At 40.2% G+C, this 144,179-nt stretch overlaps 3 protein-coding genes and 1 pseudogene across 3 annotated transcripts; 2 read left to right on the forward strand and 2 right to left on the reverse strand.

Annotated features, from left to right (window-relative positions):
- Positions 1–1,779: 1,779 nt before the first annotated feature.
- Positions 1,780–84,378, forward strand: SEC14L5 (SEC14 like lipid binding 5). Its single transcript, XM_020979684.2, has 16 exons — positions 1,780–2,019; positions 3,285–3,360; positions 46,020–46,169; positions 46,280–46,411; positions 48,276–48,404; positions 48,797–48,908; positions 64,866–64,978; positions 68,790–68,979; positions 69,778–69,866; positions 70,433–70,503; positions 70,826–70,997; positions 72,560–72,694; positions 73,240–73,377; positions 73,856–74,083; positions 75,489–75,658; positions 79,088–84,378. The coding sequence occupies exons 2-16, from the start codon at positions 3,298–3,300 to the stop codon at positions 79,191–79,193; spliced, it is 1,998 nt and encodes a 665-aa protein (XP_020835343.1). The 5' UTR covers positions 1,780–2,019; positions 3,285–3,297; the 3' UTR covers positions 79,194–84,378.
- Positions 84,379–97,101: 12,723 nt separating this feature from the next.
- Positions 97,102–107,526, forward strand: LOC110203193 (UPF0764 protein C16orf89 homolog). The gene is given in 10 exon segments (XM_078151922.1): positions 97,102–97,294; positions 98,359–98,370; positions 98,373–98,438; positions 98,441–98,506; positions 100,009–100,159; positions 100,387–100,504; positions 101,293–101,428; positions 101,969–102,073; positions 103,614–103,658; positions 107,169–107,526. Coding segments are annotated over 10 exon segments (993 nt in total). The 3' UTR covers positions 107,270–107,526.
- Positions 107,527–121,038: 13,512 nt separating this feature from the next.
- Positions 121,039–132,045, reverse strand: LOC110203196 (UPF0764 protein C16orf89 homolog). The gene is given in 8 exon segments (XM_020979681.2): positions 121,039–122,331; positions 126,515–126,601; positions 127,260–127,364; positions 127,899–128,034; positions 128,822–128,939; positions 129,177–129,319; positions 130,055–130,227; positions 131,853–132,045. Coding segments are annotated over 8 exon segments (1,056 nt in total). The 3' UTR covers positions 121,039–122,230.
- Positions 132,046–135,297: 3,252 nt separating this feature from the next.
- On the reverse strand, positions 135,298–141,524 carry LOC110203192 (small ribosomal subunit protein mS25 pseudogene; annotated as a pseudogene).
- Positions 141,525–144,179: the final 2,655 nt, after the last annotated feature.

Raw genomic sequence — 144,179 nt, forward strand, 5'->3', positions numbered from 1 at the left:
ATTTGAGAGGTAAATAAGAGCCACTGGAAATTTGTGAGCAGAAAAAGGGGCATGCTTAGACTGTGATTCAACGATATGGGTTTGAATCATCTCACCGACACCGTATGAATTGGAATGCCACTAATCTCTCTGACTCTAATTTCCTTATCTGTAAAATGGGAGTAATAATACTTGCATTATCTACATCACAGGGTTGTTATGAAGATGAGAAAGAAAACTTTAAGTGATATATAAATGTGAATTATTATTCTGGAATTCAGAGAAGAGACAGATCCCTTAGGATTACTATTGTTGCAGAAGGTTTCAGAAAAGAGGTGGAATTTGAACAGGGCATTGAAGGAAAGCACTTTGTAAACCTTAAAGTAAGGATTCTTAATTTGAGCTTTGTGAACTTGTGTTTCTTAAAAATATTTTGACAATTGTATTTCAGTAAAATTGTATTTCAGTAATAATATACTTGTTTTACAATTTGAAAACATTTTGAGAAGGAATCCACTTCATCAGAATGCCAAAGGGTTCCATGACCCATAAAATGTTAAGAACCCCTAACTTAAAGTGCTTTGTAAATGAACATTTTCTAATTAATAATGGGCATCAAAGTGGATAGAATGTTGGACTTGGAATCAGAAAATCCTGAGTTCAATTCCTGTCTCATATACCTCCTAGCTATTTGACCCTGGGCAAGTCATTTAACTTAGGCTCACTATCCTCATCTGTAAAATGGAGATAATAGCACCTTTCCTCCAGGGTTGATGTGAGGACAAAATGAAATATTTGTAAAGGTTTATAAATCTTAAAGCGCTATATAAATGATAGATAATAATAATACGAATGATACGTCTATTACTATTCCTTCTGGTAACATTCCTACTTAAAATATTTATATTCCTATTTCTCTATTAACATTTTTTACACCTATTCCTACTTCTATTATTCCTTTTTCTGTTAGAATTCGTCCTACTACTAAGACTAATAATGTTAAGAAATTGGATAGCCCTAACGGTCTGGAAGACAGTTTAGCGTACTCTGTATCAGGCTGCAGCTGGGACCGCCCTACCCCGCAGGTGATAGAGGCAGTCAAGAGTCGGCAGGTGCAGGGCAGGGCGCAAACCTCTTTGGAGGGCAGCAGGCTTCACCACCAGCAGCTCTTCAGTGACCTCTGGCGGCTGCGGGGCGGGGTGCAGGGAGGAGGAGCTGGGTTGAACAGAGAGGTTCTGAACTAAGGCTTGGGGACGAAGGAGGTCTCTAAGGGCCACTGAGCTCCCAGGTCTAGGGCGGAGCGCGGAGCAAAGAACCAGCCCCCGTAGGCAGGCGAAGCCAGCCTGAGAGGGGGCGTGGATTTGTGGGGGGCCGAGGGTGGGGACCAGAGCTATGGAGGCGGGGCTATATGGGGGCGTGGCTAGATTGAGGGTCTGTAGGGGCTGGGCTCTAGTTTGGAACTCTGTACTTGCTGGCTCCAGGGGCTGTTTCCTTACCCCTCCGGCCCTCGATACCCCCTTGCAGTCTCCAAGAGTTTGTTTTAGGGCTCAAGTCTTCCTCTACCCCAAAATGGGCAGACAGACCTGGGCAGGGGCGGAGGCGGAGGTAGGGTGGGGGTGGGGGCGGGGGCGGGAGCTGGGGGGCTGGGATGGGGCGGGGTAGGGCGGTCCCAGCTGCAGCCGGGAGCGCAGCCTGGCTCGGCGCCTTCTGCCTCTCTGGGGCCAGGCCAGGCGCTGCTAGAAATAGCAGGAGCCGGGTGCCGGGCCGCGGATTTTCTCCGCGTGTAACTGGGCTCGGTGCCCGGCCGCGGGACCGGGTGGGAGGGATAGGGAGTTTGGGGGATCGGAGGTTGGGAGGATCGGGGGCACGGAGGCGCTCCTCACCTGCTTTCTGTGTCCCTCCTAGAGAAGTTTTCTTCGTCGAGAGCCTTACCCTGCTGCTGGGAACAGCCGCTGTCCAGGATCGTGGCGAGGGAAGCATTCAGCCCGGGCTCTGGTCCCTCCAGGGAGGACGGCGGCCCGGGCACAGCATCGAGCACAGGTGGAGGCTCTGTGTGTGTGTGTGTGTGTGTGTGTGTGTGTGTGTCCATGTGTCCATTCGTGCACGCGCGCGATCTCTTGGGAATGCGTGTTGGGGGCGTCTTGTGTGCAGGGACACGTGAGGGTTTCAGTGAGGGGTGTTGTAAATGCATGCAGGCTTGTGTGAGAGATGAGTATGCATGCAGTGATTGTGTGTGTGTATGTGTGTGTGTATGTGCAGGGATATTTGAGAGTTTGAGGAGCGCTGTATGTGCACACTGGCTTAGTGTGGGGGAGTAGGCAAATAAGGGGAGGGGTGGTTGTTCCTATTTGGATATGTAGGTGAGTGAGTGTTGTTCTTTGATTTTTTTTTTTTTGGAGGTGGGGTCCAGACCTATAATTTCGTTGTTGTAGGAAGCTCCCAATCAGGAAACTATTTCTACCAGTGTAGATAAGCAACTGTTCTGAAACTTACAGTCTTAAGAGAGTGGCATGAGGCGCCTAAAGGTTAATCAATCACAAAGCCACCATGTCACAGGTTTCCTGATCTTAATGATTGTGAGGCCAGCTTTCTACCTCAGCTGCCTCTCAGGATCATAGATTTAGAGCTGGAGATTCTGTCCAACTATTTCGCTTGAGACCCAAAGAAATGAAATGACTTGCCCAAAGTCACAAAGGTAGTAAGCAGAAGAGGTAGGACTTAGGACTTGAACTGGGTTTTCCCTGACTCCGGAGAAAGTGTTCTTTTTGCTATACCTTGCTGCCTCCCCATAGGTGTGAAAGGATTTGAATGACTGTATTATGTGTGTGCTCATCCTTCAGGGTCAATATCCATCTTGGGCCCAGTGTCAAGATTGATGGTTGGGACCAAGGGGCAGTTATTTGGCGGCTCCAGATCCCCATAAATGCCTCAGCATTTCAAGAAGCTTAGGCGTTAATGCTAGTAGTGTCTTCTCTCTAAGGTTATCTCCAGTTTATTCTGTCTATATCTTGTTTGTACATAGTTGTTTTCCTGTTGTCTCCCCCATGAGACTGTGAGGTCCTTGAGAGAAGGGATTGTGTTTTGCCTTTCTTTGTATCCCTAGCACTTAGCACAGTGCCTGGCACCTAGCAGGTCCTTAATAAATGCTTGTTGACTTGACTTGAGGGGCTACAGTCTAGTATCTATTGTTCCCATACCACTGAACAGCAGTTGGAGTGTGAAACATCCTATTTTCAGAGTTAGGAAGCTACAACTTAGCTGAATTAAAAAAATAATAAAACGGTTCTGTATGGTTTGGATTGCAGGTTCCAGTTGAAAATGGTCCAGAAATATCAGTCTCCAGTTCGAGTCTACAAGTATCCATTTGAGCTGGTCATGGCGGTAAGTACAGACATGGCTGTATGTGGGTATGTGTCAAGTGAAGGAAGGTGACCATTTCTGACTCCCTCTCTGGGAAGAGAAATCCTAGAAATCAGCTTTGGACATGCAATCTATTATTTATATATTTATTAAATCCCTGTCAGCTAAACCAAGAAGCTTAGCTGCCCTTGAGACTTTTTGTCATCCATGAGCATCCTAATGGAACTTGAGCTAGCCTGTGGTGAAGGCAAAGTGGTCAGGTGATTTGGGCATTAGTATTCAGTTTCCAAGTCTTGGTTACTGTTTTAGGATCTTGAATGAATTGAATACTCTTCCTCAGTTTTCCTGTCTTTGAAGTGATGATAACAGGGTTAAAAACAAATACTGGTGATTTTGCTGAGGGGTACACTAAGAATTGTTGCTTGAATAAAAGTTAGCTTTTGCCCAGTACTTCGCAGTATTACAAGAGTATTTAGGTAAAGCTTTTGACCCTTTGTATAGAGATACTCTTATTGTGTGTGTGTGTGTGTGTGTGTGTGTGTGTGTGTGTGTGTGTGTTTGTGAAGGGGGAGGGAGAAGGGAAGAGGAGAGAGAGGAGAGAGGGGAGAAAGGAGAGAAAACATGCAGAGGGAGAGGGAAGAGAGAGAAGGGAAAGAGAGGGAGAGAGGGGGGAAGGAGAGAGAAGGAAAAGAGAGGGGGGGAGAGGAAGGGGGGGGAGGGAAAGGAAGAGAACATCATTTTGAATAAACACCAGGACACCATCTTTCCACCTACTTATCACCTTTCTCTTCCCCACCCTGCCTTATCTTCTGTGTATCAGAATCTTGAGGTATGTGTGTGTGTGGTTTTGAGGGAAAAGGTATCATGCTTAAACTTTGAAAGACATGATCATTTGCCATTCTAAAGGTTATAGATCTGGAAGGTGACCTTCGAGGTTTTCTGGTCCAGTTCTTTCTTAGAATCATATAATCTCAGAGTTGGAAGGGACCTTAGAAGTGCCGATTCATACCAGAACTAGAAATTTCCTTCACGAGGTGTTCAACAAATAATCATGTAACCTTTGCTTGAAGACCTCCAGAAGAAGGAAATTCACTCTGTCCTGAGGCAGGACATATTGTTTTTGAACAGAACTTATTATTAGGAAGTTCTCCTTTATGTCTGGCTAAAATTTGCCTCCAAGCAATGTAACTGGTCTTAGTTTTGCCCTCTGGAAGTAAACAAAGTGAGTATAATACCTTTTCCACCTGAAAGCCCTTCAAATATTTGAAGACAATTATGGTGTACTCTTTAGGTTTTTTTTTCCTGTAGATTAAATATCCCATTTCCTTTGGCAGGTCCTCATATGGTACAGTTTCAAGGCTCCTCACCATCCTAGTCATTTGCCTCAGGTGCTCTCCAACTTCGGTGTCCTTTCTAAAATGTGGCACCCCTAAAACCGAACGTAATATTTCCATTGTGGGCTTATCAGGTTAGGATATGGTGAGACTATCATTTCCTTTATTTTGGGCACTATAGCTCTAATAATGAAGCCTAAGATTGAATTAAGCTTTGGGGCCTGTGGTGCCACACTGCTGACTAATATTGAGGAATGAAGGAAGGAAAATATTTATTAAGTGCCTACTATGTGCCTGGCATTGGGTAATAATAATAATTAATTTCATGTAGCACATTAAGGTTTGCACAGCATTTTACAAATATTCTCACTTGATCCTCACCATGATGCTGGGAAGTAGGTATTATTATTATCTGTATTTTATAGTTGAGGAAGCTGAGGCAGACAGATGAACTGACTTACCGAGGCTTACATGGCTGGTAAGCATCGGAGGCTGGATTTGAAATTACGTCTTCCTAACTCCACACCCCGCATTCTATCCACAGTACCAACTAACTGCCCTGAAATTGGGCTTGTGGTCCACTAAAACCCTCACATCCTTTTCACATGATAGTTCTCTAATAACTTTTCTGTCCTGTCCTTGTGAGGCCGATTTTTTGAACCCAAGGGTAGGACTCTACATATTTCCTTAAGGTCCTCCTCTGGTATATTTTCATGACAGAGAGGGAAACAGTGAGCTGAGCCTAAGCTCTGTCTGGTCCTACGAAGCTGGAAGTGTTTGGGTTGTGGATTCAGAGGCAGACTCTATGTCTGTCTTCTGAGGACTAGCCTAGTTAAGTTAGTACCAAAGGGTTGGCCAGTGGGTGATGAATGTTTTTTGGTCACAGCAATTCATTAGGCTGTCTCCTAAGTCTTTGAGGGGTTGTTATCTGCATTGGTGCAGGAATAACTACACAAATGAAATCATAGATTCTTGAAGTATATTTCATCTTATTCAATTTGGCTCATTGTTCCAATCTATTAGGATGATTTTGGATCCCAGTTCTTTCATTTAATTTAGTAGTTACCCCTTTCAGCTTTTAGTCATCTGCAGATTAGATAAATATATCATCTATGCCTTCATCCAAAGCACTGATAAAAGTGTTGAATAGGACTATTTTTTTTAAACTGTTCCTCTGATTTCATTGGCATAGAAAGCTCCAGGTGAGAAAACTTGTTCTCTCGAACACGTATCTATCACTAGTCTATAGCTTACAATCTTAGCTTCCAAAGTCTCCGTGAGATTAAGTGATTTGCCCAGGGTCACACATTCAATATGTGTCAGAGGCAGGGCTCCAACCCAGGTTGTCCTGATGCTGAGGTTAGCCCTCTAGCCATTGTGCTGTGCTCCCACTCTTTTCAGGTTGATATTGATCACCACTCTTTAGGTCTGGTCATTCAATTAGTTTGAATCTACCTAATGAGGGGTCTGTACTCTGTTGTCTCTTCTATAAGGATAATGAGAAAGACATTGTGATAGACCTTTCTAAAATCAAAGCATACTTTCCCTATGCCACGTTCCCCAGATTGTACCAGTCTAGATGCCAGACAGTATTTGGAGTCATAGTACTTAGGTTTGAATATCATTTTTGCTATTTATGACCTGTGTGACTTTGGGAGAGGCACAATTCAAAGGCCTCAGTTTCCTCATCTGTAAAATGAAAGGGTTGAACTCAGTGGTCTTTAAAATACCTTTCAAGTGCTTACAAACTATGGCCTTAATAATACATTCTAGTATTATTGGCAGGAATTAAGGTCAAACTCATTGACACAGAGTTTTCAGAACACTATTTCCATTTTTGAAAATGGATACAATGCCATCAGTCTTGTGGTGTCTCTTCTATTCTTCTCATCTCCTTCCCTCCCCCATTTTTTCTTAAAGCTCACTGAGAGCAGTCACCTACGCAGACCTTGCTCATCTTTTCTACAAGGGTAATAAGGAAGACATTGCCATATACCTCTCTGAAATCTGGACATCCTATGCCTATACCACATTCCCCTGGTTATTGTGGGTTATACTGATATTTTGGATTGTATTTTATCTGGATCTGATGACCTGAATTCATTCAGAATGGCCAGGTACTTGGACTTAAACTTCCTGTTAAATATTTGTTCCATCTTCCTCAGTCTGGAACTCATTCTTCTTGGTAAAGAAAATAGAAACAAAGCAACAGTTGAGTAGTGGTAGTACCACCTTCTTTCTGTCATCCATTTTTGTTGTCCTGTCCAGCTCAAATAATGCTACTATCTTGTCCTTTATCATCCTTTGGTCTTTTTGTTATTGTTGTCGTCGTCTTAGCATTCAATATAAACTATAGCTTTTCTAGGCCTTAGCTTTTCTGACATATTCTTATAGGATCATGTCACTCTTTTGTCTGTAAACATTTTTAGTTATCTCTCCCTCTCTCCCTCTTCCTTTTCTCCCCTTCCCCTTGATCTCATTTTGTGTGTGTGTGTTTAAAAAAATAAAATTGAGATGGCCAATGAGTTCCCTGTGTAGCTGTGTCAGCCTTTTTTATACAATTCTCCTTTTCCTTTCTCATTCGGATTATGTGCATTTGTGTCTTTCTCTTTCATGCTAAAGCTGTACCTCAGTATGAGAGTGTGTGGGATTGGGATATCCTTTGATTACTAAACTATCTGGGGATAATTCCTAGACCAAGAAGCCTCACATCTCTTTTTTCTTCTCTCACAGGCCCTTGAGGTCTGGTCTTCCTGCTCTTCCACTGCCAGCAACTAACACTGAAAAAGTTGCTCCCTCCCATAGTCTTGGAATGATGGAGCTCTGACATCCCTATTCTTTAGTGACAATCCTCTACCTTACCAGTGAAGAATAGGCACTTCACACATCATCAGCTTCAAAGTGCTACCCAACAATATGTCATAGAATGGAATTAACTATGATGGACATAAATATGAGCCTGAGAAATGAGTGGACCTAGTAATAGTTTGTGGTCAATGGGGGAAAACCTTTTAATATGAAAATGAATGACATTTCCTGGTATTTGTAAAGTGCTGTGTACTTGTATGTGCATTATTCCATTTGATTTTTTAAGGCTGTACTATGAGACAAGTAGGCTGGATATTATTGTCCTTATTTTACATACGGAGAAACAGAGGCATGAAGACATCTAGTGACTAATCCAAGACCTTTGAACAAATCAATGGTAGAGCTAGCACTAGAATATGTGGCTCCTGACTCCAAGTACAGTGTTTTTTCTACTATATCACACTGCTTTTGTACATCATCATATTAAAAAATGTTCAAGGATATTAGATTTTAGTTGTGTTTCTAGGAATAATTATGGGGTGAATGTCCTGCTGATAGTAACCTGCTAGTAACCATTTTTCATATGATAACGTGTAGAAAGTACATACCTTTTTCACCAAGAGCATGTATGGATATCTGAGATGGCTGGCTTGGGCTGGGAATGTAGTCTGTGGCTGTGGAAATGGCCTGTGTGAAAATTATAGGTACCAAAGGCTCAATGGATATAGTGCTATGCCCAGACTTGGGAAGACTAGAGTTCAAATCTGGCCTCAGATACTTACTAGCTCTGTGACCTTGGGCAAGTCACTTAACTTCTGCCTCAGTTTCCCCAGCTATAAAATGGTGATGAGGATCAGATGAAATAATATTTGTAAAAAATGCTGAGCATAGTGCCCAGCACATAGTAGGTGCTATATAAATGCTTATTTCCCTCACCATTTCTCCCTTAAACCTTTGGCTTTGTACTTCTAAATGTGAAATTAATGAGACACAGACTTTTGATTTTTGTTTTCTAAATTTAAAATTCTAATGGTTTTTATATCATCTTAATTTCTAAATCTATCCTTTTTTTCTAACTATTTCTTACAACAAAAAATAAAAAAGGAGGAAAAAAAACAGCTTAGTAAAACTAAAACACATACATCAATTGAGTACGTATGATATTCAATACCCTACCTCTGCCAAGTAAAGAGGGAAGTACATTTTCTTATCTTTTCTTTACAGCTAAGCCTAGTCATAATTATGCAGCATTCAGTTACTTTCTTCCCCTTCTTTCCATTTACATTGGTATAGTCTTGTACATACACACACACACACACACACACACACACACACACACACACACACATATGATTCTGCTCCATTTTTGTATCAATTCACATAAGTAAATTTCCCATACTTTTATAAATTCTTCATAATTCCACTACATTGATGTGCTACAATTTGTGTAGCCATTCTCCAATAAATGCAGCTCTAGCTTTTGATGTTAGGAGAAGATTGTTTAACTTTGGGGAGGAAGTGACTTAACATTTCTAGGCCTCAGTTTCCTCTTTGTAAAATGGAAGTGGGGTGGGGTTGACTTTTGTAATATTATAATTCTTTAGCTCTCTGTAATACAGTGGGGAAATACATATAGCTCTAGAATCTCTATATAATACCTAAATAAATCATTACACTTATAATTTTGCTTAAATCACTTAACTTCTTTCTCTGCTTCTCTGTCTGTATAATGATGACAATAAAATCTGACCTACTTAGCTCAGAGGTTGGTTGTGATAAATCAAACAGGATAATATATGTGAATTAAATTATAACTATGTGAGTTAAATGTAAACTTAATTAACATTGGCAAGGTACTCAAATAATTTATATAAAATATCAAAAATGTGCATCTTTAAAATTAAAAATGCCTGCTGGTGCAGAATATATTAGAACATAATAATTGGAATGCTATGATAACTTAAAAAAAGTTTTATTTATACCTTTTAAAAAAATCACAGAGCACTGGCCCTGGAGTCAGGAGGACCTGAGTTCAAATCCAGTCTCAGACTCATATCACTAACTAGCTGTGTGACTCTGGGAAGTTAATTAACCCCAATTAACTCACCAAAAAAAATCATAGTTATTGTCCAATATATCTTCCTCTTTAGTTTATTCTTTCCTCTTGTAATAGAAAAAAACCTGTTGAACAAAAACCAAGTGAAAAATTATGGTGTCTGACAGAATGTGCACCATGATGCAGTCCCCTGTAGAGAGAAGGGAGGTTTGTTTCGCCATCCGTTCCTCAGGACTAAGAATGCACATTTCAATTAATCCAATTTGTGCTGCTTTTTGTGTCTCTCGTTTGTTATTATAGTTTCTGTCAACGTAGTCCTGCATAGTTCTTAAAAGCTTTCCCATTAGTAACTTAAGATCATAGCATCATAGAATTAGAGCTGGAAAGGACCCTAGAAGTCATCCAGTCCAATTGCCTCATTTTACAGAAGAGGAACCTATGGCTTTGGGAAGTGAAATGAGTTTTCCAAGGTCACACTGAGGTGGTATTCAGACCTATAAGTTCTGGCTTCAAAGTAACAAATTCGTTTCTCAGGAGCCTCACGTTTAGTATATATAAAGCGTGAGGCGTTGACAAATTACAATTTATCTCTTGGTGTTTGTGAACTGAAGCTTGTAAGGAATATCCCATTTATAAACTATAAAAAGTATCCAAATGATTGTTGCCCTAACAATGAATATTTTTTGAGCGCCTGCTGTTCGCAAGGCTGTGTGCTAGTTCAAGGGATCTGACTTGTTAATGCTTTTCTTATAAGAGGAAAGAAAACGTGTTGTATGCTAGTACAGTATTGCTTTGTCACCAATCCCCCTTCAGGAAAGTAGTCCTGAGACATCATCATTTGTTTACCCAATACCATTGTCACCAAAATAATTCTTCAACTCCCCTAATGTGAAATTGCATGCGTCTGCAGTGTGTTGTCACTTAAGGTCTTTTAGGGGTTTCTAAATTAAGCACTTTGCTCCAATTAGTGTTAGATGTTAGAATATCAAGCTTAATATTGACTTTTTTTTTTTAAGCATTAGCTGAGGATCCAAAGGAAGACCTTTAAAATGGTATTTACTATGGGAAAAATATCCTTCATCCTTCCAAAGTTTCCCCAACCCCTGTTTATAGCCACTCATTGATATTTTATGGAATGTACTGTGGAAGGAGAGGCATAATTGGAGCAGTGAACTGATCCAACTATTTTGGAAATCAGTTTGGAGTTATACCCCAAAGTCAAGAAATTGTGCATACCCTTTGACACGGTGATAACACTACAAGGCATATACTCCAGAGATCAATGAAAGAGGAAAATGACCCATATGTATAAAAATATTTACAGCAACTCTTTTTGTTGTAGCAAAAAAAGGAAACTAAGGGGATGCCCATCATCTGAGAAATGGCTGAACAAATTATGGTATGTGAATAGAATGGAACAATATTGAGCTATAAGAAATGATGAAAGAGACATATTCATAGAAACCTGGGACGAACTATATGAACCTGTGTGCAGGGTAAAGTGAGCAGACCCAGGAGAACAGTTTATATAATGACTACAATACTGTAAAGTCAAGTTAAGGAGCATTTGTTAAGTACTTACTATGGTACAGGCACTTTGCTAAGTGCTGGGGATACAAAAAAAGGGCAAAAAACCAAACTAAAACAACAACAAAAAAATGGTTCCTGCTCTCAAAGACCTTACAATCTGATGGTAGAAACAATGTGAAAACAACTATGTACACAATAAGAACAGGAAAAATTGGAGATAATCTCAGAGGGAAGGTGATAGGATTAAGGGAGACTGGGAAAGGCTTATTGCAGAAGGTAGGATTTTAGCTAAGACTTGAAGGAAGCCAGGCTGGGGAGATGGGAGGGAGGAGGGAGAAAATTCTAGGTTTGGGGTACAGCCAGTGAAAATGAAGTTCCAGAAGATGAAATGTCTTATGTGAGGAACAGCAAGGAAACCAGAGTCACTGGATCGGAACAGACTATATTTAGGATGTAAGAAAACTGGAAAAGTAGGAAGGGGCTAGTTTATAAATGATTTCTAAAGCCAAAAAGAAGATTTTATTTTGATCCTCAAGGTATTAGGGAGCCAATGGGGTTTATTGAATAGGAAAGTGATATGGTAGGACTTGTACTTTAGGAAAATCACTTTGAAAGCTGAGTGGATGATGGAAGGGAATGAGGAGTGACTTGAAGCAGAGAGCTCGTTGTTATCATTGAGTTATTTTCAGTCATGTCCAACTCTTTGGGACCGCATTTGGGGTTTCTTGGCAAAGATACTGGAATGGTTTGCCATTTCCTTCTCCATTTCATTTTACAGATGAGGAAACTGAGAAAAACAGGGTCAAGTGACTTGCCCAGGGTCATGCAGCTTCTAAGTGTCTGAGGCCAGATTTGAACTCAGGACTGACCCCAGGTCTGGCACTCTGTGCACTTGGTGTCACCTAGTTGCCCCATAGGGAGCTCAACAAGTTGGCTATTGTAATAGGGTTGCAAGATGACAAGTGCCTGCACCAGGGTGGTGGTATTGTCAGAGGAGAGAATAGGGCATTTACAAGAGATGTTATTAAAATAGAATTGACAGGACTTGGCAATTGTTTGGATATGGGGTGTGTATGTGTGAGAGGGTGAGGAATTGAGGATGACACTTACATTTTGAGACTGGCTGACTGGGAGGATGATGGTGCCCTGGACAGTAATGGAGGAAGTTTAGAAGTGGGGAGGATTTGGGGGAAAGATAATAAGTTAAGTTTTAGATATATTGAGTTTAAGATGTCTAATGAGACGTTCAATTTGAGATGTCCAAGAGGTCAAAGGAGAGGTTAGGGCTGGACAGATAGATCTAAGAATTATCTTCTGAGAGAAGACAGTTGAAGCCATGGGAGCTGACAAGATCATCAATGTAAATAACATAGGAGGTTTAGAGAAGATGGCTCAGGACAGAGCCTTGAGGGACATCCACACCGAGTGGATATGACCTGGATGAATATCCAACCAAGGAGACTGAGAAGGAAAAGCCTGACAGGTAGGAGGAGAATCTGGAGAGAGCAGTACCATGAAAGCTTAGAGAGAAGTGTGTCAAGGAGAAGAGGGTGACAAACAACAGCAGAGGCTTATGAGAGGTCAAGAAGGATGAAGATTGAGAAAGGCCTTTAGATCTGGCAACTGAGGAGTCACTGGTAACTTCAGAAAGAGCAGTTTAAGTTGAATGATGAAAGAGACATATTCATAGAAACCTGGGAGAAGGTTCAGAAGTTGGAAGCCGTACTGTAGAGACTTAAGAAGAGAGTCAGAGGAAAGAGAGTGGATGGGCTTCACAAAAAGTTTAGCCATGAAAAGGAGGAGAGGCATAGGAGGGTAGCCAGTGGATCAAGTGAGGTTTTTTTTTTTTTGTTAAGGATAAAGGAACCATGGAAATGTTTGTAGGCAAAAGAGAAACAACCAATATACAGGGAGAAGCTGAATATTAGTAAGAGAATGAGGATGATAGAGGGATAATCTGCTGAAGAAGATGGAATGGAATGGGATCACTTGTCACATAGCAGGATTTGCCTTGCAAATTCAAGGGCCGCTTCTTCATGTGAGACAGAGTTAAAGGAGAAGGTATCTGGGTGATGTGAGATAAGGAGGAGGAGAGAAGAGGGAGCTCTTGACTAATGGTCTCAGGTTTTTTTCTTTTTTTTCTTTTCAAAGGTTTTTTTTTGGGGTGGGAGGCTAGGCAATGGGGTTAATTAACTTGCCCAGGGTCACACAGCTAGTAAGTGTCAAGTGTCTGAGGTCGGATTTGAACTCAGGTCCTCCTAACTCCAGGGCTGGTGCTCTATCCAGGTGCCCCTCAAAGGTTTTTTTTTGAGGCAAAGTTCTTAGCTGAGAGGATAGGGCAGGAGGAGTCAGGGAAGGCTGGAGGAGGGGTGAATAGGTTTAGAAAAGCCCTATGGGTTAATGAATCAGTTAGGGAGGTGTGAAAGAAGTACCTTGCCATAGTGAGGGCCCAGTTGAAATTCTATAATATAATTGTGAAAAGACTTAAAAACTCTGGTCAGTGAAATGACCAATCATGACTTCAAGAGATTGATGAGGAATCATGAGTTCTACCTCTTGGCAGAGAGGTAATAGACTAGAGGTGGAGAATGAAATATACATTTTTAAATTTGGGCAATGTGTAGAATTATTTTGCTTGACTAAACTTATTTGTTACAAGGGAGTACTCTTATTTATTTTTATTTGGTGTGTATGTGGAAGAATTATGGGGATCCATGGTAGTAATAATAACAATAACACAAAAACGGAAGAAAAGACACTGAGACATTTAAAAAGAAGAAAGTTCAGAAGAGAACACAGCAAGCATAGCAGTGTTGGAATAACAATGTTCTGTTAAATTTAACATATGCTTCAAGAAACCAAGTAAGTAATAGAGATTCATATCATATCACATGATATTCATATCATGTATAAAACTCATTTTCTATTCTTTTTTTGTACAAGGAAATGTTCATTATAATAAAAAAGAAAGTTAAAAAGGTTCTCTGGAAAAAAAATTAGAATTAATAGTGAAATGTATACCCCTATGTAATCTTTCGAGGATTGAATACCTCCCTTTCTCCTTGCAAAGTCTCATCACTTTTCCTTCAAAATAGCTAGCATTTAATAACATTTACATATCCCTTTGTGGTTTGCGAAACAACTTACAAATATCTCATTCTATCCTCACAGTAAGGCTAGATGGTAGTTGCTATTTTCGCCCCCATTTTACAGATAGGTAACTTGCAGGCAAACAGAAGTTAAGTGATTTCCCTAGGGTTATATAGCTAGTGACTGAGTTCTGATTTGAACTTAGATCTTCCAGCTAAGTGGCACAGTGGATAGAGTGCTGGGCCTGGAGTCAGAAGGACCTGAGTTCAAATGTGACCTCACACACTTACTAGCTGTGTGACCCTGGGCAAGTCACTTAACTTGGTTTGCCTCAGTTCCTCATCTATAAAATGAGCCTGGAGATAAAAATGGCAAACCAGTCTTTGACAGGAAAACCCACAAAAATAGGGTGATGGAAAGTCAGACGTGACTTCCTGACTTTAGGGCTGGCACTCTATCCACTGTACCACCTAGTTGCCTCTATGTGTATGTATCTGTATATCTGTAGATATGTATATACATATGTATAATATGTTCTTATCTAAGGTAAGTGTTTTCCCCATTATCCATTAAAAAGATATTGGGAAGCATAATGGCCCAAAATTAAAGGGTCCTTCATTCCCTTCAACAATTAAATCTACTAGGCATTGTGTGCATTGCTGGATACAAAAACCCAACTTTCTCTTCCCTGAGCAGATTATGTTTTGCTGGGGGAAGCAGAATTTCCCTGATTCCGTACTCAGCCTGTTTTCCTTTAGGTTCCTGCCTTCCAAAGCATCCGCCCCTTTTTACTTGATCAGTACAAGGTGTTTTGTTTTGTTTTGTTTTGTTTTGTTTTGAATATTCCCATGTGAAGAAAAAAAAGAGTGCCTGTTCTTTCTTGGGCTATAGAGTCAGAAACCTATAAGTAGTGAGCTCCTTTATGGAGCCTGGCACTATTGTTCCTAGGATTTAGGTTCTGAACATAAATGCTATGTTGTTTCAGACTGGGGGAAATGGCAGTTGCAGACTCTGAAGCAATAACCAATATTACTCTTGATATGAACTACTCCAAGGAATTTTCCTTCTCCCTCAAGTACCTCTCCAACACAACTTTTTTTCAACTATTCAACTAAGACCAAACTTTTCATCTTAGAAGTCTATGTGGAGCAATTGAAATGACGAGATCAGTTTCTGGGCAGAGCATCTTTCTTGGGCAAATACTGTGAGGACTTGTTTTTACAGTTGGAGTACAAGCTACCCCCGTGCTCCAACCTTCTGTAAGGGAGAGGGAATAGATTGACAGAAGCAGCTTGTAAGAAAAGCTGCTGCCCACACATCCCCTGGGGACCAAAGAGTACTGTGATTTTCAGATGATCTCTGGTTCAGCAAACTCAAAGAGCTTGTTGAGAAAGAAAATGGGGAACAGATTTTTCTAAGGAGTAGTCTTTTCATGAGGGTAGGGGAAAGCAGAAGGAGTTATTCTTAAATGCAAAACTCTGTGAGGGGATATAAGTTTGTTCCACTCAAAGGTTTGCTGGAGCGAGCCTTCTGTTCCCCTCCCCCCTTAGCTGATTGTTAAATTTTTTGTGTGAGCATTTACATGTTGGAAATCAGCAAATGCTACAGATCAGGATTTGATTTATTGTTGTGTTGATTGTTTAAACTTTAAAAAGTGATGGAGAAAATGTTAACAATTCAGGTTAAACTTACAGGTGTGTACATGTACATTTTTTATTTTCTGGAAAGCTTATGTTAAACATTTACTAGCATACCTCTGGTTCCACAGAAAGGCATATTTTGATCCAAGTACATTAACTACAAGGTATAGCATGTGAATAGGTAAGAGACAGCAGACAAATGATATATACAAAAAGTGCGCACTACATTTAAAAAATGTTTATCTTTTTTTCTATTCCACCTTCATTTCCCACATATGCTAAGTAATCTCAGTATATCCCTATCCTCTCTGTCACCCAGAGAGCATCCCTTATAACAAAGAATAAAAAAGGGAAAAAGAGCAGTTCGTGTAGCAAAATTAACCAGTGCATCAACCAAGTCCAACATTATATGCAATGGTTCCCATCCTAGTCCCCACTTTTGCAAAGAACGGAGAATGACGTACTCTCACATCTCTTCTTTAGGGCAAAATTTGGTCATGACCCTGCATTTAGTTTCTATATCTATTATTGTTGCTTATTGTTCTTCCATTTATATTATCATAGGGCAAGTGAGGTGGTGCATTGGATAGAGTGTGGGACCTGGAGTCAAGAAGACTCTTTTTCTTGAGTTCAAATCTAGCCTCTGACACATACTAACTGTGTGACCCTGGGCAAGTCACTTAACCCTGTTTGCCTCAGTTTCCCCATCTGTAAAATGAGCTGGAGAAGGAAACGTCAAACCACTCCCATATCTTTGCCAAGAAAATCCCAAATGGGGTCCTAAGGAGTTGGGCACAACTGAAATGACGGAATAAAAGTCACGGTATTTCTGCTTGCGTCATTGTATCAGTTCATTCACATCTTTACATGCTTCTCTCCAAATATTCATCCTTTCTTATAGCAAAGTAACAAGGCAGCACATTTACGTACAACAACTTGGTTATCCATTCCCTGGACGATGGACATTTTCTCTGTTTCCAATTCTTTGCAACTTTGCAACTTGCTATAAAAATCTTGGTCTATTTGGAAACTTTGTTTTTCAATTTTTTATTTCCTTGGGGACGTATGTCTAGGAGTGGGATATAATCAGTCTTGTTTTGTAGATTTTTTAGTAGAGGCAGATATGGTGACTGTTGTCATTAGCTCTCTTATTTCACCAGATTAGCTCGATGGTTCGTGAAATTTGGTCACCGACAGATCAAAGGAAGTAATATTTTACAGCTGAAACCTATTTTTATGTTCTGCGTTTTTCTTGATTTGGAGTATAGGGGTTGTGGTCAGCGCTGAACTCACAAAGAGGCTCAGTGGCATAATTGAAAAACTAGACTTGAAGTTAATTCAAGCCTGGATTTGAATCTGGACTTTGCCACTTACCAGCTATGTGTCTGTGAACTTCCAAGTCTCAGTTTCCTCATCTGAAAAAGAATTATACTCATAGTACTTATTTCATAAGATTGTTGTGAGAGATAATGTATATACAGTGCTTTATAAACCATAAAAACCTGTGTAGATGTCACTTATGTTAGTGCAGTCAACATAAGTTTTTGTTCTTATGAAATGTTTTACTGAAATCGTTGGGAAATTGAACAGCATGGTCAATACACTTTGATTGTGCTGGTTGTATGTCTTGTAAATGTCATAAGGCCTTGGCTTGGTTCCCTAACCAACTCATCCTGGACTCTGAGACCACCAGGGAATGACAGCTGATCATTGCAGTTCTCTGGCACTACTTTCACTCTTTGTATTTGGAGAAGAGAGAAATTCCTCCCCCTACTCCATGAGAGTGGGTGAGACTTAACAGCAGAGTTTCTGTATTCAGACACATGGAGACGAGGCAGCACTTTGGTCGACACATTCTGCTAATGCCAGGGCTGCCATACAGTTCTCTTGGAATGTCCTAAAGAGGAGAGGACAGAGTACAAAGGCTTCCTGAGCACAAGGGAATATGTGATTTAGTGTGAGGAGGCTGCGGTGGTTAGGATTCAGAATATGAATGAATAATAGGTGAACCACGGCTAACCCTTTGCACCCTGCTTTCAGTGTGGGAAGTGAAGCCAGTTAAAAATAGGGAAGCTGTTTCTTAGCATTTTGTTCCATGGTAGTTAGTAAATTCTGTGAATTTAAACTTCATTTCTCCAAGAGCTTTGGTGTTTACTGCTTGTAGTATGGGAACTGTGGTTTTCATTACTGGTTGTAGTGTAGGGGAAAGAAGGATAGATTTGGAGTCAGATGGCCTAGGTTCAAATCCTTTCTCTTCCACTTATCTGAGTGACCTTGGGCAGGTCAGTTAATCTAGATGGGATTGAGTTTCCTAGTCTATAAAAACAAGGAGATTGGTTTCTGAGATCAATCTTATCTTTTAGTTACAATCTTACAAATACCATCAGCTTCAGTCACGGACCAGGCTTAGGCAGAAAGTTTCCTGTGAATGATAGTTATCTTTGAGCTCTAGACTTATGTGGAAATAATCTCATGGCATCACTGGGATGTGGTAGACCTAGAGTTATCCATTATTGGTTTGATTGGACTCAGGATTGCTCTGTGTTTTCTCACTTCCTGTCACCTTTTAGGCTGTGGTTCAGATTTCATTTCTCTGTAACCTGACTAATAGCTATCATATTACTGACTGACAGGGGTTATCTGTGTAGTAGAGCAAAAAGAAGGCTGGATTTGGCATCAGAGGATGTGGGTTCAAATTCCAGCCCTACTACTTACTACTTGTGTATTGTTGGACAAATCACTTCACCTGTTTCTTCATCTATAAAATTGGGAGGAGGAGAGGTATTGGACCAAATGGTCACTATAATCCCAGCCCCAAATCTGTGATCCTTGATCCAAGCATCTTGTATTGGGACTTCTGTCCATTCTGCAGCATAGTCTGGGTAAAATTGGTTGCCATGATAATTCTGGTTTTGCCTCTTGTGTATTGCAGTCTGGCTTCTGCCTGAATATCAGAAACCTCTTCAGCCATTTGGGAATTAGGATGCCTGTTAAGGCAGGTCTTATGTGAGAGGGGAAGGCATGAAGGATTGGATTTAAAGTGAGGCAAATTTTCAATCCCTTTTTTTGCTTTTTGGAGGAATTGAGAAGCTGCCTTCGTGTTCTCTTTACTGACACCTGTGGGTTGATTTTTATCAACTTTTTTTTTTATTGTATTTGTGTGGGAAATTTTCTTTCTTTCTTCTACAAGGATAAATTGTTATCTCCTTGAAGCCAGGTTCTGTCTTTTGCTTCTTTTTTGTGTTACCTGTGCTTAGCACAATGCCTGGCTCATAGTATGTGCTTAATAAAGGTTTATTGATGGATTATGAATTCAATTTAATTTAACAAACATTTATTAAGCATTTATATGTACAGGCATTATGCTAGGCACTAGAGGTATAAAGATGAGAGAGAGAAAGAGATAGAGATAGATAGATAGAGAGAGAGAGAGAGAGAGAGAGAGAGAGAGAGAGAGAGAGAGAGAATGAGAATGAAAGAAACAGACTGTGTTTTGAGGACATTACATTCTACCATGGGTAAAGAACATGAAGACATACAAGTGAATACCAAAGACGTACAAGCCTTTTTGGGGAGGGGCAGGAGGAGCAGGAGATCAGGAGAGTCACCTTGAAAGACCTGGAACTTGAGCTTAGGATTCCCAGAAGCAGAAGGGAGGAGGGAATGCATTCCAGGCTTAAGAACTGGCCTGTGAAAATTCCCAGAGACTGGAGTTGGCATGCTCGACACAGGAAGCAGCAAGGAGATCTCTTCTACTGGAACATATAGTTGTGTGAGGGGGGAAGTAATATGAAATCAGTCTGGAAAGACAGGTTGGAGCCAGGTCAGGGAAAGGCTTTAAATACCAAACAGGAGTTTGTATTTTATCGTGGAAGTAATTGAGAGATGCTGGAGCATCATAAGAAGACCTCTGATCTAAAAATATCAATCTGGCAGCTGTATGGAAGATGAATTGAAGAGAAGAGAGACTGGAGAGTGGGGAACCAGTTAGGAGACCATTGCAGTGATTCAGGTGGAAGGTGATGAGGGCCTAAAAAGCCACTGTTCTTCACCTTTTTCTCTAGAACTTCCTTCTGGTTTTTGTGTGGAACTTTCTCCTGGCTTAAGGTGTCGTGTTTTACCACAAACAGTCTGATGGGAAGTTCTTAGCATTAAGAGGATTCTTAGCATTGGGAGGATGATATGGGCTGCTGGCACAAGTGTGTGGAATATAAATTCTAGGTGGCTGGTTTCCATTAAGGCTTTGGAGTTCATTAGAGGTGATGACTATACCTGTGATAATGGTGGAATACATATATATATATATGTATAAACACATATATACATACATACATATATATGTGTATATGTCTGTTTATCTATCTATCTGCCTATCTATCTATCTATCTATCTATCTATCTATCTATCTATCTATCTATCTTTTACAGTTATCTGACACACATGGGAATTGAGATTCAGGACATCTTTCTGAGGGATCTCAAGAATCCTTTTTGAGCACAGCTTCCCTTACATCTAAGCCAGGAGTGGCGAACCTGCGGCCTCAAGGCCACATATGGCCCTTTAGGTCCTCAAGTGCAGCTGTTTGACTGAAGAGTCATGTGGCCTTGAGGCTGCGGGCTCCCAACCCCCCCATAAGCCATCTCAAAATGCTTTCTGAATTAATGAGACATCCTAATTCTGATGTGACCTGAGACTCAAACCTGATGCCCATAAGACATCTTTGAACTGGAGAGGGCCAGAATCAGCATTGCTTTGGTATTCCTTAACCATTTACTGTTGAGGGCTGTGTAGATTTAAAGTCTTTAATTTGGACAAAAGGCTTCCAGAATCAAGGCAGGAGAATGGCAGTGTGATGCTCTGCAGCCAGAAAGTGAAAGAAGGATTTTTTTTTCTTTTTGCAAATACAGCTTATCTGCACTTTGTAGACCCATTAAAAAGTCAGTAATTATCTCAGAAGTACAGTATCTTCTTGTCTGGGGACTTTTGGTAAAGAGAAATGAATGAATGTGGAAGATTTTTTTTGGGGGGGGTTATTTTTTCATCATTGTTTGGCAGACAATATGTCAATAGGAAGCACTACAATGTATCATTCAACCTCCCTAGGTCTCAGTTTCCCTAACTGTAAAATGGAGTTGCATGGGAGTGGATTAGATATGCCCTAAGGTCCCTTTTAGCCCCTCCCTTATCCTATGACTACCTGGGGAACAAGTGAAAAAACCCCCTCATATATCACTGGAGAGGATGGTCTCACGTGGAAGCCTGCTTGTGTTTCTGCCCTCACGCCACGTCTTCCAACCCTGTTGTGACTTGTCTTGGAGTCTGTGCCAGATCCCTTTCTGGAGTGTAGGGAGAGGCTCATGTATCCCTTTCAGATTTTATAGCAGGAGGGACTGTAATCGAATACCCAGAGCCTTCTAGCCCCTCAGGCACGGGACAGCTCCTGACTGAGCCGTTGTGCGCTTGTATTTAGACAGCATGAATAGGTTTGTGTCTTCTTTGCGTTTAAAGCTTGGACAGGCCAGCCGGTCGATCACTGTGTCCCTACTATGAGCAAGGCACTGTGCACAGGTCTTTTCTCTGATCCTTTTCGTTTTTCTAGGTTCAGATCAGATACCAGTGGCTCTGTGGAGCTTTCTTTCTCTGATGTTTCTCATGGCCTCTCTGTTGAAAGTGCACTATCCCTCCTCAAATTTTCATAGGGCATTTCGTCTGGGTCTCTCCTTTTTACATCACAGAATCACAGAATTTCAGAGTTGGAAGAGACCTCAGAGGTTAGCTAGTCCACTGCTTGTAAGAGGAGTTATCAGAGGAGGTCTTCCCTCCCATCTCTGACCCCTTTCTGTGGAATGGTCATGTGCTCTGGTTTCTTATTGAAGGGCGTGAGCTTTGGGATGACCCAGTAACTCCTTGGTGGTTTTTGTAACTGATGAGGGGCCACGTAGAGTATGACTGTCTGCTGAGCCTAGAAGACCTCACTCTGTAGAGGCTATAAGAGAAAGTGAAGACAAACAGCTCACTTTCTCCCCTCTTGTGAGTGCTTTAGTGACTTCCAGCTGTTCCTCAAACTTCTAGTGAGGTGGGAAGAGGGGTTTTCTCTTCCCTCCCCTCATTTTTGGTCCCTTAGAAGCAATGAGAGCTTCAAACACATGGCAGCAAGAACATGTGCTTGCCTGGTTGAGCCTGATTCTAGGTCTTGAGGCTGCCTCTTCTGTTTTGTGTTTCTCTGTGTTTTTTCTGTGAGCTTCTATTATATATAGTTTGTTTTTAAAAAGACTTTAATAGCGTATCAAATTTTGTAAGGTAGTAGCAAAATTTCCCTGTTTATTTGTGCCCTCTTCTGAACTTTTTGGTTTTGTTTGTTGTATTTTTTAAATGTTTTATTGCTTGCTCCTCCTCCCTCCCTCCCTCCTTCCCTTCTTGCCCTTTCTCCTTTCCTTCCTCTTTCCCTCTCTCCCTCCTCTCCTCCCTCTCTCCCTCCCTCCCCTCCCTCCTCCTCCCTTTCCTTCCTTCCTTCCTCCTTCCTTCTTCCTTCCTTCCTTCCTTCCTCTTCCTTCCTTCCCTACTTCCCTTCCTCCTCCTCCTCCTCCTTCTCTCTCTTTATTTTCCCGCTATCTCTTTCTGTCTCTCTCCCCTAACTTACCCTCATAACAAATAAATGGAATCAAGGAAAGAAAATCAACACATTCACCACATCTGAAAATGAATGTCTCTAATTGTGAGTTGTCACTCAGTGCCCAGCATGGTATGTTGCTTGTGAGCACTTTATAAATATTTTTGGAATAATTGAATGGCTTAGTGAATGTGCAAAAGCAGTTGAAGAACACGTACAATTAAAAAGAAATCAAACAGTTTTTGTGAAGGAAAAAATCATTCCACCAGCTCTCTTTTGAAATAAAGTGGCAAATCTATTCAATATATAAAACCCATGGTAGTTCCATATTTTGGAAAGAAAAGGGAGGGAAAACACACTGGTATATGGAGAAAATAAGGGAGAAGACAGGAGTGAGGAACATGCATGAAGTGGGAAGAGACAAATAGATGGATGAGAGAAAGAAAGGGCAGGAGCCCTCCTTGGGTTTTAAAATTGAGTGTGTGGGTTGAAAGGGAAAGTGTTCTTGACAAGCCCTACTGTTCACTTGAGCTGAGGACACCGGGCTAAGCTATTAGTTTCCTTTGAATTCTGATGAGTTTTCTAGCAGTTTAGAATAGTTCTTTCTGCCTTTTTCTTTGCTTTTTAAAAAAATTTCAAAGTTTTATTTTTGCTATAAGAATTTCTTTTCCTATGGAATTCTGAAGACTTTTTATGTGTAGGAAGGAATGAGATAAAGATTTTAAAAAATTCTTTTTGGAATCCTGGAGGTGCTAGCTAAATTCACTTACTGCCTGACTATCATGTGCTGTCTTATTGTCTTCCCTTTGTAATTTGAGAGATCCAGGCTGCCTCACTCCACAATGCCTGAAGGTTATATTGGAAAACAATATCTTTTGTTAGTGCTGGCCTCAGGCTAGCAGGTCAGATGAAATTAAGCTGAGGGCTAGATCTGGCATAAACTGGAAGTTCACCTCCCAGTTCTAGAGATAAAACTCTAATGGGGTAAGGGGAGTGGCAAGAGGCTGAGAGCTGTTGACTGACTTGGGGCTTTAGGGAAGAAGTGATTGTCTTTGAATATTTTGCTTTTATAAAAAGAATTCTGGGAGGTTTAGCATATTTTTCTTCCCAATTCATGTAGGTCCCCAGATGGTCAAACAGGTTGGGATCTGGGATTGCCAAATGGAGTATATTACTATTATGGAAAGAACATGGGATTTAAAGGGTCAGAAGTTGTGTGATGTAGTACCTATATGAACTTGGACAAAAAAGGTACTTTTATTTGGCTTTAATATCTTTCTTTGTAAAACAAGTGTGGAGTAAATGATTTCTAAGACCACTTACTATTTTAAATCGTCTGATCACTTTAGGATAAACTCAGATATCTTCGACCTGTAGACTCCCAACTAAAATTTCATATTTTTTTTTTGGTTGGGCCTTGGGGTTAAGTGACTTGCCCAGGGTCACACAGCCAGTAAGTATTATGTGTCTGAGCCTGGATTTGAACTCAGGTCCTCCTGAATCCAGGGCCGGTGCTCTATCCACTGCACCACCTAGCTGCCCCTAAAATTTCATATTTGTTTTAAGTTTGCAGTATTCATCTGTTGGTACTACTACTACTCAAGCCTCTCTCTATATATCTTCGCAGAGGCATTTATTTGTTTGATGACACGTTTTTCTGAACCAAGGGACAAAAGGTGACATGTTACCTTGGGGGTCAAGAGGGAGCGCAGGAGCATCAAGCAACTGGATGAAGCAAGGGTTTGAGACCCCTGCCCTGGGCTGTGTATAAGTGAAACCTTAGTTCCAGATCTCTTCTCCTCAGGTCCATGAGGCTTCCAGTTTAAACTACGTCATCACAGTCAACCATATCCTTGGATCTTTGATTGCCCTAAATGGGCCAAATGTCCATACTACCAATATTTGTGTTGTAAAACCTGGTCATCCATTGTTAAATTATAAGAACTGAAATACTCCAAGGCTCTTAGAGACAGGGTGGTGCAGTATGACCACTTCTGCATATGGAGTCAAGAGATCTGGGTTTGAATCAAAGCTCTGCCACTTACTTCCTATGTGACCTTGGGCCAGTGGTGATCTGGAAAATGTTTAACAATCAGCTTCAGAAAATGTACTTAGGGTATAAATTTTAAGTTTACATTACATTATTAACCTATTCTCTATCACTTTCTTTTTTATCTTTTTTTAAAACTTTATGGATAATATTTTCCCCAATTACATATAAAAACAATTTTTAAACATTCGTTTTAGAAAACTTTTGTGTTCCAAATCCTCTTTTCCCCTCTTCCTGGAAGGTGAGCAATTTGATACAGGTTATACATGTGCAGTCATGCAAAACATATATCACTTTTTAAAGTTTAGGAACCAACAAAACAGTAAATCAAGCCCTGATTTATAGTGTTTGATTTGATGTAGGTTATATATGTGCAATCATGTAAAACATACTTCCACATTAGTCATGTTGTGAAAGAAGAAACAGACCAAAAGGAAAAAAAACCACACACAAAAAAAAGAAAGTGAAAATAGTATGCTTCATTCTGCATTCAGACTCCTTCAATTCTTTTTCTGAATGTGGATAGTGATGAGGTCTATAGGCTTAGGGGTGCTGGGATCCCTAGATAATGACACACGGTGGGTCCTGCCTGAAAGAATTCAACCCAAATGTTCTTTTAGCCAGAGACAGAGTTTATTAGGGATAAATTATACAGGCCAGTCCATTAAGGAATCTGAACATTAATGACATCCATAAGGACAAGCAGGTATGAGGAAGTCTCAGCGTTTAAATGGGGGCCAGGGTGGATCTTATATACACTCAAATAATTTTGGGTGTTCAGAGGAGGGGCTGGGAAAAAGTCCCTGTGTTTAGGGAGTGAGTTTAGGGAGAATTCTGATTGGAATGTCTGGGAGGTTAAATAGACAATGAGAATATATAATGAAGGGAATTGGAAGGTAGAGGTTTGAATGGAGTCTGGATAAGATCAAAGGTGGGAAATATACTAGGGCTTCATTAGGTTTTCAAAAGGAGATAGGGAGGAAAAGCCATTGAGTAGAATATAGCCTCAGGTAACCGTTTGAGACTGAGTGAGTTTAAGGGTTTTCTCCAGCAAATGGGACCCAAATTCTTTTTGGAGCAAGGGGCAAAGGTGTCATTGGGCCCATGCCCCATCAGATAGCATTTTTTATCATGAGTTGTTTGGAATTGTCTTGTATCATTGTATTGCTGAGAATAGTTAAGTCATTGATAGTCGATCATGGTGCAATGTTGCTATTATTGTGTACAGTGTTCTCCTGGTTCTGCACATTTCACTTTGTATCAGTTCATGTAAGTTTTTCTAGATTTTTCTGAAATTCGCCTGCTCGTCATTTCATATAGCATGGTAGTATTCCATTACATTCATATACAATAACTTGTTCTGCCGTTCCCCAATTTATGGGCTTCTCAATTTCCAATTCTCTGCCACCACGAAAAGAGCTGCTATAAATATTTTTGTACAAATAGGTCCTTTTTCATTAAAAAAATCTCTTTGGGATACAGACCTAGTAGTGGTATTGCTGGTTCAAAGGAGATACGCAGTTTGATTGCCTTTTGGGCATAGTTCCAAATTTATTTGCCAGTTTTTTTCTTTTCTTTTTTTTTTTGGTTAGGCAATGGGGTTCCGTGACTTGCCCAGGGTCACACAGCTAGTAAGTGTGATGTGTCTGAGGCTGGATTTGAACTCAGGTCCTCCTGAATCTAGGGCCAGTGCTCTATCCACCGCGCCACCTAGCTGCCCCTGTTTTCCAGTTTTTGAGCTGGAAATGCTTATGCTGAAAATTAAACAATCAGCTCTAGCTGGCTTGTACATAACCCTGCCTTGGACAAATCACTTCGCTTTTCAGGGCCCCAGTTTCCTCATTTGTAAAATGAGGGGGTTGTGATGGGGGTATGGGCCCATCATTTAGTTTCAGAAGCCGAGACCTTTGCCCCTTTTGCCAAAAAGATTTTGGCTTCCATTTGTCTATGGGCCCCAGAAAATCCTTAAACTTTTTTTACTCTAGTCTCAAACTGGTTCCTTATCAGCTCCCCTTATCTCCCTTTGAAAGCCCTAGCCCCACCTTTTGATCTTATGCAGATGCCTTTCAAACTTCTTCCTTCCAGTGCCCTTCATTATCTATTCCCATTGTTTATTCAATCTCTCAGACCTTCCAGTTGGAATTCTCACCTGGACCCTTTTCCCAGCCCCCTCCCCTGGCCACCCAAAGTTACTTTAGTGTATGTAAGATCCACCCTGGCCCCCATTTAAACGCTGAGACTCATGCCCAAAAGACTGAGCTTTTCTCATTCCTGCTCATCCTTACAGTCGTCACCTCACCTATACGATTTATCTCTAATAAACCTTTCCTCTGGCTGAAAGAAGATTTGGGTTGAATTCATTCAGACAGAGCCTGTGTCATGATCTTGGGGTTCCAGCGCCTCTAAACCTCTAGACCTTATCAGTTGGACTAAATGACTTCAAAGATCCTTTTCAATTCTAATAAATTGATGATCATCCCAGTATAGGGAATTTCCTCCATCAGGTCTCAATGCAGGTCTCAACCCTTACCCATTGCTTAATAGAAAAATCCTAGGAAGTTGCTTGAGATGTACAAAATCAGTCAATGAGCATTTATTGAGCACTAGGTACTGGAAGTTGTGACTTGTCCAAGGTGATACAACTAATGAACAAAAGATGAGATTTGAATCCCAGTAGTTCTGATTCCAAGTATAGCACTCTATCCATTATGCTATGCTGCCTGATAATATTGTTTTTTTATCAAAATATGGTACAGGCCTCCTTTGACTCTAATCATTACCGTACATCTGGTACTACTGATGCTTTTGCTATGGATCAAGTAGAGGCAGCCTCATGTAGTGGAAAGAGAGCCCTGGCCTTATGGTGTCTGATGCCCTGTCAGATGACCTGAGTTCAAGGTTCTGCTACTCACCTGAGCAGAAGTAATTCTTCACCTTAGTTTCCTCATTTGTAAAACAGGGAATGCTAATGCCTTTATTACCTTCCTCTGAGAATGAAGGACAAACAGCAGGAAGGACAACCAGGGTTGTTATGAGGAAAAGAGCTTTTTTGAATCTTAAATTGCTATATAAATGTGAGGTGTTTGCTGTTCTTGACCCTAAAAAATAACTTTTCTAACTGTCATAGCCTTTTCTTACCCAAGTCACATATATTCTTTGTTGCCTCTTGGTTTTTTTGAAGTCCCAGATAAATCCCAGATAAAATCCTACCTTCTATAGGAGCCTTTTCGCAATCACCCTTAATGCTAGTGCCTTCCCTCTTTTGATTATTTCTAATTTATTCTGTATTCATCTTGTTTACCATAGTTGTTTGCATGTTGTCTCCTCCATTAGACTGTGAGTTTCTTTTGCCTTTTTTGTATTCCTAGCATTTAGCACTGTGCCGGGCACATAGTAGGTACTTAATAAATGTTTATTGATTGGACCCAGGTGGCTGTTTGTGTGGGAAGTTCATCCCACGCTTAGAAGCTGCTCATTATATTAAAAAGGCTTCCTGTTAGAAAGAACTGCATAAGTGCCCGTCACAGCTCATAGTCCTGTCTCCTGCTGATAGGTCAGTCCTATGCCATTTACTTCTATCATGACATTCCATATGGGTGTCTCTTTTTAAGAGTGTTTTGTTATGAAAGGAAATGAGTAAGCTAGAGACTGGGCCTTTAGATAGTATGACTACCTCAGACTGACAGCCCTTACTGACAGTTCAGTTCTTTAAATGCCCCTTTTTTCCCACATTGCTTCTATCATATGAATGTCTTTGCTTGTACTTTTCCCACCTCCTGTCCACCAATACAAGCTGGTCACTTAGTTCCTCTGAGATTTAGCTAGATAGTAAGAGGTTAGAGCAAAATGGTTAGAGCAAAATTGAAACACTTCTTTTGCCATGTTTCTGCAGTAGTGGTATTATATATTATATTATATGATATTATGTATTATATGCTAGCTAGAATTATGAAATGTTAGACCTAGGAGGAGTCTTAGAGGTATCTAGTGTGGTTCTTTTATTTTATAGATGAGTAAAATGATGAGTAAAAGGACCTTAGTTACACAATGAGTTAATAGAAAAATCAGAATTAGAACCTAGAGTCTCCTGCCTCCTGTTCCAATGTTTTCCCATCCTATGAGGCCACATTTCTACTCACTACCTTAACATGTGCTTTTTATTTATGCTACTTTCTCATGCTTTCCTACTTGCTTTATATAGGAATGAGTCATTCTTCCTAAGTAGACAATAAGTCCTTTAAGAGCAGGGACCATGTTTTCCCCAATCCAATCCAATCAACATTTATTAAGCACCTACTATGTGCCAGGCACTGTTTCAAGTCTTGAGGATACAATTAATAAAAGAAAGTCTCTGCCATCAGAACTTCCAGTCTGATGGAGGAGGGGGAAACAACACATAAAAGGAGGCTAGAAAGTGGGAGAGGGGAACACCAGAGGGTACCCAGTACAGCAGCATTATGTTCCATAGAGTTGAAACCAGGCAGAGAAGATGAGTCCAGAAGTCCAGTTTCTGCCTTCTATAAAGTAAGGCATTGGGAGAAGTATGGTATTCCATCCTCCAACTCTCCAAACTGAGGGGAGAGGAGGCTGAGAGAAGTGGGGTTGGGTCAATCAAGGCTTGAGTTAGCAGCATAGTGGTAAGATTAGAGGTGATGAGCTTAACCTGGAAAGTGCTTCTGCAGAGTGGGATGAGCCAAAGTCTAGTTTTCTGTCCTCTTTTAAGGAAGGCATTGGGAGGAGTTTGATATTCCAACCCCCAGCCCTTCATACAGAGGGGAGAGAAGGCTGTTGTTGTTCAGTCATTCAGTTGTGTCTGACTCTTTGTGATCCCATGGACCATTAGCATACCATTCTATCCTCCAGTATCTCCCAAAGTCTGTCCGAGGCCATGTTCATTGTTTCTATGACACTATCATCTCCACCCTCTGCCATCCCCTTTTCCTTTTGCCTTCAATCTTTCCCAGCATCTTTCCCAGTGAGTCCTGTCTTCTCATTATGTGGTCAAAGTATTTTAGCTTTAGCTTCAGCTTCAGTATATTTTTTTTTTAGGCGAGGCAGTGGGGTGAAGTGACTAACCCAGGGTCACACAGCTAGTAAGTGTCAAGTATCTGAGGCCAGATTCAAACTCAGATCTTCCTGAATCCAGGGCTGGTGATCTATGCACTGCGCCATCTAGCTGCCCCTCAGCTTCAGTATTTGACCTTCCAGTGAATAGCTTGAATTAATTTCTTTAAGTATTGGCCAATTTGATCTCCTTGCTATCCAAGGGACTCTCAGAAGTCTATTCTGGCACCACTATTTGAAAGCATTGATTCTGTGGCACTCAGCTTTCCCTAGTGTCCAACTCTTGTAACAAATATATGGAGTCAAATACAACAAATTGTCACATTGGCCATGTCCAAAAAATGTTTGATTTTGCAACTTGAGTCGATACTCTTTCTGTTAGGCGGTGGGTACTTTATCGTTAGTCCTCTGGAATTGTGGCTGGGCATTGCTTTTACTAGAGTTCTTATGTCTTTCAAAGTGGCTTGTCATTACAGTGTTGTTTTTGTATTCATAAACTGTTCTCTTCTTTCATCTATAGCAGTTCATGTATATCTTCCCAGGTTTCTCTGAAGCCATCCCTTTCATTGTTACTTATGGCACAATACTATTCCATTATATTCATATGCCATATTGATACGCCCATTCCCCGATTGATGAGCACCTCTTTACTTTCTAATTCTTTGCCACCACAAAAAAGGGTGCTATAAATATTTTTGGACATATGGGTCCTTTCCCTTTGTCTTTGATCTCTTTGGTGTATAGGCCTAATAAAAATTTAAAAAAGTATGTCCACAGTTTAGTGTCATATGGGGTGTAGTTCCAAATGGCTTTCTAGAATGGCTATTTTATAGTGTACTCATTCCCCTACAGATCCTCCAATATTTGTTATTCTCCATTCTTGTCAACTTTACCAGTCTGATAGGTATGAAGTAGAACGTTAGAGTTGTCTGAATTTGCATTTAATTAATGACTTAGAACATTTTTTAATATAGTTGTTGATGGCATGAATTTTTTCTTTTAAGTACTGCCTGTTCATATCCTTTTACCATTTATCTATTGGGAAATAGCTGACATTTTTATACTTTTGAATCAGTTTCTTATGTATCTTGGTTATCAAGATTTTATCAGAGGAACTTATGGCAACTTTTCTTCTCAGTTAACTGTTTCCCTTCCAATGTTATCTGCATTGATTTGTTTGTGTAAAAACTTTTAAGTTTTATGTAATCAAAATTGTTCATTTTATCTTTTGTTATCCTTTCTATCCCTTGTCTGTCCTTCCTCTGTTTAGAGTTGTAAAAGCTATCTCATTTCCTTCTCTTCCTGTTTGTTTATTTTATGACCTTTTATACCTAGATCATGAATCCATTTGGAGTTTATCATGCTATATGGCATGAGATATTGGTCCAAACCTATTTTTTGCTAGATACCTTTATTGTTTTGCTAACCTTTTAAAAAATATCTGGCACATAGTAAGTGCTGTATAAATGTTAGTTATTTTTATTATTGTTATTATTATTTTGCCAGATAGTGAGTTCTTAATTTGGTGCCCTTTAGGTTTCTAGAACACTATGCTACTATATTTGTTTGCTTTTAGATCTAGTCTGCCTAATATTTCCCATCAGATTTTTTTTCTCTTTTTAAATTAATACAATTTTTTTAAGGTTAAGTGACTTGCCCAGGGTCACACAGCTGGTGAGTATCAAGTGTTTGGTCTGAGGCCATATTTGAACTCAGGTCCTCCTGACTTCAGGGCCGGCTCTATCCACTGTGCCACCTAGCTGCCCCCAATGCATACAAATTTCGATGATTACAGCTTTGTAGTAATATATTGTACCACAAGTCTACTTATTTTCCACATTTTTTCCTTATTTCCCTTAGATGCTTGACCTTTTGTTCCTCCAGATGAATTTTGTTATCATTTTTTTCTGGTTCTTTAAGGTGATGCTTGGCTGCTTGTTCAGTATAATACTGAATAAGCAAATTAGTTTAAGTAACAGCTGTTCAAGCAGTGGACAGAGCTTTAGGCCTGGAGTCAGGAAGACTTGAGTTCAAATCTGACCTCAGATGCTTACTAGCTGTGTGACCCTAGGTAAGTCACTTAACCTCTGTTTGCCTCATTTCCCCCAAGTATAAAATGAGTCATAATAGCACCCACCTTTCAGGGTTGTCATGAGGATGAAATGAGATCATATTTGTAAAAGCACTTAGCACAGTGCCTGGCATATAGTAGGCACTATATAAATGCTCATTCCCTTCCCTTCTCCTTTGTTCCCTATTGGCATAGACTTTTTAATGTTGTTTAGTCCTCCAGCCATGTCCAATTCTTCGTGATCCCATGGACTTGTCCATGGGGTTTTCTTTGCAGATACTGGAGTGGTTTGCCATTTCCTTCTCCAGCAGCATAGACTAGCCATGAAAAATTAATATTTTTCCAGTTATTTGAGCCTGTCTTTATTTCTGTAAGCAGTGTTTTATAGTTTATCCATGTGATTGGTGCTTTCACTGAACCTAATTTCAATCCTTTTAAAGCTGAGTAGACAATTTCATGAATTGCTGTCTAAAAAAATCTTTAGGTGGTAGCCAATCTCCGGTGATGAGCCTCTCCAAATTTAGCTAAGCTGGTCCTCTGACAACAGATATGATCAGTGACTGCATCTAAATTTGAAGCTTTTTCAGTTTAGGTCAAACTTGTTAGAGCATGTGATTTGTTGGCATAGTATTTGAGAACCCAGAGTAACATCCACATCATGACGAAGCCTAAAATTGAACTTTTGTGGAAGGAAGAGAATATAGCAAGCTTATACTTTCTTATTTAACATTTGACCATTGCAACATAGTTTACATACGTTAGGCTTATCTTCATAACAGCTCTTTAAGGTAGGTTGAGCAGACATCATTTGCATGGATAAATGAAGAAACCGAGACTCAGAGAAATGAAGCAGCTTGTCCGAGATCTCACAGTAAGAGCCAAGGTTTGGACTTTAACCTAGGATTTTGAATTCCTTGTCCAGCACTCTGCTTTGTAGCAGGCTGTCTTTGAATACTATCTACAGCAGTGTCCTTCACACTGCCTTCTAGCAAGGATTGGATCACAGCATTCAATTCAATTCAGCAAGCATTTATGAATTATTTGCTACATGCAAGACATGGTGTCAGGGGCTGGCATTACAGAGACAGAAGGAGAAAACAGTCTCTTGCTTTTAAAGAACTTGTATTCTATCGGGGGAATCTTTTGTACCATACAGTTGTTTGCTTCATGCTTTATTATCTCTTGGTCTAGCAGAAGCATCAAAAACCATTTGTTCTCTCTTTAAACCGAGAAACTAAAATAGTTTGCATGCTTATTTAGCATTATAAGATGGTTCTAACTGTGATACAAGACTATTAAAAGCAGGCTAAACCCTTGATCTCTGATTCAGCCTTGCAAATTATCACTATGCTTTTAATTTGCTCAACCTAAATAGACTGTTTTTCCGCCACTCCAAGCATGAAATTTGACCATTATCTCATAAGGCTTTGGAGAGCTAGCTGATGGTTTAGGAAAGGGGCTATCAAACTGAATGGACCACAGTCTCCCTTCTTTCTCTGCCACTCTGGCCTGATTCTGTGTTTTCTCCCTGTCCGGGAAAAGGATATAGTACAGTACATCATTGTGCTATGAAGTCCACTGTTTCCTACTCTGATGCTGGGAACCATAGTAAATATTGGGTCCCATAGTCAATGTCCTAACTGCTCACTGGAGTTTCCTTAGTTTCCCACTACCTAGGTAGGGCAGTGGATGGAGTGTTGGACTTGGAGTCAGGAAGATCGATCCAAGTTCAAATGCTGTCCCAGACATGTGCTAGTTTCATGCCCCTGGGCATTCCCTCTTTGTGTTTCAGTTTCCTCACCTGTAAAGTGAAGATAGTGATAGCGCCTGTCCCACACGGTTGTTGTGAGGATCAACAGAGATAACATAGGTAAAGCCCTTTGCAAACCTTGAAGTGTCATGTAAATGCTAACTTTTTTTTTTATTATTATTGATAAGATTATTTGCTTTTGGTCTTGTTGACGAATGATGTTTTCATAATTTGATTGATTGTTGAATCTTCAAAGAAGGTAGTGGTGTGTACACTGGCCTGAAGTCTAGAGTTCTTGAGGCACGTAGCTCTCTTTTTTCTTGTTTCTTAGTTTCTCCTGATTTTTAGGAAAGGCAAAAGCTTGGTGTAGGGGTTCAAGGGCCAGCCTTGAAGTCAGGAAGATCTTGGTTTAAGTCCTGTTTCTTCTGCTGTGGGATGATGGCTGAATCACTTGAACTCTAAGTGCTTAGGATGGGAGTTTCCACACCAGGATTTCCTTACATTGATGAATTCACCAATCTCTTCCCTTCCAAAATAGAACCCCTTCCCCCCAAAAAACCCCTTAGTTTCTTAAGATTGAAGACAAATTTAAGAATTGGTTCAAGATGGGAGAAAATAGACTCAGACTAGTATAGTACCACACACAAATTCTTTAAAATGCATATACATACCTATATGCACACACAAGTCCTCAAAAATAATTTTAAAGATCCATTTTTTTCTTTATTATGAACTTACTGATCATAAATAAATGCAAATATTACCATATACAAAGAACAAAAGAGGAATATATATGACACTATGTGGTGCAGTGAATAGAGCAGGGCTTGCAGTAACGAAGACTTGAGTTCAAATCTGGCCTCAGACATTTGCTGTGTGACCCTGGGCAAGTCACTTGGCCCCTTTTTGCTTCAGTTTACCCATCTGTCAAATGGAGATAATAATAATAATAATAACATTTACTGCCTAGGCTTGTTGTGAGGATAAAATGAGATAAGGTTTTGTAAGGCACTTATCAGTGCCTGGCACATAGCAGGTGCTATGTAAATGTTAAACAACTACTGCTACTACTACTACTGCTATTACTACTACTACTATGATTATTATTTGGCTTTTGAGAAAGTATAGGTTAAGTTTAACAAAGTGATAACAAAATTGCCCTATTTGTATTCCCTTCTGAACTTCCTTCCTTCTTTTTCCTTCCTTCCCTCCCTCTCTCCTCCCTTCCCTCCCTTGCTTTCTTTTCTTCCTTCCTTTCTTCCTTCCTTCTTCTCTCTTTCTCTTCCTTCCTCCCTTCCTTGCTTCCTCTCTCCCTCCTTTCTTTTCTTTCTTTCTCTTTCTCACTCCCTTCTTTCTTTCCTTTCCTCTCTCCCTCTCCCCTCCCTCACTCCCCTCTTTCTTCCTTCCTTCTTCCTTCCTTCTTTCTATCTTTTTTCTTTCTTTCTTTTCTTTCTCTCTCTCTCTCTCTCTCTCTCTCTTTTTCTTTCTTTCTCTCTCTCTTTTTCTTTCTCTCTGTCTTTCTTTCTTTCTTCTCCATCACTTTTCAGTAATTTACCCACCTCTAAGAGAAGTCCTCCCTGATCATACGTAAGTATAGTCAAAACAAAGCATATTAACACATTAGCAATGTTTGAACATGTATGTTTCATTCTGCATATCTAGTCCAGTACTTTATGCCAAGAGGAGGGAGACATGTTTCCTTATCAGTCTTTTGAAGTCATAACTAGTCACTATCATCATAATTCTGAAGTCTTTTAAAGTTATTTTCCTAAATACTTGTTAATTAGCTAACCAAGAGAAGGGAATTAGCCAAAGTTAATGGATGAAATTGTGTCACTAAGTAGGATCACAGGATCATATATTTAGATCTGGAGGGGACTTCAGAATCCATCTAGTCCAATCCTCTTATTTCACAGATGAGGAAGAGAGGAGGGAACAAGCATTTATTAGTTACCTACCACATGCTAGGCACCGTGCTAATCATTTTCTAAAAATTATCTTATTTGACTCTTGTAACAATCCTGAGAGGTGGGTGCTACTGTGATCTCCTTTTTACAGTTGAGAAAACTGAGACAGACACAGGTTAATGACTTGCCTAGGGTCACACAGCTAGGAAGTATCTGAGTCTAGATTTGACCTCAGGTCTTCCTGACTCCAAAACTGGGGCTGTATCTCCTACACCACAGGTAGTAATTAGCAGAGTTTAGCTTTGAACCTAACTCCTTTGACTCCCTTCTTAGAACTCTTTCCACTTCAAAGATCTTCCTTTGCTAGCTCAGTAAATATTATCCTGAAATATGAGGGTTTGTGGAGTTCTGTGGAATGCTTACAAAAGATATCTCACAGCTGGAATATCTGTTCTCTTTCTCTTCCAGATTTTTTCAGGGCCTGTGTACTGGGATTTGACTTGGCCTTGTTGTAGTTCTGGGTTTATCCTCTATAGACTAGGCTTTGAGTCCTTGCTTAAGACATAAGCAAGAGAACTTACTAATTAGTCTCTTGCAAATTCACTTTTTTACGTAAGCACTGTATTCCACAAACATTAGCCAATAAACAGTCCATGAGTTGCTAGTGAAAGGTCTTGAGAACCATTTTGTATTTAAATTTGGAGTAATAGTCTGTGATTTTCAGCTCGTGGATCTATTCAAGTTTTGTGTGCTCCATGGCTCTGCTTCCTAATAGATTCTCTCATCGTAGAAGCTTACTGTTGTTCAATCATTTCAGTTGTGTCCAGCTCTTCGTGATCCCATTTGGGGTTTTTGTGGCAAAGATACTGGAGTGTTTTGCCATCTCCTTCTCCAGCTCATTTTACAGATGAGGAAGCTGAGGCAAACAGGGTTAAATGACTTGCCCGGGATCATACAGCTAGTAAGTGTCTGAGGTTGGGATTGAACTTAGGTCTTCCTGACTCCAGGCATGGTGCTCTAGCCACTGCGTTACCTACCTGCCCTAAGAGATTTGGAAAATGTCAGGAAAAGAAAAAAGGAGGGTTTTTGAGGTATGTTTTGCTTTTTGAAAGAGTGTTAGGTTTGAAGTCAGAGGACCTGGGTTCAAATTGCCTTTTGGGAAAATCACTTCATCTTGTGCCTTAGTTTCCTCAACTGTAAAATAAGGGGACTGGGCTAGATGACCTCTTAGGCCCCTTTTAGATTTATATCTATGACTCTATGATCCTATCTAGGTGGCAGAAAGTATTTTTGATATCTTTTATTTTCCACTCCATTGTCATCTCATTTCCCACAAGGCTATACTCACTCTGGCCTTCTTTGACTTCCCTGCACCCTACTCTACCACCTGCCATCCCTGAAATTGGATAACTTCTCCCCACCTTTTCCAGCTTTCTTTTGAGTGTTGTATTCCTCCATTAGATTGGGAAGCCCTTGAAGGCAGAGGCTGTCTTTTTTTTTTTTAATCCACAGTGACACATAGTAGGCACTTAATGTTTATTGACTATTAGCTATTCCTTTCCTGATATTCCCCTCCCCCATTGAACCCTTTATTGTAATAGAGTAAAATAGTTAGGCAAAATAGAGAAAATGACCCTTTGGAATCACTCTGACTGCTGATCCCATGATCCTATTTAGTTGGCAGATGCAAAAAAAAAAAGCATAAAGAACATTCATAAAATATTTTTTAATAAAAGAGAACACAAACAGGAGGGTAGAATAGTGGGGTGTGTGGTGTGAATAAATAATAATAAAAAGTGATATTTATACAGTACTTTACATACATTATTTCATTTGAGCCTACAGTAACCCTATGAGGTAGATACTATAGGGATTGTCCCGTTTTATAGATGAGGAAACAGAGGTTCATAGAAGATAAAGGACCTGCTCCTGGTCACGCAGCTAGTAAGCATTGTCAGGTTTCATAGAATTTCAGTGTTGGAAGGGACCTCAGAAACCATCTGGTCTAATCTCATATCTGTATTGGTAGTATGAGGGTTTCAAACCTGTCACACTGCCTCTCCTGTAAAAGAAAGAAACCAGGTGGTAAGATCATCCTTGGTGACACTACTTTTTTGTGGTTGCTAATAATACCAGCTTGTGTGCCTGAGGGAAAAAAAATGAGGTGACATATTGTTTTGGTAAAGATCTCAGGATTCAGGGGACAGCTAGGTGTCACAGTGGATAGAGCACTGGCCCAGAAGTCAGGAGGACCCGAGTTAAAATCCGGCCTCAGACACGCACTAGCTGTGTGACCCTGGGCAGGTCACTTAACCTCAATTGCCTAGCCAAAAACAAGAAAACAACAACAAAAAGGTCTCAGGATTCATAAAGTGAATAATAGAGGCCAAGATGATGAGCTGAGAAAAGGGTGAGCTGTTTCCTTATTAAGAGATGAGGCTGGGGCAGTTAGGCGGTGCAGGGGATAGAGTGCTGGCCCTAGAATCAGGAGGACCTGAGTTCACATCTGGCCTCAGACACTTACAGTTATCCTTTCCACATTGTGACTTTCCCTATTGCAATTTTGATATATCATGGGTCGGAATAAGAAATGGGAATTTTTTGGGAGTTTTGTGGAAGCCGCAGATGACACAGAGCCTATGACCAAAGACATAACCCAAATTTTACATTAAGGTACTGTAAATACCCTGTAAAAAAAAAAAGAAGAAAGTTGGACTTCTCTGGTATGAAGGGAGGGCCAAAAAAATTTTATGCAGATTTTCCATATTGCAGGGGTGCTGTACCCCTAACCTCTACGATATGGAAGGGATAACTGAATTGCCGAGAGAGAGAGAGAGAGAGAGAGAGAGATGAGGCTATTTACTTTATCCAAGAAGACTACAAATGAAATGGTTGACAATGTGGAAGGGACAGGAAGTTTGGGTAATAGTGGGCATATTGTTTTGCGATTCTTAATAGCAAGGAAAGGAATTGCTAAGCATAGCTGGACATGTGCTTTACATTTGAGGAAAACAGACTTTTAAAAGTTTAGAGATTGTTCAATGAACAGAATGACTGAGGAATTCAGATAAGCATGGATTGATTTGTTTGAACTGATGTGCAGTAAAGGAAGCAGTACAGTAAAAGAACCATACACCATGAACTACACTAACATACATGAAAACGTCACCAAAAGGTAGCCACATTCAAATTCATTGCAAATCTTTGTCCTATGATGATGAAATATACTTCCTTCCTCATAGAGAGGTAGACAACTATGGATATGGTGTGTTGACTATATTGCCACACATGGTCACTCTCAGTTTATTTTGCTTAATTATTTTGCTTTGTTATAAGAGAGGGTTTAAGTGGTGGAGGGCATATCAAGAAATAACTATGGTGTGGAAAATAAAGGTATAATTAAATAAAAATTCAGATTATAAAATAGGTTTGATTCCATGGCTAGAGGTTTTTTTTTTTAAAGAATGTAAAGAAAGTCCTAAAAAAATAAAATTATGACTTTATAATTTTAAATCCTCCTAAAGAGAAAGACAACAGAAGGAGGCATCTATAAAAACCAATGTGGCTACACAGGGAGCTCTTCTGTGAGCTCAGATTTCAAAAGTATATATCCATAGATGAGAGGCATGGTGGATAGAAAGTTGCTCCCTAAGCCAAGAACACCTGGGATTCATGCCCTGCCGCTAACACATACTTCCTGCACGACCCTGGACAAATTATTTAAATCCTCAATGCTCTAAGCAGCTTTTAAGGACTATTAAGTATCTACCTGCATGGGTAGAGGAAATTTCTCATTTGGAGCTCCCTGTGACAACAAAGTCACAGGTCCAGGACCTGTTTCTATCTCTATGCATGTGAGAAGGACAAATGCAAAAATGGGGCATGAGTTTATTGAGAATAAGACTAATGCCTAGAATCAGTTGAGACTTGTAAAAATGTTAGAGACAACAAGGACTGTTTTCAAAGGTATATACAAAGCAAAAAGAACAACAGAGGCATACACCCTTCTAGTATTTTCCTTTATGGAGGAAACTGAATAAATATCACTAGTCGTCCTGACTTTTGTTTTGCCATTGAATTTTGATAACTCTGGAAGAGAGAGTGAGGCTGATGACTTTGTGCAACTCTGTCTCACTTAAATCCAATTCATTGGTGAGTCAAAACATCACCTTGTGATATCATTGGTCTTCTTTGAAACGAAGGGCAAAGGACATTCTTCCTTATGAAGGAAATTGAGAAAACAGAATAAACAACTTAAAGATAGATAGAACATTAATAAAGTGCTTACTATGTGTCATGCATTATGCTGTGTGCTTGAGTTACAACTAGAAGCAAGCAAGATGGTCCCTAGCTTCAAGAAGCTTATATTTTAATGGGTAGACAACATATAAAGGAGAGCTGGAAAGCAGAGGAGGAGGGAAAGTAACCAGAGTAGAGACAAGCTGGTTGGTGAGGAGGGGGAGAAAAAATCCAGAGAGTGAGTTTGGTGGGGAGTCAAATGAGTATCAAAATGGTCATTCAAGCAAGGAAATCCCCAATAAGGAGTTGGAGGTTTCAGGGCCAAGATTTCCCCAAGATGATAACTCCACTGGCAAGGAGGTAGAGTACAGAGTTTGGATTGAGTCTGGAATGAAGTGAGTGTAGCTGGGGACCCTCTTGAAATCAGGAGCCCAAGATAGTCAAAGGGAGACTGAGAAAATCACTGTTAACAGTTTGAATGAGTTTAAGTCCCCAGCCCTGCTTAAACTGCCTGTAACTCAGAGAATTTGAAGAAATGGTCTGAGCTGTTATCAATAATCTCTGGGCAACCATGGAAAATAGAAGTGCCCGATGGTTAATTTTCAGAAAAGAAATGGATGGCTAGAGCTACAGACTGATAAGTTTCATGAGCATCACTTGCAGATTTCTAAAACAAAAATTAAATATGACTTGTGAGCATTCAGAAAAGAACATTGTGATCACTGGAAGTCAACATGATCGATTAAAAATTGGACATGTCAGATTGATCTCATTTCCATTTTGAGGTAGAGTTATTACCAGGTGAAAGCAATAAGCTTACTGTTATCTTGATTTCACCAGAACTTGTAACAAAGTCTCCTGTGGCATCTACATGCTGAAATTTGGACTGGATTGTACCACTTCTAGCTAGTTGAACAATTTTAAAATAAAGCTGGAGGGAAAATTCTAGTTGGATATCACAGGGCTTTGTGTTTGACGCTGTCTAGTTCAAGATATTGATCAATATTTGGTGTTTTGCTGTTTTCTTATTATCCAGATTTGCAGATGACACAAAGATCAGAGAGATGGGTAATATGACAGATGACTGAACTGAGATTTAAAATGATTTGGGCAGATTGGAATGTGAAACCAAGAAGATTAAATAGAGCAGGAATAAACATAAAACCCTGGATTAAGGTCCAAGAAATTCAGTTGCACAAGTACAATATGGGAGTGCCCTGACTTGGTAACCATTCACATGGAAAATATCTGGGGATTTCAATAGCCTGCAAACTTAAGCTAACAATGTTCTTTTTTGAGTGCTCACTCAAAAACCATGTTTAATGAACTGTTCTATTTTTGTCCCCATGGAATCAGTCTGTAGTTCTAGCTAATAGAGCTAACTGTGTCTTATACTTCATTAGTGGAAGTAAGGTGCATCATGGCCTCTTTGCTAGTCTACCCGTATTAGGAATATTTTGATCCCTTCAGGGCTTTCTATATTTTAAAAGTGATATTGACAAATTAGAATATAGTGACCCTGGGCAAGTCACTTAACCTCATTGCCTACCCCCCCCCAAAAAAAAGGACCTAGACAAATTAGAATATATCCAGAGCTGGGGAGTAAGGAAGGAATGGAACTTAGGAACCAATTAAGGAGTCAGCCGTTCAACTAGCATTTATTAAGCACCTACTGTATGCTAGGCCCTATACTAATTACTAAAAGGAAATGAAGATGACTTGTCTGGAGGAGAGATTAAGCGGGGAAATGATAGTATAAACAGATATATGGAGGTCTATTATGTACAAGAGGGAGTAAACTTACTCTGTTTTGCTGTAGAAGGGCAGAACTAGGAGCACTAGGAACAGTAGGTAAATAAAACTAATAATCTTTTTTTTTTTTTTGCGAGGCAGTTGGGGTTAAAGTAACTTGGCCAGAGTCACACAGCTAGTAAGTGTCTGAGGCCAGATTTGAATTCGGGTCCTCCTGACTCCAGGGCCAATGCTCTATCCACTGTACCACCTAGCTGCCCCTGAATAATATCTAAATAGTGGGATCATTGGGTTATAGAATTAGAAATCAAAGGGACCGTCAGACCTTTTTTTTTTTAATAGATTTTAGAGATTAGTCAACTGAAGCTCAGAACAGTCATTCGGTAAGTGATAGAATTGCAATTCGAATCCCAGTCCTCTGACTCCTGCTCCAGCATTCTTTCCACTGTACCATGATGCCTCTCTTGAATCTGTGAAACCCTTTTACATTTAACAAAGTGCTTTCATAGATGGCGTCCCAAAAGTCTTAGTGCAGTTTTAGGGCCTTAATTACTTCAGACCTACACACTTATACACTACAGACTTATCCAAAAAAAATCATTTGAAAGGATGACTATCTAAAATTTTGAAAATATTGATGTTTCTTATTAAAATTCATCATCTTATGCTGTAAAAATTGAATCTAATCGATTTTTGAATTTGGTACTGCTCTGTGACCGAAAGGATTTGCATTTGTCATCAAGCCTTAAGATCTTTAGTCTTACTTAGGAGGGAATGAAATGAAAACTAAAATTAAAATGCATTATTCAAAATTTATACAACTAAATAAGAACAAAGGAAATTTGAATAATTCAACTTTCAAATGATTTCTTATGTTAAGTTTGTAGCATTTATGCTTCTGAACTTATTAAAGCTTAAAACTACACTAAGACTTTTGGGTTGTGCTGTATATTCTCTCTCTCTCTCTCTCTCTCTCTCTCTCTCTGGCAATCAGGGTTAAGTGACTTGCCCAGGGTCACACAGCTAGATAGTGTCTGAGGTCAAACTTGAACTCAGGTCCTCCTGCTTCCAGGGCCGACACTCACTCTACTTCACCACTTAGCTGCTCCTTAATCTTGTTTGATCCTTAGAGTAAATCTGTAAATGGGCAGTTGGAATTATCCTTATTCTTATGGATGGGGAAACTAGGGCTTCAGGAATTTTAATGATTTTTTTCAAGGTCACATAGCTATTAAAGAGTGGACCCAAGATTCCAACCCAGGTCTTATTGTAAGGAAGGAGTTGAATTCCAGGCTTAGGAGATGACCAGAAAAAAAGGCATGGAGACAGGGGAAATGGAGATTCTTGTATGAATGACCAAGAGAAAGCCACCTTGGCTGGATCACAGAATTTTAGAGGGGGAGTAAGGTGCAATGAGTCTGGAAAGGCAAGCTGGGCCCAGTCATGAAGCTCTACTTAAAAGCTAGGTAAAGGAGTTTGCATTTGTAGTAGAGCCAATGGAGTTGGTAGAATAGGGTAATGTCATGGTCAGATCTGTGCTTAAGGAAAATCACTTTTGAAGTAGTGTGGAGGCTGGATTGTAGAGGGGAGAGACTTGATACAGGGAAGACAGTCAGAGGCGGTTGTAATTATCTAGGTGAAAGGTAAGGAGGGCCTGGCCTAATGTAGTGGCTGTGTGTCCTCCTCAAGCTACTCTCTACTCAAGGGAGAAAAACTTCAGTAAGTTTGAGGGCTTGGAGCTCTGAAATGTATGATGTGAATGGAAGTCCTTATCAGAATTCCCTCTGCCAGCCTTTGAGAGACCAGGGAACCTTTGGACCTCTAGGGAAGGCACAGCTGGGAGGTAGAAACTCACAGTGATGTTGTTTGTTTGATTCAACACCAAATTCTATAAAAATTCAAGGAGGAATCTAACCTAGTCTATCTAAAGCCACAGCCAGAAAAAGAGCGGAGATGGCCAAGATAGTTGTACCAGTGACTAGAAAGAAACTTTCCACGTTTCCCAGTGTAGGCAGCCTGAGCTCTGGGAGTGTGAGAGCTGCCCTACCTCCTGGTAGTAGGTCTGGCTGCAAAGGCAGGATGTGTCCTCAGATGCCTTGGTTATTTTCAGAGTGAGTGTTAAATCCCAATCCCAGGACATCTAAGGAGGTATGACAGACGCTGGGAGCAGTGTCTGTGTAGTAAATTCTGTTCTAATAAAGGTATACACAGATGCTGTTAAATTACAGCTGTCCAACCCTTGTACTGAATGGGCTCTGAATGAGGCAGGAACTTTCCCCTTTTAGGGTCTAAAATAAATCACCTCTTTTATCAACAGCCTTTAGAAGATGGAAACTGTATTTCAGTTTCACATTCCTTAGCTGAGCATGTCCTTAGCTTTTCATGTGACCTTGTACCAAATGCAGGATCCCAACAGCAATGAGCTACCACGTAAAACACATTTGTTCTCAGGAAGTCCTGCGTAAACAGTAAAGCCTCGGGGAGCCCTCTCTGTCCTGTGTACCCTGAAGCCAGCTCCAGGGACTTCAGAGTTGACGCCCAAGGAAGTTTACCTTTTCTTCTGAGGTTCTATTTATTTGATTTTCTTTAAATTTTTTTTTATTATAAACTTAATAACCCCTTAAATAAATGTACAGAATAAGGAGCTGGGAGAGATCTTAGAGATTATATCATATTACAGATGAAACAGTTACAATGACCAAGACAAACAAATTAATGTGCAAAATAAGGAATGGGATCTTACACAAAACCTTTAGCATTTAACAAAGTAGAACCAGATACATTAATAGATGACTGGTAGACAAAAGATGCTTTTCTGTGTCCCTTTCTGAAACAGCCTGAAGTTCCACTACCTTTCATTTTTCTTTCTCCCTTTATTTTTCCTTTTTTTCCTTGTCCCTTCCTTCCCTTTCTATTACTTCTTTCCTTCTTCCCTCTTTCCTTTCTTCCTTCCCTGACTTCTTCCTTTTTTCTTCCCACCATCCTTCCCTTGTTTCTTCCTTTCCCCCTTCCACTTGTTACCTGACTTGTTCCTTTCTTTCTACCCATCCTGCCCATTGCTGGCTTCTTCCTACCCTTCTTCCCTCGTTTCTTCCTTTCCTCTCTCCTCTTCTTTTTTGTCCTCCCACTTCACTTTCTTCTTCCTTTATTACTTCTCTTCTCCTTTCCCTCCTTCTAGTGTCAGTCCATGTAGATGCAATTCTGGTTCTGCCAAACTTGCTTTGCATCACTTTTTTGTACGTTTCATGTTAAATTTTTTATGGAGCCATGATATTCCATTAGCATGTCATAATTTATTCATCCATCCTATAGTTAGTGGGCATATAGGTTATTTGGTTTTTTTGCTATTATACATAAATCAGCTATTATTATTTTTGCAAAGGTAAGTCCTGTTTTTTCTTTTTATGATTTTTTTTTTAGGTTAGAATCCTAGCCATGGAATTGTTGGGTCAAAAGGCATGATCAGTTTTTATGACTTGTCTATTGCAGCGGTATTTCTAAATAATTTAATGTTATGAAACCTAAGCACTTAGCTGTCAGTTCCCTGCCCTGTGTGCAGGAACCAATCTTAAAATACTGTGGGTTGAAATGGATACCATGGGCCCTGCCCTTAGTGAGCTTACAGTCTGGTTGTTCATAAAATAGAATATACTGAGAATGATAGAGACAAAGCTAAGTTAATTGCTGGATTTTCAAATGGGGCTGCAAACTTAATGAAAAATTAATGTAAAGCATTTGCAAGTGAAAATTTCTTGGTCTCTCTCTCTTTCTCTGTTGCTTCCTTATCAGGTATTGGCAGGGGAGGAATTACATGATTTAATGTTCTTTTTCAACAATGTAACTTAAAATTACATCCTAGAGGGAGACCTAACTAAGAATCTAAGACAGAAGAATGAATGTGATGTCTCAGTAGGGTCACTTTTATGGTACATGACTAGAAGTAGGGTGATTTTCTGTGTGGTTCTTTAAGAAAAATGGCAGCAACATACAGACTAGCATCAGTGCCCCTAAATTTCCTGGTACAGTCAAGAAAATTGCTATATTTTGGAGCAGCTAGGTAGTGCAGTGGATAGACCTCCGGCTTTGAAATCAGGAGGACCTGAGTTCAAATCTGGCCTCAGACACTTGATACTTACTAGGTTTGTAACCCTGGGCAAGCCACTTAACCCCAATTGCTTCACCAAAAAGCAAAATAAATAAATAAATGAAGTTGTTAGATTTTGCCAGAGAATGGATCTTGTGAGATGGCAATATCACAGAATCTTAGAATTCTAGAGGTAGGAAGATCTTAGGAATCATCTTGGTTAGTCTCTTTATTTTATGGATGAAAAGACTTGGGCCCAGAGAGGCCATGATCTACCCAAAGTCACCTGGCTGGTGTATGGTACCATCAGCTCATCAGTAAACATTTATTAAGTGCCTGCTACGTGCTGGGTACTATGCTAAGCTCCAGGGATAAAAAGAATAGCAAACGACAGTCTTTGCCTTTGGGGAGTTCACTATCTACTGGGGGAGATGACATGTAAACAACTACATTAAAAAAAAACCCAACAACCTGTATACAGGATAAATGGGAAATACACAACAGAGGAAAACACTAAGGTTAACAGGGATTAGGAAAGGTTTCCTACAGAAGGTGGTATTTTAGCTGGGACTTGAAGGAAGTCAGGGAAGCCGGGGGTGTCTCAATGAATTTTTTTCCCCCAATACAGCATATGTCTCTCAGTGTCATACTGGCACCCAGAGCCTGATATTGAGTCCCATTTTTGCCTCTCCTAGGCCTATGAAAAACGTTTTCCGACATGCCCCCAGATACCTGTGTTCTTGGGCAGTGAGATCATTCATGAATCCAAGAGCCGGGATGGATCCATTCACATTGTTGAGCGCAGCTGCAAACTGACTGTAGATGCACCACGGTTATTGAAGAAGGTAGGTCTTTAAACTCTTTTCTTGGTTCCCAGTGTCCCTGAGACAGGAGGCTATGAACCATGATTGCTTTCTTCTGTGTTATTTGCCCCATTATCCGATTTCTCTTATAGATTGCTGGGGTCGAGTATGTTATCTTTGTGCAGAAAAATGTTTTAAATCGGAAGGATCGAACTCTTCTTATTGAGGCCCACAATGAGACATTTGCCAATCGAGTCATTGTTCTTGAGAACTGCAGCTACACTGTAAGTGGTCCATGATGCAGACTTTGTCTCTCTTCCTTGGGAAAGGTGTCGTTATGTGGGTTTGTTTCCCACCACCAGTGGCCATTGCTATGTGAAACTTTCCCTGGAAAGCTAGTCGTATAAGACTGGATTTAAGAGTAGGATCATAGATCTAAAGCAAGGGTGTGGAACCTGTGACCTTGAGGCCATATGTGGCCTTTTGACTTAGTCTCAGTTTTACAGAACAAATTTTTTTTTACCTTTTTGGTGAGGCAATCGGGGTTAAGTGACTTGCCCAGGGTCACACAGCTAGTAAGCTGTCATGTGTCTGACATTGGATTCAAATTCAGGTCCTCCTGACTCCAAGGCTGGAGCTAGAACAAATCTTTTTATTAAGGGGATTTGTTCTATGAAGTTTGGATTCAGTCAAAGGGCCACACTTGAGGACCGAGGGCCATATGTGGCCTCGAGGCTGCAGGTTCCCCACCCCTGAATTCTAAGCATGAAGTTAGAGAAGGAGGGAACAAGCATTTATTAAGTACCTACTGCATTGCAGGTACTGTTCTAAGCACTTTGTAAATAGTATCTCATTTGATCCTTGAAGGGACCTCAGAGATCATCTAGTCCAGTTTTATAGATGATGAAACCAAGGCCTAGAGGTTGAGATCTTACCCAAGAATCACACAAGATATAAGTTGTAAAGTGCAGGATTCAAATGCAGATTCTTTGACTTGAAATCCAGGGCTTTTTCCTCACTGTTTTTAGAAAGGCAACTGTGTCAGCTTGCTGCAAAGTTCTAAAAGACCTCCGAGATACAGTCAACAATTCCTCAGAACCCTGTCACTTTCAGCCAATTATGACACCATAGTGTGGGATGAGGCAGAGTAGTGTGAAGTAGTTTCTGCCAAGAAGTTTCTGTTGAAAACCTATCCCTCTTCTGGCCTTATTATGTCATTAGCTCATCTTCATACCTTCCAAAATGATATCCTTTCCATGACTCTATTACTGCAAAATAGGACTATCGTGGCTGTTAGATGGGATGGAGACTTAGTTCTAGTACAATCCAGATATTTCCATCTGGGCAGGTGTCAGTGAGGAACACAACATTTCTTTAAGCTCCCGCAAAGAAGTTACTTCCTCCCTCATTGTGTTACTTGTGCTAGTCATTTGTTAAAGGCAGCAGTTGTAATGTTGCTGATCTGGCCTGTGCCTGACTTTGCACAATCGCCAAGTAACACACATTGATTAAGTGCTTACTGTATACTGGTCACTGTTCTAGACTTTGAGGATGTCATCAAAGAAAAGTGAGATAGATCATCCCTGTCCTGACGTTATCGACAACATGTATTTTTTCCTTCCTCCAGTCTAGAAAAGACCTGACCAGTTGTCAGAGGCCTTCCTTTTCAAATAATCAAATACCACTTCACAGCCTCATGGATGAATTTCTCAATTCGCTCTGTGTGTGTGTGTGTGCGTGTGTACCAAAAGACAATTAATGAATACTTAATGATGAGAATAGGCCATTCTCAGAGGCCTTTAGAAAGACCCTCACTGCTAACTGACAACCAGATTATTCCTGAATGTAGGACTGTGCGACCTGGCCACTTTGACTCTTCAGAAGGAGTTTCCTCAGAGGGCTCATGGAGCATTGTTTAGGCCCATGCCACACTCATAGCAAACCCAGAAGCTCAAAGTCAGCCCAATGCACAGTGGTTAAACTTTAATGGGAATTTAATGTCCAATATAGTTGTATCTAATTCACTTGGAGGTTGTCTAATTCACTTCGGCCTGCTTCCCAAAGTGTGAAAAGGGTACATTTGGATCTAGCTCTGAGTGTTCTATGGTCTTGTGACTTTGTAAATGACTTGGCCTCTCTGGATTTCAGGTTCACCCCGAGAATGATGAGTGGACCTGCTTCGAGCAGTCAGCCTCTCTTGACATCAAATCATTCTTCGGCTTTGAAAATGCCGTGGAGAAAATTGCGATGAAGCAGTACACGGCCAACATCAAGAAGGTAAGAAATGGAGCCGGTTAGTTTCACGTGTAACAGACTGGATGTTCAGAAGAGATACTCACTAACAAACAGTTCTTATTATGGTTATAGTCTCCAGAATGTGGAGGACCATTCTTTGGCTTTTTGCTGTCTTTGGAAAATGCCCTTCCCTGGACTGTGGAGCACAAGGCTCTTGTGAAATGAGGGATCTTTATTGTAATGGATCCTGGTTTGCCCACATCTGGCTTTTTGCCCCCATGCAATTGACTACCAACAGCTGGCTAGATGGCTTTACTGCTACTTTCATGGTGGGATGGCTGGAGTCTCCCATTTGCTCCTCTAAGAGTGGCCGTGGAAGCCACTGAGCTCATGGAGGACATCTTTCTCTTCTCTTTGCTTGCCTTGTATTCCAGGGGAAGGAAGTGATTGAGTATTATCTGAATGAGCTGATCTCTCAGGGCATCTCTCACATCCCTCGATGGACACCTTCTCCTGTCAGAGAAGAAGATCAGAGAAGCTTGGCAGGTAGGCAAGATCTAAGCACCCTGTGTGTGGTTTTTAAATTGTCCAGTCTGTGAGAAAAACCACTGAGGCAGAGCTCTGAACCCATGGCATCTTATTAAAGGGTCTATAGTCCCCTCTAATGAAGTGGACCTCAGATCTTCTTCATGATCTGAGAAGCCCCTGGTCCCCAAGACCTTACTTTTATAAGGTGTGATACCCAAATATGCAAAAGAGACATGGTAAAATACAGAATCTCATTGATTAATAGACCTTGCTCTTGAGGGTCAAAAATTAAGATGGGCAAGGCAAGAGTCATCTTTGGTGACCAAGTAGTCATAAGATGGTCATAAAATGGTCACCTGTTCATGTTGGGCAAGAGAGGGTGATCCGGAGGTGCAAAAATAAGTTGGGGGACTTCCAAAAGAATCAAGACATCTCACCCATGTTGGGTTTGGACACAGAATTTGAGTAAAACAGGATGGAGATATCTTTGTCAGCATTCTTGTGGTTGGGCAAATGAGCTTCATAATTGGTAAACAAATAGTGAACATTACATTAAAGTTTGAGGCCTACTATAACCTGTTTTTTCTAATTATCCCTGTATGACTTATGTAAAATATCAAAATGATTAATACTGATTGGAATAGAGTAGGGGTCCAAATGAATCATTTCTCCCACCTGGCAACAGATAGCTTGTAGCCTGTATCGTCCTCCCTTTCCCTTCTCTATCCCCCAAAGTGTACAGCATAGACATGAGGTCATTTCATCTGGAGGGGAGAGATGTGCAGAAGAGTGCAGTTCTGTCCTGAGACTCTTTGGAGCTCCTTCTGGACTTCCTCTTTAGATGCTAAGCTCTTTTAGTAGGTGAAGTTTTTAGTGGTATCAAGATGAAGAAGAGTTCCTGTTGGATGGAGAGTAAGTACTCTTGCTCTGAAGTCATTGCAGCCTCTTCCCCCTTCCTCTCTCTACGTCTTGCCCTTTCCCAAGGAAAGAGAATTGTTTTGGCCCGTGTCCCAAATAGGGTGGGGAACTGGCCAGGAAGGCTTTTGAATTTCCCATACTTCTGTCATGAACTCATAGGTCACTGGTAATGGTAATATAGCTAACATTTCTATAACTCTTTAAGGTTTGCAAAGCACTTTATACAGGTTATTTTTTTTTCTTTTTAGGCAATTGGGGCTAAGTGACTTGCCCAGGGTCACAAGCTAGTAAGTGTCAAGTGTTTGGTATGAGGCCGTATTTGAACTCAGGTACTCCTGACTTCAGGGCTGGTGCTCTATCCACTCAGGTTATTTCTTTTGATCCTATTCCTAACTTGGAGGCAGCTAGGTGGCACAGTGGATAAAGTGCTGGGTCTGGAGTCAAGAAGACCTGAGCTCCACTCTGGCCTCAGACACTTATTAGCTGTGTGACCCTGGGCAATTCACTTAACCCTATTTGCCTCAGTTTTCTCATCTGCAAAATGAGCTGGAGAGGGAAATGGCAAAACACTCCAGTATCTTTTCAACAAAAACCCCCAAATGGGGTCATGAAGAATTGGACATAACTGAGCAACAGCAGGATTCCTAACTCTAAAGCCAGCATTCTAACTGCAGTGCAATGTAACTGCTCCAGTTAACAAGAATTTATGAAGCACTTACTATGTGCTAGACGCTGTGCAGCACTGAGTATAGAAAGGTCCTCCCTGCCCTCAAGGAGCTTATGTTCCATAGAGGACCTTATATAACTGATGTCTCCTTTTGAATAACAGGATAATTATTTCTCCTTTGTTGTTGAGTCATTCCAGTTGTGTCCGACTTTGTGATCCCCATTGGGTCATACTGGAATGTTTTGCCATTTCCTTCTCTAGCTCATTTTTACAGATGAGGAAACTGAGGCAAACAGGGTTAAGTGACTTGCCCAGGGTCACACAGCTAGTAAGTGTCTGAGGCCAGATTTGAACTCAGGTCCTCCTGACTCCAAGGCCAGCACTCTATCCACTGTGCCAAATAACTTCCCATTTCTCCTTTAGTGCTATTGAAACATAGTGGGGTAATTGTCTAACCTTGTGATACTTAGATGACAGGTTAACTAATCTCATGGGGGGTCAGCAAAGAGGTTAAAATTGTCCCGCACTCACTTTTTCCTCAGGAGCAGTATTAGCCTTGCACCTCTGTGCATATCACGCTATGGCATGATTTCTTCTGCCTTTCTCAGTCTGTTCCCTGTGTTTTTTTTAATCTGCTCAGTCTGTCTTCTTCCATTGCCCAAGCATCTGGCTTTCACTGTGGTCTGCTAGAAAGAGGAGCCGTAGCCCTTCCATCCCATTGTGGATCACTGGGTGCCTTTGTGTTTGGGAACAGAAAGGAGGCCTTCACGCTTACATGAGAGACCGGAAGGATTCTGGGATTTTTTTTGTTTTGTGTTTTTCCCTTATCCCTTCCCCCACTTTGCTTTTCGTTCTCCTGTCTCTGCCTGTCTCCAATACATCTGCGATGGTTGGGCTATAATTCTGCTGAGACGATACAATGCTCCCAAGCTCAGCCTCTCTGCTTCCCGTTACACAGATGCCTCTTTGATGCTCGGTTTTGGCAGAGTGGCTGCAGCTTCTAGTCTTATTGTACATTTGGGGGGCTTTGGATCATAATGTCCCAGGAGCTTATGTTCTAATGGGGTAAGAGCTGAAAAGCAAAGGGAGGGAGAGAAAGTATCCACGTGGAGGACATGGTGGCAATGTCCAGAGAATCAGAAGTCAGGCCAGAAGGGGAATAAAAATAATAGAAGCCCCCAGAAGGAACTCAGCTATGGGAGAAGGGGGCTGCCATGGCAGAGGGAGGTACTGTTTCATTTCAAAATGAAAGCATTCATACTGCGTATCACTCCTTACATTATAATTCACATGTCACTTATTAATATATACTGTCTAATTTTCATAACAACCATCAGAGTTAGGTAGATAGGGTAGGTGGTATCTTCATTTTAGAGCTCGAGATCATAAATTTAGAATTGAAAAAGATCTGAGATGTCTTCTGCTTCATTCTTCTCATTTTACAAGGGAGCAAACTGAGGCCCAGAGAGATGGAGTAACTTGGCCGAGATTGCACAGTTTTAGTAGGCATCGGAGAAGAGGTTGAGAAAAATCAGATGACTTGACCAAGATCACATGCAGCTAGCAACATGTTAGGGTTGACCTGGAACCTTAGGTCTCTTTTGGGCAGGTGCACTACACCAAAATTGAAATATGCAAACAATTCACAGATAGTCCTTTATAATCAAATGTTTCTGATCAACCAAAAAAAAAATGGTAAGAATTCCGATGAAGTTGTATGGAATTTTTGAGCTGGAAGGCCTTAAGAGATCTTTATTGGCTTTTGTGACCTTGTTGTCTCCTGGTTTGTCTGCTTCCTTTTGTATGGCTCTTTCTTAATCTCCTTTCATGGATCAGCATACATTTCCCACTAGGTGTGGTTGTTTCCTCTCAGTTCTCTTTTCTATATTTTTTCTCTTGGTGATTTCATCAGCTCCCATGGGGTTCAATTATCACAAATCTACGATACACAAATGATTCCCAAATCTTTTAGCCATCCCTAATCTCCTGTGAATTACAGTTCCATATCACCAGCTGCTTGTTGGACATCTCTGCTTGGGTTTCATATGGCATGAAGAACTAAGATGTCCAAAGTGGGCTCATTATTCTTTCCTCCATCTCTCCCAAAGTAGCATACCCTACTCTATCTTAAAACTTACTTGTTCCTTTTGAGAGTACCAGTCTTCTTCCATTTACATCCTCAGTTATCCTTAATTCTTCATTCTTTTCTGTGGCCATGTCTCACTGCTTATGCAATGTCTTTCATATCTGTTCCCTTCTCTTCATTCACATGTACACTATCCTGGTCCAGGTATGCTTCACTTACTGCTTACACTATTGCAGGAGCCTCCTAATTGGTCTTCCTGCCTCAAGTCTTTCCTCTTTCTAATCCCTCTTCCATATAGTCAAATAAATCTTTGTAAGGCATAGAATCTCAAGTGCTTCCTTTTGCTTTAAGGTGGCATCTATGCAGGTTCTGCTGGTAAATGCTTGACAACTGACCCCCTGAAAAAAAATGTCCATGTGACATACTTTTAAATTTACTATGCCTTGGTAACATTTTCACTTTTTTAAGTCTAAAAATAAACAGAACAATACGTACAGTCCTGATTTTGTAGCATTTGCTAATTTCCGAGGCGTAAATGCTTACACTAAAAATTAACCTTCGGCTCTCTTGAGCTTGTTTGAGCTGGCTCCAGAACACCCCTGCATCCATGTCTGCAATCTGCCTCCCACCTACCTTTCCAGACTTACTTCATATTACCCTCCTTAACACCTGCCAAACTGGACCACTAGCTGTTCCCTGAACCCAGTAGCCTATCTTCCTCCTCCGTGCCTTTGTATAGGTTCTCCCCATGTCTGGATTACAATACCTCCCTTACCAACACCCCTCAGAATACTTAGCTTCCTTCCAGTCTCAGCTCAGGTGTTGCCTCCTACCCAAAAACTTCCCTGATTTTTCCTTCTATCTCCACCCCGGGTATTAGTGCTCTTTTCTTTTTAAAATATATTATACTTACTTATCTATATAAATCTGTTATCCTCCAAGTAGAATTGAGGACAGGCAGGGACTGTTCTGTTTTAACTCCTGTTTTCCTCTCTATCTCTTATTTGGTCATAAACTCTTTCCTTATCCCCATGATCCTCTAATTTGCTTAAGATATCACTATTTATGTCCAAATTGTGTACCCACTTTGATTTTATCTTGATATATGGTGTAAGATGTTGGTCTATACTTGGTTTCTGCCATACTTCTTTCTAGTTTTCCCAGCAGTTTTTGTTGAATAGTGAGTTCTTTTCTCCAAAGGTTGGATCCTTTGGTTTATCAAACAGTAGGTTACCATGGTTATTTACTTCTGTATATTGTATACCTAATTTATTCCATTGATCAACTACCCTATTTCTTATCTAGATTTTTTGGTTATTTTGATGATTACTGCTTTGTAGAATATAGTCTGAGATCTGGTACTGGTAGGTTGTCTTCTTTTACTTTTTTAAAAAATTGATTCCCTTGATACTCTTGACATTGTGTTTTTCCAGATGAATTTTATTTTTTCTAGCTTCGTAAAATAATTCTTTAGTAGCTTGATTGATATGGGACTGAATAAGTAAAGTAATTTAGGTACATTGTCATTTTTATTATATTGGCTTAGCCTACTCATGAGCAATTACTATTTCTCCAATTGTTTAGAACTGTCTTTATTTTGTAATTGTGTTCATATAGTTCCTATGTGTGTCTTGGAAGGTGGACTTCCAAGTATTTTATACTGTCTGAAATTATTTTAAATGAAATTTCTCTTTCTATGTCTTCCCGCTGGATTTTGTTGGTAAAATATAGAAATGCTGATGGTTTATGTGGATTTATATTGTATCTTGCAACTTCGTTAACGTTGTTAATTGTTTCACCTCGTTTTTTACTTGATTGTCTTGAATTCTCTAAGTATACCATCATATCATCTACAAAGAGTGATAGTTTTGTTTCTTGTTTCCTAGTCTTATTCCTTCCATTTCTTTTTCTTGTCTTACTGCTAAAGCTAGCACTTTTAGCACAATATTGAATAATAGTGGTGATAATGGACATTCTTGCTTAATTTCTGATCTGCTGGGAAGGCTTCTAGCTTATTGTCATTACAGACAATGCTTGTTTCTAGTTTTAGATAGATACTACTTTCATCTTAAGAAAAGCTCCTTTTATTTCTATGCCTTTTACTGTTTTTTTTAAACAAGCATAGTTGTATTTTGTTGAAAGCTTTTTCTGCATCTATTGATGCAGATCATATGATTTTTCTTTCTTTTTTTTTTGTTATTGATGTGGTCAATTATGTTTATAGTTGTCCTGATATTGAACCAGCCTATCATTACTAATATAAATTTCACCTAGTCATAGTGTATGATCTTTGTGAAATATTGTTATAGTCTTTTTTGCTAGTATTTTATTTAAATTTTTGCATCAGTATTCATGAGGGAAATTTGTCTAGTTTTCTTTCTCTGTTTTTGCTCTCCTTGTTTTAGGTATCAAAACCATATTGGTGTCATAGAAGGAATTTGATAAGACTTTTTTTGCCTATTTTTTCAAATAGTTTATATCATGTTGGAATTAATTGTTCTGAAAATTACTGGGATAATTCATTTGTAAATCCATTTGGTCCTGTTTTTTTTTTCCCTTAGGAATCTCATTTATGGCTTGTTCAATTTCTTTTTCTAAGATAGGGTTATTGAACTATTCTGTTTCCTCTTCTGTTAATCTGGGCAATTTATATTCCATAAATATTTTTATATTTCATTTAGATTATTAGTTTTATTGGCACATAATTGGACAAAATAGCTCCTAATAATTGCTTTAATTTCATTTTCATTAGTGGTGCATTCACACTTTTCATTTTTGATACTGGTAATTTGATTTTTTTCTTTTTAAAAGAAATCAAATTAGAGAGGTCTTGAGATTCTGAGCCCCAGTGTGGTGGAGCAGGCAAATGCCAACGCCAAGACCTGTCATGTGCTTCAGCATACCCAGGGGAAAGGGCAGACTGTAGCTCTGAGAACCAGCAAGTGCTTCAGCATAGCTCAAGGAAAACAGATGGCCTCCAGCAGGCAGACCTCCATGTGCTTCAGTGTAGCCTAGGGCAAACAGGGCAACTTTCAGTGTCGAGACCGCCACATGCTTCAGTGTAGCCCAGGGAAATGTAGAGGTACCCCACCTACCTCAGCATATGCCAGATACCAGCACTAGGACCCCAGCTCAGCACCAGGTAAGCTGCCAGACCCCTATGGCCTCCAGCAGTGCTAGCCACCCCAAAGTCTACCCCCTTAGCAAGCACCAGACAAGAGGGTCCACTGTGGGCCTCAGGGAAACATCAGTGCTGTACCAGGCTTGCAGCCCCTAGCACAAGAAGCCTGAGACAGTGCCCCTCTGCCCGGGAGCAGACCTCAAATTTAAAAGGAAGGGAAAAGGCTAAAAAAGATGGGCAAAAAACAACAAAAAAGAATCTGTCCATAGAAAGTTGTCATGGTGACAGGGAAGATCAAGACACAAGCTCAGAAGACAACAATGTCAAAACACCTATGGGTAAAACCCCAAAGAAAAATGGGAAGTGGTCTCCAGCCCAGAAAGAACTCATAGAAGAGCTCAAAAAGGAGCTTAGAAATCATATAAGAGAGGTAGAAAAAAATTGAGAATATAAATGATAGTGATGCAAAAGAATTATGAAAAAAGAGTCAATAGCCTGGAAACAGAAAACAACTGCTTAAAAATTAGAATTAGCCAGATGGAAAAGGAGATACAGAAATCCACTGAAGAAAACAACTCCTTAAAAAGTACAGTTGGCAGGGGCAGCTAGATGGCACAGTGGATAAAGCACCAGCCCTGTAGTCAGGAAGACCTGAGTTCAAATCCTGCCTCAGACACATGATGCTCACTAGCTGTGTGACTCTGGGCAAGTCACTTAACCCTGATTGCCTCACCAAGGGAAAAAAAAAAGAGCTGTTATGAAAAGTATAATTAGCCAAATGGAAAAGGAAGTACAAAAGTTAACTGAGAAAAACAACTCTTTAAAAGTTAGAATTGAGCAAATGGAAGCTAATGAGTATATGAGACATCAAGACTGAATCAAATAAATTCAAAAGAATGGAAAAAAAACATAGAAGAAAATATAAAATACCTCGTGAGAAAAACAAGTGACCTGGAAAATAGATCCAGGAGAGACAGTGTCAGAATCACTGGACTACCTGAAAGCCATAATCAAAAGGGGGACCTGGACAGCATCTTTCAAGAAATTATCCTCAGTGGATAGAGCACTGACCCTGGAGTCAGGAGGACCTGAGTTCAAATCTAGCCTCAGACACATAACACTCACTAGCTGTGTGACTCTGGGCAAGTCACTTAACCCCAATTGCCTCACCAAAAAAAAAAATTTATCAAGGAAAACTTCCCTGATAACCTAGAACCAGAGGGCAAAATAAGTATTGAAAGAATCCACTAATCACCTCAGGAAACAGATCCCAAAATAAATACTCCAAAGGAACATTATAGCCAAATAATGGAACTATCAGGTCAAGGAAAAAATACTGCTAGTGTCCAGAAAGAAAGAATTCAAATATCAGGAAGCCACAATCAGGATTACACAAGACTTAGCAGCTGCAACATTAAAAGATCAGAGGTCATGGAACATGATATTCTGGAAGGCAAAGGAGCTAGGACTACAACCAAGAATCACTTCCTCAGTGAAATTAAGCATAATGCTTCAAGGTGAGAGTGGTCATTCAATGAAATAGAAGAATTTCAAGCTTTTATAAAGAGAAGGCCAGAAATGAACAAAAAATTGATCTCCAATATCAAGACCCTAGAGAAGCCTAAAAAGGGGAAAAGGGGAAAGAAAGCATAAGGTATTCATTGGAGCTAAACTGTTTATATCCCTACATGAGAAGATGATTCTTGTAATTCTTAAAAATTGTACCACTAATAGTAAAGCTAGAAGGAATATACATAGACAGAAGATACGAGTACAAGGTAAATTTGAGGGAATGACATAAAAATAACTAAGGGACAAGAAAAGGTGCAGAAGGAAGGGAGAATGAGATAAATTATTTCACATGAAGAGGGATGAAAAGCCTATTACAATCAATGGGAAGATGGGAGGGGGGGGGAAAGGGCATTGCTTTGCTTGAACCTTACTTTCATCAGTATTGGCTCAAAGAGGGAATAATATACACGATCAGTTGAATATAGAAATCTGTCTTACCCAATAGGAAAGTAGGAGGGGAGGAGATTAAGTAAGAGGGGGAGGGGAGAGACTGACAGAAGGGAAGGTGATCAGGGGAAGTGGTAGACAGAAGCAAAACACTGGTGAAGAAGGAAGGGGTGAAGGGAGAGAGAGGACAAACAGGAGAAAAAATAGGATGGAGGGAAATATGAAGTTAGTAATCATAACTGTGAGTGTGAATGGGATGAACTCTCCCATAAAATGGAAGCAGATAGCAGAGTGAATCAAAAACCAGGATCCTACAATATTTTGTTTACAAGAAACACACTTGAAGCAGAGAGATGCACACAAAGTAAAAGTGAGGGGCTGAAGCAGAATCTATTATGCTTTAGCTGAAGTAAAAAAAAAAGCAGGAGTAGAAATCCTGATTTCAGACAAAGCAAAAGCAAAAATAGACCCAATTAAAAGAGATGAGGAAGGAAACTACATCTTGATAAAAGGTACCATAGACAATGAAGAAATATCAGTGCTAAACATATATGTGCCAAGTGGTGTTGCATTCAGATTCTGAAAGGAGAAGTTAAGTGAGTTATAGGTTCATGCCAGATGAGATAGAAAGCATTACAAAATGTAAAATAGGTAATTTTGATTATATTAAATTAAAAATCTTTTGCACAAATAAAACCAATGCAACCAAGAGTAGAAGGAAAGCAGAAAGAAACAATCTTCACAGCAAATATCTCTGATAAAGGTGTAATTTCTAAAATATAGAAAGAACTGAATTTATAAGAATACAAGCCATTCCCTAATTGATAAATGGTCAAAGAACATGAACAGGCAGTTTTCAGATGAAGAAATCAAAACTCTCTATAGGTATATGAAGAAGTGCTCTAAATCACTTTTGATTAGAGAAATGCAAATTAAAACAACTCTGAGGTACCACCTCACACTTATCAGATTGGCTAATATGACAAAAAAAGAATATAATAGATGTTGATGAAGATGTGAGAAAATTGAGACACTAATGCACTGTTGGTGGAGTTGTGAATTGATCCAACCATTTTGAAGAGCAATTTGGAACTGTGCCCAAAGGGCAATCAAATTGTGATCCAGCAATACCACTACTAGGTCTGTATCCCAAAGAGATCATAAAAAAGGGAAAAGGACTTACATGTACAAAAATGTTTATAGCATTCCTTTTCATGGTGTCAAAATGTTGCAAATTGTGGGGATGCCCATCAATTGAGGGAATGGCTAAACAAGCTGTGGTATATGAATATTTTGGAATGCTATTGTGCAATAAGAAATGATAAACAGCCAGATTTCAGAAAAACCAAGAAAAACTTGTACGAAGTGATACAAAGTGAAATGAACAGAAACGGGAGAACATTGTACACAGTATCAGCAGCATTTATAATAAATTATAAATAATTCAGCTCTTCTTAACAACACAGTGTTCCAGGATAAGTACAAAGGACTTATGAGGGAAAATGCTGTCCATATCCAGTTCAAGAACTGATAGACTCTGAATGCAGATTGAAGCATACTTTTTTCCACTTGTTTTATTTTTTTCTGTGTTTTTTTTTCTCCTTTTTGATCTGTTTCTTCTTTTACAACTGTGACTAATATGGAAATATGTTCTACCTGATAGCACATATATAATGTATCAGATTGCCTATCATTTTTGGAATAGGGGAGGGAGAAATATTTGGAATTCAAAATCTTGTGAAAATGAATGCTAAAAATTATCTTGACATGTAATTGGGAAGAAAATAAAATACTTAATGTGAAAAAATCAAATTCACCAATGGTTTATCTATTTTTGTTCCCCCCCCAATAAAACCAGCTCCTAGTTTTATTATTAATTCAATAGTTTTTTGACTTTCAATTTTATTAATCTCTTTTTTGATTTTTAAGATTTCTTTAAAAAAGATTTCTTCTTGGTGTTTAATTGAGTGTTTTTAATTCTTTCCTAAGGTTTTTTTTTAGTTGAATGCTCAATTTATTGATCTTCTCTTTCTTTTATTGATGTGTTTAGAGTTACAGATTTTCCCTTAAGTACTGCTTCAGCTGCATCCCACATATTTTGGTATATTGTCTCACTGTCATCATTATCTTTAATGGAATTATTAATTGTTTCTATGATTTGTTCTTTTTTTTTTAATAGGCAATTGGGGTTAAGTGACTTGCCCAGGGTCACACAGCTAGTAAGTGTCAAGTGTTTGCTATGAGGCCAGATTTGAACTCAGGTCCTTCTGACTTCAGGGCCGGTGCTCTATCCACTGCACCACCTAGCTGCCCCTATGATTTGTTCTTTGACCCATTCATTCTTTAGGGTTAGATTATTTAGTTTCCAATTAATTTTTAATCTATGCTTCCAAGGATCTTTATTGAATGGAATTTTTATTGCATCATTATCTGAAGAGGGTACATTTGATATTTAATATTTTTGCTTTTGTGAGTTTTTAAAATTTTAATAACTGATCAGTTTTTTTGTGAAGGTGCCATGTACAGCTGAGAAAAAGGTATGCTCCCTTCTATTCGCAATCAGTTTTCTCCAAAGATCTATCTTCTCTAACTTTTCTAAAATCCTATTCATCTCCTTAACTTCTTTTTTATTTTATGGTTAGATATATCTAGTTCTGAGAGGGGTAAATTGAGGTCCTCACTAGCATAGTTTTGCTATTTCCTCCTATTTTTCATTTAGCTTTTCTTTTAAGAATTTGGATGGCATACCATTTGGTACATGTATGTTTAGTATTGATGTTACTTCATTGTCTATGCTTGTTGTTATTTAGTCATTTTTTAGTTGTGTCCAACTGTTTATGACTCCATTTGGGGTTTTCTTGGCAAAGATACTGGAATGGTTTGCTGTTTCCTTCTCCAGCTCATTTTACAGTTGAGGAACTGAGGGAAAGAGGGTTAAGTGACTTGTCCAGGATAAGTCACATAGCTAGTGAGTGTCTGAGGCTGGATTTGAACTCAGGTATTCTTGCTGCCAGTCCTGGTGCTGTATCCACTGTGCCACCTAACTGCCCATTGTTTATGCTACCTTTTAGCAAAATGCAGTTCCTCTGATTATGTCTTTTAATTATGTCTGTTTTTACTTTTACTTTTTCTGAGATCATGATTCTAGCCCCTGCCTTTTTTACATCAGCTGAAGCATAGTAGATTTTCATCCAGCCCCTTAGTTTTATTCTGTGTGTCTCTCTGTTTAAAATGTGTTTCTTATAAACAACATGTTGTTGGGTTCTGATTTCTAATCTGTCCTGCTATCCACTTCCATTTTATGGGTGAGTTCATCTCATTCACATTCATAGTTATGATTACTATGTGTTTCCCTTCATCTTATTCTCTTCTGTTTTTTTCTCTCCCTTTTTTACCCTATCCCTCCTTAAAAGTCTGTTTTGCTTCTGACTATTGGCCTCTCTTAGTTTGCTGTCCCTCATATCAGTCCTCTCCTTTCTTTTAGCTTCTTCCTTTCCTACTTCCCCCTGTCGTAATATGGATTTCTATACCCAGATGAGTTTGTATATATTCTCCCCTCTTTGAACAAGTTAAAATGAAAATGAGGTTTAAGCATTGCTCACTCCCAACCTCGTTGTGAAAACTCTTCCTTGTGAACCTCTTTTATGAGATAATTTTCTCCATTCCTTCTCTTCTTTCCCCCTTTTCTCAATACATCCTTCTTTATCAGCCTTCCACTTTTCTTTTGAGAGCATCCCAACATAATAGGCTTAAAACCATGGCCTCTATCTAAGTAGACTCCTTCCAACTCCTCTAATGATGATAAAGTTCTTGGGAATTATATATATCATCTTCCCATTTGAGGATGTTAACATTTTAACCTTACTAAGTTCCTCATGGTTTCTCATTCATGTTTACCTTTTTATGCCTCTCTTGAGTCTTGTGTTATTCAGCTCTGGTCTTTTTATCAGGAATGTCTGGAAGTCTTCTAGTTCATTAAATATCTACTTTTTCCCTAAAGGATTATACTCAGTTTTGATGAGTAGGTTTTTCTTGGTTGCAATTCTAGCTCTTTTGCCTTCTAGAATATCATATTATACATTCTCCATTCCTTTATAGTTGTTAATTATTTCTTCATAATTTATTTCATTCCTCTCATTTCTTTTCCCAGTTTTTCCTCTACATCTCTTATTTGATTTTTAAAACAATTTTTTTTTTAAAAAAATTCTTTAGCTCTTTTAGGAATTCTTGTTGGGCCCGTGTCTAATTTGCATTTTTTCTTTGAGGCTTTGCTTGTAGATGTTTTCATGTCATTGTCTTCCTCTGAGTTTGTGCTTGAGTTTTCTGACCTCCATAGTAGTTTTTTATAGTCATGTTCTTTTTTGTTGTTGTTTGTTCATTTTTTCAGTCTGTTTCTTGACTTTGGAATTTATGTTAGCATTGGGCTCTGCTGCTCTGGGGGTGAGGGATTATTGTCCCAAGCTTCAGGCTTTTTTATCCTGCTGTTTTCACAGATAGTTCTGGGGGTCTGTAAGTTTTCATTGCTTCCAAGATGGTGTGATCTGGGGAGAGGTGTGGTCACTGCTCTCCTGCTCTGTGTTCTGGTTCTTAACTAAGAAGGGGCCATGTTCCCTTATGACTAACTGAAGCTCCTCTCTACTCTGGAACTGCCACCCAGAATTGGGTAGCGGGCAGTGGCATTGCCAAACGGTGCCCAGTCCTGCACTCAGTGCTAGCACAGGCATCCCCTGTAATCTCTTTCTGACTAGGTGTTGTATGGGGTGTTTGTAACCCCCTTGTAATAATCAGTCAGAGACTTTTCTTAAGAAAGGCAAAAAGGAGTTATATTGCTTTCTCATGAGAAAGGACACTCTCTGTGACGCTCAAGATGATGTCAGGGAGAAGGTGCAAGGGCGTATAGCTCAGAACAAGTTTATATAGACCCTAACACAGAACCCCTGCCCACCCACTGGCTCTTCCCATTGGCTGGGCTTCGCAGCTCACAGTCTAAGTGCGGGAACTTCTCCCCAGCAGCAAGGTGACAAAAAGGGTGCAAAACAAGGAACGGTTTGCTTAATAACTAGGGAGGGGGGGTCTGAGGAGGGGTAGAATCTGGGTGAGCAGGATGTGGCTCTGTCACCTGATCTGCTTATGACCCTCTGCTTTCTCAGCAAGGCAGCTTCTGAGAAATGTAGGGAGGGGTCAGCTCCTATACTACACTGAGGGGGCTTCACTATTTTAGTATTTCATTCAGTGTTAAATACCTTTACCATCTCTGGGTAATGAGTGCTCCTGGGGTAGCTGCTGCTGCTGCCACAGCCTCCAGGGCCCACAGTTGATGTCACTGACCCAGTCAGCTCCTACCCTAGTGGCACAGAACTCTTCTTTTTACTCCCTAAGTTGTCTTGGACTGGAAAAATGTCTCCCCTCAACTTTTTTTTCTTTTTTTTTTCTTTTTATTTTCTTTTTAATTTTTTTTTTCCATATGCTTTTGAGTTGAAAATTTTTTCTCCCTTTTTCTCTCCCACCCACCCTCCCCAAGACGGCGCACATTCTGACATAGGCTTTACATTTACATACCCATTAAACACATTTTCACATTAGTGAAGTTGTAAGTAAAAATTAAAACCAATAGGAGGAACCATCAGAAAGATGAAACAAAACTCAACTGAAGGTAAAAATAAGTGAGAGCGATTCAACTTCCATAGTTCTTTCTTTGGATGTGGACAGCATTTTCCATCCCGAGGCCTCTGGAGATGTCTTAGATCCTCGTAATGCTGAGAAGGGTTCAGTTTAACATTCTTAGTCATTGCATAACGGGCTGCTATTGTATACAAAGTCCTCTTGGTTCTGCTCATTTTACTCAGCATCAGACCATATAAGTCTTCCCAGGTTTTTCTGAAGTCAGCCTGTTCATCATTTCTTATAGCACAATAGTATTCCATTACATTCATATACCACAACTTGCTCAGCCATTCCCCAATTGATGGGCATCCTCTCAATTTCCAATTCTTTGCCACCACAAAAAGAGCTGCTATGAATATTTTTGTACATGTGGGTCCTTTTCCCATTTGTTTGATCTCTTTGGGATATAGCCCTAGAAGTGCTATTGCTGGATCAAAGGGTATGCACATTTTTGTAGCCCTTTGGGCATAGTTCCAAATTGTTCTCCAAAATGGTTGGATCATTTCACAACTCCACCAACAATGTATTAGCGTTCCAATTTTCCCACATCCTCTCAACATTTATCATTTTCCTGTTTTGTCATGTTGGCCAATCTGATAGGTGTGATGTGGTACCTCAGAGTTGTTTTGATTTGCATTTCTCTAATCAATAATGATTTAGAGCATTTTTTCATATGACTATAGATGGCTTTAATTTCTTCACCTGAGAACTGTCTGTTTATGTCCTTTGACCATTTATCAATTGGGGAATGGCTTGTGTTCTTATAAATTTGTCTTAATTCTCTATATATTTTAGAAATGAGGCCTTTATCAGAAAGACTGGTTATAAAAATTCTTTCCCAATTTTCTACCTTCCTTGTAATCTTAGTTGCATTGTCTTTGTTTGTGCAAAAACTTTTCAATTTAATGTAATCAAAATTATCCATTTTGGTTTTCATAATGTTCTCTATCTCCTGTTTGGTCATGAATTCTTCTGTTCTCCATAGATCTTATAGGTAAACTATTCCTTGTTCTCCCAGTTTATTTATGGTATCAGCCTTTATATCTAAGTCCTGAACCCATTTTGACTTTATTTTGGTATATGGTGTGAGATTTGGGTCTATGCCTAGTTTCTGCCATACTCTTTTCCAGTTTTCCCAGCAGTTTTTTTCCAAGAAAGCTGGGGTCTTTGGGTTTATCAAATAATAGATTACTATAGTCATTGACTACTGTGTCTTGCATATTTAACCTATTCCCCTCAACTTTTTGTTGGTTATGCTGCTTTACAATTCAATTTGACATATTATTTTAAAGTTGTTTAGAGGGGAATATTGGGAGGGCTCCACCAGAATGCTTCCTTACTCTGCCTTCTTGGTTCTCCCACTGCCTCTTCTTATTGATGAAGAAACTGGGTAGTAAGGAGCGAAGTGACTTGACCAAGGTGATGCAGCTAATTTGTGGCAGAATTGGAAATAGAGACCAAGTTCCCTGATTCTTAGCCTAGCATATTTTCTGCAATATTATACTTCCCCCTTTCCTGTCCGTTACTGATTGTCCTATGATACCACTCTTTTCCTTTCAGCTGACAAGCTAGACACAGACTACATTGAGCAGTATTTGGGGCATCTCACCCCCATGCAGGAGAGCTGCTTGATCAGACTCCGCCAGTGGTTACAGGAAACACATAAAGGAAAGGTGAGTGCCTAAAGGGCCTTACTTTGCTTAGTGATCTTGGCTTTCAAACATCAATGAAACACCTATTGTGTGCAAAACACATACTCCAGGTGCTGGAGATGCAAAAGTGAAGTAAAATACAGTCGCTGTCCTTGAGGATCTTACAGTGACGTTGAGAGATTAAAACGTGTGCTGATCATAAAAACAGGGCAGAATGTAAGTACAAAGGAGATGACTAGACAAATTGTGCCAGAAATTTGAGGAAGAAGTGATCATTTTTGGCTAGGGGGTGATCTGAGCTGGGGCTTGGAGGAAGAGAGGAGTTTCAACAGATGGATACCAGGGAGGAGTTCCTTTTGAACATAGAGGACAGGCAAGAACAAAGACGTAGACGTGAGAATGAGCAGGGAGAGGGTAAATAGTTTAGTTTGACCGGAAATAGAATTCACAAAGAGGAGTAGAATTTGATAAGCCTAGAGAGGAAGGGAGACTATGTCTAAGCCATGAGTGTTAGGCTTAGGAGTGTGGACTTGGTTTGGTAAGACTTGATTTTTTTTAATACCTTCCTCCAGGGTGGTTGTGAGGCATAAGTGACCTAATATATGTAAAGCCCTTCGTACACTCTAAAACACCGTATAAAATTCCATTATTGTTATTGTTGGTTTTTTTGGTTGCGGTACTGTTATGTAATGCAGAATCTATGAAGGTTTTCGTACAGACAAGTGACATGTTCAAAGAATCATATGAGGAACATTGCTTGGGCAGTAGTATACATGTTTCAGAAAGATACATAGGAAGAACCGGACTGTGGACAGTCTGGAACATAGAAACTCAAATTTTCATTGTACTTTGGGTATGTCTTAAACAACAACAATAATGATGATGATAGCTGTATATGTGTGCCAGGCACTGCGCTACAAATATCTCATTTGATCCTCTTGGTCAGAAGCAGAGGATTAGAAGTCAGGAAAAGGTAAGGGTTTATATAGCCTGCTTCTTTGGGATGTGTAAAAACCTCTCTTGGTAGGGTATATTTATTCCTATCTGCCTTTGAGGGCTGGGTCAAAACTAGGAGCAGCAGTTGGGACCACCATTCTGCAACAGCTGAGTACCCTTCCTTGACAGTGTCTGGGGTCCGGAAGGTGATAGAGAGGTAAATAGAACTCAGAAGGCACAAGCAATCATGGGTTCTATATTGTATGCTGTGTTATATGTTACTGTGACCTTTTGGTCATTTTTGACTACCATGATGGTGGAATTATGGTGAAATGAATTCTGACAGGAATCTCGGGGAACCCAATCAACAAAATGTATTCAGGAATGAAAGCAATTGTCTTCTTCCTCTTCCCCTCCCTTCCCCTCTCTTAAGGGCTTTTAAGGACTCCTGGGCCTTGCTCTCCTGCTTGATGCTGAACCCTTAGGACCTCTGGCTTTTCCATCTGCCCTCTAGCTGAACCCTCCTATATGCTTTGTCTCCCTCTATGACAGTGTTAGCTCCATGAGAGCAGGACCTTTTTCTTTTCTTTTTTTTTCATTATCTTTTTTTAAAAATTCAGTTTAATTTTATTTTCAGGTTCATATTCTCTCTCTCCTATACCTCATCCCCAACACCCATACAATAAGAAAGAAAGAAAAAACCAAACCCTTTACAGATATGTTGTCTTCTTTTTCTGGTTTTTTTTTTTTGGCTAGGCAATGGGGTTAAGTGATTTGCCCAGGGTCACACAGCTGGTAAGTGTTATATGTCTGAGGCCAGATTTGAACTCAGGTCCTCCTGAATCCAGGGCCGGTGCTCTATCCACTATGCCACCTAGTTGCCCCTTCTTTTTCTGTTTGTATCCCCAGGACTTAGCCTAGTACTTGGTACATAGTAAGTGCTTAATAAATGCTTTTTTTCATTCATTCAACCAGTCTTCATTCATTCATTTATTCCTTTCCCTTCTCCTCCTCCTTCTAAAGCATGGATCTAAACTGCTCTTCTCAGGGTCATACGTATTTTTTTCCATCTTCGTCAGCAAATGAAATGAGGAGAAATATTCTTTTGGAAAACAGCAAAAAGTCAGAGAAAACATGCTAGAAACTACTTCAGAGCTATTTAGCCCAACTCATTCGTTAGACAGAATACTCTCTTCATCCCCCAATACTCGTCAACCAGCCTCTTCTTGAAGACCTCTGATGAGGGGAAGCTATTACCTCCTGAGATAGCCCATCTTGCTTTTGGCTAGCTCTCATTATTAGGAAGGAAGTTTTCCTTAAGTGGATCCTAAATCTGCCTCTGTGATTTCCACTCATTGTTCACAGTTTTTCCCTAGGGGTTGGGGGAGGAGGGAGAGGAGGGGAGTAAACTGGCCAAGTCTGATCCCTTTTCCATATTACAATCCTTTGAATACTTAAAAAGCCATCATGCCCTTTGTAGAATAGACATTTTGCATTTTATTCTCCCAGTTTTGCTTTCTTTTGACCTTCTTCCTTGAGACATTTGCCAAGGTCTTTTTTTTTTTTAAGACTGGGTCTCTCTGATGGTCTATGTAGCCACTCACAGGCCCAATCCTACTACTGATCAGCATAGGCACTTTGACTTGCTCTGTTTTTGACCTAGGTCAGTTCCATCCTCCTTAGCATGGTGAGGCTTACCATATTTGTCCTGGACTTATAGAATGTGATTGGGTTGGAATAATGCTGTGGTATAGGAAATGATGAACTGATTGATTTAGAAAAACATGGAAAAGGTTAGACTTGTGAAGGAAGACACTATCTACCTTCAGAGAGATAACAAGTGTAAATAAGCATAGTACATGCATGTGTATGAGTGTGTATATATATATATATATGTATGTATTTATGGATATCTATGTGTATATGTATATATATATATATATATATGTATGTATACGTATGTATGTATTCATGTTTAATTGTAGCCTTCTTTAGGGTGGGGTGGGAAGGGAGGGGGTAAAATAAGGTAAGAAGTGCACAGCAGAGAACAAAAGAAAACCTAGAAGGAAGCAAAGAAAACCTGGGCAGCTTTGAAAACAATGTGTAGTATTTATTATATAGGTCTTGTTAAAATGGAAATTTATTATTTTATACTGAATTCTCTCTTGTGTTTTGTTGTATACATGACAATTTTTTTTCTTTTCTCATTTTGTGTTTAAGTTTAAAATAAATTTTAAAATTTACAACCCTCCCTCCCCTCCCATTTACCAACAGCTTCTCAGCAATCATACTTGTCAATTCTTTCAGAATGCAAAGATATAGTTCCATTGGGCCTGGCTCTCTTGTCCATTCCCTGCTAACCATTTTTGTTCCATCATTTTCTTTTTTTTTTTTTAAAGGAGAATGATCTTAGAACTCCAAAGAAAGGTTGCCCCTTCCTCATCTACAGCTGAGGCAGAGAAATCACCAGTTGCACCACACATGGCCCTAAGTTTTCTAGAGTTTTTATAATCTAGAGTGGTAGAAAAGCCTGCTGATTGTGAGTCTCTCACCCACACCTTAGGATTGAGTGACAAAGCAGCCTTCTTTACAAGTGGGTGGCTTAGGGAATCCTAGGATAATAGATTTAGAGTTAAAAGAGACCACTGAATCCAACTTTCTTATTTTACAGATGAAGCAACTTGCTGCTTAAAGAGGCTAAATGGTTTGCTCAGGATCACAGCTTATAAGTGTCAGAAGCAGGATTTGAAAATAGGTCTTCTTGCCTCCAAGTCCAGTACTTTCACCACCACTATACCATGATGCTCCTTGAGTCTCTTGAAGGAGACCAAGGCCTGAAAGGTTGTGTTAATTTGGGCAGCTTTCTGGACTCTTTTCTCCTCCTTCCCTCCCACAGATTCCCAAAGATGAGCACATTCTTCGATTCTTGAGGGCTCGAGACTTTCACTTTGAAAAGGCCCGGGAGATGTTGTGCCAGTCCTTGAACTGGCGAAAGCAGCACCAAGTGGACTACATCCTTCAGACATGGAGGCCCCCACCCCTCCTGGAAGAGTTCTATGCAGGTGGCTGGCACTACCAGGATAGAGGTTTGCCATTTTACATGTCTTCCAAACTTTCAGTTTCCCCTGATAGTATAGCAAAGAGAGAAAACGTGGGACTCTGGTGTGGGGAACTTGACCCCAAGTTCCCCAGTGGTATTCTCAAAGCCATTTTGTTAGCCTCAGCAGAGCTGCTAAGGGGAAATGGATTGGTTCCTAACTTCTTGATTTCATTGGTTTTGGGAACACTCTTCATATTATCAACTTATATATTTTTTTTCTTTCTGAACCTCTTCCCTTCCCCCACTACCTCTACCAGGGAGTTGTGAAATGGCAAAGCTGATCCTTCCATCCTCTGAAAAAGGAAAACAAAGCATAGAAAAAGAGGAGTGGAGGGGCAGTGAGGTGGCCCAGTGGATAGAGCACTGGCCCTGGATTCAGGAGGACCTGAGTTCAAATCTGGCCTCAGACACAATACTTACTAGCTGTGTGACCCTTGGCAAGTCACTTAACCCCATTGCCTAGCCAAAAAAAAAAAAAAGGAAAAGAGCAGTGGAATTGGCACTAGAACTCCTCTTCTTTGGCTCCAGGGTCAAAATTTTTTCTACTAGCATGGGTTATTTCCTATAAGCCTAAGATTGACTGGGCCCTTTTCTGTGACTTGTTCCAAACTTTGAGCAGTCTCTATGGGTAGAATCTAGAGACTATATTAGCAGCAGTAGAGTCCTCTGCTTCTCACCAGTGTCCTTGCTATTCTCCTAGATTTTGGGGGTGGAGGAGTAAGACAGAAGGGAGAAGTATTACTGAATTATCTTCTCTTCTCTTTACATGGTCTCTTTTACAAAGATGGCCGCCCTCTCTATATCCTGCGTCTTGGCCAGATGGATACAAAGGGCTTGATGAAGGCAGTGGGAGAGGAGGCACTCCTTCGGCATGTGAGTAGTGGCTCTATTTTTTTCCATAACATTTTTTCAGTTAATAAGCATTTATTTTTCTCTTCCACCTCCCCTACTCTCCCACCACTGGGAAAAAAAAAGAAAAACAAAACCCTTGTAACAAATATGTATCAATCCAAACAAATTCCCAAGTTGGCTATGTCTAAAAATGTATGTTTCATTCCGTACCCTGTGTCCATCACTTTCCCATTGGGAGATGGGTAGCCTTCTTCTTTTGGAATTGTGGTTGGTCATTGAGCTAATTAGACTTCTTAAGTCTTTCAGGTATTTTCTTTTTTTATTGCTCTTGTTTTTATGAATCGTTTCTCAGGTTCTATTCATTTTACTTTGCATCAGTTCATGCAAACCTTCCCGGATTTCTCTCAAACTATCCCTTTCATCATTTCTTAAGGCCCTACCATTTCCTTAGGACTTCAGATGGGCTAAGTTCCTAAGGCCAACTTTATAGGTTGTGGAAGGTGCACTCATGAATTGACCAAAAGAGGGCATAGGACTGGATGTATCCTGTTGGCTTAGTTCCTGTCAAGACTGTCTCTGCTTTTCAGATTCTTTCAGTTAATGAAGAGGGACAGAAGAGGTGTGAAGAGCACACAAATCAGCTTGGCCGCCCCATTAGGCAAGTGTTTGGGTGGATTGCTATTTTCCCTTGACAATAAGAACCAACCATATCTCCAGAAAGCATCATGTGGCCTGTTTTTCTCTATCTTTTCTCTTCTATCCCATTCTCCTCCTTTCCGTACTCAAATACAGAGTCTTTTAGACTCTTTCCTCTGTCTGTAGCTCACTTTGGTAGATCTAAGGAGAGATAATTGGGAAATCACTATATATTGTTGAGGTATAGATGTTTGAGACTTTAGCCAGCTCTGTCCTGCCTGCTTAGGGCTGAGATGGAGGGAAGTCCTAGTGTAATGGGTGATTCTTTGGTGTCCTTGGTTCAGTTCCTGGACGTGCCTTGTGGATCTGGAAGGGCTGAATATGCGGCACCTCTGGAGACCTGGGGTGAAGGCCCTGTTGCGGATGATTCAAGTGGTTGAGGACAATTATCCAGAGACATTGGGGCGGCTGCTTATTGTGCGTGCTCCTCGTGTTTTCCCTGTGCTGTGGACATTGGTGAGTGGAAAACAGGAATTAGATCCCATGTGGTTGGAGGCAAGTCTCTCCAGATTTCATTTTTATGAGGATTTGGGGATTTTTTCCCATGAGCTTTCTGCCAGCTTGCCCTCTTTCCTCTGATGTAAGAGGTATATGTGACAATGATGAATGATGATAATCATAGTATTTATAGAGCACTTTAAGGTTTATAAAATGCTTTTCATATATCATTTTATTTGAGTCTCATAGCAACCCTGTGAGGTAGGTGCTATTTTTATTCTCAATTTATACACAGGAAATTTGTCTGAGTGAACTCAAATGACTTGCCCAGGGTCACACAGTTACTAAGTGTCTGAGGCAGTCAGTTAGTCAACTAGCATTTATTAAGTACCTCCTATGTGCCAGGCACTGTGCTAAGCACTGGGGATATAAAGAGGCAAAAGACAGACCCCTGCTTTCAAGGAGCTCAGTCTAATGGGGAAGATACCATGCAAACAATTACGTACAAACAAGATATCAACATTATAAATTGGAGATAATCAACTGAGGAAAGACATGAGCATTAAGGGAGATTGAGAAAGACTTCTTACAGAAGATGAGATTCAAACTCAGATCTTCCTGACTCCAAATATAGCCCTCTATCTACTCTGTCATTTGCCACCTCAATAGAACAAATAAGGAGACAATTCTGAGATGTGTCAGAAGTGCTGGGTAGCAGTGACAGCACTCTCTGAGGTAGAGAAATGGCAGTTTCAAGTATCCTGACAAACAGCAGAGGGTTGGAAAACAGCCCTCTAACATTTGTTAGCAATGTGTGCTGATGAGTAGATGTTGGAGGCTGTGACAAGTTCCCCTTTTTATCCTCAACTGTATTCATACTTAGCACAAGTGTAGGGAGGCAGCTAGGTGGTGCAGTGGATAGAGCTCCGGCCTTGAAGTCAGGAGGACCTGAGTTCAAATCTGGCCTCAGACACATAACACTCACTAGCTGTGTGACCCCAGGCAAGTCACTTAACCCCAATTACCTCATCAAAAAAAAAAAGGAAAAAAAAAAAGTAGGGCACATCCAGCTGTTAGATCTAGCATCAGTTCCAGATCTAGCAGGAATAATACCTTAGAGAAGGCAGTCTGAAACAATGGGAAGGGTTCTGGACTTGGAGGCAGAGATCTTGAATTCATATTCTGGTTCTTCCACTTATTACCTGTTTGACCATGGGCATGTCACTTTGGCTTTTTTTTTTTGCTTGTTTGTTTTGTTTTGTTTTGTTTTGTTTTTGTTTTTGCTAGGCAATGGGGTTAAGTGACTTGCCCAGGGTCACACAGCTAGTAAGTGTTATGTGTCTGAGGCCAGATTTGAACTCAGGTCCTCCTGAATCCAGGGCTGGTGCTCTATCCACTGTGCCACCTAGCTGCCCCTATGGGCACATCACTTTGGTCCTCAGTTATATGAGGCGGGTTTGGACCAGATGGCATCTAAGGTCTCATCCGACTCTAAATCTGTAATCCTCTACTCTTTGGAAGCAATGCAAAAAACCCTGGAAGTGTGGAAAACCTCTATTCTCTTCTGCATTACCTTTCAGGTGAGCCCCTTTATCAATGAGAACACCAGGCAGAAATTCCTCATCTACAGTGGCAGCAACTACCAGGGCCCTGGAGGACTTGTAGATTATCTGAATAAAGATGTGATTCCTGACTTCCTAGGAGGAGAATGTTTGGTGAGAATGGTCTTAGCATCGCTGAACTGTGGTCCTTAAGAGAGAGGTAGCATTTGGGAATATAGCTTTTTGAGGATTGTTTCCTGATTGCAAAATTCAATCCTAGAGTTGTAGGACTGGGGTTCTATTGAAGGTCTACTAGGAGGGATGAGGAAGTGGGGCCTATTGGAAAGAAAGTGGTGTGGCATGCCTGTCCTGTCTGTTCCAGGATGTTTCCATCTCCCCAGGTAGAATAAGATGGCTGAATTCTAATCCTTGAAGAAAGGGTCATGGGGGTCCCAAGATGCCTTTGGTCACTCTGAATCTGAAAACTGAACTACCTTTAGGATTGCTTTCAATGAGCATCCTAAGGGTATAGAAACAGGTCCTAAGGAAATTTGAGAGTGAGCTGGAAGAGGTACAAAGAACTCTGTGTGTGTAGTAGGCAGGAGGGTCACAGGGGAGAAGGACATATAGTCCAGGGCACAGGGCATGCTCTGAGAAGTGCTTTCTAGGTAAGGTAGAGGCACTGAATGCTGACACTGAACGTGGTCTTTGGCTTTCAGTGCAATGTCCCTGAAGGGGGCATCATCCCAAAGGCCCTCTATCAGATTGAAGAGGATCAAGAGAATGCGGATAGGGTCCAACTGTGGACTGAAACTGTCTACCAGTCTGCAAGTGTGCTCCAAGGGGCCCCCCATGAGGTACTCTCTTCTTTTCTTTGCTCTGGTGAACCTGATCGAAAAGACTCAGCAAGATGTACGCAGGGATGTGCTGGAACCAGCTCAGACTGGCTTAAGAGAGCCAATTGTTAAATTTTTGATGTGAACATTTACATCTTGGAAATCTACAAACTCTGTAAATCAGGGCTTGATTTATTATTTTGTTGACTGTCTACATTTAAGAAAGAGATGGAAAAATGTTAATAATACAGGTTAAATTTAAAAGTATGTCCTGTGTGCATCCCCTACTTCCCCACCGAGAGCTGGTTGTTAAACATTTACCAGTACACCACTGGATGTACCTACTTCCTTGGGGAGTCAGAAAGGTTGGGTCATTATATCTCCAACTACTTTTCTCTTTTTCTAGGCAGCTTTTTCAGAGGCAGGGCAGGGGTGAGGAGGAGGAGAAGATGAAACTCTTCTTGTCCAGCTCATTATACCTGACTTGTTTTATGTCTAGATAGCAGTGGAGATTCTGGAGGGTGAGTCAGTGATCACCTGGGACTTTGACATTCTGAGGGGAGATGTGGTTTTCAACCTCTTTCACTCCAAGCAAGCACCTGAACCAAGACCCAAGGAGTCCAAGGCTGGGAGCAGCGTACAACTCATTGACCAAAGCTGGGTCCTGGGAGTGGATTACAGCCGTGTGGAGTCTCCGCTGGTCTGCCGGGAAGGCGAGAGCATTCAGGTGAGACAGTCTTCTACTGTAACAGCTAAATAACTTGAGAACTGCCATGGCCCTTGGGAACTCTGGAAATTGGCTCACTGGGATCCAAATCCTCCCAGGTCCTGACTCTCCAAGCTATGGCTCCCTTGTTCAGGAAATTAAAAGTGGCTTAGGTGTGGGTGTCAACCTACCCCTGGGAGCTGGGAACAGCAGCTGGAGTCATACTTCTTTTAACTTTGATTTCAAGTAGATGAAAGGTGTCTAGTTCCACTTTTTGATTTGTTGAGATCTCATCCTCCCAGTGTTAAGTGGAGAAAATTAATGACTGCCTAGACTTGTGGCCTGAACCTCACTTTGGTCCTTCCTGTCTGGCTCTGCCCCAGGCAGTGTGATACATTCCTGTGTTTCACAGTGCTGCATTTCATTTGGTTAAACAACAAACAACTTTGAGTGCTTATGTGTCTCTATGTTCTATATGGTTCTATACATTTTATATGTTCTATATGTTGTATAAAAGAAGAATTAAGTATGACTGGAACTCATAGAGGCTTTTGGGGGCTGTCAAAGTACCCCTGGGATACATCAGCAAGTGTTAATGAAGCATCTGTTAGGTGCCAGGCACTGAGCTAGGCACTGGAGATGATACAAAGATAAAAGGAGAGAGGCCCTGTCCTCAAAGAGCTGATGATTTACTGGGAGGATACAACACATTCACAGTCTGTTGTTATTGGTCTAAAAGCTAGCAGAATTAGGATAGACCTCTTGAAGGACTTGGGCAGAGCCTTGGATGAAGTTTTGTTCCAAGAAGTGGAGGTGATGAAGAGGTGTTCCTAGAAACAGAGGGGATTCCACCCATGTGGGACAGGCTATGTGAAGGCCTGGAGACTGGAGATGGGGTGTTGTGTATGGGGAATCCCAAGCAAAAACAGCAAGTTTAATTGTAGCGTGAGGCATGTTGAGGGAGAATGATATGAAATCAGCCTGAAAAGACAGATTGGAAGCAGACTCTGAGGGGCTCTAAATGCTAAACAATAGAGTGTGCACTTTAGGATCGTAGATCTAGAGTTTGGGAAGACACCGCAGACCATCTAGATCAATGCCTCTGTTTTATAGATGAGGAAACCGAGGGATCTTACATGACTTGTCTAAGGTCGCATGGGTAGGTTGTGTCAGAGACAGGACTTGGACCCTAGTCTTCTGTGCTCTTTCCACTTATACTTGCCCTAGTGGCAAGGAAGAGCTCTTATAAATTTATGATCATAAATAAGTAAATAAACAAACAAATGAATGAATAAATAAATTCACAGCTAGAGGGATGACATGGTCAGACCTGTACTTTGGGGATATCAATTTGGCAACTACGTGGAGGGGTTGATTGGAGAGGACCCTAAGGTAGAGTTCACTGTGGCAGCTCTCTCTATTTCAGGGCTCCCACGTGACTCGCTGGCCAGGTTTCTACCTGCTTCAGTGGAAGATGGCCACTCCTTCAGTCTGTGCAGCCAACAGCCTCCCTCGAGTGGAAGATGCCCTGCAGAGCCCTGGTCACAAGTGTAAACTCCTATACTACTATGAGGTCCTTGCATCTGTAGACTTCAGGTAGGAACCATAGGACTGGGTTACCTGGGAAGGGACGGCATTTAGCTGAGGAAGACTAAATTGATAAGAATCATCACCATAATAAATCACATTCAAAAATTGCTTAAGGTTATGAAGTGCTTTACATCCATTATCTCACTGGATCCTCACAATAGTCCTGTGTGATAGGTACCATTATTATCATTCCCATTTTATAGAAGGGGAAATTGAGGTTCAGACATATTTAATGACTTTCTCAAGGTCATACTGTTAATAGTGTCATATAGCTAGTAAGTGTTTGAGCTAGGCTTCAAACCAAGGTCTTCCTGCCTCCAAGTCTATCACTCTATTCATTATGCCCTAAGGTCTTATAAGTTACTGCCTTATATAAATTGATAAGCCCCTACCTGAAGTCAGGACCTTTAAAAAAAAACGTTTTGATGAAGGAGTTAGAAAAAATGCTTAGCAATGACTGGCAGATAGACATGGTGGTCATGTTCTGAGATTTATGACCAGAGATGATGGGAATTGAAGAGAGGCTTCCAGCTTAACCTGTGAGCATCGTGAACCTTTTTATTTGTGGAGGAACATGTCTATCTGAAACCATTTGAAAAAAGAAAGAGAATTGGACCACTCAGCAAGGCAAGGCATTTAGGTAGAATTCAACAATTATTTCTTCAAAACATTTCTTCAGTGCTTTGTAAGGCACTGTGCTTTGGGAACATTGAGGGTACAATGAAAAAAAACCCAATATTGTCCTTGCCCTCAAGTAGCATTATAATTTATTAGGGAGGGAAAGGACATGTAAACAGATAAGCATAATTTTTTAAAAGATGGAGTGTGACAGGGACAAAAGAGAGAGCCAGACAAAGTTCTAGAAAACTTTCAGTATGGAGAAAACACTTTGAATTGGAGAGAAGCAAGGAAGGCTTCACAGTGGAGGTAACAGTTGGGCTGAGGCTAGAAGGAAGAGAAGAATCTCGGTAGGCAGAGATAAGGAGGGAATGTATCCCATGGAGGCATGGAGAATGTGACTTTCATGTATACACAAAGGCTGGAGATAGCCGGACAAGGCTGAGAACTATCTAGTCCTCGTTTTGTCTGGGATCTTAGAGTACATGAAGGGAAGTGATATGGAATAAAGATGGAGAGATAGGGTGGACTCAGATTGTAAAATACCTTCAAAACTAAGCTAAGGATTTTGTGTTTTTTCCTGTCGGCATTGGGGAGCCAGCTGAAGGCTGTTGAATAGGGGAGTGGCATAGTCAATCCTTCGTTAAGACGGTTATTTTTGCAGCTATGTGAAGTATGCACGGTTAGGGGAACAGATTAAAGACAGGAAACCAATTGAGATGCTATTGTTATAACCCAGGCAAAAGGTGATGAGGCACTAGACCAGGATGGCTGAGCAAAGAGAGGGGGATGGATATGAGAGAGATGCTGGAAATAGAACTGACTGGATTTGGCATCTGATTTGATTTGGGGGATGAGGGAGAGAAGGCAAATAGGAAACTCAGGTTATGAGCCAGAGTTAATTCACTTCAAGAAGCATTTATTAAATACCTAATATTGTCGGGTGAGTTGCTGTGTGTGGAAGATAAAGAGACACAAAACAACGTTGTCCCTGTCCTCAGATGGTTTACATTTTGCTTGAGTTAATGCCATAAACAGAATAGGGAAATTGGGAGGACATGCAGGTTTAGAAGGAGGATGGAAGCTCAGTTTAGGATATAGGAGAATAAATTTGGAACTGGAAAGGATCTCAGAAGAAAAGTCAAGTCAGGTCAAGAAGCATTGATTAAGCCCTTATTATGTGCCAGGCATTGTGCTTGGAGTCTATTCCCTTCATTTTATAGATGAGGAGATTGAGTTCTAGAGAAGTCAGGTGACTTGTTCATGGTCACTAAGATAAGCAGAGAGTCAAGATTGGAACCCAGGTCCTCTAAATTAAAGTTACATGTTCTTTTCACTGAATTAGAAATACTAAGTAGGACATATCAGTGGAGATATCCATTAGTTAGGTGAGATGTGAGTCAGGAGATGTGTGACTAGAGCTCAGAGGAGAAATAGGGATTTCCTTGCTTCCTTCCTGCTAGGTTTTGGGCTCAATTCTTCTTTATCCTCTTCCCCTCCTCCCCCCATAGGTACAGGTAATGTTTTAGTGCCACACATGAAAAAATACAAACTTCACTGCCTTCTTTTTTGTTTCTTTTTAAATTTTTTTAATTAGCAAGCATTTATTATCTTTCCCTCTCACTTCCATCCCCAATTGAAAAAGAAAAAAGAAAATCAGAATGTCTATAACAGATGAACATGTCAATCAGACAAACAAACAAAAATTCCCACATTGGCCATGTCCAAAAACATGTCTCATTCTGCATATTCACTATTTCTTTGCCTCCCAAATTGGTGGAGACTACCTTAAAACAAATCCCAGCAAAAAAACACTTTCCCCTGAATAATCAGTCTTTCAATCCTTAATAACTACAAAGAGCTCTTCTAAGAAAAAAAAATTAACGTTTTTAAAATGTCCTCCACTAAGACTTCTGGGAAAATGATCCATAGCACTGTTTAAAGTCCGGTCCTAATACCCATCTTCTAGCTTTGCTGGTTTACTGTAGAGAAAACCCCCAGAGGGAGCTTCTGAGACAGGCATTCCTCCTTTGGGGATGTTACTTGTTCCCATTAACTTTAGCATGAAATGCCCTAGGATTAGAGAGGATGGGAGGATTCAGGAGACCTCTGTGTAGAATTCCTCATGCATAAATGATTTGCAGGGTCACGTCATAGGGCAGTTGTAAGTTTTAATGGAGCAGTCAGTGTTCTGCAGCTTGTGCATAGATTGTACACCTTGCTTCTATTTTCTGGTCTAGTAGTCTAGAATCTAAAATCATTGCTTTGATTCTTTATTGGTTTCTTAGCCATATGAGTCTATTCTCATTATTTTCATTTGCTTTTCCCCTTGGTACTTAGTATGGGGACTATTGTAGTTCTCAGCCATGTTAAAGGTATTCTGGAGTCTCATTTCTGACAATAAGGTTTTCCCTTCTACTGGCACACCTTCATTCATTCAGCAAGCATTTACTTGCTCACCTACTAGGTGCCAGGCACTGTGCTAGGTGCTGGGACACAAGGACAAAAACGAAACAATCCCTGCCTTGAAGGAGTTGACATGGTGAGGAAGAGTGTGGAAACAGAAAAGTGAAAACAAAATACATGCCAAATAATCACTGGTGACTGAAGGGATCAGGAAAGGCTTCCTGTGGGAGATGGCATGTAAGCTGAGCTTTGAAGGAAGCTGGGGATTCTTCCAGGTAGAGGTGGAAAGGAAGTGCATTCCAGGCATGGGGGAATAACTTGATCAGAGGCACAGAGAAGGGAGATGTCTTGGGCACTGGGGCCACGTTACCATGAAGATGTAATGAGTAGCTCTGGGCTCTTCCTTCCCAGGGGATCCATGTCCAGTCTGGAGTCCTGTACCAGTGGTTTCTCACAGCTCAGTGCCACTACAACTTCTTCCAACCAGTCCCAGAGTGGCTCCCTCATCTCCAGATAGCCGGGTCTGAGCCATGTTGGGGATCCTGCTGTACTCCAGCGCCTGGAAGTGTCCAGAGCCAGAAATCCTGCCTAACCTGAGGGCCAAGACCATAAGGACTGGTGGCCTGGGTTCAGAGGCTGCCAGAGTTGCTGGCTCTCTGGGGTCTACCATGATAATCAGCTCACATTTTGGTTTTATAGTAGGTGCATCTGAGTTTTTGGCAGATGCCTCATTAACAAGACTTAACAATTCTAACTTAGCCACTTTGAATGAGCCCCTTCTGGTCTCCACTACTCCCCCCCTCTCCAAATCTGGATTTGTGATTTCATCAAGGTAGGGAGTTCCTAGTATGGAGATACTCTCCATTGATGCACATCACTGGAAGTATTGAGAAGTTAGGTAACTTGCCATGAACACACACCTAGTATGTGTCAGAGGCAGGACTTCAACACAGATCTTCCTGAGCACAAGGCTGGCATTCTCTCTCTCCACTACCCCATGCTGCTTCTCATTCCCATGTGTATACTCTTATATCCTGAAGTTAATGGCCATTTCCCCAGGTCTGGCCTTCCAGTGGCAGCGCTGTGAGGATGGGTCTAAACAAGGCTAGACCTGATGGGGTATCATCCTTTGTATTACGGATGACACTTGGGAGGCCAGGGCGGTTTTGTTGCGCACCTAGGAGTTGTCTTCTCTAGAGTAAAACCTAATGGTCCTGATCTGTCAAACCAAAATATGGTATCAGCTCTAATTTGATCCCAGAGTGGGTTCTAGAGCTGATCTGGTCTTCTGAGGGTCCCCAAGAGATAATTTCTGAACCAGAGAGAAATCATCTCCTTCTTCTATGAGGTGCCCGAAGAATGGTCTCACCAAATTCACTCCCTTATCAGTCCATATTCTGCCTTGGGGTCCTGGGGTGGGTAGGGATGAGATAAAATTGGAGAGAATATAGTATTTATTTAGCCATTAGGACTTATTCACAGGAAGATAAGTGTTTCCTCTATAGCCATAGCCTTAACTGAGCCTTTTCCAAGTGGTGGGGTATGTAACCATCGGAATTGTACAGACTGCAAATATATCCACCTCAATGTAGGAACTGCACTTCGGGGCATGGAGCACGAGGACTTCCAGACTAATTCAAAACCTGGAGAAGAGGGGAAACTGTCTGTCCTTCCTAGAGCATCCTTTCTCCCACCTGTCCTGCAGAGAGCTGGGCTGCCCAGTGATCCCTGGGCCTCTGACGATGAGTACCTGTTGGCTCTTCTCTTTCCTTCTCAGGTATATGAGCAATAAGTCATGTCAAAGGGCTAAAGAAAAGCAGATACCTTTTCCTGAAATACTTAAGGTACATTTTTGTACTTCAGAGCCTACCTCTCTTGGAGAGCTGCTCTGTGTGTGTGTGTGTGTGTGTGTGTGTGTGTGTGTGTGTGTGCACTTGTATGTATGTATGAGATTGGAGGGAAAAGGTTCTTAAAACTTTTTAATCCCAAGATTTATTTATTATTGAGAATGGACTGCATGTTGTAAAATATATTTGAATGTATTTATTTCTATTTTGACTAAAAACTATTAAGTTATGAACTTACCTATCTTTTGGAATAAGCTGACTTTTTAAAAAATTCACACAGTTATGAAAATCTAATGTAACACTCAGGAGGATTAGGTCTCTGCTTCCAGCTCCATTCTCCTTAAGGAGCAAAAGGACAATTTAAGGCTTGCTCCTTCTGTTAAGACACACACCCTTGCTTCTTCATGGCTTGTGAGACCAGAGATCTGTCCATTGCAGAGATAATCCATCTCTGCAAGCCCTACGTGAGGTATTGTGTCATGACAGAGCATAAAAGGAGAGCATTTTATTTCCTTGCTATACCAGAGACAGTGTTAATGTGTGAAAGTTGAATGATCCAATTAGACAAAGATTCCTTTGAATGTGAATGGATGAGTAAAATCTTTCTTTAAATGGGATTGTAAATACTTTGTGACAAGGGAAGAGGGTAAGGAGGGAAGGAGAATGAGTTTTTGGAATTAGCACCCAAAGACTCTCTTCAGGTCCACTTCATTGTGTGGTTTTGGCTCTGTACTCTAGAGATGTTTGGCAGAGAGAATTCAGGCTACCTCTACTTTGTCCCTCTTCTTGATGATAGCCAGAGGGAGGCCCTGGATGGTATAGCTGGTGCCTCCCATCCATACCAGGGGCACTTCAAGGCCAGTACCCACAATTTGATCACTACTAGTGGGCACATCCTTTTGCTTTTGGGAAACTACAATATCAAAGCTTAGGGGCTGCTTAGATAAAAGAATCCTAGCCTTCTGCTTTCCCTTGCCTTGAGGCCCTGAGGTGGGGCTGGGAACAATGCTTGAGTTGAGCTTTTTTTTTAGCTATCTTGTTCATTGGCCCAGTGGAGTCAGGGCTAAAGACGCTAAAGGAGCCTGTTCATAAGAGCACTTTGCATTTCTAACACTTTGCACTTCTAATGCTTTTCATCCAAAGATTAGATGGCATTCCTCCAGTGAATTCACCACTTTGTTCCTGGGGCAGAGGTGTGCTAAGCTGCTGAACACCAGAGCTTTGGGTCCTGAGAAAACCAGGAACTCAGCCAGGAACTAGGATAATGTTTTTCTTGGGATTTTTAATTATTAGAAATACTATAATATTTTGGCCAGGTGTCTCATTCCCTCCTTCCTCCTTTAGATATCTTTAATTCCCTCTCCCTTTTCCTATCCAGCAGGAAAACCAACTGAGACAGTTTTTTTCTTCCTCCAGTTAAGAGAACATTTCCTCCTGTAAACCACTCACAGATTGGAAGTTGGGCAAGTAAAGTGGGACAAGAGTTACCTTTACTAGTGTTTTGTCTGGATTTCTCCCCTCATTTTCTTGAGACTCTGCTCCTTTTTAGAGCCAGGTGTCATTGCTTCTGGAGTCTTAGCCTAGAGGAATAGCTGTGAGGGGGTAAATTCCTATATGCATAAATCTAAACCATGTTGGGAATCCCTAGTCTCAGACCAGAATCTACTTGTTTTAGAGAGAGCCCAAAGGAGATGGATCTCGGAGCTCTGATTGGCATATAGACAGGTATCTGACTACATTTTTCTGAAAAAGCTTTATTGTCCCAGAACAATAAAATTATAGTTAGGAGTCAGAGAATTCCTCTTTGGCTGCCTGAAAAAGGATTCATTTCCAATGGGCTGTGACAGCACATGTAAATCCCAGGTATTATACCCTACCTAGCCTTTTTCTTTATAGGAATCAGGGGTTCACTTCCCATTTACTAAGGAACTAGGGTAGAAAAGTTCTGTTACCAGTTTGACAGCAGGAACCATGCTCTGTTAGTTCTAATTACTTTGCTAAAATACAACATGTGCTTAACTTGATTGAAATAATTTTCTTTTTATCTTTGGGTGGGTGACTAGCTTGGTGTAATGGAAAGAACAGTGTGACCTCAGGGACATCACTTATTCTCCTGAGGCCTCAGCTTACTCTTCTGCAAATGAGGGAGTTAGATTAGATGATCTTGGGACTTTTCTTTTTTTTGGCTCTAAATCCTATGAGATAAAAAGATTTTGTGATTAAAAGATTTTTCCTCTTGAAAAGTGGACCTGTCTCAGGAAAATCGTGGGATAGAGTTTTTGGGAGGCAGTGAGGAGAACAAAGCTCAGTGACCCAAGGGCATTTGATGCTGGCTGTCTAACAAGCTGTAGTTTGTTAAACTCTTAGATATATTGATCTCTACTGGAAGAGACCTACCTACTTCCTGGAAGCTTCATGTTACTGGATAAATCCCATGGGCTCTCTGTGTGTGAAGGCAGAGCTAGCTCCCTTGTGTTTTCTTGAAACTGGGGAAGAAAGCTCTGGGGCTGGCTGGCTGGCTCTTCCTTCTGTGGCTGGTTTGAGCACAAGCCTTTTGGGGCCCCCATTCTTCATCAGCTTCAGTGGATGCCAAGTGGGGCAGTGTCTCAATGTTGTCACCTTAATTTTATGGAAGTTTTAGCTATGACTGGCAAGAGTTAGAGGGTAAAAGGTAGACGTCCCAAGATGCTGTGTAGGGGTCAGAGTGGATGACTTTTAAGGAAACTTATTCAATAAGTGCTTATTAAATGCCTATCCTAGGCACTGGGGATACAAAGACAACGACAGCAGTCCCTACCCTCAAAAATCTTACATTCAGATGGGGGAGGGAAGGAATAGGAAGACAACATTATACGAAAAAAGTAAATACAAAATAAAAATGAGTAATTTTTTTTTTGGCAGGGATGGACATGAGCAATTGAGGGGATTAGGACTGATCTTGTTTGGGAGGTAGCACTTTAATTTAGCCTTGAAGGAAGTGAGGGATTCTGCAAAGCAGAGAGAAGAAAGAGGGACTGTATTCCAAGCATGAGAAAAATCCATGGAAACAAAAGGCCTCCTTTCCAAGATTCCAGTTTTATGAATAATGTGCATGAGATAAATTGTAAATGTTTATGTGACTAGTAATATCTGCACTGCAAACAGAATTGTCAAGTTACTTTATGCTCCACTTACAAATTTGGGCATGATAAAACTCCACAGATGTGTTTTGGGGCTTGTTTTACATCTGGTTAACAGGATAGAGGGCAACCCTCACACCTTCAGAAGTGAGAAGATTCCACAGGAATAAAACCATCACTAACTAATAATGATAGTTGATGATAATTTTTTTCTGGAAAGGTATTGGAGTTCTCTAAGGTTGTTTTTCTCCCATTTTCTCCATCCTTATCCTGTCACTCTGAATCTGAGCTCCACAAATTAGTAAATCTAAAATGTATGAATGTACAGGGATATTCTACTGGGGGCAGAGAGGAATTATGATGTCATTGCTTTTAAAAACAAATAAGGTAGGTCTCTGGTGGGCAGGTAACTGTCAGATTGTGTGCCAGATATAAATTATCAGGCTTGAGAGTATATCCTTTATCTATCAGGGTAAGAGGTATGATATGCCCAGGACTGAATTTTCAGTGCTAGGAGAGTATCCCTCAGCCTACCAGCATATGATAGCTGCGAGAATGATGACCACCAAAGAAGGCTGTTAATTAAGAATGGAAATGTAAAAGTCCCACCCAATTTTGCTTGGGATATTGCCCTGACTGCTCTGCATGTGTTTTTTTTTAAGCTCTTGGAATATTGACCCTAATATTGTACCTGTACCCAAGTTTAGAGAATAAAAGAATATTTTCTAAGTATGAAGACCTGGCATCATTATTGTACGTCTAAACCAATCCCCTTTTCCGTAATACTCATGACAAAATGTTTTGGGGTAGCCCAGTGGATCAGGTAGATTGATTAATAGAAAGCAAAATGTCTTTAAAAAAATGTTCCTTATGATGTGAGCACCTGATATCTGGAGATACTACATCAACAAGATTAATGTTTACATTTCCATAAGAATTGATTAAAATTTTAAACACTATATTGGCTCCTTTTCTTCCTTAACAAATGTATTTCATTTTTGGCTGTATCTGTAATTTCATTGATAGAGGGAATTTCTGGCGAGGAAGCTCCCTCTCTCTCTATATATATCAGAGAGCCCTGAGGGATGACATATTTTGTCTGAATTCACAAAACTGGTGTATATTAGAGGCAGCTCTTGAATGCAGGTCTTCCAGACCGTGAGGCCAGCTTTCAACAATGGCATTACCAATAAGAAATGGTGCTGTGAAATACTTCCTAGACCAAACAGACTTCGTTCAAAGGGCACTATGCTAGTACAATCTGTTTTTGAAAAGTAAAAGCTGCTAATGACTTTTGTCTTCCTTCTCACTTCCAATGATACCACAGGTCACCTCATAGCCTCAGGAGATGGGTTAGGTATAGATTTTAAGGGGCTCATGGGATAATACGCTTTTGCACCTGAGGATAAGATGGATAAGTAGTATCATGGAAACAGCAAACATGAACTTGGACAGACTTTGAGAGATAATGGAGGATACCAAGGCCTGGTGTTTTATGATCCATGGGGTCGTGAAGAGTTGGTCACGACTGAAAGATTAAACAACAACCTGATTACCTGAACAGGGACTTTGTTTACATCTACACCTGTGGCATTGGGGCACATGCCTGTGTTTGTGAATAAGGGAAATAGCCTCTTCTGAGACTTATCTTCCTTCTGCTTTGAGTGATATAGTGCTCCTCCTCTCCCCCAGGCAGACACAATGGCTATAAGTCTCTCCTTTTGCCTAAGGACTACAGTGACCCAATGCTTCAACATCCAGAACTGAAGTCATTCTACTTTAGGTATAAGAATTATTAGCTTCTTTCAGGTGGGGAGAGTGTGAATGTGAAAGGAACATAAGGGAATTTGGTTGTTTAGTTGTTTTCCATTGTATCCAATTCTTTATGACCCCATTTGGGGTTTTCTTGGCAAAGATACTGGAGTGGTATGCCATTTCCTTCTCTAGCTCATTTTATAGATGAGGATACTAAGGCAAACAGGGTTAAATGACTTGCCCAGGGTCACATAGCTAGTAAGTGAGGTCGGATTTGAACTCAGATCTTCCTGATGCCAGGGCAGGCACTCAATCCACTATACCACCTGATTGTCCATACATGAGGAAATAACTCCTTAAAAATATGGGAGTTAGAGTTCAGAGAACAAGCTTCTGGTGTTCATCTTTCCAGTCATTTGGGACCTTGGGGGAAAACTGGACTTTTCTGGATGAACTTCAGACAGCCTTAGGGTCAAGAACATAGGAGCAGATAGGGATTGTGGATGTGACTAAAGGTAAGAAAGATCATACTATCCAAAGTAGAGGTTGGCAAAACCCTCTAGATAACCAGACACACAATAACCAGTGTCCTGCTTACTACTATTGCCAAGTCTGCCCATCCACATGGAACAGCACCAAGCAGCCCTCCTTGTCATGTCCCATAGCTGTCAAAACTGATATCACATTTACCAACTTCCTAAAGGAGTCTAGGGGAAAGTGCCCATATTATTTTTATTTCCTGAAGGTAGGGTAAATTTAATTCTAGGTCCCAATTTGTAAGTTATTGAGGTGCTGGCAGATTGACACATAGTGGAGTTATGAATTGGTCCAGCCATTCTGGAAAACAATTTGTAACTATATCCCCACATTTACTAAACTATGAGTATCTGTTGACACAGTGATATCGTTACTAGGCCTATTAGGCCCAAGGAGATCAAATAAAGAGGAAAAGTGTCTATGAATATGCATCATAGCTCTTTTTATGGTGGCAAAGAAATGGAAACTAAGGGAATGCCCATCAATTAGGAAATGGCTGAACAAATTATGGTATGTGAATGCAATGGAATACTATTTTGCTGTAAGGAATGATGAAAAGGATTATTTCAGAGAAACTTGGGAAGACTTGTATAGACTGATGCAGAATAAAGAGAGCAGAACCAGGAAAACAATTTATATTGCAACATCAATATTGTATAAATAGACAATTTTGAAAGACTTAAGCACTCTGATGGATGCAAAGCTCAATTATTATTCCAGAGGACTGATGATAAAGAATTCTACTCACCTTCTGGCAGAGAGGTGTTGAACTAATAAGCAGAATGAACCACCTATTTTTTTGGACATGGCCAATATGGATATTAGTTTTGCCTGACTATGCTTACTTGTTACTAGGGTTGTGTTTTTATTTTGACTTTTTCTCATGGTGGTAGTGGTGGTGGGAGATCTGGAGGTAGAAAAAACAAATGCTTGGTAATTTAAAAAAAATAAAATTTAACTGTAAAAAAAAATGTTATTTTGAGTCTTCTCTCCAAGTCTCCACTGGTCTCCTGGTTGCATTGTCTCTCCACTTTCATTAATGTCAACATGTCCAGCTCTCAGTAGCCAAAACACTCCATTCATCAGCTGCACAAATAAATGGATTCTCTGTGTTTAGCATCTGCTCCTCTAACAGGCAGGTAGAATAGCCTTCACCCCCACACAGTGGGAGAGTAAAGATTCTTTCCACCAGCCATGGTGATTGCTTCACTAGAGGAAATAGGTAGAAGAGTAAATTGTTGGATGGTGTTTCAAGCCCAGTTTAGGCTGCTAGTATTATCCTTCCATTTTAAGAACACATCTGCATTGGCAAAAGTAATGATGAGCCGAAGCTTAAAGCTCTCTGGAGCCATATTTTCCCCCTCTGGATGAAGACAAAGACATATTGGGGGTAGGGGGCAGACAAGGTCTGATCCTAAGGATGCCCTTATCAGTTTCTGTCCTCCTTTTCAGGAGTGATTTATCCACCCTAGTTCAATTATCTCCTCAACTATAGTGGAGACCTTCATAAAAGTGAAGCATATTACCCAATTCCATGTGTCTCCAGAGTCCACTGTCTCAAATCCTGAACTGGGCATTCTGCAGCCTCCTGGAACTGCTCACCTGATGCTCGCTACTCTCTACATTCTCTAGGCAATATCCCATATCCATGTGAAAGAAGGTACCATTTGGCATGAACTGATAGTTAATTCGTGAAATTATGAAATGGGGGGCAGGCATGCCTGGTTCTTTTGGTGCTCACTGGGAAAAATCACAATTGACAGTGGGAAACAGGGTAGCGATCACACTTTAATTGAATACAAAAGACATGGGGTCAAAAAGCCCATAAAGGCAAAGACAAGCAGTGAAAGAGAGACTTAGGCAGACTGTGTGGCTCTGGATAGGTGAACAGGCAGAGTGAGGAAGAGGATGAGGAGACGGGGAGGCAGGGAACATCACTCACATAGCCATGGATTACAGTTGGGAGCACTAGGCAGCATGGACCTGATGGAGATAGAAGAGCACTTGTGGGGTGGGGGTGGGGAGGAGTTTGAGGTCTCATTTTGATAGCTTTTTCTGGGGAAACAGAACAACTCCTATCTGTGCCACCTTGGGGTCAGTTCATTAACACAGTCAAATCTCAAAGTCATCAGTAAAACTTCAAAATTACATCTCAAAGTTATCAGGACCTTTTCAATGTTCTGCTGGTCTGGAGCTATGGAGATCTGGATTTTGTCTGGAATTTACATATCATGTTTACATATTTTACATATAATTCATATCCATAGAACCAAAAGGTCCTCACAGCAGTACTTAGATGGCTTCTGCCCATTCATCATACATTACCAGGATGTGAATTTTGAAATACAGTTTTGTAAAGTCTACTCCTTTGATCTTTGGGACAGTTTGTATTGTGAACTTCAGGTTCACCTTTGCAATCTTATTTCCTGCTATTGCTCTTTTATACTGGCTACTTATAAACTTACTGTAATGACTAGGAGGGAGTGGTAGTGGTCAGGGAGACCAGAATAAGACAGTTTTAACTCACGGGGCCACTAAGCTGTCAGCAGCCAGGGCTGTCTTCTACCATTACATGCCTCCTTGAAATGCAGCACCAGATCCCCCAAGCTCCAGTATTGGGAAACTACACAGTTGTGATGTCTTAGTTGTGTTAGATGTCCAGACCTTGCTCTATTAGAACCATTTCCAGGATCTGGGAAACAGATAAAGTAGTATTTGATGTGCCTTAGACTGAAGTGGGGAGTGGCCGGCAATGACTAGCTAAGTTGGAGTCCTGACCACGATACAGAGATATGCATAAGGAAGGAGGCATATAAAGACTGCTGTCCCCTCCCCCACCAGGAAGGAATAACTTTCATTCTTAGTCTAGTCTTGTCTTAAAGCTTGATAGCTGCTTCTAAGATTCTGTTCAGTTTGAAAACTATGATCTTATGACTTGTGGCATGCCCCTTGGTGGAAACTAATGGAGTGCCCATAAATTAGAAAATGGCTGAACAAATTGTGGTATGTGAATGCAATGGCATACTATAAAAAATGATGAAAGGGATCATTTCAGAGAAACCTGGGAAGACTTATATAGACTGATGCAGAATAAAAAGAGTAGAACCAGGAGAACAATTTATCATCATCATTTATCAACATCATCATCGCATAAATAAACAATTTTGAAGGACTAAGAATTCTGATCAATACGAAGCTCAATCATTATTCCTGAGGACTGATAATGAAGAATTCTACCCACCTTCTGACAGAGAAGTGATGGACTAATAAGTAGAATGATACACCTGTTTTGTTTTTTTTTTTTGTTTGTTTTTTGGCTAGGCAAGGGGGTTAAGTGACTTGCCCAGGGTCACACAGCTAGTAAGTATCAAGTGTCTGAGGCCAGATTTGAACTCAGGTCCTCCTGACCCCAGGGGCAGTGCTCTATCCATTGCGCCACCTAGCCATCCCCCCTGTGTTTTTTTTTTTCTTAAACATGGCCAATATGAGTGTTGGTTTTGCCTGACTATGCTTTCTTGTTAGAAGGGTTGTGTTTTCATTTTGACTTCCTCATTTTGTAGGGGAGAACTGGAAGGAGAAACTATGAGGGCATACCACAAGTCATAGGGTCATAGATGTAGAACCGAATGAAACCTTAGAGTCTGTTGAGTCAACCTCATATTTGAAAGATGAGGAAACCGAGGCACAGAGCCATTAAGTGACTTTTCTAGAGTGACATAGCCAGTAAGTGTCCGAGGCTAGTGTTGCATGAGTTTTCTTTGGGTTCATTGACTAGCCACTGCCAATAAGCCAGAATGGGAGGCAGAGACAGGAACACTTCAGTTTATTCACCCAGAGCGAGGTATTCTCTGACAGCAGTTGGTAGTAATTTGGCTGGCTAAGATTTATACATTGTACCATTCTACTGCTCACATGATGTGAAGCAAAGAGGATGCCTGTTACAGAGCAGCTTGGTCACATAGAGGGGAAAGTATACTTGTTACAACAAAAGAGGATGCTTATCAATTATTTCAAAAGGAGGAATGTGTCTTTGTTAATGTTGAAGCCTTCCTTTGCAATAATATAAACCTTTTGTAGGCTGAAAGGAGATCCTGAAGAAAGCAAGCACCATTGCAAGCTGATTTTGCAAGTAAATACTGAAGCAATTCATAGTAAGATGGCAAATATAGAACAAAATGGAGTTAGTTATGACAACTCTTAACAACACTTTTAGCTCTTAAAAATTCATTTTTAACACAGGTTTTGAACTCATGTCTTCTCTATTCCTGGCCCATAGCTCTACAGATTACAGCATTGGCTACTTAGCCAGAACTATTGGCATCTTCAGAAAAGCCTGAGTCAGCTTTGGCTCTTTCTTTGCTCTATTCACATCTGGGGGACTGAGGTGCTGGGGATGGAATTGCCAACTTCGAGAGGACTCATCTGAAAGTGATACCACCTTTGGATGTGAACTTGATGGGACCAATGCTATGTATGAACTGAATTAAATTATGACTCTATCTCCCCCCACCACACACACATTGAAATGGTATAAGGAGGATTATGCCACTGGAGGGTGTGGGAAAATGTGTTTCTTCTTGGTATATCTTAGAAGTAAATTTCCTTTTGTAAATGCTACCCTTTGTTAGGTGGTTAAATAGAGCTGGAGTGCTAGTAACTGGCCTCCTAACATGTGGGAGGGCACAGCTGGTGAGAGCTCAAGCTGAGATCACCCACAAATCTACCAGGGTGCCCAAGGACTCTGAGGGGAGATGTAATGGTTCTGACAGTGGGGCCACAGTGTACATGTTACACAAGTCCATAAGCTGTTCTTCTGCTTTTGTGGCATGGTTCTTAAAAAAACAAGAGCTCTATCTCTTGTTGCTTATTGCACTGTCAGTTGATTTTCATTTTTCTCATCCTGCCACTCTACTTTTTTTCCTAGGATACTTACTACAACCAGGGAATGCTCAACCTGCCATGATATTTATGCTGTCAGCCTCTTTTAGCACTCAATGAGCTAATCACTTTGAGTCACTGCAGGCTTTCTTTTTGTTCCACTGAGAAGACTCTCTATATGCCCTTGCTACAGAAGAGCCCTTGCTACAGTATGACATGACATATGACATGGCTATCTATGGCCACCCAATCATTCCATCCTCCATATTTGCATCATACTTAACCCACTTCAACTAACATATGAGCCACAGTGCTAATTTTATCTAAACCTGGCTTCTGTGACAAAATGTAGATCAGGATTGACTCAGGCTGTTCTTACTGATTCAGGCTCAAGATGGGGACAAAGTGGGACACTTGTAGATCTAGCAGTTAACAAAAGGAGGTTTACTTAGCCATAGGAGGGAAAAGATGTGAAGCAACGATACAGCTCTGGCTCAGCTAGATGTGGACCCTCTTGTCACCATACAGAAATGCATCTCATGAGCAGAGCAAGATGTGGTGACTTACATGCAGTAATCAATCTGTCAAGTCTGAAAGACATTTACTTCTTATGGAGTCTCTTTCATGCTTTCAGGTGACCAAGTAGGCATGTTAGCAGCTCAAGATCTAGTCCCTGGGGCCAAGTAAGACTTGAGGCACCTTCCTTGCTTTTTTTTTTTTGAGAAAAAATGAGCCTACACTACATGATGGGGGACATTGGTAGATATTTTTCCCATCACAGAGAAGCAGACCACTGAGGGAAATGGTATCATGAGCTCTTGGGAGTCTGTACCTGTATGGGTACTTAGAGCAGTCCCTGTCCTGGTTATTGTGGGTAGAGCCAAATGGAAACCCTTGGAGTTGATAGAGTAATCGCTTGTAGTTATATAAATGTTAGCTCTTATTGGTAGTTATTATTAGTTAATACCAAACAATACAGGATTATAGGAAATGATCTGCCTAATGATGAAGATGAAGAAAGATATTTTCTCCCTAGTGATGAAGATGAAGGAGGTTAGTACACTTCCTTACAGAAAATATCCCTGTGTGGTTGATAAGGAAGGCACATAGCACCTGGAGGTGTCAGTGGACTATATAGCAAGCTGGACAAAACTGTCACACCAATCTTTGAAGCCATTCCTGGCCTCTCATCAATGTGGTGGACCAGATAGTTCAGGCCTGAGTGTGTGGTATAGAGTTATTGACCTTGTTGATGCCTTTTTCTCTATTCCTGTGGTTGACTGTCAGTCAGCCAGTCAATAAGCATTTATAAGCACTTACTATGTGTCAAGCATTGTGCTGTGCTAGGGATACAAAGAAAGATAAAAAATAGTCCTTTGTCTCACGGAGCTCACATTTTAATGGGATATATACATTTGTCTAGCTAGGTATGCAGGTCACAGGCTTTCCCTCAAGAAAATCTACCCCAGGCTTGGGCATAAACAGGGTTACACATACATAATAGATAATGAGTAGACAGAAGGCAATCTCAGATAGGAAGGCACTAGTAGCTTAGAGATTCAGGAAAAGCTTCTTGCAGGAGATTCAGTTTGAGCCGAGTCTTGAAGAAAGCCACAAAATCTAAGAGGGAGAGGTGAGAAGAAAAGCATTGCAGGCATGGGGACTTACTAAAGGCCTAACCATTTTTTTTGACAAAAAACTCATGCCCCCCATCTTTCTTCATTTTCTATCTCCTTGGCTTTGATTCCATGGATCAACATGCCTGGGTGCTGGGCACCTCCTGGTGACCCCCCCCCTTTTCAGCTTCCTTTAATGTGTTGTCTTCCCCTATCAGATTATAAGCCCCTTGAGGGCAGGGACTGTCTCTTTTTCTTATTTGTATTCCCAGTGCTTAATACAGTGCCTGGCACATAGTAGGCACTTAATACATCTTTATTGAATTGAATTGAGTATCCTGATGGCCCTCATTTATCAAGTCATCTATAAGTGGAAATGGCTTCAAGTGTAGGCCAGAATAGCCTATAGCCCTGGAAGGGCTGTAAAACAGACTGTCTAGCAATCTCTTCCTACTGGGCCTTATGACTCCATGGGACCCATATTTCTGGAGTTCTCTTTCCATGAAGACTAGGGTAAGGGGAGCCTTTGGCAGGCACCTAAAAGTGGATAGACCAAATTACTGTTAGGTTTCTAACAGTTGGGCTTCAGGGTCCTCGATGTGGCCACTTTTGAAAAGCAGTTGCTCCTCTGTTACTGGGACCTAATTGCTATTATAGCACTCATATGCTTAAGGCTTTCTCCCTTAGCCCCAACTCCACTGGCAAGCTGCGTCCCTAGAACTCAGCTACTACTCCTCTCTAGGATTCTAGCAGTAACCTTGCGGGGTTGTGTCTAATAATATGGCTATTGAGCTCCCATCTATGGTATTTTCCCTTCCCCTATATCATTGACAGTTACGCTCTCCCCAACATCATCTAACCAGAGGTTACTGCCCCAATATCCTTCTGACCAGTGATCTTTTCAATATTATTGATAGCTAGTTCACATCACTTAGCTTTTGCAAAAGGATAATTCCTGTGGCTTCAGGAAGCTGTAGCATATGCAGTGGCCACACCCTAATAAAACCATATTGGCCGACTGTCTGAACCAGGTTGAAGGTAACTGACAGGCCTCAAACCATCAGTGATTTAGGAGGATATCTATCCCAAGTATGGGAAGGCTTCTCCTAGCAGAATGGGTGGATGAGAACAAGTTGTTCCAAAGACAAAGAAAGTAGCTGAAGCAGATGTTATGGGAGAACTTAAATCAGATATTGAAGACTTCAAGGTCACCCGCTGCATCCTGGGCCATCACCAGTCATTCTGACTTTTGTCTTACCACTGGACTTCAATGACTTTGGAAGTGAGAGTAAGGCTAATGACTTTCTATAACTCTGCCTCACTTAAATACAATTCACAATGAGAGGGCATCACTCTGTGATTTCGTCTCCTTTAAAAAATGAAGGACTAACATTGGAGCCCTGGATTTGATTCCAGCACATCATACATTTTTCTTTCTCTCCCTGTTCACATCCACTTCTTTCATGTACCCTCCCATGATGTAATGTAATTGATTCCCCTGCAGGCATGATGTTACCAAGTTCATTTTGTAATGCCCCCTGTCTGCCTCTTTACTGTTACTGCTTTGAGATTTCTGCCTTTACTCTATCTCCTTGCACAGATTTAAAAAGAAGTCTCTTGGTCTTTCTGCTATCACTCTGTTACTGTTGCTATCCTTGCTTGCTGCATTTAGTATGCCTGTTGTTTGGAGTATTCAAGAAGCAAATAATCTCTATGTGTCTTGGAGTTTCTAGTCTTGTTTTTGTTTTCTCCCCCCGAGCCAACCTGTGAATTCTTTTAGTTAGAATTTCATCTTCTACGTTCAGATGTTCTAGACAGTTCTCTTCGATTATTTCCTTCATTATGGTGTTAAGATTTTTAAGTCTTGTCATGTTCTTCAGGGAGACCTAAGGTTGTCCTTATGCATCTTGTCTTCAAGATCGGTTTGTTTTGCTTAGATAATGAGCATGTTTTTTTTTAATGTATTTGGTTTTTGCTTCTGTCCTTCTAAATTGTCCTTCACTTCTGTGTATTTGCATCTCCAATCTATTGTTCTCTTTTTTTGTTTCTTTGGAGACGCTTGTGCCTCTGAGTGGTTTCCTTGGGGAATGGATATCCAACTATCTCAGCCTCTTTCCACGCTGGGCAATTCGTGATTCACCAGCCTAGACCTCTGTCTCAGCTGATTTTTGGGTGGTCAGACCTGGGCCCAGCTGGATGCTGTGCTCTTTCATTCAGGCTTGGTGGAATGCTACACAGCCAACACTCTCATGACCTCTCACTTGGACCATTGCAATGGTGTCCTACCTTGTCTCCCTTGCTTCCTCCAATCAATCCTCCACACAACTGCCAAAGGGATTTCCCCTAAGTGCAGCTCTGACCAAATCACTTTTTTATATTCAATAAACTAAAAATGGCTCCCTATTACCTTTAGGATCAAACATAAAATCCGCTGGCTTTTGATGGTCTACATAACGAGGCACCAACCTTTTCAATCTTATTATGTATGACTCTTCTTTCTACACTCTATGGTCCAACCAAAATGGAACTCGTTCTGTTTCTCACCTGTGGCATTTCATTTCTCATCTTTGTACTGCCTCATACCTGGAATATCCTCCCTCCTTACCACTATCTCAATACCTTCCTCCCAGACCTATAGAGCACAAGCACTGCCTCCTACAAGAGGCCTTTCCTGATGCCCCTCCTGATAGTGTTCTCCTTCATTATGGACTTGTACTGAACAATCTACCATTTATTTTGTACGTACTCATGTTATACTTTGTATATGTTTATGTTATTCTTTGTAGATATTTCTGTATGTATCTCTTAGGTTCCCTGATAGAATGTAAGCTTCCTGAGAACACAGATTGTTTCATTTTTTTTTTGTCTTTATATCCCCAGAATCTAACGGAGTGTCTGGCACATACCAGATATTTAATAAATGCTTATCGATTGATCAACTTGAACAATACCAAGGGAGTACATCAGGGAAAACTCCTATAGTAAATTCAATGTATTTACATCATACTTTGGAAACCCACACTCAAAATGATAGTGACTAATGAATTTGAGACGCTAATTTAGTTCCTTTTACTTTTCAATGCAATAGATCTACAAGGACAGAAGAGCTCGTTTCCATTTCTTCCCTTTGAGGAGCCAGATTAGAAAGCAAAGAGAAAACTATATTTGCTGAAAGCTTAAAAGCTTCCAACTAACTCTTTCCATTTATCACTCCTTTACCTGTGTTGCTGGAGAGGAGAAATCACCTTCCTCTGGAAGATCATCAGACCAAGAGGGAAAGGAATTCTGCCCAGCTAAACAAACAGAATGAAAACAGACCCTTTTGATAGCATCCATCAGCTCTATTGCATAAAGAAAATAGCCAAATGAAAGAGAAAATAGACTTTGAAAACTGTTCTTGTTTGGAGAGGGAGGAAGGGGTAGCTGTTTGGGCACTTTCTGCAGCAAAAGACTGATTGAAGAAAGGTTTCGAAACTACTGTGTGATTTTTCCTCTGCCTCACCAGTACAAAGCCTTTTGCTGTGATTAGATCAAAGAAAGTTTTATGTTTTAGCTGCCTATGATGGAGCAAATTTTTTGCTATGAAACACCTTAGAGACTTCTTTTTTAGAGATTCTATCTGTGCCACAGGGCTTGCTCCCTCACTTACCATGTATGGGCCTAGCAATTGCCTGCTGCACATGGTCAGACTGGTACCACAGAAAAATTATTTTGACAGATGTATAGAGAATGGGATGGGGGAAGGGGAGGTTGGGAGGTTGGGAAGAGAAAACTCAATTAAAAGGCTCAGTATTAAAGAGAAGTGAGAAGTGATGAGAGCCTGAACTAGGGTGGCTGGTGGCCATATGAACTGAGAGTATGGATGTGATTTGAAATAGAATAGACAAAGCTTGATCGAAAATAGCTGGTAAAGGACAAGAAAGAGTCAAGGATAACTCCAAAGTTATAAACCTATATTACTAGAGAATGATTGTTACCTTGAAAAAAATAGGGAAACTTGTAGGAGAAGTAACTCTAGGTGAGGAAGATGAATATCGTTTTGGACACATTGGGTTTGAAATGCCACTAGAGATGTCCAGTAGGCAGCTGGGAATGCAGGACTGGAGTTCAGGAGACAGAGCTGGATATACAGACTTGGGAGCCATCTGTATAAGATTGATAACTGAACCCAGGAAAGTCAAGGGCAGACCTGTTTGAGGCTTCAGGAGTGGAGTCCTAGGATATAGTTCTTAAAGGACCCTAGAAATCATCTAGTTAGAAAACTACAGAACATGAATGTTGGGAGAGAATAAGCCTTCTTTCCCCCACTCTTCCCTCATCAGGCTGTGCCTGAGGATTTCCAAATCCTATGACAGTATTCCTAAGCAGGGCTACTACTTAATCCAGTCACACTGACCCCCTCCCCGCCTCTCACTCTGAGGTCCTAACCTATAGGCAAAGTCATACTCAACATTCCTTTGACATAGCCCTTCACTCACTACTTAAGACCAGTTCCAAACCAGCTGCCCTAGAGTGCAGAGTTGGCATTCATCAGCTTGTCTAGGGTAGTAGAAATCTTTGCTCCTCCTTTTGACCAGTGAGAAGTGAGAGAGGGCAGCAAGGGAGGGTAGTGTGTGAGACATCCAGCACAGGAATTGCTGCAAACCACTTGGCTGAGTGGAAGGGATTGAAGCATGTACTTACTGGGGCTGCTGCTGGTAATGCTGCAGTTACCACCTCTGTCTATCCAAAATTCAAACCCCTCAGAGACCAATGTTGCCATGGGGAAAGTGATCCTTTCTGCCCTGGAGAAAGCCACCTCCTATTTGGAGAAGAGATACAGGGAATTTAATCTGGATTCATTGGTGGGATTTTTGATGCTAAAAGGTAGGGTGATTTTTTCTTTTACACAGGTTGTCTAGCAACTGAAATTGTTTTCACACCTTTCTATTAATAGTAAACCTTGAGGACAGAAGATGATCTGGAATTGGAATGTTTAAATTTTGGAACTTAGGAAGGGGACATGACTTTTGATCATTTGGTGACCTTGGCCTTGCTTCTTTTGGCTTTTCAAAAATACAAGGAATTTTCAGAAATAACAAAGAAATAAAAATTGAAATTTTTAGAGAATACTGCAGTCCAACTGAGCAGAGAGGGGTAAGAGGTCTCTGTGGCTCATTTTCTTTCAGAATTGTATCAACAGGCCTAACAAGATGGGATTAAAAAAAACTATTCATATGGAGAACCCAGAATAGGGGCTCCAAGAGGAAAGGGAAAGTTCTCTCAGCAGACTCTGCAGGCTACTTGGTTGGTCAAGGTCTTTAAGGTGGGAACATGGTAGGAGTTTCTTGGCCATATTCAATAACTTTTTCTGTGGGGAATGAAGAACACCAGCAACCTTGGAAACTATCTAATTCGATTTTCTTTGATCATCTGCAGATACATAGCAATGATTTTTTTTGGCAGCCTCTGGGGGAAAAAATGGAGTTGAGCCCTCCTATTATGGTCATTTCATCCTTCAGCTGTCTAGAGATCCTATTCCTCAGATTTACAAAATCAGTCATAAGCTTCCCATATATGACTTCATTCATTTTTCTAGTAGTGTTCTGAGGAAATAAGAGCACTTATCTTTCTGAAAATTTTTGGAATGGAGAAAGGAACTTGCGATAGGTCATAGAAGAGAAAATTAAGGGCTGAGCATCCCTTGCTTCCAGCCCCCTTGTCCCTCTTGCCTTCTGACCAATCAGGGGGCTGAACTGTCAAGTGGAGTGGGGATTGGTACCTTCTGCCTGGTGGAGAGGACTAGAATAATAACGGTGAATTTTAGGGAAAGCAACTTTTGACGAATAATAAGTAGGAATGAGATTCAGAGACATTTCTCTGGATAGGGAGAACCAAAGCAAACCCATGGAGCAAGATTTGATTCACAGGCCTCCTCTGTTTCTTCACAGAACAGCTAACTGGAGTCTGGAAAAATGGGCCCATGACTCTGCCCTGAAACCCTTGACCTTGAGTGTTGAGGAAATACTAAAAAGTTGTCACTAATCATCCCCAGAGCCAAAGTTTTCCTCAAAATTGTTGACTTCAAATACTTAAAAGGTAAGATGGGTGAAGGCAGAATTTCTTCAGTAACATAGGATTTGAAAATATTTTATCATTCTAGAGGTTATTTCCTAGACAAACTGGTCTAGCCTCCATGCTTAAATGATCATGACAAACCTATGGAATTGAGTGGACAAATAGCCATGCAGCCTCTTGACACATTACCAGGAGCATAATACTTGCCCGAGAGGCAGTAGTAGAAATATTCTCCCATCACAATTGCTTCAGATACTAAAATATCCCTCTGGCAGCTCCAGGTCTCTATCTGTATAAATGGGCTCATGTTGGAAGCCAAGCATTGAATATCATCATACTTAATGTCATCCTGAGTAGACATTATAACTGCGACTAATGTAAGGAACCTGCACTTTCTAACTGAACCAGGAGTGCCTGCTTTGTGGTTTTTTTTTTTATTAAACATCCCTCAGTAATGATATTCTCTGGGACTTAATGTGCCCATTAAGAACCTCTTCCTATTGATGAGAATTACATTTCCTGATTGATTTCAGCCCCATATTTTGAAGGGCTAGTGTTGTCCATAAGTCTCAAGCTATTTGCCTTCAGTGTAATACATGATGGTGCCATGGAAAAAGCATGGGCTCTGGGGGTAGAGGCCTTAAGTTTAAATCCTGACTGTAACACTTACTGCTTGTGTGATCTAGGAGAAGTCAGTTAATCTCCCTAGGCCTCAGTTTCCACATCTGTAAAATTGTGGAGGTTGGACTAGCTATTCTCTGAGGTCACTGATAGTTCCAGAGTTATGATCTTTGGTCCTTGTAGCATCTACGATCTTACAAGAAGCCTGGGTACAGGACAGGTATGTCTAGAACATCAGTGGGCCAATTCCCACACCAATAGGTGTTGGACTGTGTGGTTACTGAAGTCCCTTCTGACTCTCAAATTCTATGATTCTGTGAGAAGCCATTGTCAGTCAGGCAAGAAGCATTTATTAAGTGCTTACTGTGGGCTGGTCACTGGGCACAGGGCCTTTGTATTGGGGATACAAAAAAAGACAAAATATGTGGTTTCATAATTCAAGGAGCTAACTTTCTAATGGAGGAGGCAATGTACAAAAATAACAATAATTATATAAGCTAACATTTATGTAGCACCTACTGTATGCCATGTACTGTGCTAAGCACTTTAAAATATTATTTCATTTGATCCACACACCATCCTTGGCAGGGAAGTGCTATTACTATCCCCATTTACAGAGGAGAAAATTGAGGCAAACCAAGAGGTTAAGTGGCTTGCCCAGGAGGGATTTGGACTTAAGTCTTCTAGACTCCATGTCCAACACTCAATCCACTGTTTCACCTAGCTGCCCCAAATAATTATGTACATACAAGATGTATAAATGGAAGGTAATCTTAGAGGGAAAGGAATGAGGGAAAGGCAGGAAAAGGGAGGAGACAGACCGGGAAAGGTTTGTCAAAGGTTATACAAAACTACCTCCTCTTACTGTCACTGATCAAATCTTGCTCTTTCAACTCTGACAGAATTCCAAGAGACTCTACAGCCAGAGTTTTGGAAGCTTCCTCATTCATGGAGTCACACAAACTCCTCCATGATCTACTCTAAGTTTAACAACTCAAATCCTTTTCCAGCAAAATCAAGTGATTCGTGCATGACACTGTTACTAGGAACCATGTGAGTTTTGTTCTCCTTTCTTCCCTGGATAGAAAAATATTAATAGTCACCCTTTCCATACAAACTCTTCTCACAATACCTGCTTCCACTTCTATGTGCTATTCAAGCCTATGTCTAATTTCTATAATGGTAACAAAGGCTTGTGCCAGCATGGCTAGGCCTATAGCTCTCCTGAACTTCATTCATTGCTTTCCCCACATAACACCCTGGAACTGCTTGCTCCTCAGAGAGAAGAGTGGACAGACCTGCAGAGTCACTGACTACTGCGTGGAACTCGTGACTGCACCTGGCAGAAGTGGTGAAGAGCTGGTAAAACAACTCTCCTACTTCCTAATAGCCAAAATGGTAAGTTCCAGTAGGTCACTTCAGAGTACCAGAAAGCTGGCCAGCAGCACCACACACTGGACAAGTGTTTTAATGGGGATAAGAAAAACCCCAGAGAATGACAAATATAATTTTCCCTTTAGTATGTAATTCATTGTCTGTATTTTTTCCTAATCTATAAGGCATCTTCTCTTCCTAAGCACCAGCAGATTCCAGCTGAAAGCATTAACTTGTTTTTTTTTATTTTTTATTTATTTTATTTTTTATTTGTATCTTTCCAAGTGAGGAAAGATTTCCCTACTACTGTTTGGACTAGTGGTAAAAAAAAAACAAAACAAGTCTCCTTGCCCTCCTGTTCGTCTGAAGCTCTGTCAGACATTTTTGATCCAAAATTGGAGGTGGGGAGAGTTGTCAATACCTGAGAGCTCAGTGAAGTGCTTTAAAATACTTTTAAAAGTTCAAGCACTCCTTTGGCATAGGAAGAACTAGCTGTTTGCTTTGGATAAGAATGGAAATAAGTAGATGAGTGGATGGCATCTGCATTTTTGAACTAATGGTCTCTCAGACCCCGCTGTAACTGTTTTTCCAAAAGATTAAAAGAGTTATTTTTAGACAACACTACAGTTAGAGGGTCCCAATGAAACAACCGGGGAGACTTCTTGCAGAAGGAATCCAGACAATAGGTTTCACCTTAAATATACTGACAGTTTAAAAATCTATTTCAAAACTGTAACTTTTGCATATAAAAACTGCCACTCATTGCTACTAGCAATGCTCCTTTCATTGCTCTCTGGTTGTCTGTTCCCTAGAAAGAATGCTCAAGCGATCTGTTCCTCCAATCAAAATACTACATGGACATCTTTTGTGCTAACATGATGGAATGGAACTTGAAAATAGAAAAAAATGGATTCTCGTTCCAAAATAAAAATATCTTCATGACACATAGTATGAATTGCCTTCCATTCTACAGATAAGTGCAAATTATCTTCCTTGCCTTTAAAGAAAGACACACACACACACACACACACACACATATTTTGTCTTTGTCACAACCGTGCTCCCCTTAACTACTGAAAGAATGAGAGAAAATTTAACTGATAAGCATCAAAAGCCCTTGGTGTGAGGGATAAAGTAAACCCAAATGTCAGAGGTTCTTTAGCTTGGAATCCCAAATCCCATCAGGACTTTTCATCACACAAACAATCTATGACTTTCATCCAACATTGACTGAAAGCTCTTAATGGGGGAGGTGATGTTAAAATGAAAGTTGAACTAGGCTGTGCCTCTTGTTGCTATAGCAAAGATGTAGTCTTCCCTACCAGCCATGAGTTCCAGTGGCTCAATAGATTCAGTATTGCTCAGATTAGTACTGAGCCCTGAGACACAGAAGGCATGTAAATGGGAACAGAGACAGCTTTATGGGAAGGACTGTCAAAGGCACTCAGCCTGTTGGGAAGATGACTGATTCCATCTTCTTCTCCTCAGTCATGCTCTGTGGATTTTCTGGGTACTCAGATTTCTACAAGATCCCTTGGATTAAGACTATTCTCAAATGGCATAATTCTGAGGAAGGATGCTATTGGAAGATTTGTAAATAAAGTTGACTGCCTTGGTGGTAGGGAAGTTGAGGGGTTAGAGAAGATAAAATGCAATCTGTCATATTCCATCAGATAAGGTTGTAATATCGGGCTCTTGGACTCCTTAGTAATATCAAATGCCATTTCCTCAAACATTTGATGAGGTGAGATTAAGGATATATGTGAGTGTGTTGTGTTAGGGAGGTAGAGCTATTAAGAGTAAGGGAAGCTAGCTTGTGGTTTAGTAAGGGCTACAGGGATTTGCATTTAAACACACACAATAAACAGAAGGTCTGGAGATAAGGGCTAAGCTCACAGAATGGGATGTGGCAACCTCAAGGTCCAATATATAGAGAATACACAATGACTTTTTTGGAAGTCAGATATACGAATTATCTACTATGGCCTCAAGATATAAATTAGACAGTTTGTAGGACCTAGTGTTAGTTATACTTCCTTCTACCAGACTGGTCTCCTCTTTGATTGTTTTGTTTTTGAAAACCAAGCAGAGTAAATGGCTTCCGGTAAATCCAATAAATGACAGTGAAGAAGGAGTCAGGCACTCTGAATTTCAAAGGAAAATAGTAAAGTTGTTTCTGTCACACTCACATCTTGACATCAGAGGTAGTCTTAGTGGAAAGTGAAATACACAGCTCCTTGGACACACAGAGAAGAGGCCTGAGAGGCAGCACAGATAGCTATTACACCCTATATAAGGCAGTCCCAGCTAATTTTTCATAGTAACATCAATGACAAATTATAACCAAAACCCACTGATAAGTCACAAACCCCTGCTCAAATAGTGCTGAGAAAATCACCCATTTATAACATGGTTCCTATGGAACACTCCTCTTTAATGCCATTTCTTTTAGTGCCATCTTTATGGAGAATGAATTAAAGGTATTAGGTGGATGTTGTACTATACTCACTACTGAAAGCAAGAAGTAGGAGGTTCAGCATTAAATTCTAGTCTCTAGAACTCTTGGGACAAAAGAGCAATGAATTTAAGAAGAACAAGTGATCACTGTGGGTGAGCAACTTTGAGACAAAGATTTATCTGGAGAATTATGATGATGATTACTCATTAAAAACTCTTACTGACTGCCAGTAATACTATAAGGCTTTCACAAACATTAAATCAGACACCTGCCTCTATGCTTCATAGAGGTGTTCATAATCTCTATCCAAGGGACAGATAAGACAAGACATTATGACAAGACAAGTACTTTCAGGGAAGCAAGGAACTGAGCTCAAGGCTTTGCAATGGAGTTTCTAAGTTGAAATCATTCAAATAGAAGTTGTGAAAGGAGTTGACAATATGGAAGAATTTTAAGGAAGAGGGAAAACTGTGGGAGAAGCAAAATAATTCTAGAACACAAGGAAGAAGACATCCCTCACATTTATATAGCACTATAAGGTTGTAGGCAGAAAAGGAAGCACATTTTAGAAGTGGAAAAATATAAGAAGTTTCCCACAATGGGAAACGACAATAGATGATGAGAAAAGAATTTGTACACATTCATGATATTCCCTTCTATTTCTTCTCTCCCTAGTTGTCATTGGAAACCGGCCATTAATGAGAGGCAATCACCTTGAAGGTAAAATTCTTGAAAACAAGTAATATATATTTCAAGTGCATGAAGGAAGACACCTAATTAAATTCTGTATATATCCTCTCCTCATACACATATACATCACATTTCACTATGAAAAAGACAGTATACCTTCTCAGACATATATGTATATGTATACATATATATGTATATATATTACATTTCTCTTCTGGAAATGTGCATTTAGACCACATTCTTTAGGAAAAAAGTAGAGGGGAAACCATTTTCATTAGTGGTAGGCAATTCAGAAGACTAAAGGATGAAAGACTTGGAATGAAAGAGTGGCAAAGATAAGAACAATTGTGATATCATAGGCCTAAACTAAATACTTGCTGCAATTTCCTATTTCTCTAACAATTTGATGTAGTGTTTTTTTTTCTTTTCTTAGCCATTCATTTTCAGGTTTTAGCTTCAAGCAGAGGGCAAGGTAGAGCCCTGTTTGGTTGTCTTACCCAGCATTTCTCTAAGAAAGATTCTTGCTTTTGGTGGTCACAGCAGCTAAAAAAAAGTGAACCAAATCTAGACCTTTTCAAGACCTTAGTGCTTATTGGCCATCTAGCCCATCCCTATATCAAAAAATCCCTGCTTTAACATACCTGACAAGTGGGCATCTAGCCTGTGCTTAAAGACTTCCAAGGAGGGGTGATCCACCAGCTTGTGAGGAAACCCTTTCTACTCTTCAGATTGTGAGGAAGTTTTTCTTTATGTCAAGCCTATTTAAAATTTAAAATTTTCTTCTTTGGAACTTCCATCCACTGCTCCTGGTTCTGCCCTCTGGGGCCAAGTAGAACTAATCTTTTCCCTCCTGCACGTCACAGTCCTTCAAACAGATATGACAGATATCACATCCTCCATCCCAATTCTTTTCTCCAGACTAGGCATGCTCAGTTCTTTAGGCCTATCCTCATGTGTCATGGAGTTAGACCCTTCACCATCCTGGCTGGGCTTCTCTGGATACTCTTCAGCTAATCAATGTCAGCTAATCAATGTCCTTTTTAAACTCTGTTGCCCAGAGCTGAATACATTACTCTAAATGAGATCTGTAAAGGGCAGATTCCAGTGGGATTCTCTGCTCCATATTCCAGAAGCTCTACCCCTCCTAATGCTGCCCAAGATTGCATTAGCTTGGGACAGCTAGGTGGCCCAGTGGATAGAGCACAGGCCCTGGAGTCAGGAAGACCTGAGTTTAAATGTGACCTTAGGCACATAACACTCACCAGCTGTGTGACTCTGGGCAAGTCCCTTAACCCTAATCACCTCACAAAGGATTGCCTTAGCTTTTTGGGCTGCCACATCTTGCTTCTGACTCATATTGAACTTGTGGTCCACTAAAACACCCAGATCTGTTATCTAACCATACTGTTCCCAAATTACATTTGTTGAGGTTGATTTTTTTTTGTACCCAAGTGTGACTTTAGGTTTATCCTTACTGAATTTTATCTTATTAGATTTAGCTCAATGCTCTAGCTTGTTAAGAACCTTTTGGATCCCAACTCTACCACCCATCTCACTTTGGTTTCATCTGTAAATATGATGAAACATAGTTTCTATTTCTTTATTGACATCATTAATAAAAACATTAAGCAGCATAGGCTTACAACCAAGTACTTCAGATCCCTGGAGTACAGCACTAGAAACCTTCTGCTATGGAGGCATTGAACCAAGGGTGTGCTGGTAAACGTATAATGATCAGGCTCTCCAGAAAAAAAAATGGATTCACATATTTTTAAGTTTAATCTGCATAATGAACACTTTCTTAAGTCTAGATGATCAACAAAACAATACATAAAGTCCTGACTTACACTGTTTACATATTTGTGAGTTGTAAATTCTCACAATGTAAATTTAAAAACCAGCACTTGCAAGCTGGATAGAACATATACAGTACACTCTTTCATGAAACTATTTGAAAATGCTCTTTGAGTCTGCCATCCAACAAGTTTTGAATCCATCTGATTATATTATTGTCTAATCCATATTACTCCATTCTCTATAAAAATAGTATGAAATATTTAATGAAGAACTTTGCTGAACTCCAGGTAAAATATGCCCTGAGCTACTAATTTAATAATCCTTTCAAAAAAGTAAATGAGGATAGTCTGGTGTCACTTGTGACTTGTTCTTGATGAAGATGAACTACTTTTTTTGTAATCACCTTTCTAGAGGTTTGCTAACCAACTCTTTAATGATCCATTCTAGACAATTCCCAGGAATCAAAGTCAAATTCAGTGGGTTAGAGTTTGTAAGTTCTATTTTTCCCTTTTTTTCAAATAGGGAAAATACTTGTTCTTTTTTCCAATTATGTGGTGTATCTCCCATTTTCCGTGATCTTTCAAATGTTTCTAACATGATGGTGTTCCTCTGTGATTTCAGAATTTTATTTTTTAGCATCTCTCATTTCTCCTGGGTTAACTTCTCCAGCAGTATTTTGCTTCATGGGACCCTACCTATCCTTTCTCTGAGCCCTTTGAAATCTGCTTTTCTAAAACCTAGAATGTCAGACTATACCTAGATTTCCTCTCCTCTATTAAAACTATAGGATAGAGTGGTGAATTTCCTCTAATATTCCCATTCTTTCCACCACAGCAACCACTCCTCTCCATTAGTGAAAATAAGATCCAGAATAGAATTTCTTCTTGTTGGCTTTTCTGTCTTTTGAAGGATGAAATGATCAATCAGGCAAGTTAAGAGGTTATTAGCTGGCCTTCTTTTCATAGCATGAGAGCTCCAGCATATGTCTGGATGGTTGAAGTCTCTCATCACTCTATTATAACTCTGTGCCAGGTTTGTGATCTATTCCCCAAACTCCTTACTCATTTCCTCTTTATGTCCAGATAGACCATAGTGTATTCAAATAATAAAAATTCCTTCTGTTTTTCCATTCTTGAGTTCCATCCAAATACTCTCTATCATACTTTCTCCCTCTGGGTCCTGAATTTCTTCACATGAATATATATCCTTAACATACAATACTCCTCCTCCTTTATTTCTGTTTCTTTTTAAAAAAGGGTGTACACATTCATAGCCATGGTCTTGTAAAAGATTTTATCCCACCAAGTCTCACGAATATCTATGGAGGTCACATTTACCCTCCTGCATTAGGACCTTAATTTCTTGTTTCTTTTAAATACATAAGTTCATTTAGTATTGTGGATACAGAAGAAAAGATGTAAGATTGGGATGGAGGAGTAAGGCAATCTTCATTCTGTCCATTTCTGCGTGAATCTGGACTCCCACTCCTTCTTGGTTTATGTAAAATGAGAGAATAGCCTTGGCTCCATCATATCCTAGGGAAAATGTTCAAATGAATAAAGACATGTGATACAGTGGAAGATAAAAAAAAACCTCTTCTAAATAAAATAAGGCACATGAGGTTAAATGTCCATACCTGAAGCTGAATAAATGAGTGATGACATCAATGTGTAACTATGATAACCCTCAGTAGCAATGGAAAGCATATGTGATGTGCTGCCTAACGAGGTTCTTTCTCCCCAGGTGGATGTTCTTCCCTGAACACAGCAGCAGCAGTTGCTTCCTTGGGTGGCTTTCTTTATTACTTTGCAGAAAATTCGCCAACCATCAATAAGTCCCATTAATGCCTTACAACAACCAACCAATGAGTAAAATGGATGACTCTGTACCTGACTTTTGTAATATGTTCCTTTGGGTCTTGAGTTTGCATATATTTCTAAAGAAAGAGATCAGCAAAGCACAGGTTAGATTAAGATTAGAAAAACCTTGTGTTATTCTAAATCAAGGCTAGTAAAGATAGAAGGAGCAGAGTAGCAATATTAATTGTATCCAGCAATATTATTCCATGAATGTTCCCCAGGAATAATCAAAATCAGTTGGATTCAACCAATATTAAGCACCTTTTATGTGCAGTGAACTGTGGTGGGTGCTAGGGGACATACAAGGATGAATAAGTATTGCTTTTCTCACAGAGCTTACACTAAAAGTATCCCTTCTTGTACCCCATGGAAAGGTAAATTCCATTTATTCAATGCCAGGAAATTCTGAGCCTAAGGATTCTTAGGCTTTATAAATCCCCACCTCTCACAGACTAGAATATATCACATATGGTATGATAAATGGGTAAATGTGGTAATACCATGAACAGGATACCACAATGATCATAGCTAAAAGTATTATACTTCATAGTACTTACTGAGGGAGCCCCCAAGAACATTTCCTTCTCACAGTCTTTTTGGTCTCATAATTAATGGCATCTGATTTTAAGTTATAAATGATTATTCACAATGCCCACAAATATGGACTCTTACCTCAATGGACTTACCAATCACGGACTATTAAAGACTTCTTCATACTCTGTTCTGCTGGTGATCCCTTTTGGGAAAGCCTAAGAATTATTTAATATTCTTCCACAGCTCAGATCCTCTGCTTCCACAATCTGTGTAGCTATGTTTAGGGATAATCAGTTTTATAGAGGCATGTGTCTAGACCAATAAATTAAATTTTCATTCAATTAATAGTATAAGTGTTTTTCCCCTATTGTTTAGGATGCAGGCAGAAATCTGGAAAAGGCCTGTGCTTTCAGAACTTACAAATACAAATTCTACAGTAATATGTGAAAGTATATCTAGATGTCAGTTCTGTTATTTCCAGTGTGGGAAATTTAAGCTTCTTTGATAATAATGGTCCAAAAATAGCACTTTTACTCAAAAATGTATCATCTAATACTAAATTCAAATCCATATATAATGAACGTACATCTGAATTCCTGTAGCTGAAGTCCTCAAACCTGTTATGTCTCCTATGGACCACGTAGGAGCCATAGGATGTGTCCATGTACTGTCCCTGGGACTGGTCATTCACAGCCAGTGGCTATCAGGTGTTTGAGAATCAAACTCTAGAATCCCAGGGCTAAAGAATACTTTTAAAGGCCATTTCATTTTCTTCCAAGATGGATCACACTTAAGCCATCACCAAATGATAAAAAGTTATTCTATAGTGAGTGGCCTCTTTAGGAGATTTCAACACCTTCCTTGGTTATTACTTATTTCTATTTTAAATCCTGCCACCCTCCAGACATACTGCAAGATGAAAAACAGCTGTTCACCATCTTCTGTAAATGAGAATCAGAACTAAAACATTACGCACTTCTTTTTAGGCTGAATAAATGCCAGGATTTTTTATCCTTATACTTAAGATGTTGTACTCTATCCTTTTAATCATCTTTATAGCTCTCTTAGACCCTTTTCATATCTGTCTTAAAGGTATGGAATCTAGAGAAATGTTCTTAACAATTTACCTGATTGACTCAACTGATTTTTTTATCTTATTGACTTTTGGGAAATGAGTGGGTCAGAATCTAATATACACATAGAATTGGAATATAATCTAAAGGTTTTTTTTTAAAAAAAGCATTATTCTATTTCTTTTATTATTATTTGGCTAGGCAATGGGGTTAAATGACTTGTCCAGGATCACACAGCAGTAAGTGTCATGTCTTTGTGGTCAGATTTGAACTCAGGTCCTTCTGAATCCAGGGCCAGTGCTCTATCCACTGTGCCACCTAGCTGCCCCTAAAGGTGTTTTAATGTTTACAGTGAAAACTAAAATTTCACTTGATAGACAATTAAGTTTGGATAGAATTAGGCTGAACCCCAAGCAATTAATGTAGAATTTTGATACTACCTTCAAGCCAGTCATAGATCAGGTTTTCACCACTGGCTAAAAGTAATGAATGATGGAAGCTTAAGTTATTTCAGCAGAAAAAAAAATGTCCTCTAAAAGAAGAAACCCATTAGGCTCACAAGTTGTTCTAAACAAAGTTGAATCATAACTAAATCTGTGGTTTGGAAACTATAACTATGTCAGAAGAACTTCAATCCTAACATGAAAGTGAATTAAAAGGAAATGTAATAATATAAATATGGATTGTCACCAGTGTTTTGATTTATAACGTTCTAGAATAAAAAGTAATCTAAAATTGCATTTTCTCTCCACTGTCCTGCAATTTGATACTCAGATGAGATAGTAAGTTCCTTACCTTTGAAATCTAGAAATACAATTACTTAACAAGCACTTCCTATCTTTGTGATATTAGGCTTCATTCAGTAAGAAAGTAACAAACAAAACAGGCAGTTTTCTTTAGTAGAAAGGATGCTGACTCTGGGGTTAGAAGGCTTGGGTTCAAATCTCACCTCTGATGCTTCCTATTTACCATGACCTGTAGTATGACCCCCTAGTTTCTTCATCTTAAAATGAAGGGGTTGGACTAACTGACTTCCAATATCCCTTCTAGTTCAAGAGCTATGATCCTATGACATAAGTTTGAGGGATAGCAAGTGGTAGTGGTACTAAAAATGAGAGGTCTTTGTGATCTTTAATTCTAACATCAAAGTAAGTCTTCTTTCTCCAAATAAGTCACTTGTTTCCACCTTTGTCCAAAAGTCCCAGAACCCATGCCTAACCAAAACCATTGTCTACTATCTCTAAAAATCACACAATAAGACTATTACTGAATCAACAAACTAATAAAAAGTGGACAGTGAGTGGTTTCAGCAAAGCTCTAAGTACATATTACAGTTAAAAGATATGGCGAGTTTCCACTCATCAAACCTATATATACCTGGGAAAAAACTATAAGGTGCAAGATCTCTCTTCAGTAGAGCAGTGACAACTTTTTTTTTTCAATAAATGGCAACCATTAAACTACATGCCAGCCTCCAAAATTCTTATCCTAAATTGACTTTTAGGAGAATTAAAATACCTATTCTGCTATTTCACAGAATAGGAAAAACAAACAAAACGATGTGTGTGTTGCCCCTTTGGAGCATGCAGTAATCCTTATTCACCAGTGTGTCCCAGAGACAATTTGAAGGGGGAGTTAACACTTCAACTTGGGGGCAGTGGGAATAAAATTGCGAGGCTTGCTGGCTCCTCTTTGAACAGCTTAGTTTACTGGAATGTAGGGGGTGGGAAGTGATGAGGCCGGAAAGACAGGTGGGAGGGGGGCGTGTGTGGCTGCACATTTGGAACTGCAATCTCGTGGCTGCTGTGCTTTCCTCTGAGATGACGTTGCGAACACCGCCTGTCCTTTGCGCGGCGCAGACATTTACGTGGTGTTTCCCTCCTTAGACTGACTTTCATCTACTCTGCATGCGCTGGTTTATGTGTCTCTTGTCTCCTCCGTTACAATGTGAGCTCCTAGAGGGCAGGGACTGTTTATGTCTTTTTTTTTCTCCCCAGTGTTTATCACCGTGTAAAAACACTTGTTGACTGAGGTACTAAAGGACTGAGGGACTGACTGACTGAAGACAAAAATCACCCGCTCGCAAACTTCCTAAATCACATCTACTGACACCTCGGGAGATCTTCGAGGAGAAGGCGGGGCCCACCCGATGCCCGGCCCCACCCTTCCACGCCTGTAGTTGGCTACCAGAGGGCTGGGGAGGTGATGTCACGTGGATGCTTCTCACGTGACTGATGGTTAGAGTCCAGCATGGCGGCCTCCGAAGGTCTTTGGCTCCACAATTTCCTGGTGCTGTTGGGCTAGCTCCTGGCAGAGCCCCAGTGTCTTGGGCTGCCGTTACCCCGGGGGGAAGGGCGGGATAGGGGTCTTGAATTTACTCTTTGGAGACAAATGAACCTGTGGGCCTTGGCCCCGCTTCAGCGCCTGCCGGCTTCTCTTGAGCTAGGTCACCTCCTACCCCTGCCTCTCGCTCGCAGCTTCTCTTCTCGTCTCCTACGAGGCTTTGTCTGCTGGATTCCTGTCTTCTCTAGGTATGCCCAGTCTGCCTCAGGCTCTTCTTGTGACCACGCCCTGGCCCTGGATGATGACCTGCTCTTTTTCTACTCCGGGATTCGGACGCACCTACCTTGGGACTGCCGACCAGTCCGAAACGGAACTCGTCTTCATGAGAGCTGGCCACCGCCTGCCACGATTCGCCCCAGTCCGGGAGCTTTAGGATAATACTAGCCTGTGCCCATAGTTGAACAAATGGCTGCTTTCCCGTGCAGGCTCATTTAACAAATTTGTGAATGTGATATCAGCTCAGACATTATGGGACATAAGAGACAGGATGGGCTGGTTCTGTTCCATGTGGATGGACAGACTCAGCAGCTGGGGGTAAGCAGGATTCTGGGAGTGGTGGGAGTCTGGTCACCTAGGAGTTTGGCTGGCCTTTCATCTCAGTAGGAGTGGGGTTGAGAGAGTAAAGACCACAGTACAGAGACCCACCTTTCTTCATATCAATATCCCAAGCTTATTAATTTCTGCAGTCTTATATATGGCCCTCTTATTTCCCTTACTCATAAACACAGGCGTGTATCTCTGATGTCACTGTAATAATAGCTGACATTTACATAGTGCTTTAAAGTTTATAAAGCTCATTACAAATACCTCACGTTAGCTTGGCAACAACCATAGGAAGCAGATGCTGTTATTATTATTATTATTCCATTTTACAGATGAGAATAATAAAGGCAGACAGTTTAAATGACTTGCATAGGGTCATACAACTAGTAAATTATGAATTTGAACTCTGGTCTTCATGACCCACTATACCTCCTAGCTGCCTTGATTGATAAGAGTTGAGATTTATGATTGTTCAGGGTATAGTAAACAAATCACCTTATCAGGCAAGCAGGCATATCAGCCTGTTGTGCTATGGGCCCCTTTAATGTCTCCACATCCATATCTAATCCTTCTCTTGGAACTGTGAAGCAACTTGAGATGAAGCCAGGTGAGAGAAAGAACATTAATGGCAAAAGATATTAGAGCTTTGCCTTTTAAATAACAGATTGGGCCAGCATACACCTGTTTGAACCAAGCCTTTCTGGCTGTTTGTCATTGGGAATGCATTGAGAGGCAGCAGGAGAGAGCTGCCTTTCTGTCAGGGGGAGAATAAGAATAGGAGCTGGACTTGTATTTCACTGCTACCGGGAGTTGTCTAACCAAACCTTCTCTGCAACTTGTCATCTTAGGGAATTGCCTGGAGCACTGGGAGGTTAATTTGCTTGCTCAGGATATGTCAAAAGTGAGATTTCCATCTAGCTATTCCCAGATTCCAGGCCAGCTGTCCACCCACATCAGTTTCAGCATCAGACACATGTTGGTTGTGCGACCCCTCCAAGTCATGTCAGCCCCTACTGCTGTCTGAGGTGGCTTATTGGCAGAGGAACTTTCCTCAGCTAGGGTTCCCTATACCAATGAACTCATGGGCCCAGCCAAAAGTAAAATAAATTTGTTAGGAAAAGGAGCCAGATCGGTGTTTAAAATTTTAATACTTATGAAAATATAAACATTCTTCATATCCATGTTGTCTCCCCAGGTACCAGGTACTGTATTCATAAAGTACATTTTTGTAGAATGCTTTGTCTTTTCTTTTAATTCATGCCCTTGTATCACATCAGCCAGTGCTTTTTGCTTACAAGTATTAGTGGGAAATGAGATTGGTTAGGCATGCAACAATGTCCCCAGTTCTTCATAATCTCAAAATATACTTTTATTCTCCAGATTTGGTGCTGTCATTTAGGATCTGTTATGAAGTCACCTGAATTCTCCCAAATTCCCCTCCAAACAACTTTAATACCTCAAATTGAATGCTGGAGTGGCAGAACCAACAAAAGGTTTGGGTGAAGCAATTTTCCTGTCCAAGACAACATAGAAGGCTGGCGGAAAAAGTCTGTAAAGCTGGGGTGGCAGGCCTAGAGCACAGCACATGCCACACCCCAGCAGTGTCAGCAATAGGCCTTGGAGGTGGCTGCATGAGAGGTAGCAGCAGCTTTGGAAGCTTTCAGTACACAGATGATAAATGGGTCAGACAACTGGTTAGAAAAAGCACCTTTACTGGTGCTGGGTTTAGGACCCTATTGCATTACCCATACACACTTCCAGGTTGTAGTCCCAGGGTGAGGAGGAGCACTAGCATTTACAGCTGGAGGAGAACAGGCGCCCTCATCACAGTTCCAGGGCAGAGAAGAGGGCTTGTATTTGCTCCCAAGAGAGTAGGAATCCCTGGCCTCAGTTCCAAGGCTGAAAGGAGCACTAGTACCTGTAGCTGCAGGAGAACAGGGGACCTGGTCACAGTTCCTAGGCCAACAGGAATGCCAGCAATTGTGGCTACGGGGGAACAAGGTCTCTTCATGGGCAAAGACCAGAACATAGGCCAGGAGAGTAGTGACCACATCTCTTCTTAGATCATACCCTTCTGGAAGCAATGAACACTTACAGACCCCACCCAGACTCAGCTCTGAAAACTGCAGCATGAAAAACCTGAACCTTGGAACAGTGCTTCCTCCACCCCAGGAGCAGAGGTCAACTTTAATGTAAAATTAAAAGCCTAGAAATAGGCTGGAAAAATGAGTAAACAACAACAACAAAGAACCTGATCATAACAAATTATTATGGTGACAGGGAAGATCAAGATACAAACTCAGAATAAGAAAACTGTCACAACTGCTTTAAGCAAAACCTCAAAGAAAAATGTGAAATGGACACAAACCCAATTCCTGGAAGAGCTCAAAAGAGGTTTTAAAAATCAAATAAAAGAGATAGAGCAAAAAATGGGAAAAGTAATGAGAGTGATGCAAGAAAATTATGAAAAGAGACTCAAAAGCTTGGTAAAAGAGGCACAAAAAATATACTGAAGATTAACAGCTTGAAATATAGAATTGGCCAAATGGTAAAAGAGGCATGAAAATTCACTGAAGAAAAGACTTCTTTAAAAATCAGAATTAGCCAAATAGAAAAAGAAGTATAAATATTCACTGAATAAAAGAAGTCTTCAAAAAGTAGATTTTGTCAAATGGAAAAAGAGGTACAAAAGCTCACTGAAGAAAATAATTCTTTAAAAATTAGAATTGAGCAAGAAGAAGCTAATGACTATGAGGTATCAAAAAACAATAAAACAAAGTCAGACAAATGAAAAAATGGAAGAAAATGTGAACTATGTCATTGGAAAAATTACTGACCTGGAAAATAGGTCAAGGAGAGACTTCCAAATTCTGTCCATCCCTCCAATCCTCCCTGAGACAGTAAGCAATCAGATACAGGTTATACATGTGCAACATTATGTAAAACATTTGCATATTAGTCATTTTGTGCAAGAAAACTAGAATGAAAGAAAGAAAATGAGAATAGCGTGCTTCAGTCTGTATTCAAACAATATCAGTTCTTTGAGGTGGATAGTATGCTTCATCATTAGTTCTTTGGGATTTGCTTGGATCATTGTATTGCTGTGAATAGCTAAGTCATTCACAGTTCTTCATCTAACAGTATTGCAGTTACTGTGTACAACATTCTCCTGGTTCTGTTCACTTCACTATGCTTCAGTTCATGTAAATTTTTCCAGGTTTTGCTGAAATCACCCTGCTTGTCATTTGTTATAGCACAATATTATTCCATTATAATTGTATGCAACAGCTCATTTAGCGATTCCACAATTGATGGGCATCCCTTTGATTTCCAATTCTTAGCCTTCACAAAATGCTGTTGTAAATATTTTTGTAAAAGTAGATCCTTTTCCCTTTGTTTGGATGTCTTTGGGATATAGACCTAGCAGGGGTATTGCTGGATCAAAGGGTAAGCATAGTTTTATAGCCCTTTAGGCATAGAAGGAGAGAAAATTTAAGAATTATTAGACCACCTGAAAGCCATGATAGAAAAAAGAGCCTGAAAGAGCTCTCCAAATGAAAACTCCCAGGAATATTATAGCTAAATTCCAGTGCTCCAGGTCAAAGAAAAAATACTTCAAGCAGCCAGAAGAAACCATTCAAATACTGTGGAGCCACAGTCAGGATCACATAAGCTTTAGCAGCTTCCATGCTAAAGGAATGGAGGGAATGGAATATGATATTCTGGAAGGCAAAGGAGCTAGAATTACAACCAAGAACAACCTCCTAAGTCTAATCTATCTTGGGGGAGGGGGTGGAAATGAATATTTAATGAAATAGAAGACTTCCAAGTATCCCTGATGGAAAGACCAGAGCTAAATAGCAAATTTGACTTTGAATTACAAGACTCAAGAAGCACAAAAAGGTAAACAAAAGAGAAATCATAAGGGATTCAGTAAGGTTAAACTGTTTATATTCTGTATGGGTAGAGGATGCTTGTAACTCATAAGCACTTTATTATTATTAGGGCATTTAGGAGTATATATAGACAGAGTATGGTAGCACGATTTGAAAAAAAATAAAGGGGGAAAATTTTAGATGGATGTATTGGGAGAAGGGAAGGAAGGATATAATGAGGGAAATTATTTCACTGAAAAGAGGCACTAAAAGAAGAGTTTTTATATTGGAGGGGAGGATGAGGGTGGTGGGCAATGCTTGGACACTATTCATTGGAATTGGCTCAAAGAGGGAATAACATACATTCAGTTGGGCATAGAAATCTATCTTACTGAACAGGGAAGTAGTAGGGGAAGGGGATATGAGAAGGAGGGTAGGGACTGACAAAAGGGAGGGTAGATTAAGGGAGGCAGTGGTCAGAAGCAAAAAAGACTTAAGGAGGGACAAGGTAAAAAGGGAGAGAAAAGGATAAACAGGAAAAAATAGGATGGATGGAAATATGCTGTTAATAATTATAGCTGAATGTGAATGGGATGAACTCACCCTTAAATTGGAAGTGGATAGCAGAATAGATTAAAAACAAGAATCCAGCAATATGTTGTTTACAAGAAATACACTTGAAACAGAGACACACAGTAAAAATAAGGGGCTGGAGCAAAATCTGTTATGCTTCAAGTGAGGTTAAAAAAAAAGTAGAGGTAGCAATAATGCTCTTAGATCAAATGCAAAAATAGTCCTAATTAAAAGGGATAAGCAAGGAAACTACATTTTGCTAAAAGGTACCTTAGACAATGAAGTAATATCAATACTAAACACATATGCACCAAAGTCTTAAAGGAAAAGTTAAATGAGTTACAGGGGGAAATAGTAAAGCTATACTTGTGAGGGACCTCAACTTTTCTCTTTCAGAACTATATAAATCTGATCATAAAATAAACAAGAAAGAAATTAAGGAGATGAATAGGATTGTAGAAAAGTTAGGTATGACAGATCCCTGGAGAAAGTTGAAAGGGAACGGAAAGGAATATACCCTTTTCTTATCTTTGTATGACATCTTTACAAAAATTGACCATGTATTAGTGCACGAAAACTTAACAACCAAATGCAGAAAAGCAGAAATATTAAATACATCCTTTTCCAACCATAATGCAATAAAGGTCATGATAACAGATTAAAAAGTATTTGGAAGCTAAATAATCCTAAAAAATGAATAACAGATCATAGAAACCATAATAATTTCATTAAAGAGAATGACAACAGTGAGACAACATACCAAAATTTATGGGATGCAGCCAAAGTAGTACTTAGGGGAAATTGTGTATCTCTAATTGCTTCCATCAGTAAAATGGAGAAAGATCAGATCAATGAAGTGGGCACACAACAATAAATGAATGAATGAATGAATGAACGAATGAATAATTTCCATCAAAGGAGAGATTAATGAAATTAAAAATAAGAAAACCGTTGAACTAATAAAACTTTTTGTGAAAAAACAAACAATAAAATATATAAACCATTGGTTAATTTGATTTAAAAGAAGAAAGGAGAAAGCCAAGTTACCAGAATCAAAAATGAAAAGTATGAATTCACCACCAATGAAGATGAAATGAAAGCAATTATTAGGAACTTTTGCCCAATTATATGCCAACCAATCTAAGTGAAATGGATGAATTTTTGCAAAAATATAAATTGCCCAAATTAACAGAACAGAGAATAGAATACATAAATAATCCTATCTTAGGAAAAGAAATCCAGCAAGCCATGAATGAACCAAGAAAAAATCCTCAGGACCAGATGGACTCATAAGTGAATTCTACCAAATATAAAAAAATTAATTCCAATACTATACAAACTATTTGGAAAAATAGATGAAGTTGCAAATATTGTACTAATGCCTAAATCAGGAAGAGCTAAAACAGAGAAAGAAAACAATATGCCAATTTCTCTAATGAATATTGATGCAAAAATTTTAAATGAAATACTGGCAGGGAGATTGCAGTGATATATCACAAAGATTGAATGCAGGCTGATTCAATTTTAGGAATACTATCAACATAAGTGAGCAGATCCGTAACAACAACAAAAATCATGTGATTGTCTTGATAGATGCAGAAAAAGCTTTTGACAAAATACAACATTCATTCTTATGAAAAAACTAGAAAGCAGAGGAATAAATGGAGCTTTCCTTAAAATGGTAAATAGTATTTATCTAAAATCATCAGCAAGCATTATCTGTAATGAGGATTAGCTAGAAGCCTTCCCAGTAAGATGAGGGGTGAAGCAAGGGTATCCATTATCACCACTATTATTCAATATTGTACTATAAATGCTAGCTATTAACAGTAAGAGAAGATAAAGAAATTAGAATATGCAAAGAGGAAACTATCACTATGCAGATGATATGATGATATACTTAAAGATGATATGATGGTATACTTACAGAATCAAATAAAAAAACTAGTTAAAATAATTAACAATTTGAGCAAAATTGCCAGATATAAAATAAATACACATAAATCATCAACATTTCTATGTGTTACCAACAAAGTACAGCAGGAATACATAGAAAGAGAAATTCATAACTACAGACAATATAAAATACTTGAAAGTCTACCTGCCAAGACAGACTTAGGAACTATATGAACACAATTTCAAAACACTTCATACAAATAAAGTCAGATCTAAGCAATTGGAGAAATATTAATTGTTCTTAGGTAGACTGATCCAAGCTAGTAATCATCAAAATAATCTGGTACTGGCTGAGAAATAGAATGTTAGACCAATGGAACAGATTAGTACCCAATACAGAGTAGTAAATAACCATAGTAATCTAGTGTTTGATAAATCCAAAGATCCAAGCTTTTGTAACAAGAACCCACTATTTGACAAAAATTGCTGGGGTAACTGGAAAGCAGTTTTGGCAGAAACTAGGTATAGAACTAGTGGGACAGCTAGGTAGTACAGTGGATAGAGCACTGGGTTTGGAATAAGGAAGAATTATCTCCCCAAGTTCAAATCCGGCCTCAGACACCTACTAGCTATATCACTCTGGACAGCTCATTTAAGCTTATTTGCTTCAATTTCCTCATCTGTAAAATGAACTTGAGAAGGAAATGGCAAACCCCTCCAGTATCTTCACCAAGAAAACCCCAAATGGGGTCATGAAGAGTCAGACACAACTGAAAAATGGCTGAACAACAAGGGACAGACCAACATCTTGCACTGTATACTGAAATAAGGTCAAAATGGGCGCATGATTTATACATAAATGGTGACATCATAAGCAAATTAGGGGAGCTAGAAATATTTTACCAGTGAAATATATGGATAAGAAAAGAATTTATGACCAAACAAGAGATAGAGAGCATTATGGGAGGTAAAATGGATAATTTTGATTGTCGTTTTGTCATTTTCAATCATGTCCAACCCTTCATCATGCCTTCTGGGGTTTTCTTGGCAACAGGAGTGGTTTGCCATTCCCTTCTCCAGCTCATTTTACAGATGAGGAACTGAGGCATACAGGTTAAGTGATGTGCCCTAGGTCACACAGCTAGTAAGTGTCTGAGGTCAAATTTGAACTCAGGTCTTCCTGACTCCAAAGCCAGCACTGTATCTACTGTGCTACCTACGTGCCCCATGATTTTTATTACATTAAGGTAAAAAGTTTTTGCACAAAACCAATGCTGGCAATATTAGAAGGAAAATACAAAACTGGGAGATGGTAATTAGAGCAAATTCCTCTGACAAAAGCCTCATTTCTCAAATATTTAGAGAACTGAATCAAATTTATATGCATACAATTCATTGCCCAATTGATAAATGGTCAAAGGGTATGAATAGGCAGTTTTGGGGGAAGAAGAAATGAAAGCTATAGTGATATGAAAAAAATGTTCTAATCACTATTGATTAGAGAAATTGCAAATTAAAACAACTCCAAGGGATCACTTCACACCTGTCAGATTATTTAATATGACAGAAAATGAAAATGACAAATGTTAGAGGGGACATGGAAAAATTGGAACATCATTGGTGGAGTTGGGAACTGATCCAACCATTGTGGAGAGCAATTTAGAACCATGCCCAAAGAGCCATAAAACTGTGCATACACTTTGACCCAGCAATACCACTATTAGGTCTGTATCTGAAAGAGATTAAAAAAAGATCCATATGTACAAAACTATAGCAGCAATTTCCCTCACTTAATAGCATTAAAATTTTTTCCCAATTATATGTAAAGATGGTTTTCAACATTTATTTTTATAAGATTTTGAGTTCCAAATTTTTCTTCTTCTCTCTCATGGGAATATGGGATATTATATGGCAGCAATTTTTGTGGTGGCAAAGAATTGGAAATCAAGATGTCAATTGAGAAATGGCTGAACAACTTGTAGTATGTCATTATGATGGAATACTATTGGACTACAAGAAAAGATGAGCAGGATGCTTCAGAAAAACCTGGGAACACATATCAACTAATGCAAAGTGAAGTGAGCAGAACAAGGAGAACATTGTACACAGTAACATCAATATTGTATGATGATCAACTGTGAATGACTAAGCTATTCTCAGCTACACAATGATCCAAGACAATTCCAAAGGACTCATGATGAAAAATGCTATCCCCCACAAAAGAAAGAACTGATGGAGTCAATGCAGATCAAAGCATACTTAAAAATTTTATTTTTTTTTTATTTTTGTCTGTTTTCTTTTGCAACATGGCTAATGTGGAAGTATGTTTTGCATGACTACACATATATAAACTACATAAAATTGCTTACCTTTTAAAGGAGGGGAAAAGGGCAAAAGGGAGAGAGGGAATTTTGAACTCAAAATTTTTTAAAAAATGAGTGTTAAAATTTTTTATATGTAATTGAGAAAAAATAAAACAAGAAAAAAGAATACTTGATAAATTATAGAGGAGATGCAATTGGTGTTGGAGTAGGAAGTAACTGTAGGGAGACAATTACAACTGCTTGAAGTGGTGAAGCATTGGTTCTCAGAGAACAGGTCAGGTGGGAAGGACAGGTGAAATATTTTTGCTACAGGCAGATAAAATGCCATATAAGCAAAGGAATATGAAGTGAGGGAGAGAAGGGGCAATTGCCCCAAGTCTGAATAAGTTCACACACACACACACACACACACACACACACACACACACACACACACACAGACACACACAGGCACATATATTTTAAAAATTCCATTTAATAGAATAAAAGAAATATTTCAAAATAATCTTTTTCAGATTTTTTCAAAAGGCAAGGGTGGGGAGAAAACAGGAGTGTTGTGGTCCCTTCTTCCCCAAATTATGTCAGTACAACGTGCAACATTTTTAGACAGTTATTTTTGGCGCTCAGACTGAGGGGATGAGGAAGGAGTGTGGGTGAGGATGAAGGAAGAAAGAGCCCTGGAGAACTCCAAATCCCTTTGCAGCACAAATCTGCATTAACCAGAGTTTTCAAGCAGAGTTTACATCTGCATGAGAGCCAATCAAGGATCTTTCTGTTCACATGAAATCTCTGTTCTCTATCCTACTGACTGGATGTAAAATAAGCCCCAAAACAATTTGGTCAAGCAGAAGTTTTTGCTTTATCAAACTGAAACCTGTCACTTGCATGTTAAGTACTTAGACTGTTTAACTTACTGTGTATTTATTAGTAGTCTCATAAATATGTTCTTTTGTTCATACTATTCATGAAACCATAGATACAGAGGTGGAAATGAGTGAATGAATGAATGAAGTATTCATTACAAACTTACATTGTCCTTAAGCCCCTAGGGATACAAAATAGAACCTCACCAGGCTCTCTGCCTTTGCATCACTTACCCCCATGCCTAGAAGGCACTCGATCTTTACCTCTGCTTTGTAGAGTTCCTAGGTCAAGCCTCAGTTCATGTATCACCTCCTAAACAAGTCTTGTTCTGATTCTTTCAATTGGTAGTGCCCCACTGAAATTACTATATGTATATATGTTGTTTCATGCTTTGTCTTTGTATCTACAATGCCTGGAAAATGGTAGGGGCTTAATAAATGCTTATTGATTGCTCATCTTGAAAAAAAAATTTCCTGGCATTCAATGACTAGAATTCGCCTTTCCAGGAGTGTTATATTAGGAGGAGATAGGAAGGGGCACTTTGATTGTAAATTCCATGAGACAGGCACTATTTATTGAAATTGTTTTGCCCTGAGCATCTTGCACAGTTGTCTGCACATAAGAGATGCCTAATGTTGGTTAAATTAAAATACTTTAGTAATTTCTGGGGGGCCAATCAGGGTCACCAGTTTTGCTAAATATAGTTAATACTGTTACTTTTATCCTTCTGCTAGCTCTGCTAATCCCAATTTTCAATTACACTGGTTTTGTCTAGCTTGTCTGCCTGTACTTTTCCACTGCTCTGCTGGTGAATTTATGTAATCTCAGGACCTAAGGGGATGCATTACCAAAAAAGCTATGTTTCATTTTCAGCAGGTATAGAATCATCCCTTTGAGCTGTTCCTTGCTTGTTGTGAGGCATTAATGAGGCTTGGTGATGGTTGGTGAATGTTCTGCAGAGTGATAAAGGAAGCCACCCAAGGCTGCAACTGCCACAGCTGTTTTGTGGGAAGAACACCCATCTGGAGAGAAAGAATAATGTTAGGCTGCCCATCAGATATGCTTTTCATTGCTTCTGAGGGTTGCCATAGTTCCCCACCTTGATGTTATCACTTATTTGTTCAGCTTTAGGCATGGACCTTTAGCTCATGTGTTAATCTGATAAAATTATTTAGTAGAGTTGTTAAACATCTCAAATGGTGTCACCCACATTGTTTTATTCCTTTTAAACACCCCTAGTAAATGTGAGTGAGTCATGACTGGTTCACCATTTCACAGAAGTGAAGAGAAAGGACCTGACTCAGACACACAAAATGAAGATTGTCTTGCTTCTCACTCCCTGTCCCTGTGTCCTTTCTTTTGTTGTCACCAAGCTAAATGAGCTTCTGTTTTTTAAAGATGCATGGTCTTGAAAGGTTCTGGATTTGGTTCACTTTGTTAATGCATCCGACCTTGCAGGAGAGTCCCAGAATTACTAGGCTGCCTTAAGGAGATAGCTGCCTCTCACAACTAAATAAGATCATATCTCTCCAGCAGGTAGGAGGAATTAGTTCTTAATTGGTAATCAGTATTTGGCAGGTACTAGCACTGATAAAGAAAAGTCTGGGGGGGGGCGGAGCCAAGATGGCAGAGTGAAAGTAGTGACTTGCTTGAGCTCTCCCCCAAACCCCCCCAAATACTCATAAAAAATGGCTCTAAACAAATTCTGAAGCAGCAGAACCCACAAAAAGACAGAGTGAAACAAATTTCCAGCCCAAGACAACCTGGATAATTGATCAGAAAGGTGTATCGTGCCGGGCTGGGAGCACAGCGCAGCGGGGCGTGGGCGCGCAGGCCGCAACAAATCTGGAGCCGACCTCAGAGGACTGAATCTCGGGCAGCTGTGGAGGTTTCCAGACTCCTCAATCCACCAATGCCAAAGACAACTGAGAAGGTCAGTGGGAAAAGTCTGTTTCTGTCGGTGGTCAGAGAGGAAGGTGGGGTTTCAGTTCCATTCCCCAAGAGCGTGGCAGCTGCTTCCCGAGCTTCCTGCCCACAGACTGAGGGGGAATCCAGTGGCTGATCAGAGAGGGATTGCAGGGATCTCTTTGCCAGTGCTGAGGCAGGAATCTCTTGCTTTGCCTGTGTGTGGATCTGGGTCACAGTTCTGGGCGGCGGTGCTGGGGTGAGGAGGAGCGCTGGCGTGGTGGTGCTTGTAGTGGCTGTAGAGAGGAACCCCTCCTCACAGTTAAGGGACAGAAAGGAATACTTGTGGTTACAGGCCAGGAAAGGAGTAAACACCTCACCCCTTATCATACCACCTTGGAAGAACTGAAAATTTACAGGTCCCTACAAGTATCTCTGAAAACAGCTACACAAACCCCTGAAGCTTGGGACAGTACACTCTCCACATTGGAAGCAGACTCTTACCTTAACAAAGAGTTTAAAACTCAAGTAATTGGCTGGGATCATGAGCAAGCAGTGCAAAAAGAGTCAGACTATATTATCTTACTTTGGTGAAAAAGAAGATCAAAATATACAACCAGAAGAAGACAACAAAGTCAAAGCTCCTACATCCAAAGCCTCCAAGAAAAATATGAATCAGTCCCAGGCCTTGGAAGAGCTCAAAAGGGATTTTGAGAAGCAAGTAAGGGAAGTAGAGGAAAAACTGGGAAGAGAAATGAGAGTGATGCAAGAAAATCATGAAAAACAAGTCAACAGCTTGCTAAAGGAGACCCAAAAAAATACTGAAGAAAATAACACCTTAAAAAAACCTAACCCAAATGGCAAAAGAGGTCCAAAAAGCCAATGAGGAGAAAATGCCCTAAAAAGAAAAATTGGCCAAATGGAAAAGGAAGTCCAAAAGCTTACTGAAGAAAATACTTCCTTAAAAATTAGGATAGAGCAATTGGAAGATAGTGACTTTATGAGAAATCAAGACACTGTAAAACAAATTCAAAAGAATGAAAAATTAGAAAACAATGTGAAATATCTCATTGGAAAAACAACTGACCTGGAAAATAGATCCAGGAGAGAGAATTTAAAAATTATTGGACTATCTGAAAGCCATGATCAAAAAAAGAGCCTAGACATCATCTTTCAAGAAATTATCAAGGAAAACTGCCCTGATATTTTAGAACCAGAGGGCAAACTAGGAATTGAAAGAATCCACAGATCTCCTCCTGAAAGAGATCCCCAAAGGAAAACTCCTAGGAATATTGTAGCCAAATTCCAGAGTTCCCAGGTCAAGGAGAAAATATTACAAGCTGCCAGAAGGAAACAATTCAAGTACTGTGGAAACACAATCAGGATAACACAAGATTTAGCAGCTTCTACATTAAAGGACCACAGGGCATGGAATATAATATTCCAGAGGGCAAAGGAGATAGGATTACAACCAAGAATCACCTACCCAGCAAAACTGAGTATAATCCTTCAGGGAAAAAAATGGTCATTCAGTGAAATAGAGGACTTTCAAGCATTCCTAATGAAAAGACCAGAGCTAAACAGAAAATTTGAATTTCAAATACAGGACTTGAGTGGAACATGAAGAGGTAAACAGGAAAGAGAAATCTTAAGGGACTTTTTAAAGTTGAACTGTTTACATTCCTGCATGGAAAGATGATATTTGTAACTCATGAGAACTTTGTCAGTATTAGGGTAGTTGAAGGAAAAAAATTGTATGTATGTATATATAGATAGATAAATAGAGGGCACAGGGTGAGTTGAAGATTAAGGGGTCATATCTGGAGAATAAAATTAAGGGATGAGGGAGGATGATACTCAGAGAAGAAAGGGAGAGGTAGAATGGGGTAAATTATCTCATAAAAAAAAACAAACAGAAAAGAAAAGTCTCTCACAGTGGAGGGGAAACAGGGGAAGGTGAAAGGGAATCTTATTCTCATAGGATTTGGCATAAGGAGGGAATAACATACACATTCAATTGGGTATGGAAATCTGTCTTACCCTACAGGAAAATAGGGGAGAAGGGGACAAGAGAGCAGGGGGGTGATAGAGAGGAGGGCAGATTGGGAAAGGGGGTAATCAGAAGTAAATTCTTCTGAGGAGGGACAGGGTCAAAAGAAAGAACAGAATAGATGGGAGGGCAGGATAGGATTAAGGGAAATAGAGTTAGTTTTTCCCAACATGTCTACTAAGGAAGTGTTTTGCATAACTGCACACGTACAACCTACCTAGAGTTGCTTGCCTTTTCAATGAGGGTGGGTGGAGAGGGAGGAAGGGAGAAAATTTGGAACTCAAAGTTTTAAAAACACGTTTTTAAAAAAATGTTTTCACATGCAACTGGGAAATAAGAAATACAGGAAATGGGGGTACAGAAGTCTATCCTGCTTTACAGGAAAATAGAAGGAGAAGGGGATAAGAGAAGGGAGGGGGGAGAGATAGAAGAGAAGGCAGACCAGGGGAAGGGGTATTCAGAATGCATGCCATCTTGGGGTGGGGGGAGGGGGGAGAAATTTGGAACTCAAAAACTTGTGGAAGTGAAAAAAAATAAAAACAAAATCAAAGGCAAAAAAAAAACTTTAAAAAAAAAGAAAAAAAAAGTCTGAGGGCCTTGTGATGGCTTCCCCATTGCTAAAACCTATAAAATTGTTTCAGTCTCCTTTCTTATCACCACTTGCAGGTGGAGGGTGTTGATGAGAAGCTAAATAGCTAAAAGAGAGAAGGAGAGAATGGAAGGGTTTGGCTAATCACACCCTAGGTAACTGAGAGTAAAATGTACACTGACATGGTAGGAGAATACCCAGAAGAGTGGATCTATCTTGCTCTCTGCTTGCCCCTTAAACTTAGGGAGGCATTCTTAAGAAAAGAAAAATAAATAAACTAAATTCCACCTAAAATATGAAAAACAAGAAATTGCAGCAAGTCTATCAACTCTGATATCACTAACCCATTTTTTCATTTTGTAGCCCCAAATTAACATCTCCTTTTAGTCTTCTGGACCACCTGACATGGGTGAAGGAAGCCAGGGCTCTTCCCTAGAAATATTTTCTTTTTCCTGAAGAATGTAATCCCAATGTGCATTTTCAGAAGAGCAAATGCAATTTATGCCTATTAAATTGTCATGTATTTCTGTTAGTAAAATATAGGGCATCTCTGCAGAGGATAATGTGTGTATAGGGAGAGGTGACTAAGTATAGTGCCAGGCTTTTCCCACTTGTCTTCTGGGCACTGGAAAGACATCCCATTAGCTTTTGATGGTTTTACCTGAAAATCCTTTCTCTCTCCTCTTAACTCTTCTCAATGATTGCTGTTGGTCTTCACCAACTATGGGTAATTGTTTTCTATTGTCATCTGGGGACAGAAAAAAAATAGAGAGGAGCATCAGGTGAAACTCTTTCAACTGAGTTTTCACAAATGTCTCCTGCCATCCCCCATCCTCATTTCCAACAACCCTATCCTGTTGTGGGAGATTTCTTGAACCTGAAGGTGCTGAGTTTGTGGTTTCTCTCACTCCTGACTGTGTATGCCAAGTGCTTTAGAAATGGGAGTTATCATTATGTTTATTCCATCAATTCTAGAGTTCCTGCTACTTCTCTCATAAGATCTCTTTCTTGCAAACTTCTCTTAGATGCCCAAATCCTTTTTTAGGACCCTGAAGGCAAATGATCTCAACTTAGAAACCCCATTGCAAGGCCTTTAGCTCAGTTCTTTGCTTTCCTGCCAGTGCTCTGTACTCCTCTTTTTTTATACTGTGTCTCTTCTGTTCCTTGGATGGAGACCACGAACACTAAGAGTAGTGACAGTATATTCCTAGCATTCAGTAAAATTCCCTCCATCGAATATTATAAGTGTTTTGAGGTTAGCATGACCTCAATATAATATTTTTCATCTTTGCAAAATCACCAATGAGTTGCTAATGCATTTTCTTCTGATGGAACATGGCAGACTGCATTTTCATCTTGTCTAACTCCTCAACTTCCCTACCACCAAGCTAGTCATCTATATTCACAATGCTTCCCAAAGCATCCCTCCTTAGGTTTCTGCCAGGTAAGAATAGCCTGTAGCCATCTAGGCTTGTAGAAATCTGAGTATCCAGAAAGTCCACAGAACATGACTGAGGAAAAGAACATGAAATTAATTGTCTTGTGAAATATCCTGGGTGCCTTTGGCAGTCTTCCCCACCTCTTTTCCCATTGTTATGCCTGCTATATCCTCAGGGGTCAGTACAAACCTGAGCAGAGTTGAGGATATTGAGCCACTGGAACTCTTGGCTGATAGGGAAGAGTAAAACTGCATCTTTGCTATAGGAACAGGGGTTCAATTTTGAGGTTAGCATGACCTCAACAACTGAAAGCTTCAATGAATGTTGGATAAAGTCATAGGTCATTTGGGAGATGAAAACATTTGATGGGATTTGGGCTTCCAAACTAAAGAACTTCTACCATTCCAGCTTATTTTATCCCTGACCCAAAGATGAGGGACTGATATCCCTCAGTCACTGGAGAGTTCAGACACTCTGTCTGCATTTTTGGGGAGGGGAATTGTGAATAAAAGAAGTTACAACTATCATCAAGAATGGTGTGTGTGTGTGTGTGATAAAACAGGAGGATTATGTGCACTTATCTGCAGAATGGAAAGCAGTTCATACTATTTTCCATGAAGAGATCTCAATTGAGAAATAGCAATCCAACTTCTTCAGTTTTCAAATTCAGTGCCATCATATTAGCACAGAAAATATCCATGTAGTATTTGGATTGGAGGAACAGGCCATCTGAGCATCCTTTCTAGGGACCAGAGGACCAGGGAGCATTGAATTTCATTTTGGTGGCAGGAAGGAGTAGCAATTAAGAAAAAAAGTGTGATTTTGAATGGACCTCAGATATTGTCAGTGCATGTAAAATGAAGGCTTTTGCCAGGATTCTTTCTGCATGAATCTTACAACATGTATAATTGGAACTCTAATTATAATTCTTTCTAAGATTCACCCCCTGTTTGTTGTCTTCTGGAACAACAGCTATAGTAGGCTCTGAGAGATCAGTAGTCCAATGACCCAGATGCCATCTACTCACCTACTCATTTCCATTTTTATCAAGTATAAATATTGAGTCCTTCCTATGCCAAGTGAGTTCCTGAATTCTTAAAAGTGTTTTGAATACTGAACTGAACTCTTTAGAGACAACTGTCCCTACTTCCAATTTTGGATCAGAAGCATCTCACAGATATACAGCCAAGTAAGGAAGGCAAGGAGACATTTTTTGATACCTCTAGTCACAAAAATAGTGCAGAGAATCTTCCTGACAAATGAAGATACAAATAATTAGGAATTAGACTACAATTTCAATCTGAAATCTGTAGGTGATTAGCAAATAAGAGCCATGTGCCTTGAAGATCAGGGGGAAAAGCCATGGGCAACAGGCTATGTCCCAAAGAAAAACAGCCTATTCTTCAGGCTCCAATAAAACATTGTCATATATATGGTTGTAGCTGGATGGCCTCCTGGTCAACACTATCTAAATTTGGTACTATCTGGCCTTCTGAAGCAATCTTCTAGACCATGAAATAGTCACTTACCATTTTGGCAATCAGGAAATAGAGGAGCTGGTGTGACAGTGTATAGCCCATGCAGCCAGGCTTAGTCATGAGTTCCCTGCAGATGTCAGTGATGGCACAGGGCTGCAAGCCCTCCTTCCTGAGGAGCAAGCAGTCCCAGGTTGTTATTTGGATAAAACAATGAATGAAGGTCAGGAGAACTGTAGGCCTGGTGACACTGACACAGGTCCTTATTGCCTTTCAGAGAATTGGTCTTGAGCTTCAAAAGTATATAGAAATGGGAGGAATTTCTGTGAGGAGTGTTTGTATATTATCAGTGGGGCAGCTGGTGGTACTTTTCTATCAGGGAAGAAAGAAAAAGGGCAATTAAACTCACTTGGTCCCTAGTAAGAGGGCCATGTATGAATCACTTAATCTTTCTGAAAAAGGATGTGAGTTGGAGTAGATCATGGAGTAGATCATGGTGGTGTTTGTTTGACTCCATGAATGAGGGAGATTCCAAAACCCTGGCTGTAGAGTCTTGAAATTCTGTCAGAGTGAATTGACCAGTAACACAGTAAGAGAAAGCAATTTTACATAAATCTGATACCAGATTTCCATCCTACTGATGCCTTGGACATACATAACCTATTCCCAAATTTCTTGTACCTCACAAACGTATGGCTAGGGTCTTTTAACCTTCACTAACCACTTGAGAACTGGAGTTGAAATAATTCAGAAAATACATTCTCATCAACAGGAAGAGACCCCTACTGTCAGTCAAATAAATATTTGTTAAATGCCTACTATGGTAAGACATTGTGATAAACACTGAGGCTACAAAGAAAGGTGAAAGACAGACGTGGCCCTGGAGGAACTCACAATAAACCCCAAAGAAGAGCATTACTGATGGATGATACTTAATTTTCTCTAAAGGATGAATAAACAAGTGCTTCTGGTTTGGTTAGAAAGTGAGGGAGTCTTATTAAGACCTAGCCACAATTAGAGTATCTGTACAGAATGTCACACAATGACCTGTCATTTAAAGATAAGCTTCTACTGTGGCACCATTTCTCCAGGTAGAGAGACCTGGAGATGCCAGAGGGAGCTTTTTGGAGTCAGAAAGGACTGTGAAAGGAGACACTTTCTGCTAATTCCTCTCAGTTGAGCTCCTGTGTGCTTTGTAAGGAGGCTGGATGGCAATTTGTCTACTCAACCCCCTAGGTTTGCCAGAATCATTCAAACAAGAGAGAGTAGTTTCCCTAGCAAATAAACCTCCTGACTTGCACAATATTTACCTTTGAAGTACTTAGAGTCACTGAGCTTGAGGTAGATTGTGGCTCTGGTGATGAGTGGTAACAATTTCTTCACTATCTTCTCTACCCTCAGGCTCAGGGGCTTCAGGGCAGGCTCCTGGCCCCATTTCTCCAAGACACCTTTTAGTTGTACTGTGAAGGAACATGACAGGCCTGTGAATCAGGTCTAGACCCATTGGTGTGCTTTGGCTCCTCTTATTCAGAGAAATGTGTCTGAATCTCATCCCTGTGCATTATTTAGGCAGAGGCTACTGCCCCCAAATCCTGCTATCATTGTTCCAGTTCTTTCTACCAACAATGAGGTACTACTACTCCCTCTTTATAGGTGGAACTGGGATTGGAAGAACTGGGGGACTGGAAACAAGGTAGCTTCAGCCCTTAATTTTCTCTGCTATGAGCCAAGGCAAATCTCTTTCTGAACTCTACCCATTTTCCTCAAGATTAAGTCCCCTTCTCTCTTCACTGAGGTGTTCTGGGAATGAATGAAGTCATTAAAGGGAATCATATGTATGGAATTTTGTAGTTTGTGGAGGATTAGATCTCTAGAAAGTTGAAGAATGAAATGGCCATAGTAGAAGAGCTCAACTAAAATCTGCCTGAGGCTACATTAAAAGAAAAAAATCGAAGGGTCTAGAATAATTGTTGTGTGTCCCAGAGGAGTAGGGAAAATGGTGATAGGTATTTCCCAGGGTTGCAATTTTTTCCTTTCTCCTCTTAGTCATTAACATGGTCAAAAAATACCTACTATCCTCCCACCTTTCTCAGTAAGAATTAGAGATGAGTACTTTCCCCTTCATCCCAGGGTCCCAATACTAGGGTCATTTTCTTGCTAATCTCTTAGGTTTGGGATAGTAGGTGAGAAGAGCCTGCTGGGGAAAAAAAATTAATTGTACATAGTATGGCCCAAATCCAGACCCCATGGATATAAGCAAATCTGCTTCAAACCCTAGCAACATCATCTCCTAGGATTTTCTGGCACCGCAAATTCCAGTTGCAGGAAGGCTGAGCTGGCAGCCAACATGGAATAGGATTAAGAAGGGCTCCCATTACCTCCAGTGGGAGGATTACTTTTGTAGGTAGAAGCCTAATGGAAACAATCCTAAACCAAGATCTTGAGACCCAGGCTGTTTTCTCCCTTAAGAATAGTTATTACCATTCTAAGGGGTGATGACTGACCCCACACCAGAGTGGAGTTTTCTCTCTGTTTGGCTTGGCCTTTCTCCAATACATTATCATCAGACTACTTTCCCCTTCCAAAGCTGAACAAACACGTCATCCACTTTCCCAGAACCTCTGAATGTCTTTGATTATAATACATTGTGAGCTGAGGTTAGAGTAGAGGAACAGTTTGCCCACAGGTGATTGAGTAAATTAATAGAAATGTTTTTGTTTAACTCTCTATTAAACAAGAATATTATTTCCTGCCTTGTTTTTACAATGAGGAAAGAAAATGAGCCATAGAGACTGTTTGCTTTGGTTTGGGAAGCTGGGCTATAATGTTCTTTAGGCACCTGTGCTTTCAAAATTTTTTTCTTCCGTGTTTAACATAATTCTTTTCACTTCTAAAAACCGAAGAGGTGTAAAGCAACATTTTCCCTCCAGGTAGGCAGAGGCCAAATGAGAAAAATAAAACCCATACTCTTCCTGAATTACCAAAACATAAAGTTCAGCTTCAGCTAATCTCCCATGCCTGACATTAGCATATGAGTAAAAACAATCTTCATTGTTAGCCTGTGGAAGAGAGGAAGTCACACTACCTTCTAGTACCCAGAATCCCATCACTCCATCCAGGTTAAGCTCCCTGAACCTCTTCGCCATGAATGAGGTGGCTTTCTCCAGGGCAGGAAGGATCATCCTCCCCATGGCCACCTTGTTCTCTGAGAGGTCCTGTTGTTGGAGAGATAGGGGTGGCAACAGCAATGGCGGCAGCAGCAGCCCCAGTAGGTACATGTCTTAGTTGCCTACACTAGCCAAATGTTCACAGCAGTTCCGGTACTGGATGCCTCATATACTCTCTTTCCTCTCCTCTCTTCCTTCTCACTGGACGGAAAAGGCACAAAGACTTTTCCTGTTATAGATAAGCAGATAAGTAAGTGCCCACAGAAGGGTTGCTCTGCACTCTAGAGCAGCTGATTTGGTACTGGTTCTGAAGAGTGGGTAAAGGACCATGCAAAAAATGTGCTGAGTATGGCTTTGCTGAGAGTTTAGGACCTCTGGGGAGCTCAGTATGACTGGCTGAAGTGGTAGCTGGGGTTAGTGGCTCAGGATTACACTTCTACCAAACAGTTTGGAAATCCTTAGGCACAGCATTTAGAGGAGATGGTAGCTGCCCCACAATATCATGGCAAACAATATTGTAAACATTAATCATGGGGCAGCTAGGTGGCAGCAGTGGATAGAGCACCAGCCCTGAAGTCAGGAGGACCTGAGGTCAAATCCGGCCTTGGACCAAACACTTGACAGTAGCTGTGTGACCCTGGGCAAGTCACTTAAACTCAATTGCCTAACCCCCCCCTCCCAAAAAAACCAAACCCATTAATCATTCAGAAATAACGTGTGAATTGTTACGGCCTTAGTTCAGCCAAGGTATAGTCTCTCTGTCCTGGAGTAACCTGTGAAAGGGGAGTCTAACATCAGGTGATCAGAGAAGCACTTGGTGTTCTTGTATTTAAAAGGTTTTTATTTATCCAGGACATAAACAGGCCTATTAAAAATAACTTTCTTGGGGGCAGGTAGGTGGCGTAGTGGTTAGAGCACCAGCCTTGGATTCAGGAGAACCTGAGTTCAAATCCGGCCTCAGACACATAACACTTACAAGCTGTGTGACCCTGGGCAAGTCACTTAACCCCAAATTCCTAGCCAAAAATAAAACCAAACAAACCCAAAACTTTATTTTATTATGCCTAAGTTATCCGTTTATTAATAAGGAAAGATGTTTCCATATTAATTGATATGAGGGCCCCATCTTCCTCACCTGTAAAATAAGGGAATTGAACTCCATGATCACTAACATCTTTTCTAAAATTCTGGTTCTAAATGGACTGTATGAAAACGAGTGATTTGAGTTTTTTTTGTCTGGTTTTTTTTTTGGGTGCATTTTTTGTTTGTTCATTTCCTCTCCTTTTCTTCACAGATAATGTCTAATATATCAAGGTCATGCTTTCTGATTATGGCTTCCACTTCCTCTTGGCCCAGGGTCTCTAGTGAATTATAATATTCTATAGCAAAATGTACCATTTGCAAATTTAATGTTTCTCTGAAAATGTCCTTGACATTTTTCTTTATGTTTTTTACTCTCCTTTGAATAGAGCCTTGAAGAGAAATTAAAGAATTCATTGGATTAAGAGCTGCTACTGAATATTTTGCAGAAGGTAAAAAAACCTCCATAGATTTTAATGCCATCTCACTTTGAGAAATATCCAGGCAGAGTGAATCTCTGCAAGGAATGTGCTGCCACCTGGCATGTCAGCAGCAAGCTTTCTGTACCCTTTAAAAACACAAACTTAAAAAGAAGTCATTTGTATCATCCTGTATTGGGATGTCAGCACAATAGACAGTTTAGGATGCCTTGTTTCCATGGATGAAGCTATCAGAATATATAAAAATACACTAGAGAGGAGGGAGCGAATGCATTTTTGAAACTGTCTGCAACAAAAAAAGATGACAGGTGCTACGTATTCTTCCAGCTTTTAAAATAGCTGGCTTAATAGATTTTTAAAATTCACCTAGAAACTTAGGAGACAGAGACTACACAAGTATAAAAGTACAGTGCTTTACTCAAATGTAAGGAGATATGCCTTGGCCCTGTAAACTCTAATTTTGGTCCAGACCTGTGATGGCTTTTGTGTTGGGTACTCAGGCATGGAAACTCTCTTCACCTCATGGCAACCCATCTAGAATTTGTAGCCTCAGAAAACTGCCTGAGCCAAAAAATTAAAGGGATAGTTTTAGAGAAAACTAGAAACACTTGTATGAACACTAAAGAAGAGTAAAGTGAGTAGAAGCAAGGGAAAAATTTATACTCATAACTCTGCTACATATCTATACATACATATATATGTGTGTGTGTATGTATATATACATATATATACATACACACACACACACACACACATATATATATATATATATATGTATATATATATATATGTTTATAACTGCAATGTAACCGTACATATACTTTAACATTTTAGAAATGAACAATGTTAAAAGACAACTTTGGTTAATGCAGTGATCAACCATGATTCCAGAGGACCAGTAAGGAAGAATACTGTTCACTTCCTGGTGAGCAGAACAGTGACACAAAATGAGACACACTTTTGCACATGGTCAATATGACAATTTGTCTTGTTTGACTATGACTGATTGTTAATAGGGTTTTGGGGGGGGTATTTTTTGGAGGGGAAAGGAGGGAAGAGGTAGGATGGAGGGAAGAGAAAACAAGTTGTTAACTGGGAAACAAAAAAGTTGCCTAGGGTACTAAGATTATGACTTGCACATGTTCATGGACATAGTATGTGTCAGAGGAAGCTCTAGAACCCAGGTCTTCTTGACTCTGAAGCCTGCCCTCTATCCATTATGCCATGCTACCTCTACACCATGTAGATGTGAGGTATAAATTTAGGCTTGTTGTATGAGCTGCTAGATATAAAACCTTTGCCTAACCTGCACTGAAGAGTTTACTCTTGTTTATATAGTGGGAGTATAAATCACACATAGTATACAGACTTTGTTTTTTATTTCGTCTTACATTTATTTTATGTTGTCTTACATTTGGAAAAAAAGATGAGATTAACATTAGGAAAAACACATTGAAAGAATGGGAAAAGAGGAAAAAGATGAAAATAATAAATAGGGAGGAATAGAAATTGGGCTCAGCAATTTCCCTAAGAAAAATAGAACTATGCTTTTTTTTTTAGAGTCAATATAAAGTGTTTTATTAGCAAACTAAGTCTTTTCACTTAAATCCCCCAGCCTTGCTTTGTCTTCTTGCTCCTCTAGCCTTGTGCTAGTGTCTAAAATGGGGCCTTTTGAATACCAGGAAGCTGGGCTTTCCTGGACTCTGGAGAGAGGCCTGGGAACTTATCAGTTAGTTGCTGAGACCACGTGAGTACCTGTCTCTACCTCACTTGGTCTCTAAGGCCTTTGGCCTTCAGCACAGGCCCAGATGTCCCAGGTTTTAGGAGCCTCCACTGTGGACCCTCAGTCTTGAGCACTGGCTTTCAGAGCAGCTTTGTACTGGCCAGTCATCTCTTTGAGCAAAGGCACAATGGCTGGGCAGGGGACCTGTTCTTCCACTTCCCAGACACATTCCCGAAGGCAGTATTTCTGGGGTCCAAAATTAGCTGGGTGAGAAAGCTTCTTTTTCTCTAGCTCCTCCATCTTGAGGACTTCCTTATTTTTCCCCAGGATCTTTTTAAATGCTGCACGATCTCTTTGTTGCTCTTGTCCTCCACATCCACCAGAACCTGTTCACCAGAATCTAAATTAAACCGCAGAAATGGTGATGGCATCATGTTCTTGAACATTGTGTTCTGCACCTAAGGGTTTTTGTACTGAATCTGAGTAATGTTGAAAAACACAAATTTCCTGGCTCCCTCGCTCAGGTGTGGTAATTCATGGTCATCCCCAAGCTGTTAAACACGACTGCGCCCTGGCTCAGGTACTGCTGGGTCCGGCAGATGGGGAAGTGCCCCCTTCATGGGCATCGCAGCAGCAGCCGGCTGTGGAGCCAGAGGGTCCACCAGGACGGCACTTTTAGTTTCTACTTGGAATTCTCTTCTCACAGATGAGACGTTTATATAAGGAAAAATAAATGAAAAACTGATTAAAAGCTTACCAGGAGCCAAACACGGGGTATGTAAATAGGAAAATGGAGCCATCCTCTGTTCTCAAAGAGCTTACGTTCTTATTGGAGAGAAACAATACATGAGGCAGGTGGAAAGGCCTTAAAATCTAACGGGCAGGTGAGGAGGGTCAGGCATTCTTAGATTTCAAGACATGGGTGCATTCTGGGCCAGATGATAAGGCCTGGTGGCCTTCTGTCTTAGAAGAGATAGAGTTGGTGACTCTTATTTCATCCAAGTGAGGTGAACAGTCAAGCACGCTAGATGGGTTCTGGGCAGCAGAAAGCAAGGAAGAGGGAAGACGGTAGAAGGAAGGACAGGGAGACAGCTTTCCTGGTGGTAGCTCCAAAAGGAATAATACCTCAAGCACAGCTGCTTTAAAATGTAGCATTGTCTGAAAGTCTAAGCCAGCAGAAAATAGGACACATCCTAACTGCAATCATATTGCATCGCATTCTCTGCCAAATAAGATAGTTTGCTAAAGCTATAATCTCTTAATTGCACATATCTGTAGATTTGCTAAACTGCAGATTTGATTCATAGTTTTTTGATTCACTGGCAGCCCTAAGTAAATCTGGACAGTGCTTTTGGCTCTGGCCAGAGGACAGTGTTTCTCCAGATATTTTGGTAGGTGTTTTTAGTCCTGTCCGACTCTTTGTAACAACATTTGTGGTTTTCTTGGCAAAGAGATGAGTGGTTTGGCATTTCCTTTTCCAAGTCATTTTACAGAAGAGGAAACTGAGGCAAACAGAGTTAAGTGATGTTTCCAGGGTCACACAGCTAGTAAATGTTTAGGGCTAGATTTGAATTCAGGAAGATGAGTCTTCCTGACTCCAAACCCAGCACTTTATCCACTCCTCCCATTCTCTGCATATAGAAACACTTTTCTCAGCATTCCTTTCTCCTGTGAGATAGATATTTCTTGGAATGTTACTTTTTAATTTTGAGTCAGTCTTTTGAGTGTATCAGGTATGGTTATGGTTATAACCATATATGCCCACCCTCAATTCTCCTCCAAATCAATGATCAATCTACAGGAATGTATTAAACTCCTACTATGTGGTCAAGTACATTGCTAAGCACTGAAAATACAAATACAAAGGTAAGATAGGCCCTGCCCTCAAAATTTTCTTACTTTGAGGTTATCATACTAGTTTTGGTTTGTCCCTCCAAATTAAAACTTTAAAATTGGGGAGCCAAGATGGTAGAGTAAGAAGTAAATCGCTCTTACCCTCCCTTGTTAACCTCTAAAGGCCCAGAAAATATCACCCCAGGAAAAACCCTGGAACAGCTGAACCAGAAGAAAGATGGGGTGCAGCAGTCCAGTAGCCCATGTAGCTTGAGGGATTAATGGGAAAGGCCCCTGTTGCCCTGGGGGAAGGGGAGGAGTACAGAAGGGGAAGCATCCTAGCAGAAAGCCTCTGCATACCAGAAGGAGATCCTCAAACCCAGGTGGTGGAGCAGGCAAACACCAACACCTGGACCCGCCAGTGCCTCAGTGAGGGCAGGGGAACCGGTGGAAACCAGCTTGGAAAACCACCAGGCACCTCGACCTTCTGCAGCAACTGGCTCTCCCAGTGCCTCAGCAAGACTAGTGGAAGCAAGGCTCCAAGGGGCCCCAGGTGGATAAACATCCTGCAACATCCATCTGAAAGGAGCAGAAGAGAGAAAAAAAGAAGGAAAGGTCTGGATGAGCAGGAAATCTCCAGGAGCCACACTACCCAATCCTACCCCTAGGGTTCCAGTGTTGCTGATTCCAGCCCAACACCAAGTAAGCCACCAGAAACCTACAGCCTCCAAATGCCAGCATTGGAGGCCCCAGCACGCAAAGCCAGTGACCAGGCCCTAGGCTCCCAACACAAGAAGCTTGGTTCAGTGCCCTCTGCTCCCCAGCAGGAGAGCTCAATCTCTTTAAAGGCCAGGAAATAAGCACACACCATGAATGTTATTCACCAATCATATTTGGAGACCACAATAAGCTGGCCTCAATATCCTGTTATTCTAATCTTTTATTCACATGTGACCTGTTAAGCATCACTGGCTGAAGTCTCTTCAGGATCTACCTGCCAACCCTAAAATTCTGTGATTCTTTATTTCTTTTGTATAGGCTGGTTGAGTCTCCATTTCATCATGAGGCTTTCAGCTATCCCAAGGTGTTAGAGTGGCAGTCTACCAAAGGAATAGGCATTTCATCCAGTTTTTACAGAATCTTTTAAAAAAGGTCTTCTTTCCTCTCATTCATGGGTTGCAGTCATTCTAATAAACTGGAACTGAAAAATCATCAGAACATAGCATCATAAATAAAAGCTGGAAGGGACCTCAGACTCCCATTCATTTTTATATGCGAGTCAGAGGTTAATGAGTTGTTCCCAAGTTATAGGAGGGTAAGCAGCAGAGTGGGATTCGAAGTCAGGTCCTACTATTCCAAACCTAGTGGTCTTTTTGGTATATTGATCTTAGAAGATAGAAATGGTTAAGAATAACAGTTAGGTTTTGCTTCACTAGGCATCTTTTATATTGACCAATCAGATACACACACACACACACACACACACACACACACACGTAAGGACACATGTCATTGCCTATGATTTTTATTTTTTGGTAGTACCTTTTAGCTGCGTGAAAATTAACTTTTCTCCTAGATTATTTCATTTTAATCTGAGTAATTTTCCTTCATCTTATGACGCATAAAATGACTATAATTGCTGCATTCTCCAGGCTCTACCCTTGTTTCCTAAGTCAAGAAAGTATATAACATTTTTAACATTTTTAAGTAATGAACTTAAAGGGAAGTGACTGATCTGAATTTTTCATTGTAGATGTGCTGTGTGATCCAGAGATCATCCTCTCCCTCATTGGAGTGCTGCAAAAGCTCCCTGATTGCCAGGCAGATCAGGGATCTCCAGAGGTATACATTGCCTTCACTATAAGGAACCCAGATACTTGCCAGCTGTTCAAAACGGAGCTCAGTAAGTACATTGAGAGGGAGGGGAGAATACGTTTAGTCTAGTTGCTTTCCTCAAGGAGACAGATCTAGGCCTGTACTAAATATGTACAAAGTGGACCTGGAGAAGGTAAAGCAAGGAGGCCAGAAGAGTGGAGGGAAAAGGAATGGTATGGCTCCAGTGACCCACTGATAGAAATTATTATGGATGGCAATTGCTTCTGGCAACAAGAATTAACTTTCAGACTGGCTGTAGCTAGTGGTAAAGCAAGGAAAGATTCAGGGCCTGCTGCCAAGAATAAAACAGAAAAATCTTGCAGGCATTTGAGTTCTATCTCATGGTTTTTTATTACTTAACTAAAATGACTTCTATTCTCCAATACTGAGTTAAACATGTTACTTTCTTAAAATCCCTAAACCTTTTCCCTTAATTTCTTCCCTCCCTTAAGTCTTAAAGCTAAATATAAATTTATTATTTAACAGAATATTCTCCAGACCTCTCTCTACCCTTCTAGTGTATCTGATGGTACAACAGCCACAAAAGGATTACCGTTAAGGGACAGATCTTTTATAAATTCTTCTGTTTCCATTATAGGAGGGTAAGCAGCAGAGTGGGATTCGAAGTCAGGTCCTACTATTCCAAACCTAGTGGTCTTTTTGGTATATTGATCTTAGAAGATAGAAATGGTTAAGAATAACAGTTAGGTTTTGCTTCACTAGGCATCTTTTATATTGACCAATCAGATACACACACACACACACACACACACACACACACACACACACACGTAAGGACACATGTCATTGCCTATGATTTTTATTTTTTGGTAGTACCTTTTAGCTAACAGTAGGAAGCAGTTAGCACTTGGTGTTAATTTTACGGTTAGGAGTTGATTTCATTTGCTTTTTTTTTAAAAATCTTAACCTTACAAATAATTAAGTGCTTCTACAATCATTGAAGCCATTAGTAAATGAAAATGCATTTCACAAGTATTATACTAGGAATCAAGTTTAACAAACACTTCTATGTGCTTACATCTTCTTCTTAAGGTAGAAGCCTGTAAAGAAATAATTAATCTTGAAAATAGCATAAGGAATGAATTTGGTAATGATTCTTCTCTACTGTGGATTTTAGTTAAAACCTAATACTGTCAGGAAATTAGTAGATTGTCCGTTAATTGACATTTGTACTCTCAATCTAATTTTTAAAAAAATTCTCATCAAAGTATTAATATACATTATTATGCAAATTGTATATCTTCATGTCATTTTGTTTATTGGGAAAAATAATAAAAAATCTCTGCATGGGTCAGAATCTGATGTTGTCACAGCTTAAGGAAAACAGTAAATTTTGAACAGAAGTGTTAATATGTATGGATGACAAGAACAAAGCATACAGCTCTGTACGGACAGCCCTTCACTAATGCCTCCCTCTAAATTCATACCCCTAAAGCACCCCTGTACTAAGATATTTTCTATTTGTTTATAGGTAAAATTGTGATTGGATGGCAGAAACCTCCTAGTCACAACCAGAAATTTTTCCAGATGAAAAACATTCAGAGATGGTAAATCTTTTTTTAAAATTTTTCATTATTTTATTTTGATTTATCAACAATCACTTCCATACACTTTTGAGTTTAAAATTTTCTCCCCCTTTCTTCCCAAGAAGGCGTGAAATCTGATATAGGCTTTGCATATACATTCCTATTAAACATACTTTCACATTAGTCATGTTGTAAGGAAGAATTAGAACCAATAGGAGGAACCACAAAGAGGAGACAAAACAGAAGAAAAAAAATGGCAAATAGTATGCTTCGATCTGCATTCAAACTCCATAGTTTTCTCTCTGGCTGTGGATAGCATTTTCCATCATGAGACTTCTGGAGTTGTCTCAGATCCTTGCATTGTTGAGAAGAGCTAAGGCTATCAAAGTTAGTCATCGCACAACATGAATGTTACTGTGTACAATGTTTTCCTGGTTCTGCCAGAGATGGTAATCCTAAGATTACTGATGTAGATTGTGTAACTATTTCAAGACTACAGTTAAAGATGAGATAATTATTAGGAGACAGTTCTTGCATAAAATTTGAATCATTGGACCAATTACTTCCTTATAAGGAAAATGGAAATGTGACATGTGGTTGTAGCTCTGTGAGCAACTCCCTATAAATCCAGAAACTAAAAATAAGTGAAAATACCCTGGAAAAGTAAAGATAAAACTATTAAAGTTCTCTCTCTTTTTTTTTTCCATTTTAATATTAGCACACACGCTTCATTTCAAACTCCCAGATTTTGACCTCTGAACATCCCCTCTCTACTATAGCCTCCCACCCTCATTCAGATCGAACTTAACTCCTGCGTGCCTCCTTGGCTGTCCTTGCCACCCTCCCCAGCCTTTTCTCAGCCATTTAAAACATGCTCTCACTAGCATCCTGGCACCTTTTGGCCTTTCACTCTCCTCCATTGCCACTCTCTAGCCTAGGAAAGTGCCCATATATTATTTCAGCTTCTAGGCTGTCAAGTGTTACAAGGGACAGTCATAACTGTACTAACATGTTGCATTTATACTCTCTGGCCTCAGCTGGGCCCTTGGTGATTCCAGTGTTCATTAGTTGATCCTCCATCACATTCTCCATTCTGGGCATTTCAGACTTTTATAATGTCCCCATGCACCTAATCTCATCCCTTAACTCTGCTTTCTCATGGACCTTCCTACTTTCCTGAGATAGTCAAGGTCATCTGATGTGAGCTACCTTAATGTCCTTCTTTTCCATCTGGAAGAATTTCTTTCTTGGGGCAGAGCCAAGATGGCGGCATGAAAGCAAGTGACTTGCTTGAGCTCTCCCCCAAACCCCTCCAAATACCCATAAAAAAAATGCCTCTAAACAAATTCTAAAGCAGCAGAACCCAAAAAAAGACAGAGTAAAACAAATTTCCAGCCCAAGACAGCCTGGATGGTTAATCGGAAAGGCATATCACGCTGGGGGGTAGAGGAGCGCAGTTTGGTGTGGGCACGCAGGCTGCAGCGAACCTAGAGCAGGTCTCAGAGGACTGAATCACGGCTTCCAGACTCCTCAATCCATGAACGCCAAAGACAACTTAGAAGGTCGGTGGGAAAAGTCTGGTTTTTTGGTGACAAAAGAGCTAGGTCAGAGCCAGTTCCAGAATGCAGAGCCCAGAGCATGGGCCCCGGGGCAATGGCTGTGTCCTGAACTTCCAGCCCACAGACTGAGGGGGAATCAAGTGGCTGATCAGAGGGGGACTACAGGGATCTCTTGTTTTGCCCGTGCTTGGATCTGGGTCACAGTTCTAGGTGGTGGTCCTGGGGTGAGGAGGAGTGTTGGCACGGTGGAGCTTGTACTGGCAGTGGAGAGGAAACCCTCCTCAGTTCCAAGAGAGAAAAGACTGATTGTGGCCGTGCACTCAAAGACCAGAGCACAGGCCAGGAAAAGAGTAAACACCTCGACCCTTATCATACCACCTTGGAAGAACTGAAAATTTACAGGTCCCTAGAAGTATCTCTGAAAACAGCTATACAAACCCCTGAAGCTTGGGACAGTACATTCTCCACATTGGAAGCAGACTTTTACCTTAACAAAGAGTTTAAAACTCAAGTAACTGGCCGGGATCATGAGCAAACCTTGCAAAAAGAGTCAGACTATATTATCTTATTTTGGTGACAAAGAAGATCAAAACATACAACCAGAAGAAGACAACAAAGTCAAAGCTCCCACATCCAAAGCCTCCAAGAAAAATATGAATCCGTCCCAGGCCTTGGAAGAGCTCAAAAGGGATTTTGAGAAGCAAGTAAGAGAAGTAGAGGAAAAACTGGGAAGAGAAATGAAAGTGATGCAAGAAAATCATGAAAAACAAGTCAACAGCTTGCTAAAGGAGACCCAAAAAATACTGAAGAAAATAACACCTTAAAAAATAGCCTAACCCAAATGGCAAAAGAGGTCCAAAAAGCCAATGAGGAGAAGAATGCCCTAAAAAGCAAAATTGGCCAAATGGAAAAGGAAGTCCAAAAGCTTACTGAAGAAAATACTTCCTTAAAAATTAGAATAGAGCAATTGGAAGATAGTGACTTTATGAGAAATCAAGACACAGTAGAACAAATCCAAAAGAATGAAAAACTAGAAAACAATGTGAAATATCTCATGGGAAAAACAACTGACCTGGAAAATAGATCCAGGAGAGAGAATTTAAAAATTATTGGACTATCTGAAAGCCATGATCAAAAAAAGAGGCTAGACATCATCTTTCAAAAAATTATCAAGGAAAACTGCCCTGATATTTTAGAACCAGAGGGCAAAGTAGAAATTGAAAGAATTTCTTTCTTTCCATCATTTCTTCTCTGACTTCTCAAAGGGAGAATTATAGGATTTTAGATTTGGAAAGGACCTTAAAGATAAAGTCTAACTCTCTCCTTTTTTTTTTTTTAGAAGTTTCCCTCCTAAATATGAATGTTCTCTTAAGGTTTTCTCCTCAGTCTTTTCCTTCTATGCTTGCACCAGTATTACATTCTCACGACTTCAGCTATCACTTCTATGAAGATTCCCAAATCTCCATGATCTCAAGCTTTCTAGAACCAAATTTCCAACTGCCTCCAGGAAAGCACTTCAAAGTCAACAAATTTAAAACTAAACTTATTATACCCTAAAGACATCAAAGAAATAAAAGCTAATAATAACACCTAGCATTTCTATAGTGCTTTAAAGTTTGCAAAGTCTTTCATGTCAAATTCTTTGATTTTCATAACTATCCTGTAAAGTAGGTGATATTATCACCATTTTTATGGATGAGTAAACTGAGGCACAAAGATTAAGTGACTGAGGGTCACCTAAGGAGTGTCTGAGGCAGAATTTGAACTCAAGTCTTCCTGTCTCCAAGTCCAGAGCTCCATCTATTGTATCACCCACATATAGCTACCATATCTATATTGCTTTAAGGATTGCAAAGCACTTTATAAATATTATCTCATTTGATCCTCAGAATGACCCTGGGAGGTAGGTACTATTATTCCTATTTTATAGATAAGGAAACTGAGGTGGTGGTTAAAGTGACTTACTCGGGGTGTGACACAGTGTCCGAGGATAGATTTGTACTCAGGTCTTCTTGACTCCAGGTCTATTGCTCTATGTAGAGAAATATTTATAGTAACTTTTTATATTAGCAAAAAACTGGAAACTAAGGAGCATCAATTGGGGAACAACTAAACAAACTGTGGTATGTGAATGGAATAGAATATTATTGTACCATAAAAAGTAATAAAAAGGATATTTCAGAGAAAA

The sequence above is a fragment of the Phascolarctos cinereus genome, unplaced genomic scaffold (genome assembly GCF_003287225.1).
Source record: "Phascolarctos cinereus isolate Bilbo 61053 unplaced genomic scaffold, phaCin_HiC Scaffold_4;HRSCAF=312, whole genome shotgun sequence".
Taxonomy (NCBI): Eukaryota; Metazoa; Chordata; class Mammalia; order Diprotodontia; family Phascolarctidae; genus Phascolarctos; species Phascolarctos cinereus.

Excerpts from the sequence above, each read along its gene's own strand:
- SEC14L5 (XM_020979684.2), top strand. The coding sequence starts at position 3,298 with ATGGTCCAGAAATATCAGTCTCCAGTTCGAGTCTACAAGTATCCATTT. Across the intron at positions 3,361-46,019 it reads CATTTGAGCTGGTCATGGCG|GCCTATGAAAAACGTTTTCC; the intron begins GTAAGTACAGAC and ends TGCCTCTCCTAG. Across the intron at positions 46,412-48,275 it reads TTGAGAACTGCAGCTACACT|GTTCACCCCGAGAATGATGA; the intron begins GTAAGTGGTCCA and ends TCTGGATTTCAG.